General features: G+C 40.8%; 6 protein-coding genes and 1 long non-coding RNA gene across 13 annotated transcripts; 4 read left to right on the top strand and 3 right to left on the bottom strand.

Annotated features, from left to right (window-relative positions):
• Window positions 1-203: 203 nt before the first annotated feature.
• myh7ba (myosin, heavy chain 7B, cardiac muscle, beta a) lies at window positions 204-20,325 on the bottom strand. 2 transcript variants are annotated; one of them, XM_037794209.1, is made up of 44 exons: window positions 20,212-20,325; window positions 19,029-19,194; window positions 18,395-18,498; window positions 18,166-18,309; window positions 17,056-17,212; window positions 16,919-16,946; window positions 16,533-16,629; window positions 15,971-15,994; window positions 15,770-15,862; window positions 15,593-15,656; window positions 15,409-15,507; window positions 15,219-15,322; window positions 14,997-15,135; window positions 14,788-14,906; window positions 14,331-14,480; window positions 13,937-14,107; window positions 13,681-13,860; window positions 13,465-13,597; window positions 13,304-13,380; window positions 12,892-12,979; window positions 12,687-12,804; window positions 12,458-12,581; window positions 10,827-10,963; window positions 8,387-8,642; window positions 8,053-8,295; window positions 7,745-7,921; window positions 6,403-6,548; window positions 6,225-6,315; window positions 5,752-6,141; window positions 5,544-5,670; window positions 5,336-5,454; window positions 5,020-5,216; window positions 4,747-4,930; window positions 3,818-3,983; window positions 3,603-3,727; window positions 3,380-3,495; window positions 3,076-3,268; window positions 2,755-2,958; window positions 2,362-2,487; window positions 2,039-2,209; window positions 1,828-1,932; window positions 1,640-1,735; window positions 567-701; window positions 204-322 (listed from the first exon to the last, which is right to left on the bottom strand). In XM_037794209.1, exons 2-44 carry the CDS (start codon window positions 19,120-19,122, stop codon window positions 311-313), a joined length of 5,823 nt encoding a protein of 1,940 aa, XP_037650137.1. In that variant the 5' UTR covers window positions 19,123-19,194; window positions 20,212-20,325; the 3' UTR covers window positions 204-310. The 2 variants fall into 2 exon arrangements, with proteins under 2 accessions (XP_037650137.1, XP_037650228.1); XM_037794300.1 differs by lacking the exons at window positions 16,533-16,629; window positions 18,166-18,309; window positions 18,395-18,498; window positions 19,029-19,194; window positions 20,212-20,325 and having other exon boundaries at window positions 17,056-17,142.
• A 14,635-nt stretch (window positions 20,326-34,960) lies between these two features.
• LOC119496728 lies at window positions 34,961-37,663 on the top strand. The gene is made up of 3 exons (XR_005208791.1): window positions 34,961-35,047; window positions 36,849-36,961; window positions 37,177-37,663. It is a non-coding gene; the product is annotated as an uncharacterized LOC119496728 (long non-coding RNA).
• A 10,644-nt stretch (window positions 37,664-48,307) lies between these two features.
• On the bottom strand, window positions 48,308-53,225 carry snai1a (snail family zinc finger 1a). Its single transcript, XM_037784704.1, has 3 exons — window positions 51,820-53,225; window positions 50,392-50,907; window positions 48,308-49,789 (listed from the first exon to the last, which is right to left on the bottom strand). Exons 1-3 carry the CDS (start codon window positions 52,073-52,075, stop codon window positions 49,605-49,607), a joined length of 957 nt encoding a protein of 318 aa, XP_037640632.1. The 5' UTR covers window positions 52,076-53,225; the 3' UTR covers window positions 48,308-49,604.
• A 6,378-nt stretch (window positions 53,226-59,603) lies between these two features.
• On the top strand, window positions 59,604-66,694 carry LOC119498580 (glutathione hydrolase 7-like). 4 transcript variants are annotated; one of them, XR_005209143.1, is made up of 15 exons: window positions 59,604-59,829; window positions 60,046-60,251; window positions 60,320-60,471; window positions 60,544-60,661; window positions 60,739-60,806; window positions 60,888-60,961; window positions 62,280-62,461; window positions 62,543-62,630; window positions 62,715-62,845; window positions 62,946-63,034; window positions 64,150-64,290; window positions 64,412-64,529; window positions 65,929-66,034; window positions 66,148-66,247; window positions 66,329-66,694. XR_005209143.1 is itself a non-coding variant. In XM_037787589.1 (15 exons), exons 1-15 carry the CDS (start codon window positions 59,706-59,708, stop codon window positions 66,451-66,453), a joined length of 1,812 nt encoding a protein of 603 aa, XP_037643517.1. In that variant the 5' UTR covers window positions 59,604-59,705; the 3' UTR covers window positions 66,454-66,694. The 4 variants fall into 4 exon arrangements, 3 of the variants coding, with proteins under 3 accessions (XP_037643517.1, XP_037643508.1, XP_037643526.1); XM_037787589.1 differs by having other exon boundaries at window positions 62,757-62,845; window positions 65,929-66,066; XM_037787580.1 differs by having other exon boundaries at window positions 59,605-59,829; window positions 65,929-66,066.
• A 2,882-nt stretch (window positions 66,695-69,576) lies between these two features.
• Window positions 69,577-80,254, top strand: cyldb (cylindromatosis (turban tumor syndrome), b). Its single transcript, XM_037787082.1, has 14 exons — window positions 69,577-69,731; window positions 72,481-72,984; window positions 73,551-73,671; window positions 74,125-74,375; window positions 74,463-74,631; window positions 75,680-75,812; window positions 76,004-76,108; window positions 76,406-76,485; window positions 76,615-76,681; window positions 77,093-77,225; window positions 77,328-77,436; window positions 78,072-78,190; window positions 78,274-78,481; window positions 79,174-80,254. Exons 2-14 carry the CDS (start codon window positions 72,547-72,549, stop codon window positions 79,407-79,409), a joined length of 2,169 nt encoding a protein of 722 aa, XP_037643010.1. The 5' UTR covers window positions 69,577-69,731; window positions 72,481-72,546; the 3' UTR covers window positions 79,410-80,254.
• A 3,331-nt stretch (window positions 80,255-83,585) lies between these two features.
• Window positions 83,586-100,878, top strand: top1l (DNA topoisomerase I, like). Its single transcript, XM_037776594.1, has 21 exons — window positions 83,586-83,788; window positions 84,294-84,318; window positions 90,078-90,174; window positions 90,336-90,444; window positions 91,029-91,081; window positions 91,195-91,287; window positions 91,406-91,478; window positions 91,645-91,733; window positions 91,881-91,996; window positions 92,093-92,214; window positions 92,325-92,447; window positions 94,237-94,424; window positions 94,522-94,666; window positions 95,963-96,106; window positions 96,299-96,484; window positions 96,570-96,638; window positions 96,799-96,913; window positions 97,109-97,236; window positions 98,428-98,522; window positions 98,618-98,767; window positions 99,510-100,878. Exons 1-21 carry the CDS (start codon window positions 83,756-83,758, stop codon window positions 99,610-99,612), a joined length of 2,256 nt encoding a protein of 751 aa, XP_037632522.1. The 5' UTR covers window positions 83,586-83,755; the 3' UTR covers window positions 99,613-100,878.
• Window positions 100,879-104,624: 3,746 nt separating this feature from the next.
• On the bottom strand, window positions 104,625-119,613 carry si:ch211-232b12.5 (zinc fingers and homeoboxes protein 3). 3 transcript variants are annotated; one of them, XM_037770961.1, is made up of 3 exons: window positions 119,186-119,613; window positions 107,211-110,097; window positions 104,625-106,168 (listed from the first exon to the last, which is right to left on the bottom strand). In XM_037770961.1, the coding sequence occupies exons 2-3, from the start codon at window positions 109,898-109,900 to the stop codon at window positions 106,135-106,137; spliced, it is 2,724 nt and encodes a 907-aa protein (XP_037626889.1). In that variant the 5' UTR covers window positions 109,901-110,097; window positions 119,186-119,613; the 3' UTR covers window positions 104,625-106,134. The 3 variants fall into 3 exon arrangements, with proteins under 3 accessions (XP_037626889.1, XP_037626878.1, XP_037626898.1); XM_037770950.1 differs by having other exon boundaries at window positions 118,999-119,613; XM_037770970.1 differs by lacking the exon at window positions 119,186-119,613 and adding an exon at window positions 118,372-118,964.
• Between the last annotated feature and the right edge of the window lie 2,283 nt (window positions 119,614-121,896).

Genomic DNA, 121,896 nt, shown 5'->3' on the forward strand with positions numbered 1-121,896 from the left:
AGAAATGTTTTATTTTCACATTCTACTATAACTACTTCTGTAACCAACTTTCACCCACATGCTCCTCCTCTAATGCTGGTATTCATTTTCCTTATTTAACGGCTGTTTGTCAAATTAATAATATAATAAATTCTTCTTTAGACCTTCTTTGTGGGATTTCTATCTTTATCACATAATTTACACCGAAAGAAAAAACAGTCACATTTAATGTAAATATTTGAAGTCTTTATTTGGGTGCGTCGTCACAGTCGAGCACAGCTGTTGCAGCTGGCTGGCTGTGATATGTTTGGACCCGGCGTTCAGCCTCACATCACTCAGCATGCTGAAATACACAAGACAGGGGTGTTTATTAGCAACCACATACACAGCGACACAGAGTACCTCATGACCGCACCAGAGATCACATGAGAGCGCTGTGTGAGGTCATCTTCAACAGAGGATTACATCCAGTCTCTTCTGAGATTAGTTCTTGTTATGAAGCCTGCGGGCTAATTTTAATAAATGCTTCTAAAGGTCATACAATTCGGGCCGCATACTGGAATATGAAATGTATTTAGTTTACTAGCCTTGCTGCCCTGGTCACGGGTGCGGACCCGCAGCTTGTTGGCCTGCGATTCGGCCATATCAGCCCTCTCCTCTGCATCATCAAGCTCATGCTGGAGCTTCCTGGACTTGGAGAGGTTGGTGTTTGACTGCTCCTCCTGCAGAGAGGGGAGGAAACCCATTTAGTATATGTAGTATACGCATGAAATAGGCGTTATCAGTCACATATAAGCCCCTTAGATGTGGGTCATTAGGGGCCTGCTACACCTACTACAGTGAGAAAATGAAACTTAAAAGCAACACGTTCCACATGTTGTAAAACTGAATGAAACGTCACGTTTTGAACACAAACAAAAAGGCTTCTTTAGGTTTAGGCAACAAAACTACAACTTCTTTAGGTTTAGGCAACAAAACTACAACTTCTTTAGGTTTAGGCAATACAACTACAACTTCTTTAGGTTTAGGCAAAAAAAACCCAGTTCAGTTTACGGGAAAACATAGTGTTTTGGGTTAAAATATCTATGAACACAAAGACAACTACATATTGTTGATTTCACACAGGATGCATACTCCGGTCTCCTCGGTGAAAATTTCCACCCCTTATGGACTTTATGGACTTTATGTTGTGAAAGTGAAACTTAAAAGCAACACTTTCTAACTCGTAAAGCTGAATGAAACGTTATGTTTTGAACACAAAGAAAAAGGCTTCCTTAGGTATAGGCAACAAAGCTACAACTTCTTTAGGTTTAGGCAACAAAAACAGTTAAGTTTGGGGAAAAACATTGTGTTTTGGCTTATGGAGTTTCACAATGTCTACACTACAGCGCCTGATTTACTCTTCTGCTCCTGTCATAATTACTACGGTCGCTAGATGTCGCTGTTGTGTTCTTTTATACCTTCTTTCGGTTATCTACCATGTGAATAGGCGATAAAACCTGCTAGTGAGTGTAGTAGGCCCCTATTGACCCACATCTATGGGGCTTATAGCAACTGATAATGCCTATTTAATGGCCTGACAACAGGCTAATCAGCTGTTACAGTGAACTGAAGAAGTGCTCAGGTTAATTTATCACTGACAGTATACAATAATACTCACCGCTTCTTCAGCCTGCCTCTTGTAACTCTTCAACTTCGTCTGCAGCTTATCGATGAGGTCCTGCAGGCGGATCAGGTTCTTCTTGTCTTCCTCAGCCTTCACAGAAAGCACAGAGAGCTCTTAAAAACATGCATTCATATTTTACAACCCAGCATGTCTTTATATGTGCAGCCACGCTGGTGGTTTACCTGGTAGGAGAGCTCTTTGATTCTCCTCTCATACTTGCGTACTCCCTTCTGATACTCTTGGCTCTTCTTTTGCTCTACTTCCATTTCGTTCTCCAGTTCTTTGACCTACCAGCAGACCAGAAAATGGTTTTACATTACAAACAAAACCCATTACAAGGATTATCAAGTGGGACGGTGACTACAAAGGCGTTTAATTTGTCTCATCTCTCACCCTGGCCTCCAGCTTCTGGACCTGCTTCTTGCCGCCCTTAAGGGCGATCTGCTCAGCTTCGTCCAGACGCATCTGCAGATCCTTTACGGTCTGCTCCATGTTCTTCTTCATCCTCTCCAGATGGGCGCTAGTGTCCTGTTCCTTTTTCAGCTCCTCTGCCATCATGGCTGCCTGCAAGAAGAGATCAAATTACAGAATATTACAAACAGTGAAGAAGGTCGACAAGATCACTCTCAAACCCCCTGTAGATCGATTTTTGAGTTATTCTGTAGTTTAAATGTCTTATATCATGCACTTTATATTAAGTTTATTCCAGATCTTACATCAGTGATGGCCTTTTTGGCCTTCTCCTCTGCATTGCGGCACTCCTGCACAGCGTCATCCACCTCGTTTGACAGCATGGACAGATCGTTCTCCAGCTTCTTCTTGTGGTTGATCAGTCCAGTGTTCTGCAGCAAAACAGTATTATATAAGGATTAAAATGTCAGTTTATCTGGTTTTCAATAGAGTGCTCCAGGGATGACGTATTTTTGTAGGCCAACCAGGAAGTTAGCATCGCTCTGGGTTCTCTCGACAAAAAGCCAATGGGATTGTTCCATTCCTCTTTCATGCCTATCTACTGAAACTAAGTGACCATCATTTGATAAGCTCTTTATTTATGTGAAATCTATTTGACGTGACTGAGCTGCACGGTGGTTTTAAATGCTTCTTCCTACCTGAGAGTGCAACAGGTTGACTCTCTCGGTGGCCTCCAGCAGCTCGTGTTCAGCTAACTTGCGTGCACGGTCATTCTGCTCCAGCAGAGCCCTCAGCTCCTCCACCTCAGCAGCCAGCAGGTTGTTGCGGCGCTCCGTAACCGCCACCTGCTCCTTCAGCTCCTCGTTCCGGTGAGCAGTCTCATCCAGCTCCATCTGAATGTCCTGGAGTCACAGATCGTGTACAAGCAAAAGGTCTCAGTGGATGGAATTTGTTCCATGTGCTAACAATGAATCCAACACATCAGGTAAGTTCATCAACCGGCTGCTAGTTGGACTCACCTTGATCTGAACCTGCAGGTTTCTCAGGAGTTTCTGGGACTCTGACGCCAGCCTGTTGGCATGGTTCAGCTGCACCTCCATCTCATTCAGGTCGCCCTCCATCTTCTTCCTCAGGCGCACCGCCTCGTTGCGAGACTTGGCCTCGGCATCCAAGTTGGCCTGCATGGACTCCAGTGTTCTCTGGTGGTTACGGCTACGAGTAGAAAGGGCATCATGGAGAGAAAATAGTTAGTCAAGAGTAGTCGATGGGATAGAATCAGATCTGCTATAAAGAAGGATGAAAAGAGTAATCAATGGGTCTCACCGAAGGTTGTCAATTTCCTCATCCTTCTCCGCCAGCTTCCTGTCAACGTCAGACTTGATCTGGTTGAGCTCCAGCTGGATGCGAAGGGTTTTGCTTTCCTCGTGCTCCAGAGCGCCCTGAGATGGACAGAAACAAAATGCTTGAAGATATTCTGTAGGTCACCTCTGTCAACAAAATATCCCAGAGCACAAAAATGAGGATGTGAGCTCAGCAAACTGCTTACTTCAGCTTCCTCCAGGGCAGCTTGAATCTCGGTTTTCTCCATGTCCAGACCCTTCTTCAATTTCTCCAGCTCATGGATGGTCTTCGATCCCTGACTGATTTGATCCGTCAGGTCAGAAATCTCCTCTGGGAGAGTAGAGATAGAATATGTTTATATCTTATATAAAGTCAAGGTAAAAGTAAGTATTCATAATTATGAGATACAACGACAGGTACCTTGGAGGTTCTTGTTCTCCCTCTTGAGGGCCTCCAGATGATCCAGGGTCTCCTCATAGCTGTTCTTCAGTTTAAAGAGCTCCGTGCTCAGGGCACGAGCCTCTTTTTGAGAGGTCTCCAGCTCCATCTGGCACTCTTCATACTTCTGTTTCCACTCAGACAACACCTGGAGGAAACCGGAGCCGTGTTTCCATTCAATTGTCAAGCAAAAAGAGAAATGCGAATTAGGTGGAGCGAATAATCTTGGCTACAGCGTAGTTTGGTCAGAAGTTGGCGCTATAGGCTACGTATGGCTGTAATCCGCCAGTAAACAGGGTAGAAGAAGTAGAGGTTGCGAACTGGAAACAAAACAAGTCGGCTTGGCCATCTAACCCATGTACGAGAGAAAAATGGAGAGGTCTTTAGGAATTTGTTTCAATTGTGCAAGTTTTAATTGTTCTTTCATGTCAGCTAGTAGTGGCCATGTTGTCCGGAGACAAAGACAAGCATTCGCAAGCTATGGGAATATCTGAGAAGATGCCAACATCTGCTGAACAGTCATGTGAGTTACATGTTTGCTATGTCAGAACCTATTCAGCAAAGGTGTTTCCATAATCCATTTAGTGCATCAACCCTTTTTTGACAAAGGCAAAAACTACCTCAAGCGAACATGACAACTTTTTTTTTTCGCAATTGAGGAAGTTTTATCGAATTTTGCATTTTCCATACAGCTTTTCTAATGCGATTTTTCAAAATGCTGCTAATAAGACACATTTTGCAGTAGAGCAAAAGTCATGAGTTGGATTTGTTGTACATGGCGCCAGAACGCAATCCTCACTAGTCACCAGGTAATAAGACAGATGCACAAATGAACAATTATTCCTCATGGTGGTTTCCCTTAAGGACAGAAAAAACAATCCTCTGTAATAGTTGCCATCATCCGCTAATACCTTGTCAAAGTTGCGCTGCTTCTTGTCCAGGGCAGCAGCTGCAGCGTTGGCGCGCTCCAGATCAATGACGAGGTCCTCGATCTCTGTCTGGAGCCGATGTTTAGTCTTCTCCAGAGACGAGCACTTGGCGTTGGAAGCCTCCACCGACTCTTCAGCGTCCTGCAGACGCGTGACCAGCTTCTTCCTAAAGAGAGGCACAAACACATTTGGCGCTCATGCATTCAAACGATCATTGTGTACCATCAGAATACTCCAATTAAAAAACTCGCTCACTTGGCTTCCTCCAGCTCCTCAGTCCTCTGGATGGCGTCAGTTTCATACTTAGTCCTCCACTGAGCCACCTCAGCATTGGCCTTGGACAGACCTCTCTGCATCTCGCCCTTGGCCTCTTGCTCCTCGTCGTACTGCTCTCTCAGAAGGTCGCAGTCGTGGCGAGATGACTGCAGCGCATGGGCCAGGGCGCTCTTAGCCTTAAGAGACCAATCGTGATGGTATAGAGCAGTTAGTCGAAGTGGAGGAATTTCTGCAGAGGTAGCTACCAGTTTTGCAAAATAACCACCACTGACTGATGCAGTGATATGGAGCTGACCTTATTCTCCTCTTCCAGCTGTTTCTTGAGCTCCTCGACACTCTGGCTGAAGGAGGTTTTGGCACGCTGGAGCTGGGAGACCATGGATTCACGCTCTTCAAGCTTCCTGCCCACCTCAGCTACACGGAGGAGAAAAAAGGCCCCTGTGTTACTAACCGGTGTGTGAAATCTGTTTGTGAGATTTATGATAAAATGAAAAGCTTCTTACCACTCTCAGCCAGAGCACGGGCTTTCTGGGTGTTGGTGTCGTTGAGCTGCCTCTGGAGCTCTTCGACCTTGGCTTTAGCTTCGTTCATCTGGTCTTCATACAGGCGACACATCTTCTCTGAAGTGGCCTGCAGACAACAGAGTTGATCTAGTTTGGTCCCATACTACTTTAAACCTTTCAGTGTGTCTATCCTCTTTTTTCTATCTACCTTGCCCTTGGAGAGCGTCTCCACAGTAGAGGCCAGATCATCGACCTCCATCTTGGCCTCGCACCTCTCCTTCTCCAGCTTCTGCTTGACTCTCTGCAGGCTGTCGATCTGCTCGCTCAGCTCCGCGACGCTGTCTGCGTGCTTCTTCCGCAGGGTCGCCGTCGTGGCCTCGTGGTGCAGCATGGCTTCCTCCAGGTCTCGACGCAGCTTCAGAAAATCCGACTCTCTCTTCTTGTTCATCTCGATCTGGGCCGAGGTGGCCCCGCCGGCCTCCTCGAGGCGCTCGCTCAGCTCTTCCAGCTCACGAGCCACATCGCCACGCTGCTTCTCCACCTTGGCCCTGCAGGCCCGGTCGGCCTCCAGCTCCTCCTCCAGCTCCTCTGTTCGAGCCTGGAGGAAAGCAATGGTCAGTTATTTTTTCAAAATCGTGTTTGCATATCTGCTCTATTAAAGGTGAAGAGACTAGTTTCCACCTGTAGCTCCTTTATCTTCTTCTGGAGCTGATTGACCAAGGATTGCTCGTCTTCAATCCTTGAGCTGATCGCGTTCATTTCAAAGTCTTTCCTGGTAGAAAATATTTGGGAATCATTGTTAATCATTACTTCTTAATAGCAAGATCATGTTTTTCTGTGAATATATGAAAACTCTCACTTTTTCAGCCTCTCTTCGAGTTGCTGCTTGTCGTTCTCCAAGTCCATCACCGACTCCAAGGAGAGTTTCAGATCTCCCTCCAGCTTACGTCTGATCCGTTCCAGGTCCATACGCAGCTTCTTCTCTTGTTCTAGTGATCCCTCCAGCTGATTCACAGTAGGAGAGTTGAAAAATGTTACATATTATATATATGATGATGATGACCACCTGTGCTTATTTTAGGCCAGTGGTTCCCAACCTGGGGTCCGGGCCCCCCTTAAAGGGGCGCCAAAGATCACAGAGGGTGCGCCAGAATTTGTCTGCTCTGAGGTTGTCAAAATTGGATTTGCTCATGTATAACTAAAAATCATAATAACACATTTACCGAATACTTTATACCAGGGCTGTCAAAGGTAATGTGATAATAATGCATTAACGCAACTTGCGATTTGTAGGTTGTAGCGGGCTCAGTTTTAAAGCTAGAGTGAAGATACTGGTATCATATGAAACTACAAAACCTAAAGAATCCATTGGTATCAACCATGTAATTATATGGCCATTTTCAAATGGTTCCCTTGACCTCAGACCTCAAGATATGTGACTGAAAATGGGTTCTATGGGTACCCACGAGTGTCCCCTTTATGGACATGTCTACTTTATGATAATCACATGCAGTTTGGGGCAAGTCATAGTCAAGTCAGCACACTGACACACTGACAGCTGTTGCTGCCTGTTGGGCTTCATTTTGCAGGCTTCAAATGCAGTACCTGTGAGGGTTTCTGGACAATATTTGTCATTGTTTTGAGTTGTTGATTGATTTCTAGTAATAATATACATACGTTTGCATAAAGCAGCATGTTTGTCCACTCCCATGTTGATAAGTATTAAATACTTGACAAATCTCCCTTTTGGGTGCATTCTGAACGGATAAAAAAATTTGTTATAAATTTGCGATTAATCGCGATTGAATATTTTAATCGATTGACCGCCCTAGTTTCAATCCATATTTGTTGGTGTTTAGCCTTTCAGAAACAACATTTTCAATGCAGTCAAAAAAACTATTTGCTCTCCTGCTTGATGCACCTGTGTTAACTGGGCGTTTTAGCCATAAATTACATTTATTTAACCACAATACCAAAAAAATCTATTTTGGCTCTAACACTATTATAGTAAATTAATTAAGTCGTGACAAAAAAAAATCATATTATGTATCTGCACTCACTTGGCAAATCCGTCAAGATGTCACTTTATTTATGTTGACGTGATTAACGAGTTTTATTTATTATAGAAAGTTGGGCATAAGTAGGGGGACTTTAGGGAAAATAGTTTGGGAACCACTGTTTTATGTGATAAATACACTCACATCATCGACTTGTTGCTCCAGCTTCGCCTTGGCTTTGGTCAGAGTGTTGACTTTGTCTTCCTCCGCCTGCAGGTCGTCCAGAGTCTGCTGGTGAGCTTCCTGAAGAGCTTTCTTCTCTTTGGTCAACTTCAGGATGGTTTCATCCAGAACTGACATTTCCTCAATCAGGTTCTTCACCTGCGAGTCAGAAGAAGAAAATATTTTAACACATATATTTTTTTATTTCCCCCTCAATCCTACTGAATGTGCCGTGGATCTTTCTGTTGCCTCTTAGCGCCCTCTGGAGGCAGCTCACTCTGTTTCCTCACCTTGTTCTCAGTGGCATGTTTCTCCTTTTCCACTTTAGCCAGAGTGATCTCCAGATCGTCGATGTCTCTCTTCAGCTCAGCGCACTCGTCCTCCAGCTTGCGCTTCTTGGCGAGCAGATTAGAGCTCATCTCCTCCTCGTCCTCCAGCCTCTCCATGAGTTCTTTCAGTTTGGCCTCCAGCTGGATCTTAGTTTTGATGAGCAGCTCACAGCGGTCCTCGGCATCTGCAAGATTGTCCTGCTCCTACAGGAGGGAAAGAATATGCGTTCAGTGCATTCACACTGTTTTCTCCAAAAGCTGAATGTGTGAATACACGATGATGAGAGCCACTTACTGCCTGCAGCTGTAGAGAGAGATCGTTCTTCTCTTGGACCAGGCTGACCTGCCTCTCCTCCAGCTCTTTGCGCTTGAGCTCAGATTTTTCCAGAGCCTCCTTCAGCTTGGCCAACTCGTCATTCAGAGCGGCCAGCTCTTTCTCGGTGGCGGCGCTTTTCAGCAGAGGCTTGATTTTGAAGAAGAGCTTCATCCAGGGCCAGTGCTTGACGGCGTTGAAGGCCCGGATGTTCCACTGGATGATCATCAGAGCCTCCCTGAAAGCAAGACGAAGAGTGAGGATTTTTCAAACACTAAAATGTTTCTTGTCAGGATAAAAACAAAAATGTCACAGAGACCAGTGATTCCCAATCAGGTATAGTTCTGCTCCAAGGGATACTTGGGATACTCTTACTGTTTGACACACGAATTTCCCTCTGGGGATTAATAAAGGTTCATCTTATCTTATCTTATCTTATTTTATCCTATCTTACTTCTGCAATTACCAGGGGGTATGTGGAAATATTAAGGAGTAGCTCCAATAAATAATAATAAAAGGATTTGATTGAAGTATATATATTGAGTCAGCTGAAACACTTGAACACCGCAGTCTGGTATTGAGAGCGTGTGAAAAGTAGTTAACAAGCGAGCAGAAAGGTCTAAATGGTTAACTAAACGTACTGGATAAATGGTTTAAAATAGCTAAAAGTAATAAATAAACAGTTGAAATCTAAAAAATATTATATATAAAAACATTTAAATAAAAAATAACGGATAAATAGTTGAACTAGTTATTATTATTAATAATAATAATAACTAGTTCAACTATTTATCCGTTATTTTTTTTTATATATATATATAATATTTTATATATAATAATATTATTATTATTATTATTATTATTATTATTATTATTATTATTATTATTAATAATAATAATAATAATAATAATAATAATAATGAATTAAATGTATATAACACTCTTTAAAGTACAGCGAAATCTCAAAGTGCTTCACATAAAGGGTAAAACTATCATAATAGAATGTTAAAACAATTTAAACCAAAAGAAGAAAAACATGCGTTAAAATAGGATAAATAAAATCAGAGCCACAGTTAGCTAAAAGCACAGCTTTAAGTAGTTAGCTAATAGATAAACAGTTGAACTAGTAGTTACCTAAAAGTTTGGATAAATGGTTGAAACATGTAGTTTCTGCCTCTAATAGTACAAATGCAAACTCAATTAAACAATCTAAATATTTATAGTTCAATTGTATGGAAAAATATTGTAAAATTTATAATTTATAATGTTAAAATAACTAAATATAAATGCACATATTTGGAGGATGACTGCTGGTGGTATTGATGGTTGAAACCAGTAGAAGTGAAGTTCAGATCGAGTTAAGAGAAGAAGGTCAAAAAGATTCATCCTGGAGTTCCCCGTTTATTTATTTAGTTGCTTATTTTGGCACTAATCCCGCTGCTATCACACTCTCTAGTATCTAATCATACACAGTGAGGGATGTGAAATGAAATCATACACCTAACGCTGCTTTTGATGTTTCATGTTGTGACCAAACCGGGTTAGCAGATTGATTTAGTCTCAGCAGAATGGCGTCTCGCAGCCCTAAATATGGACCCGGAGCCTCCCGGTCAAGGACTCGCTGTCAGTGTTTAGAGGGTGAGTTTGAGTGAGCGTGCACACGCCGCGGTGGCTGGGTGGGAGGATGGGAGATGAGTGTGTGTGTGTGTGTGGGGGGGGAGCTGATTGCATTCTTGACATGACTCCATGCCGGGTGCCACTCAAAAGGTGAACGTCTGTGTTTATTTAGAAACTAAAGCCCTGTGTCCAACGGCCGCCTTTAATCCTCCGTCACCCGCCACATATCCCATCAATGCACTCACTTAGAAGTACAGGCGCCGCGGACAAAAGGGGCCAGGGGCCATCGGGCATCCAGGGAGGGGGCCGGGGGGTTGTATTTTTAGGGAGGGCACGAGCAGCTGCCACTTGACACATGTCGCCACCTGGCTCCGAGGACACCGTCAGCATTGTTTAATTTAGAGAGGAGAGAATGGACGGAGACCTGCGAGAGGGGTGTGTGTGTGTGTGTGTGTGTGTGTGATGGGGCCCCTTATTAACAGTAGGGGCCACACACATGCCTGGTAACCATACAAGGGCAAGCACACGCCTCACACACGCCGAGAACACTGCCCTTGCATGCCACACATACTAGAGCGAGGGAGTGAACACTAAGGTATAGTGTATCACAGGCTGAGCGGCTCGCGGCTGATTGTGTTTCTATTGAACCTGTTCAGAAAAGCAACTGTTCGGGGGAGGTCTTTCTTTTTTTCTTTTTTTTTTGGACTTATGTCTTCACCTTCTTGTGAGCTACAGCTTTCCTACATTTTATATTCATTCACGTTCATTAAAAAAAGATTTGGTCGAAATTCTTCGGTCTTCTTACTTCATTATTGAGAACTTGTTAAACTCCCTCCTCATTAATCGGCCTCGGGCGGCGGCCTGCAGCAGCGTCAGGACTTTGGCCAGACGCTCGTCCCTCAGTTCCTCGAGGTGACCCAGCAGGCCGGCCTTGAAGAACACCTGCATGAAGAACAAGATGCCGGGGGGATAAAATGACACAACCATTAAGGATTTGACATCACTATCTTTTTTTTTTTTAAATTAAAAACACCTAACCAAATAAAATAACATAATGAAACCATGAAAACTGAGAATCAATCACAAACATTAAGAGAATATATTTTTAAATTTATTATCATAAGCTCATTAAAAAAAAAAAAAAAAACCTTCACACTTTCCAGTTTTTAAATAATTTTAAATTTTGCTTTTTTTCGCTGATTATTTTGCTATTCATAGCTCATAAGAACGCCGTTCTTTCTTTTGGCGTGTCATTAGTACACCATGTAGTCTGTACTGGCTGCGGTGCAATGGTGTAATGTAAAAAGTAATAATACTTCATTACAGTACTTAAGAATTTTTTGGGAGTACTTTACTTGAGTTTTTTATACAACTACATTTCCTAAATTAAATGTGTACTTTTCCTCTGATACATTTCCCCTAAGCATCTTCGTCACTCGTTAGCGAGCAGGTTTGGTGAATCAGTGGTCCGAGCTCACAAGTTAGATCAGTCACGTGATGGACAAGTGCCAACAAAGTACTCTAAAAGACATAGTTAAGTTTTGATTTCCGCTCAAGTCCAGGCAGACTGCGTGTCAGATCGCGCTACATGCGACTACGAGGGAAGGAAAAAATGGATTTTGTTCTTTAAATCCTTTAAATTGTGAAGACCTTTGACTTTGTTTTGTGTAATGTTGCCTCCATTTTTAAGGTGGTGTACATGTTAAGAGGAATCAACTTCTAAAATCTAAAAATTCTGAGTTGCTTACTTTTTTATTAACAGCATTTACTTGTACTTTTACTTTCAATACTTAAGTACATTTAATATCAGAATATTCTTTTGATAATTAGCACAGAAAATATCAGATACTTTAAGACTTTTACTCAAGTAATATTCTAATATGTGACTTTAATTTCTACTAAAGTCATTTTCTGGTTAGATATGTACTTTTACTCAAATGTGGCTTTCAGGTACTTCTTCCACCACTGTTGCAATATAAATGCATCCGCGTGATTATGCTACTCTCAGAGCTAGCGACGGAGAATAAAAAGGGAGAAAGACTGCTTACTGTGGGTGGGAGAGGAGGTGGATGGGTCCAACAAACACAGGACTTTCAACCAGGAGACCGTTGTTTTGTTTTGTAAGTTATGTTTGTGACGTGTTTTTTAATGACGTGTGTGAAATGTTTTCCATACTGATGTTACGTTGTTTCCGTATGTATTTTACTTAGTTTCTGTACTTATTTTAAGGCCAACCATGACGTTTTTCCTAAACCTAACTAAGTGGTTTTGTTGCCCCCTGCTGGTAGTCTACTGCACCTTCTTATATGTGTGTAATTTTCACGCCTCGGTGAGGCAAAGCGTGACTCTGACGCTCTATCCTCTTGTGGACAGGCGGGTCTGTTACACGCTTTGGCGTGATACCGGGTTGGCTTTACACAACCTGCTACTTCCTACCTTTGTGTGGCCAAATCTGTACTGCTGGTGGTCGATATCCAGGGAGGCCAGCAGCCTCTCTGAAGCTTTCCTGCTGTCCACGAACGTATCTTCTGGGATGGCGTGTGGTTGCAGGATGCGGTAGCTGAATGAATTAAAAAAAGAAGTGTGTTTTAGGACAGATTATCGCTGCGTCTCAGAGTCCACGCCATGATATTTAAAAGTGATCATCCGTGAGTGTCATCCGTACCGCTGTTTGAATTCAGCGTAGAGGATGCGGTTGGGAAAACCTTTTCTGCAAATCCTGATGCCTTCCAGCACGCCGTTGCAGCGCAGCTGGTGCAGCACCATGAACGCGTCCATGATCCCTGCGCAGAACAAGTTTCAAACATGAGCCTATAGAAGTCACATTTGTTTAGCTCTTGATGATATGCGATGAGTGTGCCCTGTGTTACCTGGAGTCTTGGTCTCATTAGGGATGATGCAGCGGACAAAGTGAGGCTGGGTGCTGCGGAGGTTGGTCATCAGCTTGTTCAGGTTTTCCTGTAGGAGAGGAGAAACATCGCAAGTTAAATGAGTAAATAATAAAACCTTGACTATTCCAACAAAACAAAATAGTCATGTAAAATGTTTTATTCTGCAGGACTTTGTGTTCCTCAGACGTCAAGTCCTTGATGTAAAGGAGAGAGGAGCCAGCACAGACTTAAAGTGATGTTCATGTGATCATTGCCCTAAACATCACTGCAAGTCTTAACTGCCTCCGTCCCAGATGTCCAATGACGCCCACAATTTCTGGCGCCACACAAAACATTGAATGGAATAACATCTGTCATGCATTCATGTGCATCAGTAAGGTGTCAGTCTCACCTTGTGAAGCTGAGACACGGTCTGGAAAGAGGCCGCCTTCTTCCTCTTTTCCTTGGTGCCGGCCTTATGCTCAGTCACTGCGAGGTAATTAGCAGAGTCATTAATTTGCCCTCCTCAAGGTGTCCCCCTATTGTCTTCTGTCAGAGTCCTGTTTAAGGTACCTGTGTCTGAGGCGATATAATTCTCGTACAGAGAAGCTAGTAGCTTGTTGGCGGACTTCCGGAAAACCCCCACCACCGTCTCGTTCAGTGGGTCTTTATTTTTGTCCAGCCAGCCAATAATGTTATACGGTACCTGTAAAACAGCAAGGACACCCATATTATTGAGTTGTGTATGTGAAAATGAATGTTGTAAGACTTCAGTGAGATCACACTTACCACTCCGGCGTAGTGCATCAGCTCAAAATGGGCCTCGTACTTGCGCTTCTTATCCGGCCGCGGCTTTTGGAAGTTAGGCGACTTGCCGATGTGATTATCATACATCTTGGCTTTAAAGCTTAAGTCTGTGGCCTTCGGGAACATGCACTCCTCTTCAAGGATGGACATGATGCCCAGTGGCTGGAGGAAGAGCAGAGTGTCACATATACGTCTCTATGAAACTCATCCTTTATCGCGGATAAAACGCTTTCTTTACCTTCTCGATGAGATCGATGCAAGCTTGAAGGTCCAGCCCGAAGTCGATGAAGACCCAGTCGATGCCCTCCCTCTTGTACTCCTCCTGCTCCAGGATGAACATGTGGTGGTTGAAAAACTGTTGCAGCTTCTCGTTTGTGAAGTTGATGCACAGCTGCTCAAAGCTGTTGAGCTGCGATGAGAGAGGAACAGGTGTTAAGAGGAAAAAACGTTAGAAGTGAACAGCGTGGAAAAACACGCAGCAGTAGGCCTATTCATCACAATCGGAGAGGATGTGGAACAAACAGAGCACTTGTTGAAACCCCAAAAAATGGCCGTAGAAACAGATGGTAAGAGCTCTTAATAAATATTATTTTAATCTCTGAAAAAATAATTGCAGTATTTGATCAACTTACCTCAAAGATCTCAAAGCCGGCAATGTCCAGGACCCCTATGAAGTACTGGCGGGGCAAAGACGTGTACAGGGTGCGGTTGATGCGTCCCACAAGCCATTTGAACATGCGGTCATACGTGGCTTTGGCCAGAGCGCCGACGGCGTAGTTAACCTACAGCACCCACACACACACACACACAGGAGGAATACAGCTGTCATTCACATGAATAGCCTCTGTTGCCTAGATACCAGATTGCAGTGTGTGTGGAGTGGCGAGCGTATTGATCGACTGAGGATTAAGAAGCCGTCCCTCATCAGCATACTAGTCGTCCTGCAGAATCAAGTGAAGCTGATTTTTTCTACCCTGTAAAGTACATTTCGTTCCACAGTTCTGCTTTTATATGTTCGATATGTTGTGCCTCATTTTCCCACTTCATATTACAGAAAATAATGAAATGTCAGACGTTGCATCTCCTCACCTGTTCGACGTTCTGTCCCTTCACCACATACTCGTTCCCCACCTTCACCCTCGGGTGCAGGAGGCCCTTGATGAGGTCAGCTGAACTGACGCCCATCAGGTATGAGGCCTTGTCTGCACCTGATGACCAAAAACAGGACACAAACAATCACACACTTGCTTTTATATCAAATTGTTTGTGTGCCAGACGTCTCGTTTGATGGCTCTTACTTTCAGTGCCGTCGGCCTCCGCCTGCTCCTCGCGCTGCCTCAGCTTGAATTTCATGTTGCCGAAGTGCATGATGGCTCCGACTATTTTATAGCAGCCGTACTTCTCATCGACCTGGAAGCCGAGGATGTCCATGGCGTGCTGTAAAGAAGCAAAGGTGAGTAATCTCACACAAATTTCACAAATCTACTCTTTCCACGTGGATAAAAATAAAAAGCTCATACGTCAGTGAGCATCAGCTCCTGTTGGTCGTCCATGTTCTCCACGGTGATCACGCCCTGGGAGCAGAAGTGGTAGTCGTACGGGTTGGAGGACACCAGCAGCATGTCTGGAACAGAGAGTTTACAGGATCACGTCGCAGTCCTGCAAGCAGTACGTAATGAAATATATCTCAGAGCAGCCAGAGTGACTAACCTAACAGTTCAGGTTTCTTCTGCGACATGATCTGGTAGTAGATGTGGTAGCTCCTCTCACCGGGCTGCTGGAATATCACTCTGGATTTTTCCAGAAGATCTGAAGGACAGAAAGGAGAGATGTTTGTAATAGACGTGGAACGAGAAGAGAAAGACACGATGAATACGTTTGACCGTTAACTCACATATATCAACATCAGCCGAGGCTAGTTTGCCAGTATGTCCAAAGTGGATCCGGATGAACTTGCCCTGTTGGAAAAATATCTTTTAAATGCTCCAAAAAACAACCAGCATATAGCAGGATTAAACCAAACCCATTTGAATGTATATACTGTATACTATATACACAGGAGTTTACTCACAAAGCGGGATGAGTTGTCGTTTCTTAGCGTTTTGGCATTACCAAACGCCTCCATGGCCGGGTTCGCCTCAATGATCTGATCCTCCAGAGTCCCCTGGGAAAGAAAATGCCCAGTTACATTATTTTATTTTTTACAATTTACATTTAATTTTGTTAAACATAATGTAGCTGCGTATTTTTTTTTTCTACAGCTTAAACTCACCCCTGTTTTAGTGGCAGGGCCTTGCTGCAAAAGAATAAGGTGAGAAGCCTGTGAGTGTCTTATCATATGAAGCGTGACTGAATGATGCGTTCACAAGCAAAAAGGGAAACATCACAACCAACTGGAAAATTAGATAGTGGTTGTTAAAGCAGTGGTAAAAACCAATGGCCACCTTGTTTTATATGATGAAGTGTGGTGAACGCAGCAGGGGAGAAAAAGGTAGGAAAAATGAACACAGAAAAGTCAAAACTCAAAGCAAAAAAAAAGAAAATTGGGAGCCAAAAAAAAAGAAGAGATGACATGGAAAGGGGAAAAAGAAAAATAGTTAAAAATCAATAAGAAAGAGTAAAGTGGCTGTAAAGGGCAACACATGAGGGTAAAGACTCAGACATGAATGTAATCAGTTCTCACATTGTGAGGAAAATGTATGGACACGGTTTAAAGGGGATACACTGAAGGATTCCTGGGACCAAAAAATTAAAAAATGAGGAAAACAAAAATAAAATACAGCAAAAAAAAAAAGAAGCTGGGAAACAAAAAAATGCTGCCACATCAGCCTTACTCCTTTTTTGGCAGTTGAATCCCCAATTGCTGCCACAATGGCAAAATACTGAATGACACGTTTCGTGTTGACAGTTTTGCCAGCACCGGATTCTCCGCTATAGGAGTGTGAACAAATAACAAAGTGTACAAACAACAGGCAAAAACTGTTCACAAAACTAAAAGGTAAAGGTAGAGTAAATCAAAATAATTGCACTGCATGTTACAAAAACAGAAAAAGACAAAAAAGAAGAATAAATTTCAGTAAAAAAAAAAAAACTTTGAAGGAAAAAATATCTTTAAAGTGACTGTTTGAGGACGCTCTACATGTAGTTACAAGCTCTCTGTTTCTTCTCTAATTTGTGACAAGACAAAGAAATATAATCATTTGAAGCAGTTGAAACTTACGTGATGAGCATGGACTGGTTCTCCCGATCTGAGGAGGAGAAAATGACACAAGGCCTGTAATATACATGACTGAAGAGTGTTTACATTTTTGCACATGTGCTTATGTATGTTGTTATAATATCTTAGTGTGCACTCACTGCGCAGCATGTCATTATAGGCACTGTCTGCGATGGAGTAGATGTGCGGAGGCGCCTCAGAGCGGCGTTTGCCTTTGTAGGCGGCGACCACAGGGGCACTGTAGACGGGCAGCCACTTGTATGGATTCACCGTCACACAGAAGAGCCCGGAGTAGGTCTGAGGAAACAGGACAGGACATGTTTTATTTATTTATTCTTTTGACATACTGTACTATGACTTTTTTTTTATTATTTTTGGACTTTTTATTGGATAGAGCAGCTGAGGAGAGACAGGAAAAGGGTGAAAGAGAGAGGGGACGAAATGCAGCATCGGGACGCTGGTCGGATTCGAACCTCGGGCCGCTGCAGTAAGGACTCGACCTCGGTACATCACCTAAAGCCAAAAAAGGCCAGTTCTGCTACTGATCGGATTCAAACCTCGGGCCACTGTTGTAAGGACTCGACCTCGGTACATCACCTAAAGCCAAAAAAGGCCAGTTCTGCTACTGATCGGATTCAAACCTCGGGCCGCAGCCGTAAGAACTCGACCTCGGTATATCACCTAAAGCCAAAAATGGCCAGTTCTGCTACTGATCGGATTCAAACCTCGGGCCGCTGCCGTAAGAACTCGACCTTGGTACATCACCTAAAGCCAAAAAAGGCCAGTTCTGCTACTGATCGGATTCGGACCTCGGGCCGCTGCCGTAAGAACTCGACCTTGGTACATCACCTAAAGCCAAAAAAGGCCAGTTCTGCTACTGATCGGATTCGGACCTCGGGCCGCTGCCGTAAGAACTCGACCTTGGTACATCACCTAAAGCCAAAAAAGGCCAGTTCTGCTACTGATCGGATTCGGACCTCGGGCCGCTGCCGTAAGAACTCGACCTTGGTACATCACCTAAAGCCAAAAAAGGCCAGTTCTGCTACTGATCGGATTCGGACCTCGGGCCGCTGCCGTAAGAACTCGACCTTGGTACATCACCTAAAGCCAAAAAAGGCCAGTTCTGTTACTGACAGGTTGACATTGCTCCAGTTTGCAGTTGTAATTTAATCTGTATAGTGAAGCCTCTTAAGGGAACATGGAATCATTGGAAAGAGGAAGGAACCACTGGCCCATAATGGGATACTCACATAGATCATCCAGGCAGCGTAGCGTCTGCGCAGGTTGCACAGCACAGACGCCTCGTTGAGGTGTGTCAGCATGGCCATGTCTTCGATCATGTCATACTTAGGAGGGTTCATCTGCTGGATGTCGCAGTCTTTCACGGTCAGGGTCTGAAGGGACGGAAGCAGGTAGACATGAGGAAGGGAAACCATAGTGTTTTCATTCATCAGTGCTTATAGATGAATTATCACTCACCCTCCCATCTTTGGTGTCAACGATGACTTTGTCACCGCTGCGCTCCTTGATCTCAATCTCAATGTACGCTTCTTTCTCATCGGGGATCCAGGCTCGCTTCTTACCTGAGAACAACACAGAGGGGATGCATTGAGATGGAGGATGATGAGAATTATACAAATAGTGGCACAGACTATTAAAAAAATAAAACTGGTTAAAAGAATCATCACAAATAAAAGTTACACAAATTAGTCAATGCGGCAAAAATACTCACCTCAACATCAAGTGTTTCATTGTAGAATTAATTTAAAGTATATAAATTACTTATATAGCACCTTTCAAAAAACAAGTTTACAATAAAATAGTGATAAATTGTAACATTTTCATTACAAAAAAAACAACAGTTCAGTAATATTATTTCATTTGTTTAATAAAGTAAAATGAATACATATTGTTGCCATGTTTCCAGACAGTTTATTCATTCTTTCCCTGAAATGACAGAGAAGAATCTCCCACCATCGGATGATTTTCTGCCTTATTTAAAAACACACATGAATTTAACATTGAATCAAAAACTGAATTAATTTATTACATGAATATTTTTAATGTGATTTGCCCTATAAAGTTTCTTTGAACTCTCCTTATTAAGGCCTACCGTCAAAGGCGATTGTGAGCGCCTTAATCATCTCCATGTCGGATTTGCGTAAAAACTGTGCAGCCTCTCCGAGGTCCGAGAAAGCGAGAGACATGGTGGCAGCTGCTCACCGGCTCCAAAACCAGGAGAGACCAGAGAGACAAGAGGAGGAGGACGAGAGGAAGTCCTTTGGTGAGAAAAAACAAAGCTTTGCGTTAGAGTCACTTCTTCTTCTTTACAGCTTACTTCAGCCTTCCATGGAAACACTGTGCGTAAAGAGCGCAAATCCACTATCACCAAGTGAGAATAAAAACATAGAAACCTACAGGCGTTAACTGACACGTGCCAGCAAATGTAAACAGTCTCACTAAACTGATTTAACTTAAAATTATGACTCTAAAATACGCTTTAAAGTGCAGCCAACCTGTGCGTAAAATGCGCAACCTACCCAAATAAAAGGCACCAAAGTTCTCCAAGCAAAAAGGTAAAAACATCACAACCAACTGGAAAATTAGATAGTGGTTGTTAAAGCTGTGGTAAAAACCAATGGCTACCATGTTTTATATAATGAAGTGTGGTGAACGCAGCAGGGGAGAAAAAGGTAGGAAAATTAACACAGAGAAGTCAAAACTTAAAGCAAAAGGAAAGAAAATTTGGAGCCAAAAAAAAGAAGCGATGACATGGAACACTACTTCTTTACAGCTGTTTAGTTACTTCAGCCTTCCATGGAAACACTGTGCGTAAAGAGCGCAAACACTGTTCGTAAAGAGCGCAAACACTGTGCGTAAAGAGTGCAAACACTGTGCGTAAAGAGCGCAAATCCACTACCACCAAGTGAGAAAAGTTCTCCAACTGACCTCAGGACGATCACAACGAAATAACAGGTAGGAAAAATGAACACAGAGAAGTCAAAACTCAAAGCAAAAGGAAAGAAAATTTGGAGCCCAAAAAAAAAGAAGAGATGACATGGAACACTACTTCTTTACAGCTGTTTAGTTACATCAGCCTTCCATGAGAAACACTGTGCGTAAAGAGCGCAAATCCACTATCACCAAGTGAGAATAAAAATAAAGAAACCTACAGGCATTAACTAACACGTGCCAGCAGATGTAAACAGTCTCACTAAACTGATTGAACTTAAAATAATGACTCTAAAAGAAGCTTTAAAGTGCAGCCAACTCGTGCGTAAAAATGTGCAACCTACCCAAACAAAAAGTTCTCCAACTGACCTCAGGACGACCACAACGAAATGACAGCGTGCTGAGATGTTGCCTTCCTTTATACTGTGTCTCTCAAGGTCACGGTCAGTGGACATTTGTCCCTTCATTAGCATATGCCACCTCCTCCCACGCCTATTGGTGCTTGAGCGCCTGTCTCAATTGACACAAAAGGAAAGCTACGTTTTTGTCATTGCTGCTAAACCCAAGCCGGCTATTTTTGTATCCCAGTTATTTTATGCACTGTACACACTGCTGAGGGAGTGGGAGAGAGTTGGAGCATCACTGGAGGGGGGGAATTTATTCACTCTGTAGGTTTTGAAGGGCATGTGCATCATGAATGAATGAAAGACTTTATTTCAAACATAAAATAAATAAAAACAGATACAAAATAATAACAAACAAAACAAGAGCAATAGTGTCTGAAAAGGAGTAGGTAGAAGTAAAACGTATATTTTCCTACCCCTTTATCACTTCTCCTCTAATAACTCATATATCATAGAATGATAATATAATATAATATATAAACTGATTTATTTACATCCCAAATTAAATATATGAACAGCAACCCAACTCTAACTCTGTATCCACTTTTAAAACACTTTTAAAAACACATTTTTTTTAGGAAAGCATTCCTATAAGTAGAAGGGTATAAATATATGTATGTACACATTTATACACATTTTGTATATATATACTGTATATTTGTTTTATGAACTTGTCCTACCATTTTACCACTTCTATTATTATTGATATGTTATGTGATGTTCTGTTTTAGCAGTTACCATATTTGGTTTACTCCATCTGCTTTTATTGTCTGATGTTCTGTTTTAACCATATCCTTTAATCTCAATTGACACAAAAGGAAAGCTACGTTTTTTTCATTGCTGCTAAGCCCAAGCCGGCTATTTTTGTATCCCAGTTATTTTATGCACTGTACACACTGCTGAGGGAGTCGTAGAGTTGGAGCATCCCTGTAGGGGGGTAATTTATTCACTCTGTAGGTTTTGAAGGGCATGTGCAGCATGAATGAATGAAAGACTTTATTTCGAACATAAAAAAAGTATTACACAAATTAGTCTATGTGGCAAAAATACTCACCTCAACAACAAGTGTGTTATTGTAGAATTAATTTGAAATCTATAAATTACTTATATAGCACTTTTCAAAAAACAAGTTTACAATAAAATTGTGATAAATTGTAACATTTTCATTTAAAAAAAACCCAGTTCAGTAATATTATGTCATTGTTCAATAAGGTAAAATTAATACGTATTTTGCCATGTTTCCAGGCAGTTAATTCATTCTTTCACTGCAACAACTACAAAGACAGAGAACAATCTCCCACCATCGGATGATTTTCTGCCTTATTTCAAAAACACACATGAATTTAACATTGAATCAAAAACTGAATTAATTTATTATATGAATATTTTTAATGTGATTTGCCCTATAAGGTTCCGTTTCCTTTGAACAAAAGGAAAGCTACGTTTTTGTCATTGCTGCTAAACCCAAGCCGGCTATTTTTGTATCCCAGTTATTTTATGCACTGTACACACTGCTGAGGGAGTGTGAGAGAGATGGAGCATCACTGTAGGGGGGAATTTATTCACTCTGTAGGTTTTGAAGGGCATGTGCATCATAAATGAATGAATGAATGAAAGACTTTATTTCGAACATAAAATAAATAAAAACAGTTACAAAATAATAAACAAAACAAGAGTAATAGTGTCCGAAAAGGAGTAGGTAGAAGTAAAACTTATATTTCCCTACCCCCTTCCAATCTATCTATCTATCTATCTATCTATCTATCTATCTATCTATCTATTGTGCACTCTTCGTCTTGTTCGTCTCTTTTATGCAGTGGTGGAAGAAGTATTAAGACCTTTTACTTAGGTAAAAGTAGCACTACTACAGTGTAAAAATACTTTGTTACTAGTAAAAGTCATGCATTCAGAGTTTTACTTAGTAAAAGTATAAAAGTATTAGCATCAAAATTTACTCAAAGTATCAAAATTAAAAGTACTCATGGAATTTTTTCACTCTGTAAGTTTTGAAGGGCATGTGCATCATGAATGAATGAATGAATGAAAGACTATATTTCGAACATAAAATAAATAAAAACAGATACAAAATGATAACAAACAAAACAAGAGTAAAAGTGTCCGAAAAGGAGTAGGTAGAAGTAAAACTTATATTTCCTTATACCCCCTTTCTCACTTCTCCTCTAATAACTCATATATCATAGAATGATAATATAATATAATATATAAACTATCCCAGATTTATTCACATCCCAAATTAAATATATGAACAGCATCCCAAGTTTATTTACAACCCACATATCCATCCGGAGTTAAAAAGTAGATATAAACCAAAACCTTAACACGCAACCCTTATCACAACTCCTCCTCAACCATATACAGTACCTCCCAAAAATATATTTTTGTATAGCTTTTTAAATTGATTTATATTTGTGCTCCGCTTCAACCCAACATCATCATTGTCTCTACCAGGACTGCAATCTGTGTCCACATCTAGAAACTATAAAACCACTCAATTATGTGCAGAAATATGAAAAGAAAATGAAAGTATCAAGTACATTTGGTTATTATTTTTACTCTCCTTCGACCTCCTGATAAACATAAATGAACTCTTCCCGCTTTATGTGACTGTGATGAGCTCATGTTGGCCTCTTAAGTAATGGTCCTTTGTGCTGTTAAGTGCCAACGGGGATGTTTGCTATTGTGTGTGGCCACAGAGGATGCAACCTTAGAAGAGATTATTTCAGGAGCTGTGTGGCATTAAACATGCTACTATAAATACACAACATTGTATTAATAGAGAGAAACATGGCGTGTGGCTTCTACGCAACACAGTTCCTCGCTTGAATTTAAAAGGAATAAACGTGACTCATTCAAGATATGTGAGGAAAGATCTTAAATTTAACTTTAGTTTTTTTGTTTATGTTTATTGTTTTTATTCTGTTTGCTTTAGCTTGTTTGCTTTTACTGTTTTTATAATTTGTTTCCTGTGTAATCTGTGAAGCACTTTGGGTATGAAATGTGATATATAAATAGATTTGCCTTTTTTTCCGCTAGTTTCTACAAAGCTTTTGCCAGCATTATGTAGAGCTTCAGATGGAAATGAGAAGTAACTATCCGCTGGTAGCACAGGGTGTTGTATTGTCACACGTAGCTGCTGTAATCTTGTGTATCAATCAATCAAACTTTATTTATATAGCAGGAGTCATGCATTAAATGCAACTCCAAGTGCTGAACAAAAAAAGAGAGAAAAATAACTTAAATTTAAATGAATTAAAACATAATAAAGTAGAATATAATAAAACAAATAACGGCATAAAAGCCAGGCTAAAAAGGTGTGTTTTCTTTTTAAAGATATATCTGCTCGGTCTCTGCTCTCCTGTATCCACTAATTCTGGCATTAGCGCTGCGCCTCTCACACTCTGGCTCCACCAGATCTGACCTTCAGAGCAAGGGGAGAGGTTGGTGCCTGGTATGGGAGCAGGGTGACAGTGCAGCACGGGGTGGGTGGGTGGCGGGGGACCGCAGTTTCTCAGAATAGACAAAGCCAGAGTCCAGCATTCCTGATAGGGAGATTGACTGTTAACTGTTGGCTGCGTCCAATTCTGCAAACGCCACGTAGATAAAGCCGAAGACGGCCGCTTGCGGCCAACGGAGACGCTGTAACTTTTACAAACCCTGAGAGGCGATAGGCCTACTTTTATTAACACTAAAAGGGTTCGCTCTGTTTTCTCTCAACACACACAAACACAGAGAGAAACAAAACTGAATGAACGTCTTGACTTGACGGGTCGGCCATCTTTGTTGATGCCGTTATCTGTCGCCGTGGCAGACTGAGAGGTGTTTCCGTGATGGCTCAAACTTTCTTGGGCATCGGTGAGATAGAGCCGGGCCGGAGCTATTCTGGGACAAGGGGCTCTTCAGAGAGCCAGAGGCTGGTTTATGTACTATGTCACTTGCTGCACCATTTGAAAAAGCTGGCATGCTGATAACACATGAGGAGGAGATGAATCCCAAAGTCCCCAGAGCTGCCGGCTTTAAATAAGTCCACATTCTCCGGCACGTAAACACACACAAACACATAGTGAAGTGCATGCAGCGTTAGCGTCGTCCCCCCAGCACATCTCTCTGCACGGCTACACTGCAGCCCTCTGCAACAGCTGACTTCTCAGAGCTACAGCTCTCCTTACGTCCCCAGTGTTCTTCAAAATCATTTAGACCCTAATGTGGCCAGGCCCATTAATGCTCATGTTTTCATTATTAGACATTTGTGCAGCTTTGAATTACCTCCCCGTATAAAATGACCAAACTAACGTGCGTAGGCCTCAGGCCTCACAACGCTGGGACCAAGTCCTCAGTTCACTCTGGTGGCCGGGTGGCCGGCCGGCCGTTTGGTGATGTGCAAGTGAGGAGCCGACATTTTGGGCATCAAGACTTGATCTGGGGGTCTGTCACAGTTGTTTTAGATCATCATGCACCGAATGCCGGCAGGCTTAGGCAGCGGGATGGAGAGAGATTGGGAATTATGACTGCAGTCATTCTCAGAGTCACCTCTCCATGTTCGGCTTCTGCACAGGTGGGCCTGTTCATCAGAAGCAATACGAAGTGTTACTTCACTATAGGGCTGCAAATAACGCTTGTTTTCATTGTCGATTAATCTGTCGATTATTTTCTCGATTGATATGGTGAATGATAAAATGGTGAAAAATGTCGATCAGTGTTTCCCAAAAGCCCAAGATGACGTCCTCAAATGTCTTGTTTTGTCCACAACTCAGATATTCAGTTTACTGTCATAGAGGAGTAAAGAAACCAGAACATATTCATATTTAAGAAGCTGGAATCAGAGAATTTTGACTTTTTTTCTTTAAAAATTACTCAAACTGATTAATCGATTATCAAAATAGTTGCAGATTAATTTATGATTTGATAACTAATCAATTAATTAATTGATTGTTGCAGCTCTACTTCACTACAATCAGCAAACGGCTTTTAAAATTAAAATCCTATTGTTATATTGTTCTTTTCTTTGAAAATAATCTATCTATCTATCTATCTATCTATCTATCTATCTATCTATCTATCTATCTATCTATTGTGCACTCTTTGTCTTGTTCGTCTCTTTTATGCAGTGGTGGAAGAAGTATTAAGACCTTTTACTTAAGTAAAAGTAGCACTACTACAGTGTAAAAATACTTTGTTACTAGTAAAAGTCTCATGGCCCATTTTGGTATAATATATATTATATTATTGAATTATAATTAGTGATGCATTAATGTGTTCATCACTTTAATGTTTCAGCTGGTAAAGGTGGAGCTAAGTTTAAGTACTTTATATACTGCTGGGTGACTTAACCTGCGATAATACATCATAATGTATTAGTTGGTATATTTGTTTTGATTTTATATTAATAATCTGAATATGCAAAATAACTAGTTACTAAAGCTGTCAAATAAATGTAGTGGGGTAAAAAGTACAATATTTGCTTTCAAAATGGAGTGGAGTAAAAGTTCAAAGTAAGATAAAATGTAAATACTCAAGTAAAGTACAAATACCTCATGATAGTACTTTTAGTACTTTTTCCTCAATGGCTTTGGCTCATTATTTTAAACAGTCTTAACTTTCTCTAAACTATGAGTGCAAATGTCACAACTGTTTGATGGGTCATCACAACTCTAGCGCATGTCTGCAGAAGGTTGTAACTCAACCAAAACACTTAATTCATGCTTCTAAACCTACAATAGTTATTGTGTCAGTAAATTAGCCACCAAAATGAAAAGGTGTTTTGTAATCATGTGAGCCGTCCTGGTCAAAATGATTAGGTGTTTTTTTAACAGTCAACCCTGGAAATGTTTCTTATATCCAAATCTCTATTTTGTTCTACTTGTTTTGTTGACACTGACTGCTTACTGTACTATAACAGAGGTTTAGTCAAGCTGAATGCTGTTGTGTGTCACACTGAGCTGTTTAGATTCCCATTTCAACAGCAGGTAAAGGTTTACTGGGAAAAGTCAATACTGTAGTAACTAAACAGAAACAGGATATGCACATGTGTGTTTATACAGTTAATGTATTTGTGTAGCAATGTGTTACATGTATTATAGAAAATTCACCTTTGATCTTTCATGTAAAGTCATAAACAGAACATTTGCCACAAAATGAGCCAAAAAAACAAAATCAGCAACAATAAAAGAACCTGCTTTAGTTCAGTAAATAACAAATAAATGATATCTCCTCATCATAGATATTTATGGAATATACATGCATGTCTGACAGATGTTGTTAATTGAATGGATCGTTTTGCACCCGACGGCTCAAACGATGAAGGAATGTTTAGAAGTTGTGACGAGGATAAAAATTTCACTGAGAATCAACTCATCAGTTTTGATCAGCAAAACACGTCCAAGTGGTTATTGTGTAAATTGTAGACAATTGTACTGACTCTTTTGCACACATGTGCTAAAACATGTGCAATTTGCTTGAATGAATGGAATTAAAATCTACTAACAAACTAAATGTTCAGAGATTTGAGCTCATTGTTTTGAAAAAAATAATTGTCATTCGACAGTTGAGCCAAAACAAACGAGAAAAAACTGTAAGAAATGTTGTTGTAACTTTATACATTGTGCTCTGTGCTATAGGGCTGGGCAATACGACAATATACATCGTCTAAATGATCTAAAAATGTTTATCATTTATATTTTACTATATCGTTTCTATCGGCCTGTATTTATTTCTTTTTCTCTATAATTTCACTTTAAACTGTTTTGTTCATTTTGCACTCAAATTCTTAAAATGAGAAAATACTCCGTACTTCTGTCAAGTATTTAATTCAAACAGGAGTTTACAAAATAGACTTTACCACGTGGTTATTTCATATAGACTATTTATTTATTGAATTAGCAGAAAGCATGATATACCGTGATATGATTTATATTAGTATCGAGATATGAAATGACCTTTATCATGATAGAATATTTTGGCCCCTCTTTGTGCACTCTTTGACCTTGTTTTTGTCTTGTTCGTCTCTTTTATGAACTCTTTTTCTTTCTGTAAAAAGTGCTCTATTAGTTTGCCTGCTCGCTTGAGAGCACAATAATATTACGATCCCAGTTTCGCTCTATAGCAGTGACCTAAAATGGGCGGCGGAGCAGTGTTTCATTTTGGATCAAAGCATTCACAGCGGGTGGATATTTCTGTAATCGCCTCGTGCCTGCCCACAATACCTTGCAGCAACTGTGTGGGCTCAGGTCTTAGCCGTCGGTTCATCAGAGTGGAGACGGGCTGACGCGTGGCACAAACACACTCTAAAGCCTCAATTACTTTTCCACACCCACTCCACCCCCACCCTAACCTCCACCCACAGACACGCAGTAATAACACACACACACAGCAGAGTTAATCAGTCTTTTAGCGAGCCGTTTGGGGGTTTGACTCCTCAGCTATTAGCCTCTGGCTCCAGACAATACCGCCGTCTCTCATTGTACTAAGTTGTGGTCTGGGTCAGTGGGCCCAGCCTGCCCCGCCGGCCCTGCCCTCAGTATGCATGGCAGCCCTCAGCTGTCTTTCTATTTCGGGTGCGTGGAGGCATACCAGGGCCCAGCTGGGGCATCAGAGACAATGGGCATGCTGCCTTATCCAAACACAGGCCCGCAGACAATCTGACGCACTCCAGGATCCCAGAGAGAGCCCCGCTGCAGCCGCTCCTGCCCAATAAAGCAGCAGTAAAGGGTTAACAAGGCTGCACACACACTTAGACACATCACTCAGGAGCTTCCTTTACACACTACGATGAGCAATCTCTGCAAGGAGAGATACATGTTGTGTGATAACAGACAGGAATTCAGTAAAGAGTAAACATAGTTTATCCACCTTTTTATTTTTAGAATGGGACACTTTTTCTTTCAAAGGTCTTTTTATTGATTATCAATAATGAATCAAACAGTAACTGTACAGTGAACAGATAACAACACATCCATTTACTCTCACACACACAAGCAACCACAGGAATATATTCTAAATTATGAATAAATAAAATTGATATTGTAGACAACAATACAGCAAAAATATCTATAATACACCTTAACAGTAACAGTCGAGAAATAGAGTAAATAAAAAATTGATAAATAGAATAAGAAAATAAATAAAAAGAAAAAAGTAAATAAATAAAATACTATTAGTAATTATGATTAAATTAATACAATTCTATAAAAAATTAAATAAAATAAAATAAAGCTACTCAGAGATTACTGTAGTGGGTTTCTCAAAAAATATCAAGAAGGGGTGCCACCTTGTAAAATATACTCTCTCTTCCCCGGGTAGTATAACGGATTTTCTAGATTCATACATGACATAATGTCTCTGATCTAATGTGATTGGGAACGAGGGGCAGAATCCTTCCACTTAAGTAAGATAGCTCGTCGAGCTAGTAGAGAAGAAAAAGCCAACAAGTTCAGTTTTGCTTTCGGCAAGTCTGAGGCGATGCCAAAAATGTCAGTCACAGGATTTGGCTCGATTTGGTGGTGAAGGGTTTCTGAAAGAGTTTGAACGACTGATGTCCAAAACTTAACTAAAGAAGGACACGACCAGTACATGTGAAGGAGTGAAGCAGGTGCACTTTTACATTCACCACACGTAGGGTCCACATCAAGGTACAATTGAGCTAATTTGATTTTAGTTATATGGATACGATGCACTAATTTAACTGCAAAAGTGCACGTCGAGCACATGTTGAAGAGGAGTTTATCCGATTAAGGATTGAGTCCCACGTTTCATTCGTAAAAGTAGAAACTAAGTCCTCCCCTTTACAGACATGCCCACTTTATGATAATCACATGCAGTTTGGGGCAAGTCATAGTCAAGTCAGCACACTGACACACTGACAGCTGTTGTTGCCTGTTGGGCTGCAGTTTGCCATGTTATGATTTGAGCATATTTTTTATGCTAAATGCAGTACCCGTGAGGGTTTCTGGACAATATTTGTAATTATTTTGTGTTGTTAATTAATTTCCAATAATAAATATATACATACATTTGCATAAAGCAGCATATTTGAGCGCTCCCATGTTGATAAGAGTATTAAATACATTTTACAATTTGAACAGATAAAAAATGTGCGATGAACTTTGGACAATCATTCGATTAATCACGATTGAATATTTTAATCGATTGACAGCCCTGATTGCGATATATTGTGATTTTTCAAATCTAATTTTAGGAAAACTGTTATAGTATAAAGAACATACCACCATAGGAAAAAATCAGAGTAAAAAAAAGTTGACTTTTTATACAATCAGAACAGTGGGATCTGCATTTGTATTCATCACAGTCTGTAACATCCAACATCATGGAACTACTGAGAGGGCGCATCCCTTCATCTGCAAATGAAATATAGTATTGACTGAGTTATTCTTTGCATGTAAACTATCAATTAAAAATCAATACAGTGTTTTTGAGAATTGATACAGTATCACAATATTTTCGATATATTCTTACACCCCTTATTTATCCTTTACACAAACATGTGTCAGAGCAGGTGGGAAAACAGGACCGTCTTAAAGTACGCAGATGACTGTTATTGTTAGTACGCTGCAGGACAATGAGACTCAGCCACGGCCCGGTCATGGACGACATTGTAAATGACATATCTAAAACCATGCATGAAAGTCATATCTATCAAGAGTCAGCCAGTGGAATGTCTGCAAACAAAAAGAGAACTCAACTGAGCTTTGAAGCTAATTGTGAAACCGTGAGCAAAAAGGGGCACCTGTGTCTGCTTTTTTTCTAGGAAACTTGCCTATTTCCACATTGACAAAACCATGATGACCTTACTTCATTGTGCTTTTATTGAATCAATCTTTTCTTTGTCTTTAGTGTCATGGTTTAGAAACATATCTTTTAAAGAAAAGTAAATCTCTGAATCAGAGCGTTTAAGTGTTCTAGTAGGCTGATTGTTGAAGTCCCCGTACACCAGACAGTTACAGCGGATAACTGGCTCCATTTTAAATGATGATTCCCGCCCTTTGCACTGTCAATTTCAGCTTCTTCCTTCTGGACGGAGGTTTAGTGTCCCAAGGTGTAGGACAAAGTGGTCTAGAAATAGCTTTTTTTCCAGCAGCCATAATACAGACGCTATAGAAACAACGCTTGCTTATTTATTTATTCATATTTATTCATTGTATTTTACTGGTTTTAGTGATCAGTGGAGTGTTTTTATCACGTTTGTCTATTTTCTGTGTTTGTAAAACGTGTTTCACGATGGTTACCTTTTATCTTTTTACTGCAAACCAAATCTACCTGTGAGTACAAATAAAGTAACCTGAACCTGAACCCTCGTACTGACCATCACAGCTATACAGAACAGTTCACACACACAAACATGATTTTTAATCTCTTATATTTCGGTTCCAATGAAATCACCGTTTCTAAACAGCGGCCCATGACTTCAGTCGCTCTGCTGGACTTTAAATAGACTTGGAAGGGAAACCTGTGGAGCTGTTTGGAAAGACCTTCAGTTAGTGACCTACAGAATCTGTCTGTCAGGGTGGACATAGCTTCAGCTAATTTACTGTCCATCCCGTTGAGGGTCTGCTAGAGACGACCCGGGATGCAGGTGGCAGCGGGGCTCGCCCTCTGACCATAATTGCTGTTTAGACAGAGCTGCTGTCACAATGAGAGGCATTTCAGAGAGCCGCGTGGCGTCTCTTTCACAGTTTACACAGGCTCCGAGCCCTCCTATATTTCCTTTATACATACACACACATTCACACACACACACACACACAAACACTATCAGCACCTCTCGTCACCTGTCGCCCGTGGCAACTGCTCAAACACACAGAGAGAAGTGGCAGCACATGTGTTACACCATCAAATTGCAAGTTGAATTAATTCACGTGGTTGTCAAGGTGACACAGACAGAAATAATGGAAACAGATCACTCGGGGGGGGGGGGGGGGGGGGGGGGGGGGGGGGGAATATCAGCTGAAGCAGAGAGACACACGGAGCCCGTAGGAGACCTGAGGCTCAGCTCTCAAACTGTTCTGTAATCATAATTAGTCCAATAAGAGGATGTGCAAGTCTGATGATAGCTTTCTAATAAGTCATACATTATGTAGTTAGTAATAATGGCCTATAAATGGCTAATTAATCATTTGTTAAGGCTTCATCAGTAGTAAGTCATTCATAAAAACAACATTTGAGTTGTTAGATTGTGGGAAAATGTTTTTGATGGATAAACATCCTCCTCCAACATCAAGTCAAGTCAAACTTTATATATATAGCACGTTTAAAAACAACCGCAGTTGATCAAAGTGCTGAACATGTACATAATAAAAATGAATACAAAGCAAGCAACAATAAAAACAAAGCAAAAACAGTCTTATTCATGACTTTGTCTTTTCACGCCTGGACTATTGCAGTGCTGTTCCCTTTTCTGAGTCGATCCTCAGTGGCTCGGCTTCAGCAAGAGTAGAATGCTGCTGCTCGAGTTTGAACTAAGACGACACGTAGGTCCCGTATCACCCCAGTTCTTGCCTCACTTCACTGATTGACAGTTATATTCAGGATAGATTTTATTAAGATTCTTTCAATAACATTTAAGGCTCAACACGGTCTGGCCCCCAGTTATATCACTGAGTTTTTGACTCTTTGTACTCCAAGTCATAACCTAAAATACCGAAGCCGACCCTCGCTAGCTGTGCCGAGGTCAAGACTGGTGAATATTTGTGACCGGGCTTTTGCCACCAGGACCCCTCGGCTCAGGAACTCTCTGCCTGAGGACATTAGGTTTGCTAGTATGGAGAGAACCTGCCAAAAATAAATGAATAAATGTAAATATATATATAGAAATTACTCGATAAATAAATACATTTCATGAAATATAGCAAAAATTATATAAAAGATAAATGTAGCCATTAATTAATTGATAAAATGTGACATAAATTGATATTTCTGTTTTTATTTGCTTCTTTATTTATGTATCTTTGTATAAATTCCCTTATTTAATTACTCTTCTGTTTAATTTTCCCTTTTATTTATTAATGTATTTATTTTTTATTAATTTTTTAAACATATTTATTTATTTTTGCATTTGTTTTCTATTTATTTATTTATTTTTGCATTCATTTTTTAAATAGATTTTTAAATGTATGTATTTCTTTATGTATTTGTGCAGTTATTTATTTATATATTGGGCCATTTATATATTTATTCATTTATTTTTTTTAATTTGGCAGGTTCTGTCCTCCTTATAGCAGCACATTACCTGTTTTTAAATCATTGCTCAAAGCCTTTTTCAATGCCTGATTTGTAATTTTTTTTTTTTTTTGGTTAAGTTTGTCCTTATCCGATGAGAGGGCCGTACTGTCAGGGACAGAGGCTGTCGTATCCTGTACAGATTGTAAAGCCTCCTGTAGCAGATTTGTGATTTTTGACATTGGGCTATGCAAATAAAATTTACTTAACTTGTGTTGGATTATTTTCTTTTGTTCTGTTTTTACCTTTCTGCACATTATTATTTTAGTTCCTATCATTGTTTTTATCTTTGTAATTATACTTTGTATGTTATCTTTTTTGTTTTATTCTCATGTATGTTGTGAAGCACTTTGTACCCTTGTCTTCTTATTCCACTTCTTCTTCTTCTTCTTGTCACCTGCAGCCTTACATTACGGGCCACAATTGAAATAAGTCTCTGACTTTAAGGTGTCATCTTTGCCATTGCTGTAGTTGTGTGATTTAATGTCCTACTTCTCGTAGCCTAATCGAATAAACTAAACAAACTAAACCAAAATTGTGATGTAAACGTGAATGTGGGAGGTCTAAAGAATAAAAATGTTTGGGAATCCTGGTTTAAGGTGCCAACAGCTGACAGATATGAAAGCATTGTGGGTTTAAATCCAGCCAAGAGCGGCTGCCATGTGTCGTCCTTTTCTCTTCCTCCCATCATTCATGGATTTCTCCTTTTTTACCTTCAACCACTGAGGAAGAAGTTTAACCTAAATGTGTGCTCAGATTTATTAAACTGACTGGCTTGGCTCTAGTTTTTTTTCAGTGTCTTTACCAGCAGAGGGCCTCAACCTCAGTCCCACCTAAAGCCTCCACCTCAGGCCTCTGAGAGATCCTGCCAACGTTTAACAGCTAGTCGGAGCTATGTGGGGCCCCAGGATGTTGAGCAGTAAGAAGCTGGAGCAGCAGCAGGTGAAGAGAGTCCTGAGGGAGAAGCCTGCTTCACTCTCCGAGACGTAACAGAAGGATCAGCTCGGCATTCAGAGAAGTGCTACTTCCCGGCAGCGGGCCAGACACTTGGACAGCTGGCACAGAGAGTGTGCGTGTGTGTCTCAATCCTCCTCTTCTATCACGCTGCATTTAGCGCACAATACTACAGTGTGTTAGCAGTCTGTTGTCATCTCCTAATTGGCAGTATCAGAATAGTGTGAACATCAGAAGTTGGAGTCCTCTTACCTGCGGTTGATGACAGAGCAGAGGTGAAAGAAGATCTGAATGTGCAAAAACAGATTTTTGTAGAGAGGTGAGATGTTACAGGTCTTTATGTCAACTGCATGTCTGTCAGATGTGAAGCTAATTTGACCTTTAGGTGAAACTTTACTGACCAATGCTACCCTCTACTGCCACAGAGCATTAATCACAGTCACCACTTCCTCTGAAATGTGTAGATGACAACACAGTAGCTGCGTTCAGTGATGGAAGAAGTACTCAGATCATAAGTAAAAGTAGCAATACCACGGTGTAGAAATACTCTGTTAGAAGTAAAAGTTATGCATTCAAGTTAGGGCTGTCAATCGATTAAAATATGAAATTTTTAATCTGTTCAAAATGTACCTTAAAGGGAGATTTGTCAAGTATCTAATACTTTTATCAACATGGGAGTGAGCCATTTCAGTGTATGAGCCCTCTCAAAGTAGTTCCATGATGTTGGATGTTACAGACTGTGATAAATGCAAATGCAGTTCCCACTGTTCTGATTGTATAAAAAGTAAGTTTACTCAGATTTTTGCATATGGTGGTGTGTTCTTTATACTATAACAGTTTTCCTAAAATTAGATTTTAAAAATCACAATATATCACAATTAGGGCTGTCAATCGATTAAAATATTTAATTGTGATTAATCGCATGATTGTCCAAAGTTCATCGCACATTTTTTATCTGTTCAAAATGTACCTTAAAGGGAGATTTGTCAAGTATTTAATACTCTTATCAACATTGGAGTGGGCAAATATGCTGCTTTATGCAAATGTATGTATATATTTATTATTGGAAATGAATTAACAACACAAAACAATGACAAATATTGTCCAGAAACCCTCACAGGTACTGCATTTAGCATAAAAAATATGCTCAAATCATAACAAACTGCAGCTCAACAGGCAACAACAGCTGTCAGTGTGTCAGTGTGCTGACTTGACTATGACTTTCCCCCAAGTGCATGTGATTATCATAAAGTGGGCATGTCTGTAAAGGGGAGGCTCGTGGGTACCCATAGAACCCATTTTCATCCACATATCTGGAGGTCAGAGGTCAAGGGAGACTTTTGAAAATTACCATGACAGTTTTTCCTCTCTAAATTTGCACGGGGGGTTTGATGGTTGTACATCAATCTCTACAGTGAACTCTGGTGCATTGTGCCACACACTCTGCCACCTACCGGCCAGCTGGTGGAAGTGCAACACTAATTCCTTAAAACCAAGATGGCCTCCGGATGACCAGAAACCCTGAGCAGCTCAGTAATATCTCCTTTCCTTCTTCAGTAGGAGACACTAGCAGGTAAATATAATGTGGCAACATTAAGGAACAACTAAGGAGTATTACAGTTGTTAAAATGTCCAAATATTGATTCTATGTTGGGAGAAAATGACAAGTAATCATCTGTCCACTAAATTAGACATCATGCATCACTGTCCCTTTTCAAATCAGCCATGTTGACATGTCATAGCAGGTAAACACAGGTGTTATTGATCAAATTAATTATGTTTCCGTTACATTTAGTGTTTCACAGCCATTCCAGTGAGCCAGCATGCACGATACCAGGATCCTGGTCCACCTTAATGGATCACGGCCATAATTAATGTTATTATTCACACCTGTGTTTACACTGCAATGACATGTCAAAATCGCTGCTGTGAAAATGGCCTATTAATCTGTTAATATGACTGCAACATACTGAAAAAAACATGAAAATACTTCATCCGCAGTAACTTTTTTTGGGCTGTAAATCAATTTGATTTAGTTTATTAGGATGCAACTTGCAGTTTTTGTTACAAAAATAATATTTTGACAATATTTTTCTGATATTTTTGTAGAAAATATTAAAAAAAACAGCCTGGTGGAGGTGGGGAGGGGGGGGGGGGGGGGGGGGGGGGAGTCAGGAACTAGGTTCAACATTTTTGCCTTGCATTAAACAGTAGGATATTATCCTGGAGAATATGTTAAAATGTGTGAACTCACTAATTTAACAGAATTAAAAATATTATATTATTTGTTAGTTTTCACAAAATATGTGATTTTATTCATTGGTTTGTTAAATACGTAAACGCATGCTGTCCACCCAAGTGTACATGTGGAAAACTATTTATAATATGCATGTTTTTTTTTTTTAAGTAATATTTTTTCATACCTAAAGAGGAATAAAAACACTAAGGAAATAAATCCAGACTGAGGTTGTTATAATTCATGCATGAAAGGGTTAAAAAAAAAAAAAAAAAGTTTCATCGATCTTTTGATGACTCCAACTGAAGTGGAAGTTTATCATCACACACAAACCTCCAAACCTGTATGTTAAGATTTAATGTAGACTGTTGTGCAGTGTGAGATTAGATGATGAAGAACGCTCATGTTTTGGCCCTAGTTGGTTACGTAGTATTTTTTTCCTCAATGCCCAATACGTTTTTTAACATTATTTAGAAAGTTATGCGTAACTTTTTCTGAATTTAGAGGTTGTTTTTTTTATCCCAGTTGGCGATTAATTTCATAGACAACTAATCGATTAATCGTTGCAGCTCTAAAAGATGTTATCCTCGTTGAACTATACTGCTTGCTGCTTTGTCTCAGAGAAGAATTTTGACAAGTGATTATTTGAACATCCTTTTATTAGTGCTGTCAAAGTTTACGCGATAACACAAATTTGTTTTAATGCCACTAATTTCTTTCTTCTTTCTTAAGGTACCAACCATGTCATACTAGCTTGTCACGAAATAGGATAAATAACGCACCAAAATTGCGCTAAATTTTGGCGAGGAAAAATTTTGTGTTGTTAATTGATTTCCAATAATAAATATATAAATACATTTGCATAAAGCAGCATATTTGTCTACTCCCATGTTGACAAGAGTATTAGATATTTGACAAATCTCCCTTTAAGGTACATTTTGACCATGTAAAAAATGTGTGATTAATTTGCGATTAATCATGATTAACTGTGGATATTAATGCAATTAATCACGATTAAATATTTTAATCGATTGACAGCCCTACTTAATGGTACCACAGACATGGCAACACACACACATGCAGTCTCTATGATGACATGTTGTATCATTACAGTAATCCTTTGTGTCTATTGTTGCAGAGCTTCACCAGCAGAGGACGCCATCCTCCTTTATGTGACCATCATTGACATCACAGTTTGAATCTGTTCACATGTGGTCAGCTCAGTCTGAGAGGAAGCACAAAAGGAACCTTGTGAGTGAACTGCACCTTGCAAGCAGCTGGTTTTATGGCTTTAACAGAAACAAAAGAAAAGTTAGATTTTTACAAAAATAAAAGTATTTTAGCACATTATGAGTCAGCGTTGGTCTCATGTGAACCCTGATACACTCGCCTATTCACTGATAGAATCAAGATAATTCCACCTAGCATTCATTAACACGGTGTTTCTCTATGTTTCTCAATGACAGGAAGGGGCTATCTCATAGGAAGTGGAAGTAGGAGCGTCCCTCTCTCTCTCTGTCTCTCTCTCTCTCTCTCTCTCTCTCTCACACCCCCACGGTCGCCCACTCGCCTTCCCATCCTGTAGCTGTGAGCGCTGCGAGCCAGGAACACCCCCTCTCCGCAGGGCCATGGCTGCCTGCTAGTATTTTGGTAATCGTCATCCTCCCTGACCTGCTGGCCCGATCCTGGCGCCAGGAGTCTCCACGCCTCCCCTCCACCTCCCAGAGCCGACTACCCCCGACCCCACGGATAATTCGGTCCAGCTGTTGCAAGGTGCCTTGCTCGCTCCCACCCACTATACTCACACTTGCTTCTCATACAGTTTTGTCTCAGGGAGGAAAAAAAAAACCCTGGCTTTGGGCTTTTTTGGAGGCCTCTCAAGTCTTTGCATGGGGTCTCACTGGTGCATAAAATAAATCCAAGTCAATCACAGGCCTGGTTCCTGCTCTGCAACAAATCAGCACTGTGTCTGGATTTGATGTTGCAATATATAAACACACATATTCAGTGAGTAGGGAGTCTGATATTCTCTTCACGAGTGTCACTGACCTGAATGTCTCTCATTCCTCCGACCGTCCAGTCTTAATGAAGTGGAATGTGTGTCACTGTTAAACGAGAGGACAGAATTGAGGTTTGTCCCTCAGCAGAGCCATCTCCTCATTGGAGTCACATGAAGAGCATGTGCGTCCTCGATGATCAAGTGATACAGCGAGGGGGGATTGAGACTTATTGCCAAGGAATGTTTGACGAGTAAGAAAAAAAAAGGCCTTGATTTGATCATTTTCCTCCTGCGTTGAATTTGTGTAGCAGGAAGAATAGCGTTTTCTTCTTCTTTTGTATACTTGAGTGTTTTTGGCATTTGAGGGCTGTGTGTAAAATAAGGTGCCTCTCTGTCTATGGCCTAACCACAGTGGGACTTTGGACTGAGATGGAGGGGAACCCCCAAGCTTTGATCCCCACTCCGCAACCCCAGCACTGCTGAGTAACGGCCAACGACCGAGTGTGTGTGTGTCACAGAGGTTTGGATTGTTTTTTTCACGGTGGTGGCGGTGGTGGTCGTAGTGGTGCGGTTGCCTCGTAGAACAGCAGTGGATGGTTGTTGGAGACAGAGGCCTGATAGAGGAGGGGTGGGGGAGTGGTACAAAGAGCCGTTCTGGTGGAACTATGGAGGAAAATAGTTCATGCTGCACTGGGATTTCCTGCCTTTGCCCTGGCTAGCCCCCACCTCCCCTCCCTCTCTCTCGCCTGTCTACCCGCTCTGTTCTCGACGCCCTCCAGCAGTATGGAAACTGCTCGGACAATATTTCAGCTGTAGATGGGTGAAGCAATAGATTTAATGAAAGGGACTGCAGAGAGATTCAGTGTTGATCCAGACTTATGCAATCAGGTTTCCATTTAAAGCGGCAGTAGGCAGTATATTTTTGGCATCATTGGGTAAAAAAATCCATAATAACCTTTCAGCATATTGTAATTCAAGTTTTCTGAGAGACTTCTGACCTCCTCATGGCTCTGTTTTCAGGCTTTAAAACATCTAGCCCCGTGATGGGAGACTTTAGCCAATCACAGGTCATTTCAGTGAGAGCGAGTGTTCCTATTGGCTGTTCATTCAACGGAGGCAGCTGTCAATCACTCGTGAACTCCGATCAAACGGTCAAACTAGGCAGCGCTGATCAAATATGAATCAATATTCTGTTACTGTAATGCCTATTTCTCTCCTCAAATGTTTTCAGAAACATCTTGTAGTGTACTGTTTAGCTGTAAAATGAGAAAGTTTGCTCCGGCTGGTGGGCGGTGCTTGGTATTTCCTTAACTGATCCAAGGCCTATAGAAAGGAGGATGGGTCACGTGTCATCAACGCATCATATCTTAGGGGGTATAACACATGCGCAGTCAAATCTGGCCTGCACTCGCCGAAATTGAGCCAATCGCAACGCACGACCGCAGCTTCAGCTACACTGCGCCATGCCCCATAACCCATACCCCAAGACCCATGTCCGCCCGTGACCCAGCCTCCTTTCCATAGGCCTTGAACTGATCTCAACATGGCTGCTGGGTCACAAACTTTCTTATTTTACAGCTAAACAGTACACTACCAGATGATTCTTAAAACATTTGAGGCGAGAAATAGTCATTACAGTAACAGAATATTGATTCATATTTGATCAGCGCTGCCTAGTTTGACCATTTGATCGTGGATCGCGAGTCATTGAGATTGATTGTGATTGATTTAAAGCCTGAAAACAGAGCCATGATGAGGTGCAGAAGTCGCTTAAACACTTGAATTACAATATACTGAAAGGTTATTATGGATTTTTTGCCCAATTATGCCAAAAAATATTCTCCCTACTGCTGCTTTAATGAAAAGGACTGCAGAGAGATCCAGTGTTGATCCAGACTTTTGCAATCAGGTTTCCACCTATAGGCGTTAGTGCAGAGGAATAGTTTTGACTGCGTCTCACTGACATTGACATGCAACATGTCATCTGATATCTTATCATACACAGCTGGAATACACATTGCTTCACGCCGACATTGGTGCTGTGAGTGGAAGCACGAGACAGCCACACTCGTGTTAAGTGTAGAAAGGACAGGTGCGTCACCATTTGGCCGCCCTCAGACGTATCGCATGGGTGTCAAAGAGGAGGTGGACGGGGGACGAGGGGGTCTTACGAGGGGTTTAATGTTTAAACCAGTCCCCCTTCTCTTTCAGGGCTTTGATCTAAGGTGTCAGTGGTGGAGCTAGGGGGCATGTGTCACTCATTAGCAGTGTGGTGAGAGTGTGCTGGCTCGCAAGCAGAGTGGAGAGGATGCTGTGAAAAATGGCTGCTCATGGGGTGTTTTCCTGCTAATAAACCCTGAGGGTGGCGTCAGGGCTTGAGGGGGGTGGGGAGCTGAAGGAGAACTGGAGGAAAGAAGCAGTGCAGTTCACTTTAATAAGTGTTGAGCATCGCGTTACCCTGCACACACTTATGCTAAACTGATAGCACAGGAAGTCGAATAGACAATTTCATTGAAAGGCCCTGCTGCCAGCGCTCACTGTCTTGGGAGGGGAGGGAAATGGAAACCAGATGTCTGAGATCCACCGTGAATATGTCAAAGCTCTCAGACTATGTCAGTTCCTCCGCGTCCCATTGGTGGACTGAATCTTTTCTGCACTGTCATCAGTAATGTCTATAATACTCCCTCCCAGTGGACATCTCATACAGTCTTTGGCTGCAGCTCCGAACCTGGAGACTCCGGGAAAGAAGCTTCACTGTTCCAGAAGATGATTTTTTTTTCCTCTGTTCCTTAGGTTTCAGACCTCACCACATTCCTCAAATTTCAGGGTAACTTCCCATATCCCAAGGCTCAGTCGGGTGGCAAATCTCTCAGCACTCCTTTGTGGATAGATTGCTTTCTCTTGCTTGAGAAAATAACAAGCTATAGAGTAATGACTTAACAAGCAACAGGATAATGGCTTCAGCATGTGCAGGACTGTGTCTGTGTGCGTGCATAGATTTTCGCCTGAGTGTGTGTGTCTATTGTTTGGGAACCAACTGTGCAGAATCAACTGGTTCTCTGGAGTTGTTTGAAAGCTGGACCGCTGATGAATCGGCCGCTCTGCCCCCCCCCCCCTGAACCCCCCAGGTCTGGAGCCTCGGAGGCTTTGGGGGAATCAGCAGCAGCCCCCCGGTGCGTCACAATGACAGGGATGGCCTGTGGGGGGGGGGTGTCAGTGGGAGTGTCGGGTGTTTTCCATCATAACCAGCTGCTGCGTATAGGCCTCCCACACAGAAGAGCACTCCTCAGTGGTGGTGTTCACCTACGTCTGTGTTGGAGACGGTGTGACAGCATTGCGTGGTGATCTGTGACAACATGACAGCTGTATATGTACTCTGTGTGAGTGTACATGAGGCAGATTGTTGGTGTTTACTGGGGTGTTTTGATGCTGTACATCTGTTCCTGCTGCACTCTACCTCCTCTTTGATCCCCATTGCAACAAATGGGAAGCAGTCGACACCTCTGTCTCTCGTACCGGTGTTGCTTTAAGAAACTGTGATCTGGCTTTTCATGGGAAATGACACGCAACAGACACTATGATGACTCAATTGGCAATCCTCTCTTCCTGACAGTGATTTTCACGTGTGCGACACATTTAGTCATGACATGATCCGGCTTGCCCGAGTAGTAGCTTCTCCTTTTTCACACATCGCTTTCTAAGTTTCAAATCAAAGCTTGAAACGTACGGAACGAGTGGGAAGACGATATGTTTCCCAGCACACACCACCTGATGGTGTTTACACACTGTTAGCACCATGACATGTCCTGACATGTGGGCACAAATCTGCGTTACCTCTTTCATAATGCTCTGACAGAGCCTCAGGCAACAGCTCAACGTCCTTTTGCACCTTGTCTGGGAAAATATGCTCAGGTGCGTTTACAGGTGATATTTCCTCCTCTGTCAGGTGGAGAGGAGTCTTAAGTATGGGCTTTAACAGGTGGTAGTGACTTTCTCTGTTTAGTTTGTAGCTGTATGGGTGGGTCCACCACTCTAGTCCATACTGAAATATCTCAACAGCTATTGGAGGGATTGCCATTAAGTTTTGCACAGACATTGTGTTTGCTAGTTTGCCCTAAAACACAAAGCACAGCTGAGGCTGATGGGAATGTCATTAGCTTTGCTTTGTTTTTAGTCTTAAACTAAAGCACTGGACAAATTAAAATGTTGACAAGCTGAAAAGTTAAGGAATCACCAAACTATTGCAATTTATCCTGAGCAGGCTGCCTGGTCACACAAAAAAGGCGTATGAATGACACGATAATGCGCAAGACAAAAAGCGTGCAATAAGAACACCATTCTTGTTTTTGGTGTGTCATTTGTGCGCCTTGTAGTCTGTGCTGACAATGTGACGCAGTGCAATGTAAATCATTTGCGTGAATATGCTACGCTCAGACATTTGACGTAGTATAAGAAAGGGAGAAAGACTGCTTATGGCGGTGCCTGAGACCGGTGTTTTGTTTTGTAAGTTACGTTAGTGACATTTGTGACGTGTTTTTAGTAACATTTGTGACGTGTTTTTAGTGAAGTTTGTGACATGTTTTTTAGTGACGTTAGTGACGTGTTTTAGAGACGTTAGTGACGTGTTTTTAGTGACGTGTGTGACGTGTTTTTAGTGAAGTTTGTAACATGTTTTTTAGTGACGTTAGTGACGTGTTTTAGAGACGTTAGTGAAGTGTTTTTAGTGACGTGTGTGACGTGTTTTTAGTGAAGTTTGTGACATGTTTTTTAGTGACGTTATTGACGTGTTTTAGAGACGTTAGTGACGTGTTTTTAGTGACGTGTGTGACGTGTTTTTTAGTGACGTTTGTGACGTGTTTTCCATACTTATGGTACATTGTTTCCGTACATTTTTTTGCTTTTACTAGTTTACTTGGGCTACTTATTTTAAAGGGGAACTATGCCCATTTTCAAAATTCATACATGTTATTCTTATGGTCTAAGTCCAATAAATATTAGTAAACATAAACAACTCTTTCCCAAATCCAAAAACTAGAGTGAGCATGTTAGCACGCTTAGTATTTAGCTCAAAGCACCACTGTGCCTACTGTAAGTACAGCCTCACAGAGCTGCTAACATGGCTGTGGACTGTCTTGTTTGGTTAAAAAGAGTTGCATTAGATTTATGATTGTTTTTATTTTTCATTCTGTTAAGGTCAGAAGAAAATGTGTTTTGGTTTCTTTTGTGTTGAGCAGACGTGCTGCTCCTCGGCCTGCTGAAATGCCACACAAGAATTTGGGAGTAAAGATAGTTAAGAAAGCTGGGTCAGGATACTCTGAGAATCTCTTGTTTCCTGTCCCAGGGTAGAAGTCGGATTTATTTTCTCCCTCCTTCTCCTCTCCAATCGCACCAGCCCCAGTGTGAGGCAATGCCCAGAAGGACACACAGAGGAAAAGCAGAGCGCTCAGGCGCCATCCACCCCCCGCCCCCCCTTCTCCTCTCGCTCGCTATGCTTCTCACTGGCATCGAGTCCGCAGCAACACATGTCTCTGATCAAGTCCAGCCTGCGTCATCAGTTAGTAAACTCCAGGCTCCAGGAAAACCAACAGAGAGCACATTCATAGCCGGCGACCCTGTGACTGAGTGTGTGATTCATTACTCTTTAATATGCACCCCCTACCCCCATCCCCTAACCCACCCAACCACTTCTCCATCCCAGCCTTGGGGCAACTCCACAGCCTGATCAAATCCATCATTAAGCATACTTGTGGTGTTACCGCTGTTGGCCTTCTTATTTACCAGATGCAGCGGTTGTGTCTCGGGCCTGTTTGCAGCTCAGCGGAGAGGAATTAGCTCTGCATTCTCACATTTACATCAGAACTGTTGAGAGAGAGAGACGACACTGCTGAAGATCTTCCAGGGACAAAAAACTCCCACCAAACTTAGACACGAGGGAAAGTTCACACCAAAACACTAGAGAGTAATGAAGTGCTCTCGAGCAAGGTGACAGACACCGAGAGGTGCTAATCTTGGTGGAGGAGGCCAAGGAAGTAATACATGAGGTGAGAGGTGCTTGGGGAGTACAGCTGAGGATAGAATGATAGCTTCAATGCTATCAAGTCTTTCTATTCTTGATCATGAACCATGAGGATGGCTCTGCTTCCATTCCCCCCAGACAGCCCGCTCTTGAGGTTATATTTTACACACGAGTAATGTGACGATGCGGTCACACATTATTTGGATGGGCTGCTGCTGATAATCAGCTTGTTATCAAGTGACTGTAACGTGTCAGTAAAATGGCTCTCAGGTGATAGTCACAAGTGTGAAAAGCGAGCTACGCATATTCAGTGTCAATGTTGTGGTTCATCTTGACCAGGTCATTGACGAGCACAAGACTGAACCGCAGCCTGGCGTTAAAGTGTTTTGAAGGTTTTTCCTGGGAGAGTTTTCTCCAGGTCTTGTGTGTCATGAGTGCAGGATGAGTCCTGTTTATGGGATGCTGACAGCTCCTTCCTGTCTCCCAGGCCATGAGCTCTGACTGCTGCTGCACTGAAGGCCACTCTATACCCATGTTTCTGCAGCATGGTATGGCTCTGCTCTGCTCGATGCGACTCTAGTTTGGCACCAGGTCCTTTTCTCTATGCTGTGTTTCCACTGCAGATAGCAGAGCCCGCTGTAGCCGTTTTGGTGCCCTAGGCGAAATTTGGTGCTGCTCTCGGGTTAGGGTTCAACCCCCCCAGAACCCTAACTCCATAAACCTCAACTCATCAGACATCACAATGGTTTTTAATACAAAAATTAAGATTTTTATTTTCATAAATAACTGTATTTATTCTAATATAAATAAACAATTGGTCCCTGATATTGTTAGCTTAAAAGTGTTTGGTCAGTTTCACTACAATGAGAGTTACACGGGTGAAAAGTGTTTTTCTTTATTTCTTTATTTCTTTATTTCTTTATTTCTTTATTTCTTTATTGTTCATTTGTTTTGGCTGCCCACAGGCATTTATTTTTTTTATTTTAAATCTTTTAGATTTTTTTAGAGGGCAATCATATATACCATATATGGCCCATGCCTTAAGCCGGCCCTAGGCAGATAGTACCCCCTCAGTGTAGGCGGGATTCTCAGCTGATCGCCGTAGGGGCGGCACATTAAACTGCCGTGACATCATCTTCAGCGGGAACACTCACTGAATCATTTCAACAGCAAACAAACAGAGAAACGTCTGCACTTCGTCACTTGTAGCGTACAGTGTAGTTTTGCGAGCTGCTATTTTTTTAAATCTGGGTCGAGTGATTTAATATTTGCGGTCGCTATAGAGAGGCGAAGCCCCGCCCCTTCCGGTGCACCACCATGGGACCTTATGTCAGAAAAAAATGAACGGTAGTCAAGTACTTTTTTTATCCTGTTTGAATTGCACCATGAATCACATGATGTTTGTCAATTTAAAAGATCATTTTGCAAGTCAAGAAAGTCTCAGTTTGTTGTAAAACTGTTGGAGTACCAGACTGAAAATACGTAATTAGAAAGACGACACACCCAAAAGTCGCGTTACTGATGTCTCTCTCTCAGAAGCTACGATGCCTGTGTGTTTCGTACTGGGATGAACTCACACCAGCATCTGGTCTCGCTTGTTATTTCTCTTCCCGGCTGATAAAAAGACCAGGAGTCGCTGGATAAAACACATCAGGTAAGATAACAATTAATTTGTGCGTGGAACAACGTTAAGTTAGCTAGCCACTTAGTGTTGGTGACGTATACTGTGCGAGATGAGAGCTGTAGTTCACTGAGCGGCTTCACACAAAACGAAATAATACTACAACAAACTGAGACTTTCCTGACTTGCAAAAATTATCTTTTAAATTAAACATATGTGTGATTCATGGCGCAATTCAAACTATATATATTAATTTCTCGCCGTCGACTACTGTACATATTTTTTCCGAAATAAGGTCCCATGGAGTCCACCGGCAGGGGCAGGACTTCGTCTCGCTATTGATTGTAGCTTGGCTATTTAAAAATGTCAGGTTAGTGCTGCTGATTCTCTCTGACAAATCAGTGTTCTTCAGTGTTTCAACTCCACCTTCTAGTATCGGCTGAGCTCGCTTGGAACCTCGACCGCTGTGGTACCACGTATGGAGTGGTTCCGTTGGTACCATCCATAACTTTTGCAAATGGAAACACAAAAATAACCGTTCTCATGTGTAACGAACTGAACTGAACTGCTCGGTGGAAACGTGCCATACAGTTCCTGGCCACCCAACTCCACCCCGAAAACTTGGCTTAAAACAGCAGGCCTGGGTGGGACAGCTGATGGGGGGATGGGACATGGCGCTGGTCGTGGCAAAGTGCAGCAGCGGCGGCAGCAGCAGCAGCAGAAACAGCACTTGAGCTCTACAGCTCCTCCACCCAGGCTGCTTTTTTGGGTAAAGTAGGCCAATGTAAACTCCCACTTCCTGTCGGCCTTGTCTCAGAGGGGGAGAGATGATCCTTCTGTGAAGAGGGAAAGGGCTGCTGCTGCTCTGTAGGGACCGTTTCCACTCACTACACACACACACAAATAGAAACACAGTCGTAGAGGCAGTCAAGAGAGTGAGTGGGAGAGAGCGAGCGAGCGAGTGAGAGAGCGAGGAATACACAAACACAGTGGGGTTCAGGAATGTTAAACACATGCTTTATGGCATAAATAGCAGCCACTTTTGGTAAATTACAGTGAGTGCTCTGGCACTGTAAAGCACACAGCAGGAAAACGCTCTCAGATTTCAGATCCAGGCCCTCCACTCTCCCCGAGGAGCGAGAAGGGGAGCGTGTTGTGTTTTCATTTCTCTATAAAAAGGGCAGAAATAAGTACAGTAACTTGTGATGCAGCAAATGTTTTGACTTTTTACTGGCTAAATGAGGCAGTGCAGCTTCTGTGGCAACGGTGACCTCGTAAGACTGGAAAAATAGAAGAAGGCAACATGTGCCGAAATGTTGATTTATAGAATAGACAAAATGTAAACACATTAAAAAGCCGCTCACTAAGGGTGTAAGAAAATATTATAAAACGCTTATCGCAATATTATGTTTTGTGATACTGTATAGATTCTCCAAAACACTGTATAAATAGAGATTTTTAATTAACCTCTTAAAAATCTCTTGCTTTCAGAGGTTGTAGTGGGCTCAGATTTAAAGCTAGGTAATGACGTCATATGAAACTAGAAAACTTAAGGAATCCATAGGTACATAACACTCCAAATTATGCTAAATTTTGGCAAGGAAAAACTGGCATGGCCATTTTCAAAGGGGTCCCTTGACCTCTGACCTCAAGATATGTGAATGAAAATGGGTTCTATCGGTACCCACGAGTCTCAGTTTTCCTCAAATTAGATTTTAAAAAATCGCAATATATCGCCTTGCTTACAGTATCGCAATATATTGAATCGTTACCCCTGTATCAGGATACGTATTGTATCGCCGGATTCTTGCCAATACACAGCCAGACCGCTCACCCATTCTAGAGACGCAGCACCTCATTATTTTAGCCTAAAAAAATGAGGCAATGAGAGAAACTACACAGATAAAAATCATCCGAAAAAAGTCAAACAACAAGCAAACTTGAGAATGAAGTAAAGTTTGAATGAGGGACTTGTTTCAGTTTTCTTTGCTAGCAGAGCTAACACCCACACCTCAGGACATACCAGCTGACATCATCAAAATAGTCCTGAGCTAACCTCCAACAGCTGAGATTTTAATAGCCCTCTTTTATCCCCAAAGCATCCTGGGTAAAAAGCATGAGAGCATAATAGCCAAAGGAACCACAATCAAGGACTCTCACATTAGTTCCACATTGGACCTGGTTTGGCATTCGGGCGCAGATGTTTGGGAATCTGTACGAAGCACTGAGTGTGCGCAGTGAGTCACTGCTACATGCTGCAGTGGTCGTCCTGGCTGGTAGCTGTGAGCACATATGCCTGACTCAGTAGGAAATAAGGAACTGTGCCGTGGAACAGCTTACCTCACTCTCTGTGCTGGGACTTAGCCCACGCACACCAGCTAACTGACTGGCTGACTAGCGGCCTGACTTACTGACTGAGAGCCGAGGAGCCATGGGAACCTCCAGCTCCAGTCGGTGCAGACTCTGACTCACCGTCTAGGCGGAGGAAGAGGAGAATGTTATACTCTCCCTGAGGAGGAAAGAAATATACACACACACACTATGATATGGCTTACTAGAAGTCCGCCTTAAGGTCACTTTAAGAGCTGTGGCGAGCACGTATGAATTCATGTCGGGGTTGATTGAAAACAGAAGTTCTCTTTTTAACGGTACAAACACACGCCCAACATTCACGTATCCAGCAGTGTTTGCACAGCGACAGTGAGAAGTAGATGGCAGGTGGAAACTGGAAGCAGGTGCAATCAGTTGTTCCCGTCCATCACACAGTGTGTTCACCTGCACATCTGCAGTTCAGCTTCACCACACTTCATGCTCCACGCCCGATATCAAGATGTTGAACAGTTAATGATCAAACAGACCTTTTATAGCCAACGTATATTGACTGCGCCCGTTTCCACTTTGTACCAAAGAAGAGATAAAACTGCATAAGTGGATTTTTAATACTAACGCGAACGACAGAGCAAGTTTTAATAAACATAAATTACTTTATTGAATGGAAAATTTCTCAGTTACAACATACAAGAAATAGGAGTGAACACACAAGCATGGTACAAAATTGAAATAACATCATCATCTGCACATTGCACTATAAAACACTGCCGTAAAAATGTTTAGGAAAGGTAAAAATTCATCTTTGAACTGTCCATTTACAGGGTTGTGATCACATATTCGTCAACCATGTCTCAATGGTGTAAACCTTAAAAAAATCTTTGGTCCCAGCCTTCTTTACATTTCAAACTCTTTGGCTCTAATTTCTACTAATACTGCATTCAATTTTAAATCCACAAATACTAACTGAGGTAAAAAAAAAAAAAAAAGGCACATTTTTGGTTTCAAAAGTAATACAATTTCAAGGCACATTTAAGTAACAAAATATGGCTTTGGCTGGTATTATTAACACTGTGGTAACCTTGAGTGCATGGCTTTTTGCATTGTCATCCACATTGCAAAGTGAAGCTTCTTTGGTAAAAATAACAGACAGCATGGCTTTTTCCTATCTCTGAAAATCATCAGATTAAAGAGAAGGTTTTGGATGTAGACAAAATAGAGGCTTAAAATGATCCTCACTGGTGAACAAAGAGACTAACTGATGCCATTCTTTTGTGATGACATGCTTCCTCTTTCTTCTTAAGCAAATCAAGGGCAGTGGAAGTCACCTGCTATCAGCCGGCGAAGGTCATGGCTGTAGCACCTGTTAGCACCTCGTCTATCTACACCGCAGTACCAGGGACAGCTGTGTGTGCCCTTGCTTTTGTGTGTGTGTGACTGTGTGTGTGTCTGTGTGTGTTTTGAGGCACGCTGAGAGATTTATTCCACCCACGCACCCCTACCTCTCAGCAGCTGTGTCTAGGCTATGATCCTGAGCTGTCCGGCACCAGGACGGAGACAGGAAAGAACACCTCTTACCCTGATGAGTTCATTACATATTTGGTGTTTGGAATGGGCACAATAGCAACAAAGGGGGCTGATATCAAGTGAGTGTCGGCGTTGCTCAGTTTCGGATTTGGTCCGGCATCAAAACCTCAGTCTAGATTGGAAGAGAAGAAATCTGCTCGTCAGATGTTTTTGTTCACAGAGCAGCTTGTAAAGTCAGATCCATAATGAGGCTTGATTCCCTCCAGGTTTCTTGAAGAAGGCCATTTCATGCTCTTTGTGGCCTCGCAGGTCGTCAACAGGCCAGCTGGGCTTGTGTAGACCCTCAGTCCTCCACTGTCCCCTGAGCTCTGACTGGGTTCCCCTACTGTCTCTCTCTTGTCTCTCACACCGTGGAGGAGCAGCAGCCAGAGGAGCTGTGTTTCTGCAGCAGCGACATTCGGCTGAAGGTGCGAGAGCAGACGCTACACTGGTACTTCTTCACCTCGGCGTGGGTCTGCAGGTGTGCCCGCAGGTTGGAGCGGTCGGCAAAGGCCCGGTTGCAGTGGGGGCAGGAGAACGGTCGCTCACCTGGACAGAGAAAAGGGAGGAAACACACGTCGTAACTGGAACAACAGTCTCTGAGCTCACAAGAGCCGTCCATTAACACCTCACGAGATAATGAAGGAGCACACGGTGGGCCTGGTGGGGTCAGAGCCTGACTGAATTAGCATGATTCAATCAGAGCCAAATGAGATTAGCACGGTAACAAGTTGCTGCAGGTACAAAGCGCTCAGTGATCGCAGAGAGCCTTCAGGCATTCTTTAAACCTTTTGTCAACCGTGTGTCCCCAATCTGGCGTCTTCCCCGGCAGCCGTGATAAGATAATTAGCTGACGAGTCATTGTTGCCGGGACATTAAACACAATGAGTGATCAATGAGCGCAGGGTCTACAGAGGGCATCCACTATGTGATCCATGTCTGCTGCTGATCAAGTGTTGAGCTCATCAAACTGATTGCAATGGACTCCCTGCTCTCTCTCACGTCACAACACAACTTTTGAAGAAGTGAGCTGCTGACTCACAATGACAACAACTCAAATCTTTACAGTAACACCTATTTCTTCACTTATGAATCAAAGTGGAAATTTAGCAGATGGAGGAAGGATGTGTGTCGTAGTGTCCTAGTCTTACCTGTGTGTGTGCGGATGTGGCCGCGCAGCAGCCACGGCCTGGAGAAAGCCTTTCCACAGGTGGTGCACACACAGGGCAGAGTGTGCGAGCGGATGTGCATCTTCAGAGCCCCGAGGCTGGTGTACTCTTTGGGGCAGTGTTTGCAGAGGAAGGCCGGTCTGGCCGCTGTGACAGGGGCCGCCCTCTCCTCCTCTTCTTCCTCGGGCGGACTGATTTTAGGAATGGCACCGGTGCATTTCATCCGCTGGCGAGGGGCGTACGTGTGCACAGGTTCGGGGCTAGGGGGGTCTGAGGTGCGTCCACCTTCGTCCTCCTCTCCACAACTGCTGGCGCTGCTGCTGAGGCTGGATGGAGAGCTGAGGTCCAGGGGGCCCGGCGTGGCAGAGGGCTCTGTTTGGGAGGCGGGCAGGTAGAGGGCGGGCAGGACACTCAGGTCCCACACCAGACCTGTTGTGAAGCAGGCGTTGTTGTCTCCTGGTGAGAGCTCAGCGAGAGGATATCTCTCCAGTAACGTGTCTGAGACAGAAGGGAGAGGATGGTTCAAACATACAGACAACAAGTTCAATGACATTTGATTGAATTATAGAACACATCTGAAATGTGTCTCATAAATTTCACACATATAGGCAAGACAGCTTTATTTGTACAGCACATTTCAGCAACAGGGCAATTCAAAGTGCTTTACATAAACATTCAACAACATTGCGACAAAGTGCAAAAGAACATTAAGACATAATTAAAACAGTTATAAAAACATTAAAGATTAGAAAATAAAAACAAGCTAAAAATAAAAGCTATAGGATAGAAGCTAAAATAGAGTATAACACACAAGTGTAAAAGCTGTAGTGCATCATATAAGATCATTATCTGGTTTAATAAAAGGCAACAGCAAACAGGAAAGTTTGAAGCTTTGATTTAAAAGAACTCAGAGTTGGAGCGGTTCTGCAGGTTTCTGGGAGCTTGTTCCAGATATTTGGTGCGTAAAACTGAACTCCATGTTGAGTTGTGACTCTGGGGACACTTAGCAGACCTGATCCAGATGACCATATAGTGTCATTTAAGTGACACAGTCTTGTTTTTCTCAGCATTTACTGAGCATAAAGCTGGAGCCATGGGAAGTTTTCATGGGCCGTTTCCTCCCACGTATTCACAAGGGCTTGTAACATGAATGGGGCTCTGTCTGTGTGTCTGGTTGCAGAAAAAGTGGAGAAAGTGCATCTAACGGGCCTCAACTTGAACAGGGAGTAGCCGGTTTGTAGTTGAACCAAAGCTCAAAAAGCACAAAACAGTTTTTCCCCCAAAATGTAACAACATTTAACTTAAAAAGTAGCAACTACACTTGAGAAAACAGGTGCTTTAAGTTAGTTTGTGTAAACACTTTTGCTTTCATAATTCATATAAAAGAATAAAAAAGTATTCTCAACTCACCATTCTGACATTCCAGTTCACTGTAGTTTGGCTTTTGTCTCGCGAAGTACTTTTTGACCAAGAAAGACCGAGGCATTGTCCTGGTGCGCGTTAAAGAACTGTGCGTAAAAGTATCCTGGTTGGTCACGACGCACAGGTTCCTACAAAAATAATCAAGTCCTCGGATCCGCCGGAAACAAGAGAGAAATATCTTCCTATAGTCCAGAAAGTTAAGAGAGGACTCGACTGGAGAACTGTGTGTGTGTGCAGCTTTCATGCAGAATGACTAAATACTGGCCTCTGTTCTGAAATACTCTGAGAGACTCTGACACACAGGCGGAGCCCCGAGGACAGTCTCCACCTCCAGTCCTCCAGGATCACTGCAGCTCTGCAGAGCAGGATGAAACCACTTGCACACTTTACAACAACAAAAACACGAGCCTCGCAGCGTTCACACACACTGGGACCCGTCGGTGTTGACCTGCAGACGAGGAGAGGTGAAGGAACAGTAGCAAAGTATTATAATTACTGTGCGTAAAAGTGTCATAATCACATACTCTGGCACTGTGTGGTCCAATTACGCAGATATGTGGATACCTGGGAACGTGATGGAAAACAATTTGTCAGCTCTATTACATAGTTTAATTTAAACAATACAGCACATAGTAATGAATAATGCTGTTTTTAATGTGTGCTAAGAAAAAAACCCACTGCAACCAAGACAGGTCGACAATCTACCACAAATGATGCCTTTTTGTATGCTTGTGTGCTGATGTGTATATATGTGCATATGTAACTGTATGAATATGTATATGCTTGTTTATTTATTTTCCCATTCTATTGTTTTTTATTTAATTATTTATGTTTCAGTGTATTCTGTTGTACATAATGTGAATTTCCTTGGAAAGCACCTTGTGCTTTGTGCTTGAAAAGTGCTCTACAAATAAACTTATTATTATTATTATATTAACACAGAGCACAGATAAACACAGTTACAAAAGCCACTAAAACCATTCAAACACTCCTGTATCTCCCTCTGCCATCGCCCTCCTAAACTCTAGCAGGAAAAAGTAGATTAATTTACTGTTGTCATTTTTTTTATTATACTATTTCTATATTTTTTAGTGTTGTATTTATGTGTCCTGTGTGCTAAATGTGTGCACCCCACTGCTGCATAACCAATTGCCCCACTGGGGACAAATACAGTTATTGATTGATTGATTGATTGACTGATATGATTAATTTAAAGTCTATTCACATAGAATGCATGTCTTTGGATCACTTTGATCATTGACTTGATCATTGCATGATCAATCTGTGCACTGCAACCAAGATAGGTCAACAGTCCACCACAGAGCACAGATAAACACAGTTACAAAAGACACTATAGCTCAAACTTATAAAATTAAAACACTCCTATATCTTGGTCATTGACTTGCTCTCAGTCACCAGTTTTTCACTCATTTGGGGGATTTAGGAGGGAGGTCTAAACATAAACCTCATGAATGTGCACAATATTTCTACTAAATTGTAAACTTTATTACATTGAAGTTAAGATGACCCGTCGGTGTTGACCTGCAGACGAGGAAAGGTGAAGGAACAGTAGCAAAGTATTTTAATTACTGTGCGTAACAGTGTCATAATCACACACTGTGACACTGTGTGGTCCAATTATGCAGATATGGAGATACCTGGGAACGTGATGGGAAGCAATTTGTCAGCTCTATTACATAGTTTAATTCGGTTTTTAAACAATACAGCACATAGGCCTATTTTGTATTCTTTTTTTATTCTAACGTTTTTATCTAGTCTTTTGTTATTATACTGTTTAACTTGCACCAACAAAACCAAAGCAAATTCCTAGTGTATACCTCTTACACCTGGCAACAAACACGATTCTGATTCTGATTCTGATTCTATGACATGCTGTGTCAAATGTGTGCTGAGAAAAATTATCAATCTGTCCACTGCAACCAAGACAGGTCGACAGTCCACCACAGAGCACAGATAAACACAGTTACAAAAGCCACTAAAACCAATAAATTCAAACACTCCTGTATCTCCCTCCTACACTCAAGCAGGACAAAGTAGTTTAACTTTTTTTTTTTGAATCTTTTAATTGATTATTATTTTTTTTAAATTGCCCCATTGATTGATTGATTGATTGATTGATTGATTCGTTGATTGATTGATTGATTGATTGATTGATTTGATTAATTGATTGATTTGATTAATTTAAAGTGTATATATGTAGTTCACCTAGTATGCATGTCTTTGGATCACTTTGGTCATTGACTTGTTCTCAGTCACAGTGTTTCCTTCATTTGGTGAATTTAGAAGGGAGGTCTAAACATTAAAAAAGCATCATGAATGTGCACAGTATTTCTACTAAATTGTCACTTTACATTGAAGTTAATATGACTGTAAGGATCAATATATCATGAAAGGTGTTGTTTTCAGACTGGCCCATATTGTGAGATGGTTATTGTGTATTCACTAGACCTGCCAGATTTTATTTAATAAAATACATAAATAAAGTTACACCTTGACACACAAGCTGTCTTATAACTTATATCACAACTTCAGTAGAGTAACTGCACCATCTTCTGGAAGAAAGGGAGTAATGATGAAACTTCACCAGGTCATGGTCATTGAACACTGGGTGGCGCTGATACAGAGGCTCCCAATCAATCACAGCATCAGTACAGTTAATCTCAAGGTATCTAAAGTTATTGAATGACAGATTTAAACACACCTTGACTGGAATGTGGCTGTACTCTGCCTCTGTCACTTAAGCCTTCTTCTTCTCTGAATCCTGAAACAGCTATAGTAAAAAAGGGTATATTTATCCAACTGACTTTGTCCTCATCTTCAAACACTGAAATATGGACTACTGAACGGCAATATGCTGTGGGATTAATACATTATACTAGTCCAACAAGAGATTTTAGGAGGTTTAGAAATATTACAGCAAAAATAGAATAATTAGGAATTGGAGCAGCAGTTCTCAAACCCCATATAATGGGGAATAGTTTATTTTCACTATTTAATTCACTGTAGAAGAGAGTCCAATGTGAGTAAGAGTCATAAAAGTGACTATTATGATCATAGTTTTTACTTCTCCACGGTTCTCTCCTCCACTGTAGTTGACAACTATAAAATTCTGGTCTTTATCATATCGAACAACACAAATCTTATCAAATGGGGGTCCGTGACCTAATGTATATCAATGTAAGGTCCTTGACATGAAAAAGGTTGAGAACCACTGCTATAGCAGATAAACGTGACCAATATGACACAGTAGTATAATATACACTCACCACTGTGTTCTACGAGTATCCCACAGGAGTAGCATATTTATAGCAGAGTGAATGCTGGAAAAAAAGGCACCATTTGTGCAACTTTTTAAAGGTACCATATTGTAAAAAGTGAGATTTTCATGTCTTTTATATTATAAAACAGTTTTAAGTGCTAAATAAATACTGTTAAAGTATCAAAACGCTCAATATAAGGAGAAATACACACAGCCTGTATTCAGAAATTGCGCGTTTGAAACAAGCCGTTAGGATTTCTGTTCATTACTGATGTCACAAATTTACAATATTTCAATTTCTGAATATGGGCTGCGTGTATTTCTCCGTATATTGAGCGTTTTGATAGTTTAACAGTATTTATTTAACACTTAAACCTGTTTTAAAATATAAAAGACATGAAAATCTCACTTTTTAAAATATGGGACCTTTAAAACATATTTGACTATGATTGAAAACTTAAACTCAAAAATTCAAAATCGGCAAAAACTTAAATTGTTTATACATTTAAAATTTATTCCAATAGTTTAACAGACCCCGAATGTTTTTTGTTTGATTGTTTGTTTGTTTTGTTTTTATTCATCTTTTCTTTTCCTTACAGTTCATTTGTTATATGATTTATAATTTATTTTTATATTATTTTTATACTGTAAAATATTTTTGCAGAATTGTAATGAAAAATCTGAACATGCGAATATATGTACAAATATATGTACAAATACAGTCTATGGGTCAAACAGCCAAATATTAAGGAATAATTTAATGTGGTTATTATTGCTGTTAGACAGCTGTGTAGATGTGCTAACAGCTAATAACCGTTCTCTTAATACATCCATGCTAATAATACCTGGCGCATAAAGAGTGAACATAAACATGATTTATACAGAAATATTTGAACTTAACTCACTGCGCATGCTCAGTCCGTCGCGGTCTCTGATTGGCTGGTTCCTCCTGGTGGGCGGGTCTTCTGTTGGCTGTGATCAGTTGAAGATTTGAAACAGAACAACAGTCTGCTGGTTTGATTGTAACATTGTAACAGTTTCAGGATTCCATTGGCAACAAATAATTCAGGTAATTGTTACAATTTTGCAAATTGACATTCCAGAATGGTCTGCGACTGAACCTGAGATCTAACAGCAGGTAAGGAGGCTGCAGAGCTACAGATCAGATATAGATATTAATGGCTGCAGACAATAAGATGGACAAGCAATCACACAATTATTCACATTAGAGACACATTTTTTTTATCGATTATCCCAAAATTGTATTAGTGCACTGGTTGTCTCAGTTTAGTTTGGTTGAAGGTCATATTAACGTCATATTACTGCAAATAACCGAGGACTCTGTGTGACCCAGAGACCTGAAATAATGTCTAAAAAATGCATTTAAATTCATTTGAGTCATACATGTTTGATTCTGCAGAGACTGCTGATCTCTGTGGCTGCAATAATGTTTGTATCATGTTATTTCTCCCATTATGTCTATGATGTGTGCATGACAGTACACAATACAACACACAATAGCAAGATAACACCATTACAGTTAGTGTACACTGCAGAAATGAATTCAATGTCTTAATATTGTTAATTAAGTGCAATGGCTCAACATGGAGCCACCTCAGTCCACTGATATTTGCACTGACAAGATGTTTGCTAAAAAGGAGCCCCTCCCCCCCATAAAGCTAGAGACAGATGGACCCTAACAATGAAATTCAGGGGGAGTGGGCATCATTATTCAAACCTCTGTATGTGCAAAGAAATGTCATTGGACATCCTGGTCAGATGACCCAGATTGCTTGAAATTTGAAAAATAATAATGAAGTATGGGTCTCATGGCATCACTCCCAAACAGTCAACGAGGGATTAGCATAAACTGATGCTATGTGATCATGCATATTACTCTACTGTATATGAGGCAGCATGTTTTCTTGTCTTTAACAGATCTTGCAACACCTGAGTTTTCTGCTGTACAAAGAAGGGAAGGAAGACGGGAACAACAGCAAAGACAACAAAACACCTCAAGGGAAGACAAAGAGGAAAATGTTCAAAACAATCACCCGCCTGTTTTTTGGGGGAGAGGAGGAGACCCCTGAAGAAGTCAAGTCTGGAGAAGTGGTGGAAGAAGAGTGGCTTGTTGTGAATCATCAAGGTCAGTCATGGATGTCATGTTATCCTTAGATTTACAATAATTTTCTCAATTAATCGATTAGTTGTTTGGTCTATAACATGTCAGAAAATGGTGAAAAATGTTGATTAGTGTTCCCCAAAGCCCAAGATGACGTCCTCAACTGTCTTGTTTTGTCCACAACTCAAAGATATTCAGTTTATTGTCATAGAGGAGTAAAGAGACCAGAAAATATTCATATTTAAGAAGCTGGAATCAGAGAATTTTGGACTTTAAAAAAAAAAAGACTTGATAAATCGATTATCAAAATAGTTGGCAATTAATTGATTAATGGGTTGACAACTAATCGATAAATCGTTTAATCATTGTAGCTTTAATTTAGAATATCTGTAATATAACAATATATATAGCAATATGTAGTGTTAAAAATGTATCTTCTTCTGGACAAAGTAGGGCACCTGCAGTATGGTTGACATTAATATTACAATAACTGCAATGATTTATTGATTTTCATAAATAATCATGAGGTGCAGTCCTAGTCATGAGAGACTCATGATGGAGGACCTGCCTTTAAGCCAATGAAGCCAAACAAATAAACAAACACAAAGAATGATCAAACATTCATATCATTTCGTTTCAATAATTCACTTGTTATTTGTTTAGCTAGAGAACTGTGCACTTTAATATCATAAAAGTGTTGTTTGTGTCCACAGAAGGACAATACACTTACTGTATATTGAATTATTGTCCAGTTATATGACACAACTTCATCGTGTCTCCACAGAGGCAGAAAACCAGACAGCAGAGCTGACTGTCGCCCAACCATCGAACTCTGCTCTCCACGAAGACACGGTTGCAAAGATGGAAACTGACATCAGGTGAGAGCAGATTTCGATAAATCATTACCATATTAAGTTTGAGGGGGAAAAAAATAACTTAACTGTACGATTGCAATTAATGCTCAACTTTATAGAGTGCTGCAGGGATGACATATTTTTGTAGGCCAACCAGAAAGTTAGCATCGCTCTGGGTTCCTCGTCATCGGGTTTTGGATTATTGCAGAAAATAAGCTCTGTGGCAAACAAACGTTTATGATACTTACACGTTTTGTTCAGCAATATAATCTCCATAAATGAACACCATTTTTATGATTTTTGAAGTGTGAATGCAATCGCCAGAACAGAAGTAAAAAGCTAACGTTAGGCTATAAACAAACTACACCACGGTCACATGACTTCCCGCCACCACCACTAAGCATAAAGACGTGATGACGTTCAGTAGTCTCATTTAGCCACTTGTTAGCAACCACCTTTTTAAAGACATATAAAAGCTTCAAAATTCACGAGTGGGATATTTACTAACATATTTTATGTTGTAGAGCAAAATGTTAAGAATCTCCTGAGGTTGTGTTAACCACAGAACTTATTTCAGGCATCTGACCAATAAAACCCATTGACCTCCAGACGAGGGAACCGGAAGTGCTAAAATACTAATTCATTTCTGGGTTTTGGGACTCATTCCTGCAGCACTCTATTCCTTTTAACTTCACATGAACTTATATTGATGAACACTGACTTGTTCATGTTGTTAGACTCACAGACCTGCTTGTGTTTCCCTCCAGTGTTTTAGATCCAGAGCCCGCAGTTGATGGCAGCAGCAGCAGTCGAGCCATCACAGGCTCCGTTTCTCAGCCTAAAGCTTTGATAGAAGTGGCCCATCAGTTAACCTGCATCCAGAAGGCTAAATCCTGGACAGACCCACACCACATGTCTCGTAACGCCATTCAGCGCCAGAACCGCACTCGCCAAGGAGTCCAACAGCACTCCTTCCACCTCCAACAGCCGGGAAATCGCAACCTCAGCCACTGAGGCTCTGGTTGTACAACCGCAAGTGTTAATCTTACAACACGCATCATACATATTAAACACATACTCCTATACACACACACATATATACGTGTAAGCTATACATCTGTTGTTGATGTAACCAACGACACTACAACAGGCAGCTACATTACAACTCGTACTGTATTATGAATTTTGTAATGAAGATGTTCACCTCATGAAATGAGATGTTTTCTTGTTTGTGTGCATGTGGATTTATACATGTGGATGAGTGCAGCCTTTGCAGAATGTATCCTCGACATTTTGGACAAAGTGCTGTAATTTGTATATTGACGTGCATTTTTTATTTACCTCTATGTAACTGGTTTAAAACCTTGTTTTATACGGCAATAAAAATAATGACTTTGGAGCTTGTGCTTTTATTTATTAGTGAGATTCTGACGTCCAAATGACATTGAACTGCTCACAGTTTGACAAATGCAAATGTTGAGATCTCATTGGTCGGGAGGTAATTGCACCTGCTGTGTATGATTGCATGGTCACCTGAGGGAGGAGTGCAGTTTATGGGACTTTTACCACACAGAGGCCTGTGAAGAACTGATTTAGTCTGAGAGTGAGTACAGTGAGGATGGATGCGTCTCCTGGAACAAAACTTAACAAGCAGTTAACATTCAGTTATAATAGTTTTGCTGGTTCATCTGAAGTGGCTGATGACTCGAGTGACTTCACCTGTGACTTGAATCAAAACCACGGTGAGAGGATACAAATATAGCCTAAATGGTTCTCAACACACGAGATGCTGCTGTATTTCTCTCCTACTGATGATACTAAGTGTGTGTGAATCACCTGATTAGATGTTGGGGGAGAAATCCGGCAGGATCTTGAGCATCTGCTGGGCTGATACTATTATTTTGCAAACCCAAAATATTTCCACTGTGGTAAAAATTGTTTCCTTGCTGCTGTAACAGACCTCAGCCATCTCCCAAAGGACATCCCTCTGAAACAGCTGGCCTCTGGTAGCCCACATGTGTTAGACCGAGGCCTCAAAGAGACAGAGACAGACAAAGACTGCTCCAGGGAAGACACACTCGGATGTATCCATGCTGTATCTATCACCTTTGCCATTGGAGTGACCGTTGCTTTGCTCCTGCATATTTACCTGTGGGAAAGTTTGGTATGTCACACAATACAACCTATGCAAGTATTCCCACAAGTGCATTATTTATCCTCATTACTTCTCAGGTGTTTGTAAAAGGTGTGGTGGTGTCGGATCACGAGCGCTGCACCACTCTCGGCCAGAGCATCCTCCGTGATGGTGGGTCTAGTGTGGATGCAGCCGTCTCTGCCGCCCTGTGTTTGGGCGTTGTGCATCCACATGTGTCAGGTGTTGGAGGGTATGTGACTGACCTATTGTTGATGGTGTAAAATATACTTAGACATGTCTGATTCATTCTCTTTCTGTATAGAGGTGGGGTGATGCTGGTTCATGACATCCATAAGAATGAAACCAGGGTGATTAATTTTCAGGGAACTGCTCCTCAGACACTTAAAGAGGAGTTGCTGCAAAATGTTTCAGAGCTAAAGGTAATGTAAAAGTTGGGAGGGGGCTACCATTAATCATTTTATTATTTAGCATGTATAATCTTACTTTATCAATTCAGGCTGGTCTGCAAGTGGGAGTGCCAGGTCAGCTCAGAGGGTTACACCGTGCTCACAGCCTGTACGGGAGGTAAAAGAGTACAAACAAATGATCTGGTTTTCTAACCTCGAGTCAGATGTCTCACCGCAAAATCTCTGTCATCTCTTTTAGTCTTTCATGGGCGGATGTGGTCACCAGAGCTGCTGCTGTTGCCAAAGAAGGTTTTAATGTGTCGTTCAGTCTCGGTGAGTCAAACCGTCCCTCTTCACATTTCCTCACTTAACCACGTACTCACAATATAACATCATGATGTCGCCGGCTGAATAGATTGTTATCAGGCCATTAAAGCTGGAGTGCAGTATGATTTAAAAACAAACAAAAAAAGTTATTTTTATAAAACGGTCACAATATCCTGACAGTAGTGCATGAGACCGGTAATCTGAAAGAAATCATGTACCCCTGTGTCCTCCGGTGCTCCTTACGGCATCTGCAAGATTTCACAGACCGGAGGACAACAACCAATCAGAGCCGAGCTGGAGCCTTGCCGTCTCTGAGCAGCTGTCAATCACTTGCACACTTCGACCAAACAGTAAAACTAGGCAGCGCTGATCAAATATAAATCAATATTCTGTTACTGTAATGCCTATTTGTCACCTCAAATGTTTTCAGAAACATCTTGTAGTGAACTGTTTAGCTGTAAAATGAGAAAGATTGGGACCCGGCAGCCATGTTGAGATCAGTTGAGGAAGTACCAAGCACCGCCCACCAGCCAGAGCCCAGCCAATAGGAACGCTCTCTCTCTCTGAAATGACTTGTGATTGGTCAAAGTCTCCTGTCACGGGCTAGATTTTCTAAAACCTAAAAACAGAGCCATGAGGAGGTGCAGAAGTTTAGTTTTCTCTCAGAACACTTACATATTACAATATGCTGAAAGGTTATCATGGAATTTATTTTTGCCCAATGATGCCAAAAAATTGTTGCCTACTGAAGCTTTAAATAGGCGTTATCTGACGCTATAAGCACCATAGATGTGGGTCAATAGGGGCCTACTAAACCTAATAGTAGGTTTTATCATCTTATCACATGGTAGATCACCGAAAGAAGGCATAAAAGAAGACGATAGCGACCGTAGTAATTATGACTGGAGCAGAAATGGAAGACAAGCTCTGTAGTATAGACAGTGTGGAACTCCATATGATGTGGAGGTCGGGGGTCAATGGATGGAACACAAAACACAGGGTTTTCACCCAGGAGACCAGGGCTTGCATTCTGTGTGAAGCCAACAACGTGCAGTTCACAAGCGTTTTTCGCTTTCACTTTCGAAACGTAGTTATTTTAAGCCAAAACACAATGTTTTTCCCTAAACTTAACTTAAAGAGGCCTTTTTGTTTGTGTTTAAAATGTAAGGTTTCATTCAGTTTTACAACGTGTTACAACGTAGTAGGCGTAGTAGGCCCCTAATGACCCACATCTATGGTGATTATGGCGACCGATAACTCCTATTTAATGGCCTGATAACGAGGACGATATACCAGGATGTGACTCGTTTGTGTAATTCTACAGCTGAGGCTATATCGAAGTTAAAAGGTGAGCAGCTGTCGCAACGTTTCAGGGACACGTTCCTCCCAGGTGGCCGAGCTCTGCTGCCTGGTTCATTTCTGAGGATGTCCAGTCTGGCCGGAGTCCTCGAGGCCGGTCTGTCCAACTTCTATGAGGGGAACTTTTCACAAGAGATAGAGGATGAGGTGAATGACATCCATACATCAAATGAGTTCCGGTTTCATGGGCAAAATGTAACTAGCTTTTTTCTGTGTTTTCACTCAAAGGTGCGAGCCAATGGAGGGGTCCTGAGCAGAGACGACATCAGTAACTACAGTGTACAAGTGGAGCAGCCAGAGGAAGTCCTGTACAATGGTAAAGACTAACCTTTTGTTCAACAATGGACTGTATATATGTTTTCTTGATGCCTTCATCTATATTGTGTTACTCTTCTCTTAGAATTTATTATTCAAGTTCCTCCTCTCTCATCTGCTGGTGCAGCGTTGGTATCAGCGCTCAACCTTCTGGAGGGCCTCCATCTCAATGAGAGTAATATCACAGAAAATCAAACACACCACTGGGTGGCTGAGGTAAAGCTTAAATATCACAATATATCTATTTTTTTATATTACAGCCTGATTGAAATGGTAGGTCTCCTACATAAGAGTGATTTTCTTTCTCCCTATTAAGGCTCTGAAAGGAGCTTTGGCTATGGACAGTGGTGTGGGTGACCCTAAATATAACTCTTCAGTGACTGAGCTGCTCTCTGACATGCTGAGGTAAACTACACCGAGATTGGGGCTGCAACTAAAGATTATTTTCATCGTTGATTAAAGGAACAGTGTGTAACATTTCGGGGGATCTATTAGCAGAAATGGAACATAATATTCATAACTATGTTTTCATTAGTGTATAATCTCCTGAAACTAAGAATCGTTGTGTTTTCGTTAGCTTAGAATGAGCCCTTCATATCTACATAGGGAACAGGTCCTCTTCAAGGAGTCCGCCATGTTTCTACAGTAGCCCAGAACGGACAAACTAAATACTGACTGTGCGTTCCAATACTCATACTACCATACTATTTAGTATGCCAGAAAAAGATTTAGCATGTCCCAATACATAGTATGTCAAATGCATTACACCAAAAATACCAGGATGTCTGATGACATCTGGTCGTATTTTGCAGTATGCAGGCCAGCATGCTTTTCTGGCTATTCTGACCCACAATTCTCTGTGCAGAAGATATATGAGCAAGAGGGTCAAAGTTCAAGGCACAATGTTATGACAAAGTAGTATGTCCAAATTGTGTGCATACTGCATGCAACAGTACATACTTTGTGAGGGCAGCTGCAGTACGTACTAAAAGTAATAAGAAAAAGTATGCGATTTGGAACGCAGCCTGGCTCTAGAGAGAGCCTTTCACGTTTTTACCTGAAGTCCAGCGTAGTTCTCCGACTTGCTTGTGAAACTGCGACAACGTGAGCCGCAGAGTGCAGAGACTATTTTCTTGACTGTTTTGTCTATGAAATGTCAGAAAGTCGGAAAAATTCCCATTATACCCAGAGCCAAATGGGACATCTCCAATGTATTGTTTTTATCCAAAAGTCAAAAATCCAGCGATATTCAGTTTACTATTAAGAAAAGCATCACATCACAGAGAAGTAGTTGACATTTTTTTCTCGTAAAAATGATTGAAATGATTAATTGACTATCAAAATTAGTGTAGATTTATGTTGATCGACTACTCGATTAATCAGCTAAGCTTTCATCAGTCATAAATCATAATCTTTTCATATTTTTGTTACTTCTTTTGTGTTATAAATGACTTCCAACTCTACTCCACAACTAACTAATCAGTACATCCGGCATAATTTTCTCTGTGCTCTTGCTAAAGTAAGAGTCAAGCTGAGGTGCTTCGCCAGAGGATCAATTCCTCCCATACCGCTCCACCCGAGGACTCCACTGTCCACTCCCTACAGATGGCTGGACAGGTAGCAGTCATGGGACCTGATGGCCTCATAGTGTCAGTTGCAAGGTGATGGAGTTATTACCTACAGTCTGACATAAGCGATCACACCGGTAGGATTATGTGTGGTATGTGCTGCTGGGCACACTGACATTCTTTTATCTTATCTCTTGTCTTCACGATCTTGCAGTTCGTTGAGCACGTCATTCGGGAGCAGAATCATGACACAGTCAGGTGTTCTTCTCAACAGCCTTGTGCTTGACTTCTCCTGGCCAAACAAAACCAGAGGGCAGCTCTTAACCAACCAGGTGCATTACCTGTTTAGATTAGAAATCTCACCCGATATAATCAGTCAGTTACACAGTATTTTTCCTTTAAGAGGAGACACCCCAGGTGAATAGGGTAAACAAAATAAATATCTGTTGGATATCACCATAAAACTTCCCCAGTTGATTACTTACATTAAGATAATATTTTTTTGCATTACAAGTTTTCTTAAAATGTATGCTTAAATATGCAAATGATGCATTATCTTATCAAATATGTGCTCATTTGCATAAATGTCCAGAACAGAAATATGAACATTGGATAAAGCCAGGACCAAGATTCTTGTTTAATTTTGTTGACCTATTAGAGTTAAAGGTTTTTACAAAGGGAATTTTGGATTTATGTTTTTATCACTCCATACTTCAGAAAATACTGTCAACAGCCATTTAAAAAAAATCCATTCTCACCATGTCTTTAGGAATAAAATGTTGTATAATTCAGGCTACGAATGATATATGAACAAGTCCCTCAGTAAAACCCTTTAGAATATAGATAAGAATGAAACTGGAAAGTTTGGTGTATGTAAGTGTTACTGAAGTGGAGATTTCTGGCTCAGAGTACGAGAAAAACCTAATTTTGAGAAAACAGCCTCTAAAGATATGTATTGTAATTCCACAGATTTTGAAGACGCTACAGGTGAATAGGGTAAAAAATGTAACTATTAGATATCACCATGAAACTTCCCTAGTTGGTTACTTACATTAAGGCAATTCTTTTTTGTATTACAAGTTTCTTGAAAATGTATGTTTAAATATGCAAATGATGCATTATCTTATCAAATATGTGCTAATTTGCATACATTTCCAGAATAGAAATCTGAACATTAGATGATGATCATGATTTTAGGAATAACGTATTATATAAATCAGGCTATGGGATAATATATGAACAAACCCCTCTGTAAAAACCTTCAGAATATAGATAGGAATGAAGCTGGAAAGTTTAGTGGATGTAATAAGCTACTGGAGTGGAGATTTCTGTAAGAAAAAAAAACTTTAGAAAATGGCATTTAAAGATATGTATTGTAAAATTACATACATTTTACAGGTGAATAGGGTAAACATGTTTAACTAACACATATCACCTTGATCCCAGTTGATTACTTACATTGAGGCAATTACATTTTGTGTTTAAATATGCAAATGTGACATTATCTGATGCTAACCTTTGGTGAATTTAGGAGAAATCTACAGATGCAAAAAGACAAGTTGTAGTAAAATAACACCTAAATGTGATTTTGAATGTTTTCTTTCCACTAGTCTGAAAGAAGACATGTTATGGAAGCAAAATAGCACAACTTCACCAGTGCATGACAAACACTGTGTGTGCCTTTAGTGTCTCGCCTTAAATATATCTCACTGTTTGCAATTTGTGTCGTAGAAAAACATCATCCAGCCAGGAGAGAGGCCCGTATCATCTCTTATGCCCACCATAGTGGTGCCAGCGAAGCATAAATGTGGGATCTACATGGCGCTAAGCAGTTCAGGTGGACAACAGCGTTTGTTTGAGATCACCCAGGTTGGATCACTTTACATTATAAAGGTTTTGATTGTTTTAAATACAAAAACATTTATAATTCAGACTTCTTGTGTGCTTTAGGTGTTGATCAAGGAACTGTCCCTCCATAAAGAGACAAACGACAGCGTCTCACTGAGAAAACTCCATCCCCAACGTCAGCCAAACAGACTTCTTGATGACCGTGAGTTGACCTTTGCCTTTACTGTGATGATTATTACTCACACATTAGTAATTTTCTGCTTTCCCAACTCTCCCTCATCAGCTGAGTTTCCAGAAGGGAGTGTGCAGCCTTTGCATGAAAAGGGTCACGTAGTCCAGGGGATCCTGAGGAACAACGATATCATTACGGCCATAAGAGTACCTCCATTATCTGATAGTTTCTTATAGTTTTATTGTGCTTGTGAACTTAATGTTTTTCATAAATATCTTCCAAGAGCATATTCTGAAATGGTAGTATCCTGTTGTTGCACTGCATGATGTAAGGTTGTGGTTGTTTGACACTCTTATGTTATTGTGATCACCAGCCAACAGAGGGTAGTCCTCCAACAAGTACTTTATATTAAAGAGGGCAAACTTGTCTGTTTATAAGAATTGTCTTAAAACTGATTAAAGGAATAACCCCATCATACTTGAGCTCTAAACTGATATTTATAATATATAATATTTAACAAACAACCGACAAAGGTTTTATGCTGATTGAGGGACACATGGCCACTGTGTATTTTGCATGCTGAAGGAAATGATGGCTGTTGCGTAATGCTAATGTGCAGTCAATCAAGATGCTGTCGGACATGCATACCAACTGCGTCACAAGGTAGGACGTGTCACATGCATGCAGACAAACATGTCAGTCAAAATGTTGCACTCAAGGCACCGGTCACTTTCAACATTTTCAACATTTTTTCTTAATATCTGTTGACGGTGTTCCTTTGCAGCTGAGTATTCCAGTCATTCATCAATCTATGGTGACCTCCCTGTGTGTTTTGTAAGATGACAAGGAAGCCTCAGCAAGCAGAACATCGAGAGTTGTTGTCTTCATATAATATATATTCTGAAAACATTAAGCTGCCCTGGAGTTTATAGACTCGTGCCAAATCATAAACAGTGCAGGATATGTGAGAGGACGAGAGACAAAGGTCATGAGATGATGTTAAAATGTGTCACTACATAAACTGAGGACAAATGGCAGTCCAAGTAATAACAATATATTCTGTTCTCTAAACTGAGATCTATATGGCTTAAAACTATATTATATTTCCTTTAGACAGAGAATGAACTGAATCTAGATTTTAGGTTGAAACTCAGTGGGGGAGAGCGGGGTCGGTTGGCACACTTTTTCAAAATTCTGCCTCCCCGGTATGTTTAGGACACTTTCATCTGGGATAAAAAAAAATAATTTAGATTGAAAAACTTATATTTACACTGTCACATATTCACACATTTATCTGAGAAAAAGAAAACATTTGTAAAATTAGTATATTTTCATAAATTACTGAGACATGGAATTTGGCAAAAAAGGCAGTTTCTGACTGTCTGCCACTTGAGAAAACATTCACTCAGTGACTTCACAGTGGGTCTTATTCAATTTCAGTTTTGCCGTCTATGTGAGAAATAGGCATTACAGTAACAGAATATTGATTCATATTTGATAAGCGCTGCCTAGTTTAATCGTTTGATCAGAGTTTGCTCGGAGACGGCAAGGCTCCAGCTCGGCTCTGATTGTTTGTTTTTCTTCGGTCTGTGAAATCTAGCAGATTAGGAGCCATGAGGCGCACCAGAGGACACAGAAGCACATGATTTATTTTTTCAGATTATCTGTCTCATGCATTACTGTCAGGATATAGTGATCGTTTTATAAAAATAACTTTTTTTTTAATCATATTTGCTCCATTTCTACCCACTGCAGCTTTAAAGGTCCCATATTGTAAAAAGTAAGATTTTCATGTCTTTTTTATTATAAAGCAGGTTTAAGTGCTTTATAAATACTGTGAAAGTATCGAAGCGCTCAATATACCGAGAAATACACACAGCCCGTATTCAGAAATTGTGCGTTTGAAACAAGCCATTAGGATTTCTGTCCATTTGTGACGTCACAAATATACAATATATAGACCATTACACAGTTTTAAACGTAAACATTCTAAATGTGTCCAAGGTTATTTCCTGGTTGCAGTGTATGTTAATGTCATCAGCTGACAGGAAGTAAACATGGACCCAAACTGTTGCATAGCAACGAAATTCCGTTGAAATGCACTAAAACGGAACGTTTCAGAGAGAGGGTAAATACAGCTATATTCAAGCAGACAGTATGAGGAAAATAAAGTTTTTTTTGAACATTACAGCATGTAAACATGTTCTAGTAGAAACACAAAATACAAGTATGAACTTGAAAATGACCACGATATGGGACCTTTAAGTTTGTTATTGATACAGTATTTATCACAAATTGTCCAAGCTTTCTCCCACTTCACATCCTCAAATAAGGAAAACTAGATAAAGGGACAGAAACATAACTGAGTGTGTTCCTAATTCCCAATAATTCCCAATTTTTGTTAGAGCACTTCTCTTTCAGTATTTTAGTACCTCCAATATACATATTTCCCATACAATCTTCTGAATTAAAAGGTTGCAGGGTTTCAGGGTTGCAAGGACACTTAAGATAAGATAAGATATTACTTTATTAGTCTTGCAGTGGGGAAATTTGCAGTGTACAGCAGCAAAGGGGATAGTGCAAAAAACAAGATGCATCAGCTAACACAGTAAAAAAGAGCTCAACAAAGTGTAAAAAAATATGAACCATTTAAATAGAAGGAAGTACAAAAATTACATTCATTGTTTATTTAATAGGGATCAATACAATGTACATAGACAACTTAAAAACAGCTATCTGATGCCAGTATCATAGTGCTTATAGCGGATGCTAATTTGCAACACCTGTCTGTAGAAGGGCTTTTTGCGAAAAAAGGAGATTAAAACAGGAATGGGTACAGGAAAAACAAATAAATACAATAAAGCACACATTTAAAAACATTACATGAAAAACTAGACATGAGTACATGTTTGTCGCTGAATTAAACAAGATTTGGTTGCTCTCTTAAAGGGGGTAAAGTAACTAGGTAAATAGGAGCAGTACATGCAGTATTGACAATAAACATACTATTAACAAAATTGCTCAAGTGGAAAATGATATTGCACAGTGAGAATGAAATGAGAAATTCCACCTGAAAATACCAGGTTATGGTCAGTTTTTGGTGTGTAAGTGGTCTACTGGGAGCAGTGCTGGTTGTGGAGTCTGACAGCTGCAGGAACAGCATAACAATAACATACTCCTTTTGGTTTTACAGGCATTTTGAATTTATCAAGAAATTCTTTATAATCCTCCCTTTTCTTATCAAACCTACAGTCATGTGTTGTTGCACTGAGAGTATTTCTTGTTTAAGGGCGGAGTTGTTGGACAAGTTGTCATGTGGGTGTTGTTGGTCACATGGTGAGTGTTTAAACAGCTGCAGGTTCTCTCACATCCACATTAGAGGACGAGTCATGACTGCTGGTGTGACGTTGAAGTTTGTCCCCACGTCGAATAATGTACCTGCTTCGGTCTGGGTGGGCAATTAGTGAATTCATGTGGTGTAACCGGAGTAATTGATCTTGACAACTTAAAAACAGTAAGTAAACCATCAATTTTTTTTTTTTTTTTTCAAAGGCTATACTGTCTCTGTTATGAATGTTAGTGATTGGAAATGTGTTAAAGCAGCTTAATGTTAATTTACAGAGCAGTTTGGTTTGTTTATTGTATGTTATAGTTCCCATTAGCTAGCTATACACCTCAAGTGTATATCTAGCTATTACCTGCAATTACCTCTGTTTACATTACCTTTGATTACATTTGATTTATTACATCTACCCTACCTATTTTACAAGTGCAATTACCTCTGTTTACATTACCTTTGATTACATTTGATTTATTACATCTACCCTACCTATTTTACAAGTGCAATTACCTCTGTTTACATTACATCTATTTGATATTTTTTATACTTCTAGTGTAACACTTCTGTTTATATTAATTTATTACATCTACTTTACCTGTTTTTATTTGCTTTATAACTGTGTGTGTTTTTACCTGTTATATGTTTTATCTGCCTCGTTTAGTCTTGTCAAGTGTTTGTTTTAAAGCACTGACCAGAAGAAGTGGCAACTGTGAATCTCGTTGTATTTAATACGATGACAATAAAGCTTTATATTCTATTATATTCTGTTCTAGCTCTCTTTCAGGAACGTGTGGAAATTCGAATGTTTGAAGTTCGAATAATCGAATTTCATGTGTAATTTTCTCCCAACTTTGTAATTGAGTAGCTTTTGGTTAGGTAGGAACTATTAGGCAAATGGTGTTCTGGTGAAGTTTGTTCCCACTTGGATTGATGTAATAGTTTCCAGCTGACTAATTGATGGAGTAAATGTGGTGTAACCTGTCAGTGTAATTACTCTGATGACTAAAACATTAAGTATGTACTTTTTCCAAAGGCTTTACTGTCTCTCTTATGAATGTTAGTGATTGTAAATGTGTTAGAGTAGTATAATGTTAATTTACAGAGCAGTTTGTTCCCATTTAAGCTGCTAGCTCTCTCTCAGGAACGTGTGGAATTTCGAATGGTTGAAGTTCAAATAATCGAAATTCGTGTGTCATTTTCTCCCAACTTTGTAATTAAGTAGCTTTTGGCCTGGAACTATTAGGCAATTGGTGTTTTGGTGTGTTTGTTCCCAAGTCGAATAGTGTACCTAATGGTTTCTGGGCAATTAGTTAACGTTAATTAATGGTGCAAATGTGGTGTAACCGGTCAGTGTATTTTACTCTAACGACTAAAACATTAAGTATGTATTTTTTTTAAAGGCTAAACCAACTCTCTAATGAATGTTAGTGATTGGTTAGAGCAGCATAATGTTAATTTACAGAGCAGTTTGTTCCCATTTAAACTAGCTCTTGTGTATTAACAAATGTAGTTCTAGCTAATTTTATTCACTAGAATTATGTTAAACAGGAAATTATGTTTATGACCTGTTAAATTATGTCTGAACAAGTATAAACTCAAAATCTGGAATAATTAATGTAAAAAAAAAAGTAAAAAAACAAATCACTACTGCATATTTCAGTGCAGTATCCAAAACCTCCATTGACTGATATGTTATTCATTGTGTGTAATTAATGTTCTCCCAACTTTGTAATGAAGCGAGTTTAGCCAGGAGATGTTTGGCTAACGTTACTCCTGTTGTGTCGTGTTAATTTACAGAGCAGTTTGGTTTGTTTATCATAACTTAATAGTTCCCATTTAAACTAGCTCTCTCGCAGGAACGTGTGGAAATTGTATTAACAATATTGTTATACATGCCTACAACTGTACTGTTAAACAGGAAAGTGTTTTTAATCATAATGTTTGTATGTATGTATTGTCTGACGACTAAAACATTAAGTATGTATTTGTTTTTAAAAGCTAAACCAACTCTATAATGAATGTTAGTGATTGGAAATGTGTTAAAGTAGCATAACGTTAATTAACAGAGCAGTTTGTTCCCATTTAAGCCAGCTCTCTCTCAGGAACGAGTGGAAATTCGAATGGTTGAAGTTCGAATAATCGAAATTCATGTGTAATTTTCTCCCAACTTTGTAATTAAGTAGCTTTTGGCTACGTAGGAACTATTAGGCTAACTGGTGTTACGTTGAAGTTTGTTCCCAAGTCGAATAGTGTAGTTAATAGTTTCTAGGCAATTAGCTGACGTTAATTAATGGTGCAAAAGTGGTGTAACCAGTCAGTGTAATTACTCATGACGACTAAAACAGTAAGTCCGTATTTTTTTTAAAGGCTAAAACAACTCTCTAATGAATGTTAGTGATTGGAAATGTGTTAGAGCATCTTAATGTTAATTTACAGAACAGTTTGTTCCCATTTAAACTAGCTCTCTTGGTAAATGGACTTGCATTTATATATCGTTTTTCTAGTCTTCCGACCACTCAAAGCGCTTTACACTACATGTCAGCATTCAGCCATTCACACACACATTCATACACTGATGGCAGAGGCTGCTAAGGTGCCAACTTTGCCCATCAGGATCTAATCTAAATATTCATTCGGGAGCAATTTGGGATTAAGTGTCTTGCTCAAGGACACATCGACATGTGACCCGGAGCAGCCGGGGATCGAACCGCCAACCTTCCGATTGGTGGACAACCAACCTGCTCTACCCTCTGAGCCACAGCCGCCCTGACTCTTGTGTATTAACAATGTTGTTTTAGCTCATTTATATACTAGCATTATGTTGAACAGGAAATTATGTTTATATTCTAAATTTGTGTGTAATTAATGTTCAAGTTTGGCTCGGAGATGTTTGTCTAACGTTTTTCCTGTTGTGTTGTTACAGGTCAACTGCTTCTATAAGCACACTACCTGCTTCAGAACAGTTCAAACAGACTTTATTGGTGGAAATATGGAGCCCAAAGCTCCAGGAAAGGAGAAGTTCTTCATCGTGTTACGCGGAAAGTCGAGGAAAGGCTTCTGCCGAGGATGCATCGGCCGTGTGGAGTCGTCGGATGTGCAGCGAGGGGAGATAACGGGGCTGATGTACCCCGGGGGCAGCCACGGGGGGGGCACCAAGAGCGGAGGCACCGTGAAGAGGGAGGACACGTACCCGCTGACCCGCCACCAGGCCCAGCTACTGCTCTTCGTTTCCCAGGCAAGCAAACGCCTGGAGCTGCTGTGCAACCCCCAGCTGTTCTCGGCCATCTGTGAGCTGTCTCAGAACGACCTAGTGGTGCTGAAGCACAAGAAGGGACACCTGCCGGGGCTGGTGAAGAACATGATGAAGATTGGGAAGAAGGAGGCCAAAGAAGACCTGTTCATGCTCGGCTTTGAGGTGGAGTTAGTGGTGGGTAAAAGTTGTTTGTCTGGTTTTATAATTTGTAACATTAAGGTGTTGGTTTTCTTAGAAGGTGTGCTCACAATTATCTGGTTTCTCTGACGGTATTGAAAGGATAGCCTTATCTCATTTTCGAGGGGGTCCTATAGACACAAATACAAAATTATAAAGCACATACAGACAAAAACAGCATTGCATAACATAACATACACTAAAAATACACAGATACAGACAGCTTGCTCATCCTCTTCCACCCACACCCTAGTCTTCAGCTATTTTACAAGGAAACAATGACCTGGATGATGAAATAATTACATTGGCATAAACAACAACTGAAGCAGTATGTCTTCAGGTTGATGCACAAATTTAAAATCATGAACAGGTTGATTTAAGATGAGAAAGTAAATAATAGTTGCACATACACACTAATATAACCTCAAGAAATGTATTGAAATGAGGATATTATTTAGGGTTATCTGTGTGTCTTTAGGCAACGTTATCAGTCAAAAGACTGCGAGAGCGATGTCCTTTCCATAAGAGTGCTAAGTGTTCGTTTCCCTTTGTCCTCCTTGCAGGACAGTGATAACAATTTGACATCCAAGAAACCTACTCCTCTGCCCCTGTTCAGTGCGGTAGACATCGTCCAGGTGGTCCCGTCTTCCTCCGTTCCCTTCTGGAAAGACAGCCAACGTGAGAGTGAGTAAAGTGGTCCAAGTTGCAGCATCCCTGCCTCTTCCAAAGTCAACATGTGGCATTTATAAACCACAAGATCCTTGGTGGTGGAGTTTATCAAATTAAATCCCTTAAAAAAAAAATCTTTTTTTGGTTAAAAAAAAAACAGTCATCCCCATCCCCTCCAATCAGAGAGTTGCCATTTCAGAAAACATGTGACTCCTGAGTGGGCGCAGAAGAAACGGTCCCAGTACGCAACTGGAAAAACTGGTTCTCTGGAATGTAAAACAGCAAATTCATCACATGGTCTGGCGTTTTGGCACATAGTGAACTCCGACGTGTCTATATATCTCATCTGTAGACTTGGGTGGTGTTAAACAGAGGTCAACCTGATGAGGTTAGCATGTGACAAGCCTAAAATATATGTTTTTATTTTCTAACAATCCGCCTCTGCACACCTTCCATACCTCTCCACAGGTGTAAGCAAGAAAAGGGGGATGTCCGTCAACTCCACGCCGCCGTCTGTAAGATCTTACTCACTAAAAGTGAAGGAGGACCATACAGTGCAGAATGTCTTCCATAGCCAAAGTTCAAGCCCATTTCATGCGCCTTTGGAGGTGGGATCCATGGTGGAGGTGGTGTCCAACTTGGGGATCACAGTGTACGGGGTCATCCAATGGTTGGGGGTCCCTGGAGAGAAGACTGATGACTGGGCTGGGATTGAATTGGTGAGTGACTTAACATTTTGTACAAGTTATGTTTTCTGCCAGCTTTAAGCATCTTCCTCATACCTGATTTGGTTTTCATTGTTTTAGGACTATGACGTGAACGGCTGCTCCGATGGGATATACGGAGGCCAGAGGTATTTCACCTGCAAAGGGAACAGGGCTCTGTTCGTTCCCGTCACAAAGTGCAACGCTGATAGCAGGTTCGTCTACTCCTCTACAGGAAGTGAGACCTCCAAACCCGACAACATCCCTCCAGGTTAGACACTTCTCCCAGTTTGGTGATACACGCATATACAAGTAATAAAAATGTACACACATTTAATGTTTTTCGTACAAGTGTTTTTCATGTGTAGGGCTGCACAATTAATCAAAATTTTATAAATATATTTTATATATATTCATATCGCAGGAGGTGCAATATATGTTAAAGGTGAAATGTGTGTCAAAATACCATTTTTAAATTATATATCGTGCTGCAGAGATGTCCTGGTCTACACATCATATTCTACAGGCAAAAATCACACCATAATAATTTTTATGTTTTTCAATAAAAATGAGAATAATAATGCAAAAATTATAATTCCTTCTAATGTCGCAAATCATATTGCAGTGGCAATATCAGTCAAAATAATCACAATTAGATATTTTTTTTCCAAGTTTTTAACCCTAATTTGATGGATGTTATTGGTATAAGTGTTTTTCAAAGTAAAAATGTGACTTACATTTTTTTTACCAGTGTTACATTTCAATTGTACAAAACAAAATGAAGCTTTAACTTAACGTAACATCCTTCAGAATTGTCTACTCTGAACTGTTGTTTACGAAATAGTACACTACACGACATTGATGTGCTTTTAATCAGGGTGTCAGTAACACTAATCATTTAAAGCTTTAGGCATGGGCGCCTTTCATTACTCTCATTAACTGTCATTTAACTCAACCACACTTGACCTCCTTTTAAAGTGCGGCACAAGAGTTGGAACACGAGTGGTAAAAAAACAATCCAATTTGACACACACCCTTCTGCCTCTAGCAGGAGTAGTGAAGAGAAATTATGTCCGTACATCTGTGATAGTCTTTATTGGTGGAACATTTCTGACAGTCCTGTGAACTTCTGGCTTTGGAAAAGCAGACTAATCATTAATCATTAATCATTAATCATAAAGGCCTATGTGATTGTCCAGTTGGACTGTGGGGAGAAGCTGCTGCAGAATACTACGTTTCTCAAATGTAAAGCTATGAAGAGGTCTTTGTTGAAATGCCATCTTAAGATCTGTTTTTGTATGTTTGTTTGCTGTTTTCAGTTCCTCAATTTGAGGACCCAGAGGAGGATGCACCACCTATTCCTGAATCCGAGGTCTCGTCTTTGTTAGTGGGGAAAATGAAAGGGATTCAGGGACACATTAACTCCTGTTACCTTGATGCCACACTCTTCAGGTAAAACCAGTTCACCACCCCTTGATTCTCGAGTCGCACACTGTTGCACACGCAGCTCAGATTTACTTCAATCTCTCGTTATCCAAAGCAATTTTATTTGGAGGAGATCATGTACAACTAAATGAGCATGGTGAACTGTATTCAGATAAGTGCTGAGTTGATAAAACAATGTCTTTTTTTCCTCTCTTCAGTTTGTTCAGCTCATCTGTGACCCTGGATAATATCTGCCAAAAGCCTGCTGACACCGAGCAACCCATAACCTGCACTCTTAGAAATATAGTCAACCGTCTGCGCAGGTATAAACACTGTCTTCAAGACTTTTGTTTTTCTAACGTTGTGCATTATCATTTAGTCTGCAAAACAAGAACATTATGACATTTTACATGGTCTCAACTGGTAAACGAGTACTCTCTGTCTTCATGATATGGGTACTCTTTATTCACTAGCTAACACAAAAACAGTGCATATGCTCAAAATGTTCTTACATAAGAAGGTGTGCCATTGTGTTTGCTCTCAACTGTTTTGGTGTATGCAGCTATTCCAGTGTATGAGTTATTTTGTTTGCTCACTGATAGTTCATGTATTTCCTGCAGACAAGGGTTTGTACCTGCTGACAGTGTTATGAATTTCCGTGAACAGCTTGGCTGTGACTCCTTCCGAACAGAGGAAAAAGGTACACACCCATATCTTGCAGCATGCATTGTTAAAAAAAATATATTCCAATAGAAGGTCTTTAGTCATTGCATCATGATATACTGAAGCCTACTGTTAAAGTGTTTTTAATTGCTTTGCTTCACTGCAGACCCAGAGGAGTTCATCACACTCCTCTTTCAGAAGGTGCTCTGCATGGAGCCACTGCTCAAGCTCAGGTAAGATCTTAGCCATCCAGTATTAAATATATGTGTATGCAATGTAGGGCTGCAACTAATGATTATTTGAATTGTTGATTAATCTGTTGGTTATTTTCTTGATTAATCGATTAGTTGTTCGGTCTATAAAATGTCAGAAAATGGTGAAAAATGTTGATCAGTGACCAAGATGATGTCCTCAAATGTCTTGTTTTGTCCACAACTCAAAGATATTCAGTTTACTGTCATAGAGGAGTAAAGAAAACAGAAAATATTCACATTTAAGAAGCTGGAATCAAAGAATTTTTCCTTTTTTTTCTTAAAAAAATGACAGACATTCATCGATTATGAAAATAGTTGGCGATTATTTTAATAGTTTAGCTATTGAAGCTCAATTGTAACTCAAATTCATTTTTTTATTTTTTTTTTTAGATCAAAACAAGAAATCTCTCAGGGTGCCTACACCTTCCAGATCTTTCTAGAAAAAGAACAGATGGGACAGATGCCCACTGTCCAACAGCTGCTGGACACATCCTGCCTGTCAGGTGACCTCAAGTTTGAAGCGGTGAGTGTGTGCTCCTCTTAAAAGGAAAGGAAACCCTGTGGGGGAGTTTATCATGTTTTCTTCAGTGCACTCATGTAATTGCTTTTTCTATTTGTCTCTCAGATGCCGTCCTGTCTAATAGTCCAGATGCCGCGGTTCGGAAACAAGTATAAGATGTTTTCTCACATCATCCCCTCCACTGACCTGGACATCACAGATCTCCTCTACAACTGTGAGGAACAGACGTTGTTGGCATTAGAGATGTTCCGATACCAGTTTTTCCTTCACGATTCCGATACCTGAACTCGACAGATATCGAGTACCGATCCGATACCAGTGTGATTTGAAAAATGTAATCATTATATAGTAATAACAGTAATTACGAGCTGTTTACTACTGACCATGTATGGATGTGATATGATTGCTATCTTTGGATTTTCCACTGTGAAATATTGCCAAATGTCTGACCGTGACACTCTCCACTGTTGTTGTTTGCTATCATCACGTGACAAACTACCTGCGATCAGTTCTTCTTCGCTGCTCTAAAACAGTAGTTGTCATTGGCAGCCATGATACATCCAGGGCGACAGCAGAGTGAAGGCTACTGTTTTGGAGCAGCAAAGAAGAATTGATATCTGTTTTTTACTGGGTAAATAAATGATGGTATCAGATCGGTGCATAGACTGGCATACTCGCCGGTACCCAATCCCGAATTTTTGGCAGTATCGGATGCATTTCCGATACTGGTATCGGAACAACTCTAGTCGGCATTGATTTAAATCCTATAGGATGTGAATGTATTTCTTTTTAATACAGTGTTTTTGATGAGCTTAAAGATGCTTACGGATCACCTACTTTTCCCAACAGCTCCAAGGGAATGCTTCGTCTGTGGGCATTTGGCAGAATACGAGTGTCTTCAGTGTCTACCAGATCGCAGACTGCAGCCAGGGAAAATAAAACAGTACTGCACTACCTGCAAAATACAGGTACTCCAGATGACCGTTTTAGATGTCAAGTATCCCACTGACCGAACTTGTAAATGTGTATAACTTTCTATTTGTCTTTAAAGGTGCACACCCTTCCCTCGCGGCAGGGTCACACCCCCAAAACTCTCGCGGTACCAGCAGATGTAGCCGCTGATGCTCCTGTGCCAAGACACATGATGCAGCTGTTTGCTGTGCTCTGCATTCAAACCAGCCACTATGTGTCCTTTATCAAATACAGCCCTGATGATCCTCACTCCTGGCTCTTCTTTGACAGCATGGCTGACAGATGCGGTAAGATAGATTTCAGCTTGTTTATCGTTTGAGTTAAAGGCAGGGTTGGTGGAGATTTTAGAAACATTTTTGTTATATTAGTTGAAATTCTTATTACATCCCGCCAGCAATCAATAAATCAAATGCACTCATTGCTCGTCTCAGGAATCTTCCACGAGCTACTAGTTTGACAGCTGTGAGTACTAACAACAATCATGTTCATTGTTCATTATGATATGTTTACATTCATAATGATAATTGCGGGGGAGTGGCTTTGGAGGGAGGCCCGAAGGGAAGAGCTGTCAGTGTTGCCTACTTGGCAACCTTCTCTCTAGATTTATGGCCTTTGGAGCTGGTGCTGCCAGCTGCTTTTATTGGAAAAGGGTTTGCAACACTCGGCTGGGTTTTTCAGTTGAATCATTTTTAAAAAATCAAGTGTACTCTATCGACCCTGCCTTTTAACAGGTTGTTGAGTAATACATATTTTCTTCCATTAGTCACATAATAAAGTTACCAAACAAGTAATTTTATTCTGATGTTCGTGCAAACTCTGCCTTGTTTTGTTTTCTTCTATGAAGTGGTTACCCGTGACTGCCTTATTTTCTGATAAGGCAGCCTCGAAAGTTTTGGATAAAGCCGCGCTCTGGCGTCTATGACTGGTCCTTATCTCTTCTCGAGCTGATGTCTAATCTTAAGGCCACTCTTTCTTACAGGTGACGATAAATCTGGCTACAGCATTCCTGAGGTCCAAACTTGTCCAGAGCTGGGCGACTTCCTGTCCCAGTCGGAGGAGGAGCTAGCTAGGTCGAACCCCTCCCAGGCTCCTGAACTGGTGCGCAGGTTGCTGTGTGACTCATACATGTTTTTATACCAAAGCCCAACCATGCCACTTTCAAATCCAGAGAATCAGGAGTCTTTATGTGAGGACGAGGACACCACGTTCCCATAACAGTGCCTTAATAACCTTGCATCTCTGCTTAATCGGCAGGATTTAGTGTTTGTTATTACATCCAAACAGCAGGAACTGAAATGGATGCTTGTAACATCATGGGGCGGAAGAAACAATATTGTTGAAGACAAAAACAATATAAATTTGTTGTTCAGACGTCTGACTATGAATGATTGTAGTCAAAGTTGATGTAGATGTATGAGGAGAGAAAGAATGAGCTGTAAACAGATTACACTCTGAACTCCTCATCGTTGTTACCTTGTGATTGTGATTATTTATACCAAGATTTCTTTATAGGAAATTGTGACATTAGACACATTACACATAAATGACTTCATAGTGCGTTTTTTTTTATTTTTTTTTTTTTATTGTGTCTAGTAGGTAATCGGCAAATTGGGAAATCTGATCTGAGATCTGCAAAAACTCTCACGAGACTGGCTGCCCGACGAATTCTCCTAACCTTAACTATTAGAGATCATTGCGTAACCTGAACCATCTCGCGAGAGTTTCCCTAACTTGTGGGTTCCCTTCTAGACACCACCTTTGTTTTCGTCGGTTATTTAGTAAGTTAAAGTCCCCTCAAGCAGAATTTGCAGAATTTTAATTCTGGATTGTCAGTTGTGACCTTAAACACTCACTGAAGCCTCCCAGGTCATATAAACAACATGCTCTTCTTGTGTTGTTGTTGATGGGCCGTCTCTTGAAAACTAAATGATTGAAAAGTACATGTATATACTTTGTATTGTTTTTACTGCAACAATTGCACTGTGTGCAGAATTTAAAAGGGCATATTACTGGTACTGTAATATAGTATTTTCATCAATAAAATGTAAGAAGAACTGCAGTTGGAAGTATGTGAAGAATGTTATTGTACTAAAAATCAGGCAAACAAACAGAACCACCGCCTATCATCATGTTTTTTAGCAGCTGTTTATAATGTGTAATAATACATTTTAATCTGTTCAATCAACTACATAACCAAAACCTTTTTTAATGCTAAATCTTGATCTAAATCTTATGAGTCTAGACAGGTTCTGTGAGGATAGGGGAGCCCTTTTAGGTAACATTATGGACTGCAATGCCCTCTTGTGGACAAAAATAAGTTTGCCTTGAACACTCAGATCCACCATCATTCACCCCTTTTCTTTACTACCACTATATATGCAGGTCCATCAAACCACACAAGTATGTACATTATTATCATAACCTCTGAGGGAAAGAAATATTAATTCATAAATATGATTGGCTTTAAAAAATCCCCAAAAATAATAATTATTAAAGTGTCAATCTTGAAGATTTTAATTTAAATAAATGTTAATTCACTATCTATCACCAAATGAGGCAACACAATGGTGATTGAGCCTATTGCAATATTTATGTATTTGCAGTATTAAGAAATGGGTGTCTGTGTTGACATTCCTGGAAATATGCTGTTGTATAAACACAAAAAAGGAACTACTGTATGCACACAATTTTGAAAACTTGAAGCTCAAGTTACATAGGAATATAATTTTATCTCCAGACTGACAAACTCTGAGCACAATTACTTTGTTTTCACTTAAATAGAAATTCTAAATCAATCAGGACTGAAATTTTACGGATTGCCACTTTAAAGTGCAAGCTATCATGTCATAGTTTATATATAATATAAAAATAATTTTGAAATACTGTTGTTTTTAAGATGCTGTCCTCTGTTTTCACATCAGAGTAGATAAAGTTGTTCTGTGGTCATCTGTCAGCCATAATAACACTACACATTATCATTTATAATCTAAAGAGGATCACCAAGACCAGTTGGCATGAGACTGAAACCTACTTTTTAAGGAGGTGGTTATTATTCTGAATCATACCTTTTGAATTTCAATTCACTCAACTACAGTCTGACTGTCTTTGCCTTTGAGTTGTTATATGATAGGCCTGTTAGCTCTCAAGGTTGTGGAGGGCAGGAGGAGGACGAGCTCCTGTCTGTTACGTGCCACACATTCTAGGCCTAGTCTTGATATGCATATTCACTGAAAGACATGACCATATATCTGAAGGAGACCTCTTCAGACATGATGATGAATGTTATTACTGGCCTATAAATACTTTTTTTTATTTGTATTTATTTAACCTTTATTTAACCAGGTAGTACTCATTGAGATTAAGAATCTCTTTTGCAAGAGAGACCTGGCCGAGACAGCAGCATTTAAACATACATTAAAGTTTCAGACGCCACAACATAAAACAAATGCAAAATAAATACATAGCATAATATCATACAAAACACATTAAAATCAAGTGTTTGAAGCCAACGTTAAAGTGAAATATTCAGAAACACAGACAGCTCCCGATTGACTCTGCTTCTAGGTCTTTCATTAATGTTTTTAATTCATCAAAAGTAATCAGAATTCCAAGTTTCATACTAAAAATATGTAAAGAGCCGTTCCTTCCTTTTGCTCTCAGTCACTTATAAGATCAAGTGAGTAGAAAACACAAGGGTCAAGGAAAACTTTATTATCCCCCAGGGGCAATTTGTTGTACAGTCAGCAGTACCACACAGTCATCAAACAAATACAATAAACACAATAAATAGCCTATTAAAGGCAATAAATACAAAAGCTTACAACATACAACATTACAGGGCATTGTTTAGGAAACCAATGGCAGTCGGAACAAAAGAATTTCTGAGCCTATTGGTGCTAAGATTAGGCAAACTGTATCTGCGACCTGACGGGAGAAACCTGAACTCAATAGACAGGGGACGGCTAGGATCAGCTAGGACCGGCTGAACCTTCTTCAAGGTCCTACTTTGGAATAGAGGAGCCAGGTCATTCAGGATTGTGCCTGCAATTTTGCTGCACACTTTGACTATATGCTGCAATCTGTTCCTGTTTTTGAGGGTAAGCAACCCATACCAGCAAGTAAACAAGTACACAAGTAGAGCACTGAGCCTGGAGCAGCTTGTGCTCCTCATACATGTATAAACAGTGTATGCATGTGTACCTATTTTAAAACAAATTCTCAGGCCCATTCTTACTCAACCCGTCAATCTCTAGATCTTCATCCTCCTAAATTTCTCATTAGTAGAGGTCAATTTTCGATAAGATTTAGGGGAACCAAATTATGGAGTAGCTTTTCACATCTATCAATAAACTGTTCATCTGTCAAATGTTTCAGAAGTCGCTTAAAGGGTCATTTAATTGCTGTCTTGTAATTGCTTTTCCCCATGTTGTCCATTAATCTGTTTTTATGTTGTTGGGGTTTTTTTAAATTGTTTTTAAGGGTAAGCAACCCAGGGCGGCTGTGGCTCAGAGGGTAGAGCAGGTTGTGTCCTTGAGCAACACACCTAACCCCAAATTGCTCCCGAAGGCAAAGCCATCGGTGTGTGAATGAGTATTTAGATTAGATCCTGATGGGCAAAGTTGGCACCTTAGCAGCCTCTGCCATCAGTGTGTGATTGGGTGAATGCTGATATGTAGTGTAAGGAGCTTTGAGTGGTCGGAAGGCTAGAAAAGTGCTATATAAATGCAATAGTTACATGGGTTAACACGCATGCACATGTACATATGCTTGGAGGTGACCTGATGTTAAGGGGGATGCATGTTTGTGCCCATGTAAATTATATTACTATATATTTGCGCTCCCCCCCTTTTTATTTTCTATTAACTTATTTGTTGATTTCATTTATTATTACTCTCGTATTTTTGTATTATTATTGTTTTTTTTGGGTTTTTTTGTTTGCTTTGTTGTTTTGTTTTTTTAACTCTACTCTTTCTTTTTGTCATTATTATTATTGTTATTTATTTTCTTGGTTTTGTTTTGTTTTGAATGTTGTGGTTGTTTTCTCTATAGTGTACTTGATGGGTTTGTCTGTATGCTCATCTACTTAAAAGTTGGTTTATAGACTGCTGTAATTACAAACAGTGGATTGCATATATGAAAACAGCCTTGAAAAAAGGAAAAAATAAAGTATAAAGTCCATTTACCATTTAGCATACCAGCAAGTACACAAGTACACAAGTAGAGCACTGAACCTGGAGCAGCTTGTGGTCCTCATACATGTATAAACAGTGTGTATGTGCATGTGTGTCTCTTCACTCTGGAGAGGACAGTGTGTGACCATCGTGGAGCCTGAAGCAGCAACACGTTTTATCAGGAGGAGGAGCTTCACTGTCCTCTTCCATTTAAATGTGACGCGCATGCGCAGTAGCGTACAATCGGGACTTAAAGCTCTTACACAACTGAGCCTTGTCTTCATTCTGCTGCTTCTGCTCACCGGTCTGTCTCTGTGTGTGGGAAGTAAACCTTTTACACCACTTTTACTCTTTTATTTCTGATCTTTCCAATCAAACAGCGATTAGGAAATGAGTGGGGACCATTCCCACAGCGAGGACCAGGTAATGTCACCAACAGGGACAAATAAAACATCTAAAGCCAGCTTGTAGTGAGCAGATAACTTGGCTAACTGTGAGTGGTGATGCTAGCCGCGCGTTAGCCGACTGTTTGTAACGTTTAAACCAACTAATGTTATTGTTAAAAGCTTCTTGGCACGTCTAATTAAAGCTTTATTTGTATTCAACTAAGATATACTGTCTAATTAGCTTCAATGTGTGAGTGTGAAGGCATTAAGTCAAACACAAAGTCGGGTAATGTGGTGTTAGCTAACGGTGTTAGCTTGTGCTAACCGTAGCGGCTTCAGTGTCAACTGCCGTTACCAACCAGCGTAGCATGCTAACCTTTAGCTAGCATGCTAGCAGCTCTATCTAGCATGCTAGCCCTTTAGCATGCTACTTAGCTAACTCGCATTAGCCATCCAGGCAAGTTCAAAGTTAGTTAGCTGGCTAGTTACTAGTTAGCCTCTTTATTTATATTAAACATCCACGTGTTTTGTGTTTTTTACAGATTGACGGTGGCTCTCGTTTTAATGGTAAGTTTGTGATAAGTTTCTAAAGGATCTGGTATCGGTGTCTTCTCTGATCTAGTGAAACGTTTCGGGTTAGTTTCTCAGTAGAGGACAGAAATGGCGTCCAGAGACTAAGTCCTCTGTCTCACTCTCAAGCGCCTATTGTTCAAAAGGGAGGTCTAATAAAAGCTTTTCCAGCTGCTATTTTCTCCATTGGAGTCGGTATTTGTACACACCTCGAGGTGTTTTATCAGTTTATGATATTAGATTGTATTGTTGGTGGTGTTTTAGTGCCGTATTTGGGACCTGAAAGTGAGGGTTTGGGGGTTGAGGACTTAGTCTCTGCGCCATTTTCTTTTTCTCTGTGTGAGTGCAGCGGCCTGACTGACTGTTACTGTTACTGCTGCTGTTACTGCTGTTACTGCTGCTGCTCAACCGGGCTGCGAGAGGGCAGATGGCTGTGTGGAGGAGACATGAGGAGGCATAGGGCTTCATTAAGAAGATCCCACGTAGTCTTACTCTTTATATACATGATAGTAAAAGCTTTTCCATAGCTTTAAGTTATATTTTATTATAGCTTATAGGGAGTCAGCATTCCCACATGCTAGGAGAAAGTTGACCATTTTAAGTTGGATATACATTTCATCATGTCATCAACTTTATTTCATCCTCAAACAAGTTATTGGATATTAGAGCAGCTTTATAATATCTTAAAAGTATAAAGTAAGGAATTTGTTGTTTAGTTTTTAATGCTATTATGATTTTTCTGCCTATATCAAGCATACAAGGCACCACACATATGTGACCTGCTCTATCAAAATTATGGAGCAGGTCACATTAATACAAAGAAATCTACATTTTGTTTGAAGTCTAGTTAAGCAGGACTAACTTCTTTTATATGGTACACACTCTAAACACGTAACTACTGCAAGAACCCAGGCTGCGATGGCTGTGTGTGAAATGCATAGGGTTTCATTAAGATCCCACGTAGTCTTACTCTTTATATACATGATAGTAAAAGCTTTTCCATAGCTTTAAGTTATATTTTATTATAGCTTTAGGGGAGTCAGCATTCCCACATGCTAGGAGAAAGTTGACCATTTTAAGTTGGATGTACATTTCAACAGTCAACACATCATGTCATCAACTTTATTTAAGTTAAGATGAGTTATTGGATATTAGAGCAGCTTGATAATATCTTAAAAGTATAGAGTATGTTTTCTTTTTGAGTTTTTTTAATGCTATTATGATTTTTCTGCCTATATCAAGCATACAAGGCACCAGAGAATTCACCAGAGAAATGCAAAGGGCTTCATTAAGATCCCACATAGTCTTACTCTTCATATACATGAAAGTAAAAGCTTTTCCATAGCTTTAAGTTATATTTTATTATAGCTTATAGCGAGTCAGCATTCCCACATGCTAGGAGAAAGTTGACTATTTTAAGTTGGATGTACATTTCAACAGTCAAATAAAGTTGATGACATGATGTGTTAAGTTAAGATGAATTATTGGATATTAGAGCAGCTTGATAATATCTTAAAAGTATAATATGTGGTATAAAAATATAGTTTTTAATGCTATTAGGATTTTTCTGCCTATATCAAATATACAATGCACCACCCATATTTATACCAAATCTACATTTTGTTTGAAGTCTAGTTAAGCAGGACTAACGTCTATGGTACACACTCTTAACACGTAACTACTGCAAGCTGAACCCAGACTGTGAAGTGCAGATGGCTGTGTGTGTGTGGAGGAGAAATGCGAAGGGTTTCATTAAGATCCCACGTAGTCTTGCTTTTTAAATACACGATCATAAAGGCTTTTTCATAGCTTTAAGTTATATTTTATTATAGCTTTAGAGGAGTCATCATTCCCACATGCTAGGAGAAAGTTGACCATTTTAAGTTGGATGTACATTTCAACAGTCAACACATCATATCATCAACTTTATTTAAGTTAAGATGAGTTATTGGATATTAGAGCAGCTTGATAATATCTTAAAAGTATAGAGTTTTTGGAGTTTTTAATGCTATTATGATTTTTCTGCCTATATCAAGCATACAAGGCAAAAGAGAATTCACCAGAGAAATGCCAAGGGCTTCATTAAGATCCCACATAGTGACCAGGAAGAGTCTTACTTTTTTATATACATGAAAGTAAAAGCTTTTCCATAGCTTTAAGTTATATTTTATTATAGCGAGTCAGCATTCCCACATGCTAGGAGAAAGTTGACCATATTAAGTTGATCTACATTTCAACAGTCAACACATCATGTCATCAACTTTATTTCATCCTCACACAAGATATTGGATATTAAAGCAGCTTGATAATATCTTAAAAGTATAAAGTAAGGGCGTTTTTTTAAGTTATATTTTATTATAGCTACAGGGAGTCAGCATTCCTACATGCTAGTCACATCAACATCAACACACTCGAGTATAAAGTAAGGGCATTTTTTAGTGCTATTATTATTTTTCTGCCTATATCATATATACAATGTACCACCCATATTTATACTAAGAAATCTGCATTTTGTTTGAAGTCTAGTTAAGCAGGACTAACTTCTATGGTACACTCTCTAAACACTTAACTACTGCAAGCTGAACCCAGGCTGTGATGGCTGTGTGTGTGGAGGAGATGTGCGAAGGGTTTCATTAAGATCCCACGTAGTCTTACCCTTTATATACATGATAGTAAAAGCTTTTTCATAGCTTTAAGTTATATTTTATTATAGCTTATAGGGAGTCAGCATTCCCACATGCTAGGAGAAAGTTGACCATTTTAAGTTGGATGTACATTTCAACAGTCAACACATCATGTCATCAACTTTATTTAAGTTAAGATGAGTTATTGGATATTAGAGCAGCTTGATAATATCTTAAAAGTATAGAGTTTTTGGAGTTTTTAATGCTATTATGATTTTTCTGCCTATGTCAAGCATACAAGGCACCAGATAATTCACCAGAGAAATGCAAAGGGCTTCATTAAGATCCCACATAGTGACCAGGAAGAGTCTTACTTTTTTATACATGATCGTAAAAGCTTTTTCATAGTTTTAAGTTATATTTTATTATAGCTTTAGAGGAGTCAGCATTCCCACATGCTAGGAGAAAGTTGACCATTTTAAAGTTGGATGTACATTTCAACAGTCAAAACATCATGTCATCAACTTTATTTCATCCTCACACAAGATATTGGATATTAGAGCAGCTTTATAATATCTGAAAAGTATAAAGTAAGGAATTTGTTGTTTAGTTTTTAATGCTATTATGATTTTTCTGCCTATATCAAGCATACAAGGCACCACCCATATGTGACCTGCTCTATCAAAATTATGGAGCAGGTCACATATTAATACAAAGAAATCTACATTTTGTTTGAAGTCTAATTAAGCAGAACTAACTTCTTTTATATGGTACACACTCTAAACACGTAACTACTGCAAGAACCCAGGCTGCGATGGCTGTGTGTGAAATGCAAAGGGCTTCATTAAGATCCCACGTAGTGACCAGGAAGAGTATTACTTTTTTATATACACGATCGTAAAGGCTTTTTCATAGCTTTAAGTTATATTTTATTATAGCTAATAGGGAGTCAGCATTCCCACATGCTAGGAGAAAGTTGGATCTACATTTCAACAGTCAACACATCATGTCATCAACTTTATTTCATCATCACACAAGTTATTGGATATTAGAGCAGCTTGATAACATCTTAAAAGTATAAATTTAGGGTGTTTTTTGGGAGTTTTTAATGCTATTATGATTTTTCTGCCTATATCAAGCGTACAAGGCACCACCCATATTAATACAAAGAAATATGAAAGAAGGACTAACTTCTATGGTACACTCTCTAAACACGTAACTACTGCAAGCTGAACCCAGGCTGGGATGGCTGTGTGTGGAGGAGAAATGCGAAGGGTTTCATTAAGATCCCACGTAGTCTTACTTTTTATATACATGAAAGTAAAAGCTTTTCCATAGTTTTAAGTTATATTTTATTATAGCTTATAGGGAGTCAGCATTCCCACATGCTAGGAGAAAGTTGACCATTTTAAGTTGGATCTACATTTCAACAGTCAACACATCATGTCATCAACTTTATTTCATCCTCACATAAGTTAAGAGGAGTTATTGGATATTAGAGCAGCTTCATAATATCTTAAAAGTATAGAGTTTTTGGAGTTTTTAATGCTATTATGATTTTTCTACCTATATCAAACATACAAGGCACCACCGTTGACCATTTTAAGTTTGATCTACATTTCAACAGTCAACACATCATGTCATCAACTTTATTTAAGTTAAGACGATTTATTGGATATTAGAGCAGCTTGATAATATCTTAAAAGTATAATATATATATAGTATAAAACTATAGTTTTTAGTGCTATTACGATTTTTCTGCCTATATCAAACACAGGGCACCACCCATATTTATACCATGAAATCTACATTTTGTTTGAAGTCTAGTTAAGCAGGAATAACTTCTTTTCTATGGTACACAATCTAAACACGTAACTACCGCGGGCAAAATATCCAGTATGTCTGGTTTCAGTGAAATTATTCAGACTTATACAATACTCAAAAGCTTGGATTATTGATCAGAGGTTGATTTCTCTGTGCATCAATATTGCTAATAATTGAGACAACTGTACCAGTCTACTTATATGGGACAATGTTTGGCTGTGGGAAATGATGGGCCTTGGACTTGTAATTTCTCAGCGCTTCCAACCATTTACTAGCTCAAATTGTGCTTTATGCATACATTTTGGGCGGTTTAGCACAACTTGTTTGCTAGTCATTCGCATCAGTCGTGTTTTCTGTACATTCGTACTTCATCTTTCCGCTGTGAACTGTAGAGTGGTGTCTCGACCAAAAGTGTGTCAGATATGATCAGTATAGTTTGTCTTCAGTGTGTAGTGGAGTGCACAAGATCTCGTTCATTGATGTTGTATTACAGTGACTTGGTTAAGAGCTGTGAGGATGGCACAAATCAACTCTCATCTTCAAACACTGTATGATCAAAACTGGTTTTACAGTGATAAATGTGACAAAGTGAAGCTCCAAGTCTGTTTTGGGTTTAGTGATTCTTTTGAGTGCAAATCACTCGCTGAATCAAACCATTTCAGCTTGAACATGTATGCTGCTGGTTTGTCCTACGCTGGCATATGAGGGGAATAGGTAGACTAGGCTGTCAGCTCAGCTGGTGACCAGGTCTAATGCTAAAAACATACCTTAAAGCATGTAGACTTGATTTGGTGTTTGATGTCAAAGTTTGGGTGTTAGCTTTCTGGTTTAGATGTTTTTTTCCTACACTAAGACGATTTTTTTCCTTCGCTGCTTTACATATTAAAGTGGGTGAAAGCCTACTTTTTACTGGCATGTTTCAACCTGTTTGTTGTTTTATATTATCTCATAAACAATGAGGCTCATGTGGGCAGTAGGTGGTGCTGTGCTACTGTGTAATACACTTCCAGTCTACATTCTGCATGACATTCAGATTGTGGTGCATGACCAGACCTTGTGTCGAGCAATTTAATTCACATTTTTTACGTGGAACAACTAATGTGAGTGTTCCCTAAGATTGTCTTACACACAGCCTGTCCACATTAGCACCTTTGTTCCTCTTTGCCACTTGTGTATTGAATCATAATGATCATACTATTGCAATTTGGTAGATCTTGTACACATCAATCCTATGATTTATTCAATCCATTGTTGGATTGTTTCAGTCAATATCTTACACTTTTTAATGTGACACTGTTTTCTTCTCAGACTCTCACAAGCATAAAGACAAGCATAAGGAGAAGGAACACAAACATAAGGACCACAAGAAGGATAAGGAACGGGAGAAATCAAAGCATGGCAACAGGTATGTTTCATGTTCCTCTCCAGACTCTTCATAAATGCATGTTTCTGATGGTATCTGCTCAAATTGGACAAGACATACCATTTAATCACAGCAGTATTTTCTGTATTAAATAGTGGAAGGTGAAACGGCTTAAATTAATTTTCCATTTATTTTAATTATAGCGATCACAAGGACTTGTCTGACAAAAAACACAGAGACAAGGAGAAGGAAAGGATGAAGCACAAAGATGGCAGCGCAGACAAATACAAGGACAAGCACAAGGAGAAGAAGGTGAATTACCATGCACATAATTCATGGAAGAAGGCACATGTGGTTGTGCATGTAATGTTGCGATTTTTAGGGTTCATCATTATGAATCATTCTGCAATATTAAGCTCCGTCAAATCCGACACTCATGTTCATGGCCTGCAGCTATTTAAACCACAAACAAAATGTACAACTTGTTCCCGTTTGTTTGCATCTGGAGTTGACAAATCTGTCCTTTCAGCCGGGACATAGAAATGATCAAAAACAAAGAGAAAATGGAGAACAACATGTGTGGCCTTTTTTTTTTTTTAGTTTCACATAGTTCCAGATGCGTCAAGCAGCTTGACAACTGTGCTTGTATTATGGCAGAATTTGATTTGGTACTGCTCTTGCTAAACTTATAAAAAAATGTATACTGAATTGGGCTGCAAATATGGTTAATGTTGAGGGCAACTGGTGTATAATATCAGACAGATTCCTGGTCACTCCTATCATACAGTGCTATGCAATGGCTTCTGAGTCCTCAGTAGATAAACCTTTTAGATGCTCTTACTTCTACCACTTGGAACCAACCAACCCATAACAACTTTTGTGTAAACCTTTTTCAGCTGAAGACCCCTGACGGTAAAATCAAAAAGGAAAAAGAGAACGGCTTTGCCAGGTATGTCTGGACTCCACATTTCACTTGACTACTATATTTATGCTACCAGCAGATGCATTTTTAGAGGGATGGAGCCATTTCTGATATTTATTTAAATGCATTTTCTTTTGCAGCCCTCCACAAGTGAAGTCTGAGCCCGTGAATGATTTTTACCACTCTCCTAAACAAGAGAAGTCTCTAAAAAGAGAACGGGATAATGATAATGAGTGAGTGGCCTTTGTGATTAGACTTCTTTGTATGTCTTCCATGTGTCTATTTCATAGTGTTCGGAGTGTTTTGTATAGTTGTCCGTGACCAAATTTGTAACATAAGTTTGTTTTTCAGCTCTGAATTCAAGCCCAAAAAAATTAAGATTGAAAATGACAAGCAGGTCAAGAAAAGGAAACAAGAAGTTGAGGTAAGCAAAGTCCCCATTTTCTCCCAGTATATTTTGGAAAGCACAAAATAAGGGAGCACCTGAAGAATAGGGGAGGCTTGAGTCTCAGTCTTTAGTGTAGTCACTGACATTTTATTGTGCCAACCTTTGAGCGAAGTAACTCATAGTTTCACTTCCCTTTTTTTAGGACATTAAGCCCAAAAACACGAGAAACAAAAAAGGAGTCCTTACTGGAAAAAAGAAAGCAAAGAAAGAGCCAGAGGAGAAGTGGAAATGGTGAGTTATTCACGCCAGCCTTACGATACCTACATGCTTATGAACATGGTGAAGTGTGGATGTATTGTGTGTTATTGTTGGATCAAGTAATGATTTCTTTCTCTGGTATTCTCAAATGCTTTATTGGATGTAATTATTTGATTCCAGGTGGGAAGAAGAGAGATCCACAGACGGTTCCAAATGGAAGTTCCTGGAACACAAAGGGCCCGTGTTTGCACCGCCGTACGATCCTCTTCCTAGTCATGTCAAATTTTACTATGATGGTGAGATTGAAATCAGTCGAGGGCTATAACTGTTGAGCCACGTGATGGCATGTCAGTGATGAATAAAACACACCCATTTTTTTCTTCACATTTTAGGTAAGCACATGAAACTCAGTCCAGAGGCAGAAGAGGTGGCCACGTTCTTTGCCAAAATGCTGGACCACGAGTACACCACAAAGGATATCTTCCGCAAAAACTTCTTTAAAGATTGGAGGAAGGTAGGAAGGAAATGCACCTTTGTGAATAACATTACAAATGTCTGAAATCTGTTTGGAGTAACTGTTCAAAGATTTCCATTTTTGAGTGTACCATGTTTTTGCCGATGCAGGAAATGTCTTCAGAGGAAAAGGGTAAGCTGACGGACCTGAAGAAGTGCAACTTCACCGAGATGAGTGAATACTTCAAGGCACAGTCTGAAGCCAGGAAGGCCATGACAAAGGATCAGAAATTGGTAAACTAACTACATGCATCAAAACTGGGGGATTTAACTGAAAACATTGGTCCGACAATGTCATGTTGGTTTTTATTTAATCACATAGTTGTTTTGTGATTAATAAAATGCTAGTCAGCCACACCAGCCCTTGGCCCAAATTCAATATTCCCTGATCCCACATTTCTGAAAGTTTAGGATCTGATTAAATTGATTACTCAAAAAAAGGAAATTCTTTGGAACGGTAACCATTCAACCATGGTACCAGGGTTGTGATGGTAAACTAAATCTAAACTGAAATGATATTGTATGGTAAACTTATACAAATAAAATATAAAAATGAATGTAAATTTATGATGATTATGAGACATTATACCTGGCCGTAACAAAAACAAACTAAATATACAAAAACTAAACTCTCTGAAAAACTGAAACTAATCTAAATTGAAAAGGAAAACTAAAATAAAAACTAATTGAAAATTCAAAACTATTATATCCTGGTACAAAACAACCAAATTACTTTATGGCAGTGTGTCACAAGTCAAGTTGACACATTTAAATACAATACAGGAAAAAGTATCCGCCCCATTTTAACTTCCATGTTTTGACTCGCAGTAGGTGCAGTAAAAAATTGACACTATTCAAATTGTAGTGACTCTGAGAATACGCTAAGAGAGCTTTTAACTAAGAGCTCCTAACCTCTCTAGCAAGGAGTCCTATAGCTTAGGAGTGATTTAGGAAACTTCTCAGAGCAACTCTGAGCAAGGAAGGGACAGAAACCTTTACCTTGGGCTGTGGCCAAAACACAGGTTATCCCCTTCATTTTGAATGTGGCTGCGGCAGCCGCAGGGGGTGCCGTTTTTAAAAAAAAAAAAAAAAAAAAGGGCAGCGGCCTGTGGGAGAAAAATTGAAACAAAATCAACTTTTTGGAGACGCTGCCGTGGTCAATTACATAACCGGCTATCCAGAGCTGTAAAACCCTGTCACGAGGGAACAAAGGCGTTAATCGTCACAGTTAATGGACCATCAAAGTGACTCTCCCCGAACCTCGGTGCAACGCCTGATCTGGTGTGAATGCAGTCATATTGAGGAGGTGTGGTTGTCCCCATTGCTAGGTATGACACATTCTTTTTAAAAGGGTGTGATTGGAAATCGATAGGCCTAACGATAATAATAATCTTTATTTATATAGAACTTTTTGAAAACAAATTTACAATGTGCTTCACAGACATAAAAAACAGAAAGTACACTGTGCAATTACAAATTAGTGCAATGCAGCCAAGGAGTTTTTCTTTTATGCTTTTATTCAATGTCTAATTAAAAAACACTTTATAAAAATGAGTTTTTTAAAAGAGGACACAGGGGTAATAGAAATGCATGCATAGAATTCAGTGTCTATTAAGACGTGTGATTATGAATACTATTTCATGTAATGAACATCTGTTTTATAAATTGTAAGCCATACTTAACACAGGCCTATTTGTGCAGTATCCTATTCACAAGCGGGGAGTTATATCTGTTTGCTTACATTTATTTACCATGCTGATAATTTTAGTATATAATCTATTTCATTAACTCACCAGTTGTCCTCTTTACGCATAACAGTTTTTCACCTTTAGGAGCTCTTTAAAGGTCTAAGATGCTTAGCAAATACCCTTATCTTTAACTTATCTTTATGAGGATCTAAACTGTAATGGGAACTTTTTAGAAAACATCAGAATTCTAAGAAATAAAAAAGAAAATCATCACCAGGAGCAACATTTTATGAATACGGCCCCTGATGTGTTTTTTTTTTTCCTGCCCTTTGTAGAAAATAAAGGAGGAGAATGAGCGGCTCTTGCAGGAGTACGGCTTCTGCATCATGGACAACCACAGGGAGCGTATCGCTAACTTCCGCATTGAGCCTCCGGGCCTGTTCCGCGGTCGTGGAGACCATCCTAAGATGGGCATGCTCAAACGGCGCATCAGGCCTAAAGACATCATCGTCAACTGCAGCAAGTGAGTGAAGTTTTTTTTTTCTTTTTCAATGCTGGTGAGTGGTTGTTTTTTTAAGTGCGTATAATCATTAAATGTTTTATTAATGTGCTCCTCGTAGGGACTCCAAGCACCCGGATCCTCCTCCAGGCACTAAGTGGAAAGAGGTTCGTCATGACAACAAGGTGACTTGGCTGGTGTCGTGGACGGAGAACATTCAAGGCTCCATCAAGTACATCATGCTGAACCCCAGCTCTAGGATCAAGGTGGGCTGAGTTGTAGACTTGGTTTATAATTGGGTCTTTAATTCAATAATTTATCATCTTTCAGTGGAATCAGATCATGATTAAATCACATAGTGATACACAATTACATTAAACGTCTTAATTGATAATAACAAGCACATACTAACTCAAATTTCTCAGAAAATCTGATGTGAACTATTTTGAGGGGAATTATTCTTTGCTTTGCGGTTTTGTTTTTACATCACACTCTACGTTACCACGCAGATCAATGCGATCAACAAATGTGTGGATATATGGGAATTTTCTTTCTTCATAATTTCACTTGAAAGTGTCATGTTCATTTTGCACTGAACTGAAGGAGCAGTGTGTAACATTTAGGGGGATCTATTGGCAGAAATGGAATATAATATTAATGATTGTTTTCCTTAATGTATAATCATCTGAAAATAAGAATCGTTGTTTTCGTTACCTAAGAATGAGCCGTTTATATCTACGTAGGGAGCGAGTCCGCTTCACGGAGTCCTCCATGTTTCTACAGTAGCCCAGAACGAACAAACCAAACGCTTAACTTTTCCTGCGTGGGCTGGAATCGATAACGTTTTGCGCTGCCGTCGCTCTCTCTCACTTCCCTCGTTCACACACTCCGCGCACTGTTTCTGCTCCAAATGACCTACAACTGGCTCTAGAGAGGGCCATTAGGGTTTTCGCATAGGCCATCGTAGCTCTCCAACACGCTTGGCACACAGGAGAGGCTTCTGTTAGTTGCAAACTTCTCACCGCTCGATGCTGCCAGATCCTACACACCGGACCTTTTGGATAAATGAGAAAATTCTCAGTACTTTTAAATTGTCAAGTATTTAATTCACACAGGAGTCAACAAAACTAGGCTTTACCACGTCGTTATTTCTTATTGACTATTTATTTATTTATTTAATTACCAGAAAACATGCTATATTATGATGTATATCCATATCGAGATATGAAATGTCCTATATTGTGATAGAAGATTTTGGATATATCGCCCAGCCCGTCTTTGACCATTCCTTTGTGTACGTCAAACAACTGCATATTATGGCAACTTCAACTATGAGTTGCATCATCTGTACAGAGCTCAGGTTTAATTGTGACTTTTTAAGACCTTTTTTACAATCTGTTAAAGTGATTTTGCTCCGCTGGAATGTAAAAACAATTAGACTGCAACGTCCCATTACTTGCTGCACTGTGCTACTGATTTGAGTTCATGTGACTGTGCATGTTTGACACACAAACTTGGGCTAATTCAATAGTTACTCATTCGTCCATGCTGTTTTTCTGCAGGGTGAGAAGGATTGGCAGAAGTATGAAACGGCTCGTAGACTGAAGAAGTGTGTCGACCGCATCAGAACCCAGTACCGTGAAGACTGGAAGTCTAAGGAGATGAGGATCAGACAAAGGGCTGTGGCTCTCTACTTCATCGACAAGGTGAGGTGCATGATTACTGTTGACATTGTCCGGAGTGTATTATAGCTTTGGGGAGTTTAATGTTGTGTAATTGCTTTTTAACAATGACTGTAGCTCGCGAGTGGGGTTTAGCGGGTGCTTAAACACTAGCCGCAGTGAGGGTAATGTCTTTGTAAGCCGGCTTTAATCCCGCTGTCCTGATGTGCTCTGTAGCTGGCTCTGAGAGCGGGTAATGAGAAGGAGGAAGGGGAGACTGCGGACACCGTGGGCTGCTGCTCGCTGAGAGTTGAACACATCAAACTCTATCCAGAGAACGACGGGCAAGAGTACGTGGTGGAGTTTGACTTCCTGGGTAAAGACTCCATCCGCTACTACAACAAGGTCCCTGTGGAGAAAAGGGTAAGAACTGTACAGCAGCAGGTTTGTTTTTATTTCAACTGTGCAAACTTTGCCTCTGTATTTATGAGTGTTCTGCCTCTTCTAGGTATTTAAGAATCTTCAGTTGTTTATGGAGAACAAGGAGCCCGATGATGACCTGTTTGATCGCCTGAACGTAAGCGAAACTATATACAATCCTTAATTAAGTTATACATTTATTTTTGCATAAAAAAATGTCACTTTTACATGTTCATTTGGGAAGATTTTTTAAATAATATTTGTTAAAATTTTGGTACTCAGAAACCAATTTCTTTGTATATTTGTTTCCCTCCCAGACTTCTGTTCTGAACAAGCACCTTCAGGAGCTGATGGACGGTCTGACTGCCAAAGTCTTCCGTACCTACAACGCCTCAATCACCCTACAACAGCAGCTGAAGCAGCTCACAAGTGGTACGTCTCCCCCCGGCAGTCAAAGGATCTAAAAACCACATTTTTTCAAGCTTGATTTAGTCTCATGTAGATATGAATAGAAGGTGTAAACTGCCTCATACATCTGAATTGCTCGATTGTAATTAAATAATAGGCTTTTCATCTGGGTGTGTCTACTGTAATGAATCATCTTACTCCCCGTCTCTCTGTCTTCAGCGGATGAGAACATTCCAGCCAAGATCTTGTCCTACAACAGGGCCAACAGGGCTGTGGCCATCCTGTGTAACCATCAGAGGGCTCCACCAAAGACATTTGAGAAGTCTATGCAGAACCTGCAGACTAAGGTTAACATGCGTTTTTGAATACTTTTTGACAGCCACAATTCTTTTGGAGGTTAGTTTAGTTTAGTTCAGTGGTTCTCAACCTTTTTTGTGTCAAGGACCCTTAAATTGATACACATTTAGGTCACAGACTCCCAATTGGTAAGATTTTACTTCAGGGACCTCCATCTGTAAAATATTTTGGTTGTAAGATGTGATTAAGACCAGAGTTACCGTGGAGGAAGTGAAACTTATGATCAGAATCACTTATGACTTTTCGTCACATTGGGCTCACTTCTGTAGTGAATTTATAGTGAAAATAAACTGTTCCCCTTCTTCTGGGGACCACCTGGAACTCCCCTCTGTACCCCTGGTTGGTTGAGAATCACTGATTTAGTTTATCTCACGTTTCATTGAAATGCCATCTCGTCAATTGTTTAAAGCCAAGTTGAAGTAAGGATTTTATATCCCCCAAATGCTTGAATCTTGTTCATTGTATGACTGACTCTACACAGTACAAAAAATTTAGTGGCGAAAAATTCAGATGGTCTTTTTGTCAAGAGAGAGTTTGATGCGTATTGAAATTGATGTAACAGCAATTTTAGACGAGTGCTCCGGCCCCTCCAGACTTCCATGTCATGTCTAGAGTCGTCATCTAATCGATTAGTCGATCGACAGAAAAATTATCGGCAACTATTTTGTTATTTTTTAAGTAATTTATCTTGTAAAAATGGTAGGAAAATGCTGTTTTCAGTCTCTCAAAATATGGATATTTACTGTATAATGATAATAATAAACTTTATTTATATAGCAATTTGCAAAACTGTAGTTCCAAAGTGCTTCACAGTTGATAATAAAATGCATAATGGTACACAGCATGAAAACATTCTACTGATATTTATATCATATTAAACTGAATATATTTGGGTTTTGGACTGATAAAACAACATTTCAAGACATCGCCATGGACTTAAAGAAACTGGGATAGACCATATTCTGACATTTTATAGACCGATTTGATTTAATCTAGAAAATAATCGTCAGATTAATCGTTCAGCTTGGTCAGATTTTTATTTTTCAGTTCCTCCAAAATTATTAGAAAGCTCTTGCAGACATACTGTTAAGTATTAAGGAAATACCACGTTGCTCTCAACGTTACACAAGTACGATAATGTGTTTAATTTTTGACACCAATTTACTGTAAATTCTTCTTAGATTGATGCTAAAAGGGACCAGCTCTCTGATGCAAAGAGAGAACTGAAGAGCTCCAAGGCCGATGCCAAAATACGGAGAGACGAAAAATCCAAAAAGTAAGTATCTAATAGTTTGCTACAGACAAACCGTTGTCTCCCGGGTCAGCCCAGTTCACCACAGTAACCGTGTCTGCCGCTTGTCTCCTCCGCAGGACCGTGGAGACCAGGAAGAAGGCGGTTGAGAGGATAGAGGAGCAGCTGATGAAGCTGGAGGTGCAGGCGACTGATCGCGAAGAGAACAAGCAGATTGCTCTCGGCACTTCCAAGCTCAACTATCTGGACCCTCGCATCTCTGTGGCTTGGTAAGATAATAGTCTTGAATATTTAAAAAAATTGGGAAAACATTTGAACTTGTGTTAAGCATTAGGGCTGTCGCGGTGAAGGAATTTCCCCTGCGGTGATGATGATTGGCTCAACAGCGTGATATGCGGTATTATTGCAACATTCTTTGTTTATCCTGATTTTAGTGTTATATAAATAAGCTTCATTTTTAGGCAATTACAACATATATTGTTGCTTTTTGAATGAAAGAAGATGATAGTTTTATTTTATTGTTAAATCCAGAAAGGTCAATAAGGCGCAGCGTTCTTTCAGCTGTGCTTTGGTTGCGTCTGGTCGCCATGATCCTGAATATCAAAATGTCTGCACAAGGGTAGAGTACTTGCTCTGGATGAAGGGAAAGTCGAAGTACGTAGGGAGAGAGGACGGACCTGCCGGTTTATGTATCTGTCCTCCGTTGTTGCTCAGCACTTGTAGCCTACATGTAGGATTTGGCAGAATAGACGCTCAGCACTTTGTCACGCTACTGCCATTTTTGTAGCAAAAAATGCGGCGCTCCCATTGCAAAGAATTAAAAGAGAAAACGTGAACATCGCGGTTTTGTTTGGCTTGCCCATCTTGCGGTTATTGCAACAGCCTTTTTTAAGCATCACGGTTGGCTGTCCCTCCCCTTATTTTGTAGTTGGACAAATGTAATACACTGTGGAGCAATGTGCGTAAGTAATTGTCTTTGTCCGCCCTGATTTCTGTCTCTTTGTCTCCTAGGGTTAAGAAGTGGACCGTTCCCATTGAGAAAATCTACAACAAAACCCAGCGTGAGAAGTTCGCCTGGGCCATTGACATGGCAGAAGAAGACTACGAATTTTAAATCCCAGTTTGTGGTTTTACCTATGATACACTTTCTCTTTTTTTTTTATCGGATACTTGTTTTTTAGCTTAACTGAATTTTGCTCGATGGCCAGACCTGATCAGGAATTTCAGACAGTTTGAGCAGGAAAAAAAAACGTCGACGACACGGTAAGACGAGATGAAGTGGCAGAAGGGTGTTGTGGGTAGTCTAAATCTGATCTGAGATCAGGCATCCAGGCTGAACTATACCCACAACTGAGCGTCGAGGCATAGTCCCAGTAAATGGAAAGACCTTTTTACCGTTTGTCTCTCTCTCCCACCTCGGGGACAAAACCTGACAATGCCTGAACTTTGAACTCTGTGGTCCTATAGCTACTGTATTCAGCAAAAACAAAACAAAAAAGGCTTTGTATCATTTTATTTTCTCTGTTCACTTGCTCTGTATTTTAGCCCTCCCATGTATTATTAATGAATTCTATATTTTGATAGACAAAGTTAAATCAAATGAATTCCTTAACTACACCCACGCGCCTTTCGAGGAAATGGAAATGTGAGCTTGACTTTTAAAGTGTGTGTGTGTGTGTGCGCATGCATGTGTGTGTATGAGGAGCTCGGCCATGGAATTGTTTGGGTGAATATTTTAAACTGGACTATGTTGAAATGTTGAGCATGAAAGAGGATGTCTGGGCAAAGCAAAGGGGGAAAATACTGCAACCATGTCAATATTTACTTAAGCAAGCAGAATGTGAATATTTTGTTTTACAGCCTCCATCAGGGACTTCTTTTTCAGTGTAAATGTGAACCAATCATTTGTATCCTTTAAATCGCAAGCATCCTCTGAATCTCTGCATAGCTCTGTCTACATCAGATTTTAACTTAATTTAACAATTGTTCCAAGAAAAAAGAAAAACTCCCACATCTGTTACTTGAAGATAATGCTATGATAATGTATTTAAAGTCATTAATGGAAAGTGTTTTTCTTCCCAGAAAGGGTTATGTGAGGGATATCAACTTTGCCAAAAAAAAAAATCACCAATCTGTTACAATTCTAGGCAGGCTTTTAGTTTTTTTTTAATTGTGTAAAGATTGAGGATAAAATAATGTAACATTTTAATGTGAATTCAGTTCATTTTATTCCACTTTTATGATAGGAAATTTGATGTAAGTAGCTGTAAAGTCAACATCCTATTCCTGTTTTACCTTTTGTCATAGCCTTTTGATCATGTTTTATTTGAGTTTTATGCTCCATTGTAGGTTGAAAAACAAATAAAATCCTACAAGTAAATTATGCACTTATTTTTTTTTTTCCCCTTCATTTTGAATGATCATGAGTTTTATTATTTAAGGAAATTTTATTCATTTGATTCTGAAGACTTGTTTTCCTCACAGATATACACTCACCGGACACTTTATTAGGTACACCTTGCTAGTACCGGGCGGTCTTCTGCTGCTGTAGCCCATCTGCTTCAAGGTCCAACATGTTGTGCGTTCAGAGATGGTATTCTGCATACCTTGGTTGTAACGAGTGGTTATTTGAGTTACTGTTGCCTTTCTATCATCTCCAACCACTCTGCCCATTCTCCTCTGACCTCTGACATCAACAAGGCATTTCCGTCCACACAACTGCCACTCACTGGATATTTTCTCTTTTTCGGACCATTCTCTGTAAACCCTAGAGATGGTTGTGCGTGAAAATCCCAGTAGATCAGCAGTTTTTGAAATACTCAGACCAGCCCGTCTGGCACCAACAACCATGCCACGTTCAAAGTCACTTAAATCCCCTTTCTTCCTTATTCTGATGCTCGGTTTGAACTTCAGCGAGTCGTCTTCACCAAGTCTAGATGCCTAAATGCATTGAGTTGCTGCCATGTGATTGGCTGATTAGCTATTTGTGTTAACAAGCAATTGAACAGGTGTGCCTAATAAAGTGGCCGGTGAGTGTATATAAAAACGAGGGCCCCCCGCCCCCTAAATAGAAAAGCCATCGTGGAGGTCTTGCCAGAGTTACAGCTGCGTCCTCAATATTTGATCTTCTAATCGTAAATCGAGTTTAGACTTTCTCTGTAGAGTCTCAGCGGGACACATTATATGCAAGACGTAACAAAATATAAAGACAATTTGACCAGATACAAGAATTGAATAAATCTAAATTAGTGATGCAAAAAGAACCGTAAGAAAACAAACCGTTCACTGACGGTACAAACAGAACCGTGGTGCTTGTTGAACTATTATACCACTATTAGATACAGATTATTTAGAGTATTGGATATCTGAACGTAGGCCTACTTGACCGTTAAGTAGCCTGCTTTATTTCATGTATAAAATCTGTGTTATTGCTTCTTATTACACAGCTTTGTTGAATACTAGATTCTGATTGGTCAATCACGGCGTTCTACTGTCTGTTATTTCTTTATAAAAGACCGTTGCTATAGACGCAGTTCTGATGTCGGACTCTGGCGGACCGTTTTTGTGTCAAATCGTTGATTTCTTAAGTAAGCAGCCGTGTAATAAGCGGGGTAATGTACAGCTAACAATGTGCAGGAGCTTTACACCCAGCGGTGCCTCAGGAAGTCCCTGAGGGTCATTAAGGACACGACACCCCCCCACAACAGCCTGTTCTCCCTCCTGCCCTCTGGCAGGAGATACAGGACACCCAGGACTCTCACCAGCAGACTGAGGAACAGTTTTTTCCCCCCAGGCCATCAGACTTTTAAATCTATAATTAATTCGACACATTCTTACACAAAAATATATCTTATACTGTAAATATTCTTAATACATATGTTCTTAATATGCCTGTATATGTTCTTAATATGCCCTTGTATAAAGTATTTCCTTTTATAATTGTAATGTAAATGTAATATAATTTATTATTTTAATGGAGCTTCCCAGCAAAAAGTATTTCACACGTTTGTACCTGTACAACCGGCGTGACAATAAACATCTTGAATCTTGAGCTAGAGGGGTCATCGTTGTGAAATAAACCCCTTCAGGGCGTTGCAAGACCCCGTCGCGATCGCCCTGTCGGGGTTTCTTTCGCAACAATGATCGGCCCGCTGTACATTATCCCTTACAGAAAGACAAATGATCAGATCCAAGAATTGAATAACTCAAAATTAGGGACGCAAAACCGAACCGTGGCCTTGATGAGCCGTTGCACCACTATCAGATACAGATTATTCAGAGTATTAGATATCTGAATATAGGTCTACTTGACTATTAAAGCTGCGCTGGGTAGAAATGGAGCAAATATGCTTACGTTATTTTTTATAAAACGGTCACTATATCCTGACAGTAGTGCATGAGACAGGTAATCTGAAAAAAATCATGTGCCTCTGTGTCCTCCGGTGCTCCCAACAGCATCTGCAAGAGTTCACAGACCAGAGGAAAACAACCAATCGGAGCCGAGCTGGAGTCTGCCGTCTCTGAGAGCCACGATTCAAAACTGATCAAATGGTTAAACTAGGCAGTGCTGATCCAATATGAATCAATATTCTGTTACTGTAATGCCTATTTCTCTCCTCAAATGTTTTCAGAAACATCTTGTAGTGTACTGTTTAGCTGTAAAATGAGAACGTTTGTGACCCTGCAGCCATGTTGAGATCAGTTGAGGAAATACAAAACACCAGCCGGAGCACAGCCAATAGGAACGCTCTCTCTCTGAAATGACCTGTGATTGGTCAAAGTCTCCCGTCACGGGTTAGATTTTCTAAAGCCTGAAAACAGAGACATGAGGAGGTGCAGGAGTATAGTTTTCTCTCAGAACACTTGAATTACAATATGCTGAAAAGTTATTATGGAATTTTTTGCCCAATGATGCCAAAAATTCGCTGCCTACTGAAGCTTCAAGTAGCCTGCTTTATGTCTTGTAGGAAAATCAGTGTTATGGCTTCATATAATATAGAAATATCATTCATTACTATCAATCTATTTATATGTTTTTGGATTTCAAAAACATTAGAAATGGTTGTTTTTCTTCTCCCTAATGTGCAAAACAAAGCGAAACGATACCGTGACCCAAAAACCGCAACACAAACCAAACCGTTGGCTCGTTGAACCGTTGCACCACCGTTAAATACAGGCCTGTTAATTATTTGATGGGGTGCCAGAGACATGGAAGAGGCAATTATCTGAACATAGGTTTACTTGACCATTAAGTAGTCTGCTTTATTTCATGTATAAAATCAGTGTTATGGCTTCATATGATATAGAAATATCATTAATTACCATCCATCAATCTATTTGTATATTTTGGAATTCAAAAACATCTGAAATGGTTGTTTTTTTGGTTGCGGTTCTTCCTAATGTGCAAAACAAACCAAACCGTGGGCTTGTTGAACCGTTGCACCACTAATCTAAATCCTTTAAATTAAAAAAAAGGTTTTGAATCATATATTATGTTAGAAAATGAACCGTGGTGTGACTGTACATTCCTGTAATTCCTTGTGCCTTTTTCCAGAAGGATTTCATGTCTCTGGTAACATCTGGCAGGCCTGTGCCTCTTTCTTTGCCCACACTCTTCATTGAATAGCTCTGGTCACCATCTGCATACATACCTGAGGCTAAATACCTCCCAATACACCTTGCAGACTAAATAAATAGATTTAAAAATGTGATAGGGTAGCACAAGCTTTGAAGGCTCCGTGCTGAAATGTGTAAGCGGATGCCTGTAGTGATGTGAGCCAATTAAACAAGTGAAACACTGATGTTTTGTCACCCTTGAAATCTGAGATGTGCTACATTTTTATGCTTATTGGACTTTGGGTCTAATCCCATTATTGAAGCGCAACCTCCTTTAACCAAACATAAAATAAAAAGGTTATTCTATGGAAAACAGACTAAAATGTTTCAGCACAAATTGCATTGCCCGCTGCCCACCAGCAGGTGAGGCTGTATGCATTCCTCCGATCCCGGCAGCATTGTATGTTACTTTCACATTCATCACACTGAATAATTTTAACTGGTATCCATGGCTTAATTCATATTCTCTCTCCCGGTGCAAGGTGCTGAGCAAATAACGAGGCGTTGCTGCTTGGTGAGTATTCAGTTTATTCTGTAAAGATTCAGAAGTGTAGAAAGGATGATACAACAGTGCTTTATGATCAGACTATTTCATAAAAGTTTTTTTTTTTTTTTTTTAAGTGATCATTAACACCGTAAGTCCAGATTCCATTTATCTCAAACCAAAATAAATTTGTAACATTCGACACAAGTGCATACACTGCTGGTAGGAGATCAACCTCCAATTTCACTTTGGATGGTATAGCACCGTTCTTAGCTATTAGCAGCTTGACAAAGATGCAGCTTAATAGGATTCATGTAGTGACTGTATGTTTTATATAAACACAAGAAAATTCAGAGGAGAGCAAATATCTCCTCATTTGGCTCTCTAGCTAGCACAATATCTCACTCTGTCAGTGTCTAGGGATCAAATTGATAATTTTGCTTTAAACAACATTATGCCAGTAACAATATTTGATACAATTACAGCTTAAAGTTAAACATCTCCAAGTGTACAGAAAGCAGCACAAGATTTTTTCACAGATATAGACGAACAGTGACCATTGATGCACTGGCTTGTTTTTTTTTTCTTACTTTTTTTTTTTCTCAGGACAGCACAGTAGCTGGAAAGCAAGGTGATGGACAGACAGGTCATATATAAACACATGGACAGAGCTGAGTAAGGCAACGTTAGCGTGGCAGGCTTCTCTCTGTTCAGTTTGCAGGGCAGTGTAGTGTATTGATCTCCACGGAGCTGTCAATACCTTTGCTGTGGGGCAGTGTGATTTTTTTTTAGCATTGCTGTCTTCATTAGTGCATTGTATATAGTCTCTTGCGTGTAGCTGAACTGCAAAGTGATCACCAACATTTATACAGATCTAAATAAACCATGTTTGATTGCATCTGGACTTACAGTGACTATAGAAGAGTAAATAGAATCGAGAAAACCAAATAACGGAAAAAGTAAAATTCAAGGCAGTGCTGAAGTACTGGTTGCTAAAAAAGTAAAAAATATCACAAAGCCAACAATAACATTTCCTTGACACGTCTTTTTGTTTGTCCAGTCAGTACAAACCATCTTTAGTGCAGTTTCAATCATATATATATATTTCTCCCTCTGACCCAAAAACAATATCTCTCGGCCCTATCCTATCTTCGCTCATTCAAGTCAGTTTTCCAGTCAGTGTGCGTCTTTTCTCTTTCTTTTCTTTGATCCCTCGTACTGACCTCATTGTGCACCCTCCCCACACAACCACAAAGAAGCATGAAAGGCTTAAACATCACAGGACTCAAAGGTGAGAAGTTCTTTCTTTTTGACGATGGCAGGAAGTGATGGCAGATGGAAGAGGAGGAGGCGGAGGAGGAGGGGTGGTGGGTATTCACAGTTACAGTCAGAGTCCAACGGTCCAGCTACAATCACATCTGCTGTCATTATGAACACTCTTTTTTTTTCTTTTCTTTTTTTTCCTTTAGACCACGACCAGAGGAGCACACCAGCCTTTAAACATCATGTTCCTCTGGCGAGACTGGGCCTGCTTCATCACACCTCCAGCAGCTCCATCCTCAGGCGATCCCTGTCGACACAAACAGGTAAAACACAAATCATGATTGGACAGTTCCTGTTGTCATGTGTTACTGTTGTACAAGTGAGGTACTTCTCAGGAGGGAGCGTTGTAAAAAGACGCCTGTGTACGGGGTTAACTTGGCTCTTGGAAATCCATCTCACCAAAGACAATTGTCATGATTTATTCACAATATATTAGCATGCGCTCTCAATCTATAATTCAACGGCCCAGACTCCTACTTATCTAAAAATAGCTTCTTAAACACAGACCTTTTGATTGCCTGAAAAAGCTACTCATCATGAGTACCTGTACACACTTCTCCTGCCTCCTTTTTACTGTACATCACGCAACCGCGACTACAAACAACAAGCTGTCATGCTTTCATCCCTCCACCTGACTTTCGTTGTTTTTGTTTTCTTGATTGATAATAGCACTAAGCTTGTAAATTATCACAAGGCACTCCGAATTAGAAGTCTGTCTTACTTCAGGAGCTTTTATTACACGGCTTTGTTGAACACTCAATTCTGATAGTTGACGCAGTTCTGATCTCAGACTCTGGCGGACCGTTTATGTGTCAAATTATTGATTTCTTAAGTAATTAGCTGTGTAATAAGCGGGATAATGTGCCGCTAGCGGGTCATTGTTGTGAAATAAAGCCTTTCAGGGCGATGCAAGACCACTCTGCCTCGCCCTGTTGGGGTTTATTTCACAACAATAACCGGCTCGCTGCAGATTATTGCTTACTTGATATTCGAGCATTAAGTCTGAAGTACCTGGCCTTATAGCAGACCGTTGCTATGGACGCAGTTCTGATGTCGGACTCTGGCGGACAGTTTTTGTGTCAACTTATTGAATTCTTAAGTAAGTAGCCGTGTAATAAGCGGGATAATGTACAGCTAGCGGGTCATTGTTGTGAAATAAACCCCGACAGGACGATGGGTCTTGGACGCGGAGGGGTCCTGCATGGCACTGAAGGGGTTTATTTCACAACAATGACCGGCTCGCTGTACATTATACCTTACTTGTAATTTGAGCATTATGTCTGAGGTACCTGGCCTGATTGGTATCAGTCTGTTGTTCGATGAGTGACTGACTGGCCACTGGCTGCTGGTGGTCCTCTCCTCTCTCTGACCAGGGATCCTGCAGGACTCCCGGCGGCGCCAACTCCTCGGCTCGGCCTCGCTCGACGCTCCCCTCGGACCCCATCAGACCCAGCAGCGGTGAGTATGAATCCTGCCACACGACCCGCTGCCCTGAGTTCAGTCCTGCTTCTCCTTCACGGTGCTTGTTCATGTCTTGCTCAACAAGTTTCTTTTTGGCCGGCGGAGAGTCCTTCGTTGATTCGGCTTCGGCGTCTCCGTGGCTCCTCGCTTCCTCTGTTACCGCGGGCGGTCGCTGATAGGTCTCCAGCCACTTCAGCTGCCCGTTCTTGCAGCTGTACCGGCTGTCGCTGAACCAGCGCACCACCTCTGACTTGGGAAGGCCCGTCTGGACGCCCAAGTCCTCGTACTGCTGACTGCTGGGCCAGCGGGTGTTGGAGAAAATCTGTCGGAGGATGTGCAGCTGCTGGGGGGTCTTGTTGGCCCAGGGGGGTGAGAAAGACGGTTGAGAAGCCAACACCTCCGCCATCTCAGACCTATGATCTTGATGTACAATCTCAGATGTAGTATCTGGTTCATTCATCTTCAGCCTCTTGAAGTTGATCTTAATGGGGTCAATTTTCAGCTCTGGGCAGCTTCTGTCCCCAGCGAACGGGTCCTCCTCCTTGATGAGTTGCTGTAAGATTGACATGCCTTTTATGGGAAAGTCCTTGTTGCATTTACCCTCATCTAAAATAGATGAGCTGCTTTTTGTAATGACAGTAGTGCTGGTGCTTTCAGTTGGGGATTTGCTGGCATGGTTCAGGTTGGGGAGACTGTCATTACAGGTAGTACTGGGGTATTCATTGCTAATACTGCTGTTGTTGGTCTTGTGGATGTAGTTGTTGCGTTCGTCGTCGGGCTTCGCGGCGTGGCCCTGCCCTTGTGGACTGATGGCGCCGCTGTTGTGATTGTTACAGGTGATGTTGGATTTGCTGGTGTTGTCGATGATCACTTGACTCTTGGTACTGTTTGAACCTTCCAATCCGATCGGTAAACTGTTGCTTTGGACATTTGATTTCCCGTTGGTGTCAGCAACACAGTGCTCATCATTATTGCTAATGTTGGCGATGTTGTTGATGCTGTTGGTTGGGCTGCTGTTATGCACCGTTTTCCGGGTGACAGTCTCACCACCGTTACTACTGCTGGAATAGCTGCTGATGCTGCTGCTGCTACTGCAACTACTGCTGCTACTGCTGCTTCGACTGCTGCTGGTGCTACTGACACAACCGCTGCTTCCAGCCATGTCCAGGCCGAGGCCGTTGCTCTTGTCCGGCTCCACAGTGGGTTGAGTGTTCTTGGTCAGTACCTGTGTTGTTGTTCTGACTACGGGAGGAATCTTTGGGGGGACGATTGGAGTAGAATACGAGACCCTGGTGACGTTGGGGTTGGTTGACATGCTCGCCTGCGTGGCCATGACTCCAACGGGCCTGATTCTCATATTGCCGTAGGGAACTTTGGCCATCTGAAAGTTTGGTCCTTTTGAGCCTGCGTGGACAGTGTGGTGGGATACAATTTGATTAACGTGCCGTTGCGTAGCAGGTTGCTTTTGAGGTGCTCCACCCTGGAACACGGTGTTGAACATCTTCCTCCTGGCCTCTTCAATCTCTTCGGGAGACCAGCTTATGCCCTGCTTGAGCCTTTGGGCGGTGAACCACAGTTTGATTTGCTCTTCGGGGAACTCCGAGACTACCGTTAGGTAGCAGAGTTCGGCTTTGGTCGGGTAGGGGAACTTGCCAAAGGATGTCTTGAGAAAGCTGCTGGTGTCCATGGCGGCATCGTAGGTGGGGATGCTGCTGAGAGGGATCATCACCTTTGGAAGGTCTTTATTGGAAGGAGGGGAGTAAAGGGAGGGAGTGTGCTGGTGAAAGACTTGGTTGGGCACTGTCGACTTAATCACGTGAGCGACAGTGGTCCTCGGCATAGCTGGGGCGCCAGAAAGGCTTCGAGCCCCGTTTTGGAGTTCAGGCACATTTGTCAGCATGCTGGGGTCTACATCCTTTCCAGTGTCTATCTTGCGTACCTCCACGGTGTGAGACACCACAATCTTTTTGTGCTCCCCCTTGGCTTTCATCATCTTTGCAATCGGGGTTTTGGTGACGGAGATCCCAGATTCTTTGTAGGCTTCTCCGTTGTCTGTGAAGAGGCTTTGCTCCACTGTTGTTACTCCATCCCTCGTGTTGACAGTTAGGGAGGCAGTGACCAAGCCCTCCATTATCTTAGGGTGGGCGGTAGCATTATGCAGAGCCAGAGCCTCAAAGCGGACAACTGACACCCCACAGTTCAGGCAGTAGAAAGTGGGCTGGGCCCTGAAGTCTAAGTGGCAGTTGTGCATGTGATCCAAAAAGTAGTTTAGATCTCTGGACTCGAAACGGCACTTTGGACAGCTGTACGCGCCTCCTTTCTGCATCTCGCTGCCACTTTCGGATTTGGAGGAGCTGTGAGAGAAATGGCCAGACTCTTCTCCAGAGATGCTGAGTATGCTGTCTTCTGGGATTGTTGGTAGGAGTTCTGGTAGCGAGCCCAGTATGATTTCCTCACGCACATGTTTGGATTTGGATGGTATCATGCAGGGTACAGTGGATTTCCTTTTGCTGGCCATTGTGCAGCTTCGTGTAGATGGGAGAGTGAGTGATTGCAAGTCCGGTGTGATGAGAACAGAGGGCGGGTGGAGAGTGGAGAGGGTTGAATGGAGTTTAGTGTCATGGACCAGCCACTATGATATCACAGTGTTGCTTCATGCCCTCTGCCACTTCAGGACTCCTGTCACATGGACGAGTTTAACAGCTCCCAGGGAACCTGCGAGGAGAGAGGACAAAAAAAGAGAAACGTGACTCTTTCAGCCCATTTTTAATTTAGTAATTGCAGGAAAATAAATGGCACCAGAACATCGTCAAAATCTGTCGTTTATGGATACTAGATTTATAGCTTTGAGAGAATTAAAAACATGAAATATTCATACTATGACATACTATAATAAGCAGGATGCAGAGGAAGCTACTGTAAAAGCCCCACACATGGTACTAAATGTAGGTGGAAATACAATGTGATAAGTGTAGGTGGTATTTATCAGCAATTACAGCACTAAAGTAAAAGAGGTTAGGGCTTTTCTTTTGAAAAAAAAAAATCCTTTTACATTATGCTCATACTCAGAAACGAAGGTTACATTAAATTACCGTACCAGAGGAGGTAAAGTGGATCTCGTTCACGAGGCACATTATGTTTTTTAAATGACATCAGAGTTCATGAACAACATTATTTTCTAAATATTGAAACATATTTAACATGAAATATATCAAGGAAATCTACAAAGAAACATGATAAAAAAAAAAATACTTAAGGGCACCACACTCCTTCAGTCAATGCAACCTGTCAGTGTTCTGGTTATTTATTTGGATTTACAGACTTCTGTCTAGCTGTCGCTTTTTATGAATTCAGAAAAAAGGAGCATGAAAATCAGAAATGACAGTCTAATTCACTGTTGCCATATGTTTTGGCTCTTCTAACTAGCGGTGGCAGTCGCCCACAGGATTATATTTAGTAAAGCTTCGTGATATTAACAAAACATGTAATAAAAAATGCCGGTTGGCACCCAGACTAAAGCTAAAGTTAATATCATATAAATGTGATGTGCCATGTTTGAAATCAGGATATTTGTTGCCAGATGCCACCTGCCTGCCTCCCTGCAGGAAACAGTTAATATCAGTAAAATAAATATCATCCACAGAGCAGTTTGGGGCTTTTGCACCTATTGAGTGGGATGCACTTCACCGCTCCAAATTGATACCTAACCTTAACCAGTTGTTCCACATTGTCTGCAAAAAAACACAAATATGCAAAAATATGCACACAGGTATGTGTGCAATGTGTAACATTTGCTCAACTTGTCTTGTAAAACGCAGGTATTATTATTTTCAATAATATTTTTATAAGGGGAATGGGGCATATTTTAAATCTAATATGTAGGGACGCACCGATTGCAAAATGATGGGCCCATACCGATGTTTAAACTAAACATTTGGCCGTTTTGTTGTTTGTTTTGTTATTTATTCCCCCTTTGGTGCCAGAGAAACAAAGACATTTTCATTATAAAAAATAACTGAAGTGTCTTAAAGTCTTTCAGCCCTTCATTCACATCTTGAATTAGCATAAATTAAATCACACACATTTACGAAACAAGCTTTAAAATAAAGTTTTTTTCACATGAAAATGAACTGCTTCAAACGCCCCTAAGCCTGTATACAACTACTTACTCAATGAGAGGAATGTATTACCTAGTAAGGCTGTGTATTGGCAAGAAACTGGCGATATGATACGTATCATGATACAAGAGTTACGAGACAATATATTGCGATTTTTTAAATCTAATTTTAGGAAACTGTCACAGTATAAAGAACAACCATATGCATATAATCTGAGTATTAAGTTAACTTTTTTTATCAGAACAGTGGGATCTGCATTTGCATTTATCACACTCCCTGTAACATCCAACATCACAGCACTACTTTGAGAGGACACATACACAGAGAGGACGCATCTCTTTGCAAATTAAATACAGAATTGACTGAGTTAATCTTTGCGTGTAAACTATTAATTAAAAATCGATTGTGTTTTTGAGAATCGATACAGTATCACGAAACATGATTTCATCATTTTTTCAATATTTTTTTACACCCCTATTACTTAGTCCAATAAAAACATTTTGTGAAACATAAATGTAATTAAATCAGCAGCTAACAACACAACATTGAGCCCATATAAAATGAATGCAACACATAAACATCGGCTGCTGCCATCTGTGAATGTCATCTTATTTGCCGATAAGCCGATTGCCATCAACGAGGCGAAAATCGTCCGATACCGACGCATCCCTACTTATACGTTCAATATTAGTCACATGCTCTGGGTCGTGCTGTCTTGTTCGTCTTTGGTTTGATATTGTAAAGCAGACATATTGAAGGTTAAATGACTTTGCTAGAGAGAGAGAGCATTTTACTGCCACGCTTGGATGGGAGCCATGTGTTTTACATTGGACGTTACAGTGCACCTTCCGGGCATAATGTAGTGTCAAATCAGGTGACTGTGTGTGTGTGTGCGTCCCAGGAGTCGGCCAACAACAGTACAGCGAAGGAGCTGGAACATAATGTCTGCGAAAGAACACATCTGAAGCCTTTTTACGAGCCTCCAGCTCAAACCGTTTCATCCTACACTTGTTCAACAAACAGCATGGCGTCGCATGCATGCATACAAACACAATACACAGATCACTGGGTGCGCAAATCCATTAGCAAACCACATCCACAGGCTTTCCCTTCCTATAACACTCCAGTCATGAGGATGGATACGGATTGTCTCTGCAGTGTTTCTCCTCTTTCTTCTCCGCATTATGAAGTGAAAAAACACGCCTCTGTTCTCTCACAAAGCCACAAATATTTAACAGAGTTTGTAGGACAAGACAATGGATACGCTGCAGCTAGTGTTTCATTAGCGATACAGCTGGTTTTTATAGTCGTTTTAACACTGGAAAGCACAAAACTTGTAAAAACGAAGAAGAGGAAAAAAATATCAAAGTGGAGCTCTGCACTCTCTGCCCTCTGCGTGAACCTTTGACACACACACACAGTATGACAGGTATGTCACTCATCTTCCTTTTCTGAGACTGGAGAAGCATGCAGCTGAAAATTAGTCTCATCCTATCTTCATTCATCCATATCACTCCTTCTTTACCTTCTCCTGCAAGTTTATCATTCTGGGAAAAACATCACAAATTCATCCACCGTACCACCCGAAACCTGGTTTCTGTTGAAATCCAGTATACCTCAACCCTCTTGTGCTGCATTTCGTTGGTCACAAAGAAAACAATTTCTCATACTTTCAACACGTCTCCTTTTGTCACGCTGCGTCTGAGCACTTTCACAGACTTTCGTTTTACTGCATCCACGTGCATGTTCACCACGGCCGGCTGGATGGTAAATAAAAGATGAACCTGTTCCCGAATTAAAACCCTCAAATGACTGGCCGACATTACACACTGATCCCAGACAGTATCCTTGTCTCTACCTCTTTTTCATTTCTACTGACGGCTGCTGCTTTCTGACAGGAAGAAAAAAAAAACTAAAACAAAACAAACAAACAACAAAAAAAAAAAAACTAGGTCACCAGCATCTTATGCAGTAATCCCAGTTCACTGCATCCAGACGCGGGCATGTGCTGTATGTTTTGCCGCCAGAGAGGTCATGATATCCTCTGACGGCACACTCGATTAACCCCTGTTGAGGACACAGCGTTCATTCGAGGTTGTTCCACTGAACGAGGGATTTAGAAGTCTGCCTTCACGCGGCGGAGGGATGTAGTCATGCACATCTGAAACATCTGTGTGAGTGATGTCACAATATGCTATAGAGGAGCGTTGGCTCAGTTTAGCTGTGCTGGAGTGATTTATTTTATTAGCACATCGTATGTCAGGATGTTTCAGCAAAAATAAAGTGATGGACAACTTGATCACGGCGGAGGGCTTGGTGTAGCAGCCCCCCCCCCCACAGAGCGGACGCCGGTTTGTGACGAGACAGACGCCGTGGCCTTGTACAGACTCTCCCCTCCCCGGAAAACACCCCACTTCCTGCATGAGAACACCCAAGACAAGCCAAAAAGTTTGGAAAGGTTACATAAAGAATCAGGTCACCTATCAAAAGAATGGGCTGCTTTATCTGGCGAGCGAGACGTGCGATCAGACACAAGACAAGGGCTTCCCAGACAGGGAGCCATTGAATGGTTTCCCTCTGAAAAGCCAGGCCTTGTGTTTCAGCGACGAGGTAGACAACGCTCAGACGATCACTGTCCCCGGTGTGTCGTATGTCCTCGCACTGGCACTGGATCTGTGGCACAGGGGGAGGAAACTCTTTTCATGTCAGCGGACCAGGGGAGTCGTATCTGAAGCGAGGGAAAGTGGCAGAGCTCTCTCTCAGACGTGCTTTTCTGGACACCCACGCTCAGCGTAAGCAGAGGGGGCCTCGTTCGGCGAAGCGCAACCACGTCTGAACCATTCAACGTTTCAAAAACAAGCGTTTCAAAACAAATGGGATTAGGCTAGGTTTAAATTCTGATGGGATTTATACGCTCCGCCTCATTTAATAGCAGCTTTAAGATTTACAGGAGGGCCTCCCTTATGTGCGCCTACACTGTCATTTCCATAACAATATTATATTTACATCTCATTAATATTTAATTATATTCTTTATACTTTTACATGGCAAGCAGCTGAGTGTGCTGCTCCCATTTCAGCAAACCAATTGAAAGAAAGCAGCATGTATTCCCTTTCATCACCTCATAAACTGCTGCAGTAATTACAATATTACAACCTGAAAAACATGCCCAATCTACAGCGAGCTGCTACCAGCAGGAAAAGGGAGGCGAGGCTGCAAAGTGGTTGCTAAACATTAAAATTTAATTCAAAACAGTCCACTGATTCAGACACTCCCAGATTGTTGGGTCACCTACAGTTGACATTAACAAACACGGATTGGTGTTTTTGTTGTGCCACCTGTCACATGAATGAGAATGTGAAGGCTGGAGGAGGAAGAAGGACAAAGGAAGACAAAACTCAGACGTTTGGGAGTGAAGTGAGAGGATGACTGATGATGATGACAGGCTCTACTGTTTCAATATTCCTCCCCGCTGACACCTCGTAGGCACACATCTCCTCACACACTCCTCACACACTCCCTCCTCACCTCCGCAACATTTAGCACCTGCACCGCTCTGAAAAATCTTTCTCTTTGAAAACGAATAACTGGCAAGGAGTCTCTTGATGCGACAGTCGCAGAAGACCTAAAAAAAAAAAAAAAAAAACGGGCATAAATTCTCTCACTTGTGACAATATTTGTTTTGCATGTAATTTGCTTTGACAGTGATCCGCGGCTGTCTTGAGAGTCTGCTTCAAAAAATCTGCCAAAAAATGACTTGCTGTCCGCCGGGGGTTTGGGGCAGAGCGGGGGGGAACTCCTGACAGATACATCTGAATGATCGAAAAAATCAGTTTAGCGGGAACATTTTCTACCAAATGTCCATTAAATAGATTAACGTCATGTGAGTGGATCAGCTGGACACCCAAATATAAGCCAGAGACAGAGAGCAATTACTGTCTTGCTCAGGGAAGAGATTGGGAACAATGGCGCCTCATTTATAAGGGAAACGTGATCCAGCGCTGGGAGCCTTTAGACGGCCGATTGTCGAATCGTGATTGTTCCGTTTCCTGGGTGTCCCCTGTGTCCATCACGCCGCCACGGTGGACTAATGTGGGCTTTTTTTATTGACAGTTAAGGGTGGACAGGTTTCAGTTTGGGGACATCTTTGTGCGTGAATGGCACTGTACGCTTGCCAGCATGAATAAGTGTCAGGCTCTAGTGTTACGTGTGCTGAAAAACAATTGAGACTCATCAGGGTCCTTAGCACGGTGCTAATACAGCCCACGAGTCCACGCCGTCCGTCTTCACCACGCCTGTCCAGCTGAAGACATGCCGCGGCTTCAGTGTGGCGTCTCCACTGCGGGCTCTTTCTTTTTTCTTTTTTTTCTACATGGGTGTGTTTGTGTGCTTATTAGTGTCTGAATGTCTGAGATGCAGGTGTTGTCAGCCATCTCGTCCTCCTCCTTCTCCTCCTCACACACACACACACACACACTCTCCCCCCCCTTACCTCCATGACTGCAGCCTCGTCCACTGGGAGACCGGTCGGTGGTGCCACTCATGTGTTAACATCGCCATGGCAACCCCTCTCTTCCCCTTGCCCACCACGCCACACACACAGCGGAGTCACTCGCCCACACCCACCAACCTCAAGACACACACACACACACACACACTAAATTCCCTGGACTGCATCCGGTGCAGGACAAACTTAGTCCACATGCTCTGCCAGCCATCTTTGAGAAGTCCATTCATGGGTCAAGTCTCTTTCAGATAACTTTAGGTGAGGTCCGCGACAACAGCTTGAGTTTTTTTCTTTCTCATTCAGGTCGTAGGGACACAAAAGTCCCAGCTCCGCCGTTCTTACGTTTATGACGGCGCTTGAAAGAAATATTGCAGCCGTACCCCCCCTAAAAATGACCTCCTGACGGTGTTATTGTCTTGCTAAATCAGAGCGCAGAGGCCTGGAGGCTGAGGCGCTACAGTACATACCGCACTCTGCCTGTCTGAGCATCTCTCTTGCATGGTCCTGTTTTGCATTAGGGGGAATGTAATCTTACATTGTTTTCTGAAACCCTTCTATATGCGGCCCAGATGAATGACAGACAAATAAACCATGGTGCGCAGAGAAAAAAAATCTGAGTCATGCATCCTTTTAAATCACTTTTGATGAATAACTTCTTCAGTTCTGTAGCCAAGACTACAGGCATTCATTTGGCAACTTAAGAAGAAAAGGAAGAAAGATGGCGGCGCACCGCACATTGTACTGTCCATCCTAAAATGGCTGACATCACAGCCTCCTATAACTGCCAAAGCCTGGCAAATGCCAGCTCCTGCTGACCAAACCTTTCTTGCATGGGACAGAGAAAGTGGCAGGGGCTCTTTCCCCACTAGCCCCGAGGTTTTTTCCCCTCCCTCTCTCGGTGCTCGAGCGTTTCTTTTGGTTGGAACTGAGCAAACATGCTGGTTTAGTGAGGCTTTTGAGTGGTCTGGGCTTCGATACGGCATTGGTCCAATGACAAAAGCAATACCAAAAAGGATGAAAGACCCAAATAAATGTGAACCTGTATAGAGCGCCGTCCTTTCTGGAGGGGAGAAAATAGGAGAATAGGCATTGTGGTTCCGAGAATTTGCTGTGAGGATCATGAGGTACGCCGCTATCATGAATGCTTGTTTGTATAAAAAAAACGGCTGGAAAATGGATCTGGTTGGCATTAGATTAGATTGATTTTCGTCTCTGAACTCAAGGAATGTTATACACTCCATGTCAAGTAAATCTGCAAATCATGACCATATGACCTTTCTCTGTATTCTCTGGCAGGGGATTCATTTTGAGCTGTGGGAGGCGCACGAAAACATCTACAGTGTTGTTAGAAATCAGAACACCAAATCCTGAAAAGTACAGTATTCCAGGTATACGTGGGGTGGCATGTGCAGAGCCGCTGTTTTGATGAGGGGAGTGGGCAGTCTTGGCCCACTACATTGTGTCTGTGTATACAAACACTCCGCTGTGGCCATAACCAAAACTGTGAGCTGTGCCTAATTGCAGGGAGTGAGGGATGAAAGGCAATATGCCTGGCCTCATTAGAGCAGTTCCGAGAAGGGAGATGGAAGACCGTTCCCAGGGATCCACAAAGGGAATTGACATTCCCCCGGTGTGAGCGTCCTGCTGGAGTGAAATCCTCCACACACACTGAGCTCACCGGGCCAAGCTGAACCCGATCTGCCCGATCCGCACAGCGAGAGCTCATTTACCTTTGTTTAGCCGGTCATCACACACGCCTGAAAATTAACCATCGGAGTGCAGAAATTGTCCACCGGACTCGGAGTCACCCTCACGCAGCCCAAACACCTACTCTCTCAGGGAGAAACCTCAGTGGCAGAAGTGTTGCGCAGTCATTTCCATGACCTACATTAGATGTAACAAGCTTTCATGGCTAAATAATTAAAACACATTCCAAAAATTGCCAATGATTCATGCCTTGTCTAGCTGGTTGCTCGAATAATATGTGGTTGTCTCTGGTGTTATGGACACTGGACTCACACATGATCGACAGAGGCAACATTAGTCAGCAGAGGTCCCTCCCCTCAAGGCAGAGGGAGACACATGGCACTCAAAGCTGGGGCAACATTTATAGACAGATAGAAAAATGTGAAGGAACTGATATTTTATTTTTAATACGACGCCTCAGTGATAATCCACAAAATATCTCCAGAAATGAGCAGTTTTTTCTTACTGTACTGTATATGTTTCAGTGTGTGTGTGTGTGTGAGAGAGAGTGTGTGAGTGTGTGTGTGTGAGTAGGGCAGCAGCAGCACATGTTGGCAGGAGGAAGAGGAGGAAATGAAAGAAAAAGAGTCCTATGCATAGAGATACAGTAAGGCCTACCTTTCTGCTCACAGGCAAGAGGAAGAAATGTGTAAAGAGAGAAGTGAGCGATCAATAGAAGAAACAATTGATACTTGGCGTGCAGTTTTGGACATCTATAGACTTCAGTCCATAAATAAGCCAGCTACAGCTCTGTGTTCACAAGTCTTTTACAACTAAAAACACTCTCTCAGCGCACACAGTGGAGGAAATACAGATACAGCGCGTTGTGCAATAAAATAAGCAGATACGCCACATACAGCCTATAGCGCGCGAATGGAACGCAGATTGAGACAGTTTTTGTTGGAACTGCAACAAAGTAACAAGTTAACACGTTCCATTCCATTCACATTCACAAGACTGCGGAGCAACACTAACACACTACCTCCGAGGCGATCTGCCACTCTCTATAACCTTAATGAATATTCCCAAAAATCCTCCACCCCCCTTCCTCCAACCTACTGTCGCCATTTTATACATTGGCGACTTCATATAAAACTGCCTTGACTACAGCACCAGATCCTAAATTCAATATTCGAGGGGTTTAATTCCAGTAAACAACTTTGTGGATCGCACCCTCTCCAATAAAAAGAAAAGGAGGTTTTTATTATAAGGCGGTTTTTTTTGGAAGAGTAGATGAGTCCTTACCTCAACAGTCGGTGGGAAAAAATGGAATCCGACATTAATATATCAATGAATAATATTGGATTAGCTCCGATCGTTGCGTTTTGAGGAGAAGAAGAGGAGGAGTGGTGGGAGAGCTCTCCTCAAGTGAACCCGGTGAACTGGCGTGAACCCGTCAGTGACCACGGAGAGGTACATTACATTACATTACCTTAACAAACCCTCAGCCACACTGTATGGAGACGGCAACAACAACTATGGTCGGCGGTGCAGGACGAGGCAGCTCCAAAAAAAAATTATAGCGAGTGTATTTCCTATGAACACGTGATTCAGAGCGTCATCCAAAATCCAAAAGCCCTTTCATCTAAAAATTTTGGAGAGGGGCGGGGATGAGATGGTGGGTGTGTATGTGTGTATGTGTGTGTATGTCTGTGTGTGTGTGTGTGTGTATACTGAGCCCAGTGCACATTTGGGTATGTCGTTATAGGGGTAACAGATTGGGTTATACATAGCTACAATGGCGGAGCAGAGCAGGCTGAGCAGATGGATTGTATTGTGTAAATTTGGGATATGACAGGAGTTAGTGATCCACCCGAAAAGGTCCTCTTAAATCTTAATTAGGTCACATGTTTTTTTTTTTCAATAGATGCCTGCCCGTTTTTAGACAAAAAAAAAAATTCTCTTGATGGGCTACTATGAATATTAAAGGGACTATTTGTAACTTTCAGAAATGTTTGTTAACAGCAACACTTGTGGCCGTTAAGTCAACGAAAGTCAGCGTAGGGCTCGCGCTTGTGCTCGCTCTAAATAGACATGAATGAGCATCGCTCAAAACAGTGAGGCGACACACGTCAGCTAAAACCACAATATCACTCTATATTTCAGCTGCTTGGCAGTAATGTTAGCTGACCAGACGGGGGTCTCTCCATGAATCAATGCTGATCCTAGTGTTGGCTTTTCCTGCTTCAGCCCCGCTGCGTCAGCCTCCGGGGCTGAAGCAGGAAAAGAAACGTTATTGCCTCCCGACTGCGCCCGCAGGGAGACACCAGCTCCTGGTTGGAGACGATAAAGATTCTCGTTGCGGAGCCCCGTCACTTCACAAGACACGGGAAACCTCTGTTGGTCTGGAGGAGCTGCAGCATTTATTTCTGCACAAACGTCCACTGTACATTCACTAGATATTCTCAGAGCTAAACTAACTCTTCTGCAGTGTGGAGTGAGCGCGCATGCACTTGAGGTGGAGCGAGAACGCGCGTTGTGTGAGTGAAGGCAAGCAGGCAGAGGAGCGGTCTGAACAGCGTAGCCACACGCGCATATGTGAGTGCGCATATGGGAGACCGACCCGGTAGATTTATACGTGTAAAAAGTTACAAACAGTCCCTTTAAAAGGGACCATGTACAGTTTAAAACATAAATGTCACCATTTGATGCACCGTACCAGATTATAGCTTTAAATTAATTCACATCTGTAGTCCCTTGGCAGGTCAAAACAAAGAAACATACTACAGTCATACAAGAAAGAACATACAAAACGCACAATACACAGCTACACACAATAGCACATCACAAAGTATGCTTGTCAAGTAAAAGCGAGTCATGAAGACCATGGAGTAAAGATCAGTGAGTACAGAGCTGAGCAGCTTTCAACAGACGTTTAAGTTGGTTTTGATAAATGCTGAGAGAGCTGCAGCTCCTCACATCGTCAGGCAGGCTGTTCCACTGGTGTTCACTGTTTGGTGTTCCACTGGTTGGTGTTCCACTGGTGTTCACTGGTGTTCACTGGTGTTCCACTGGTGTTCACTGGTGTTCCATGGTGTTCCACTGCTTCCACTGGTTGGTGTTCCACTGGTTGGTGTTCACTAGTGTTCCACTGGTGTTCCACTGGTGTTCCACTGCTTCCACTGGTGTTCCACTGGTTGATGTCCCACTGGTGTTCCACTGGTTGGTGTTCCACTACTGGTGTTCCACCGGTTGGTGTTCGCTGGTGTTCCACTGCTGTTCCACTGGTGTTCCACTGGTGTTCCACTGGTGTTCCACTGCTTCCACTGGTGTTCCACTGGTTGATGTCCCACTGGTGTTCCACTGGTTGGTGTTCCACTACTGGTGTTCCACCGGTTGGTGTTCGCTGGTGTTCCACTGGTGTTCCACTGGTGTTCCACTGGTGTTCCACTACTGAGTTTTTAGAGTTTGTTTGTATAAGGACTCAAGAGGTCTTATAGCGGTTTCCCCAGCCTGCCCCCAACACGTAATACAATATGACAGGAGTTCAGTGATCCGACGTTTCACTGAGCTTCATCGCCCGAAAAGGTCCTCTTAAATCTTAATTAGGTCACATGTTTTTTTTCAATAGATGCCTTCCGTTTTTAGACAAAAAAAAAAAAAATCTCTTGATGGGCTACTGTGAATATTAATCGTTGTGGGAATAGCCATTTAAAGCACAGGCCTATTAGCCCACCGGCTTAAAATAGACTTTTACACACACGCGTGAGTTTCAAGTTTCAAGTTTATTTGTCATATGCATTTAAAAGTACAGTGCACAATGAAATGCATTTTACCCTGGCTCTCTCTCAGCCCTTAAAATCTATAAATAGTACAGTAGATACATACTACAATAAATAAAACAATATCTGAGAATAAAATTATAAAACAACCTAAAACATCCATAAAACAATCCACAGCTCTGCATTCATTTAGTGCTACTGTTCAGTAGTCTGACCGCCTGAGGGTAAAAACTGTCTCTGAGGCGAGAGGTCCGAGCTCTAATGCTCTGTAGGCGCTTCCCTGAAGGGAGATAAGAGAAAAGAGTATATTCTGGATGACTTGTGTCCTGCATGATACAAAGTGCTTTCTTCCTGCAGCGAGTGGTGTAAAAGTCCTGTAACTGTGGTAACGGTGATCCAATAATTTTAGATGCTGTTTTCA

This window comes from Sebastes umbrosus, chromosome 1 (assembly GCF_015220745.1).
Source record: "Sebastes umbrosus isolate fSebUmb1 chromosome 1, fSebUmb1.pri, whole genome shotgun sequence".
NCBI lineage: Eukaryota > Metazoa > Chordata > Actinopteri > Perciformes > Sebastidae > Sebastes > Sebastes umbrosus.

What these genes read in the sequence shown, in the direction of transcription:
- myh7ba (XM_037794209.1), bottom strand. Translation starts at nt 19,122, where the DNA reads ATGTCTCTCGCTTTCTCGGACCTCGGAGAGGCTGCACAGTTTTTACGC. An exon ending in ATTCAACTGCCAAAAAAGGA is followed by an intron (nt 15,995 to 16,532) that starts GTAAGGCTGATG and finishes ATTCTTTTGCAG; the next exon opens with CAAGGCCCTGCCACTAAAAC. An exon ending in TGATGCACTACGCCGGAGTG is followed by an intron (nt 13,598 to 13,680) that starts GTAAGTGTGATC and finishes GCTGTTTTACAG; the next exon opens with GTACCGTATAACATTATTGG.
- snai1a (XM_037784704.1), bottom strand. Translation starts at nt 52,075, where the DNA reads ATGAAAGCTGCACACACACACAGTTCTCCAGTCGAGTCCTCTCTTAAC. An exon ending in TGAACTGGAATGTCAGAATG is followed by an intron (nt 50,908 to 51,819) that starts GTGAGTTGAGAA and finishes CTTCTGTCTCAG; the next exon opens with ACACGTTACTGGAGAGATAT. An exon ending in CCACATCCGCACACACACAG is followed by an intron (nt 49,790 to 50,391) that starts GTAAGACTAGGA and finishes TTCTCTGTCCAG; the next exon opens with GTGAGCGACCGTTCTCCTGC.
- LOC119498580 (XM_037787580.1), top strand. Translation starts at nt 59,706, where the DNA reads ATGGATGCGTCTCCTGGAACAAAACTTAACAAGCAGTTAACATTCAGT. An exon ending in CACAAGAGATAGAGGATGAG is followed by an intron (nt 62,462 to 62,542) that starts GTGAATGACATC and finishes TTTCACTCAAAG; the next exon opens with GTGCGAGCCAATGGAGGGGT. An exon ending in GTTTGTTTGAGATCACCCAG is followed by an intron (nt 66,067 to 66,147) that starts GTTGGATCACTT and finishes TGTGTGCTTTAG; the next exon opens with GTGTTGATCAAGGAACTGTC.
- cyldb (XM_037787082.1), top strand. Translation starts at nt 72,547, where the DNA reads ATGGAGCCCAAAGCTCCAGGAAAGGAGAAGTTCTTCATCGTGTTACGC. An exon ending in GAAAGACAGCCAACGTGAGA is followed by an intron (nt 73,672 to 74,124) that starts GTGAGTAAAGTG and finishes ACCTCTCCACAG; the next exon opens with GTGTAAGCAAGAAAAGGGGG. An exon ending in ACTGGGCTGGGATTGAATTG is followed by an intron (nt 74,376 to 74,462) that starts GTGAGTGACTTA and finishes TCATTGTTTTAG; the next exon opens with GACTATGACGTGAACGGCTG.
- top1l (XM_037776594.1), top strand. Translation starts at nt 83,756, where the DNA reads ATGAGTGGGGACCATTCCCACAGCGAGGACCAG. An exon ending in TCTTTAAAGATTGGAGGAAG is followed by an intron (nt 92,215 to 92,324) that starts GTAGGAAGGAAA and finishes TTGCCGATGCAG; the next exon opens with GAAATGTCTTCAGAGGAAAA. An exon ending in AGGTCCCTGTGGAGAAAAGG is followed by an intron (nt 96,485 to 96,569) that starts GTAAGAACTGTA and finishes TGCCTCTTCTAG; the next exon opens with GTATTTAAGAATCTTCAGTT.
- si:ch211-232b12.5 (XM_037770961.1), bottom strand. Translation starts at nt 109,900, where the DNA reads ATGGCCAGCAAAAGGAAATCCACTGTACCCTGCATGATACCATCCAAA. An exon ending in ACTGATACCAATCAGGCCAG is followed by an intron (nt 106,169 to 107,210) that starts GTACCTCAGACA and finishes TTGTGTCGACAG; the next exon opens with GGATCGCCTGAGGATGGAGC.